Source organism: Tetrahymena thermophila (assembly GCF_000189635.1).
Source record: "Tetrahymena thermophila SB210 genomic scaffold scf_8254579, whole genome shotgun sequence".
Classification (NCBI taxonomy): Eukaryota; Ciliophora; class Oligohymenophorea; order Hymenostomatida; family Tetrahymenidae; genus Tetrahymena; species Tetrahymena thermophila.
Genome location: NW_002476350.1, coordinates 2463 through 146641, shown reverse-complemented (window position 1 = coordinate 146641; position 144179 = coordinate 2463). Strand labels below are relative to the sequence as shown.

The 144179-nt window shown below is 21.6% G+C and overlaps 38 protein-coding genes across 38 annotated transcripts in view; 25 read left to right on the top strand and 13 right to left on the bottom strand. All coding sequences in view use genetic code 6, as the record gives it.

Moving 5' to 3' along the window:
- The window catches only part of TTHERM_00666480 (tetratricopeptide repeat protein), a gene marked incomplete at both ends in the record, with an annotated part of 1436 nt that extends 1273 nt beyond the window's left edge, over positions 1–163 (top strand). Inside the window, one exon of the mRNA XM_001020017.1 lies at positions 1–163. This exon is cut by the window's left edge and continues 377 nt beyond it. Coding sequence (XP_001020017.1) covers positions 1–163 — 163 coding nt within the window.
- Positions 164–1564: 1401 nt separating this feature from the next.
- On the top strand, positions 1565–4071 carry TTHERM_00666470 (peptidase family C78 protein; the record flags this gene model as incomplete). Its single annotated transcript, XM_001020016.1, has 5 exons — positions 1565–2011; positions 2074–2424; positions 2502–2982; positions 3396–3732; positions 3813–4071. The coding sequence occupies 5 exons, from the start codon at positions 1565–1567 to the stop codon at positions 4069–4071; spliced, it is 1875 nt and encodes a 624-aa protein (XP_001020016.1).
- Positions 4072–4121: 50 nt separating this feature from the next.
- TTHERM_00666460 (ribosome biogenesis GTP-binding protein YsxC) lies at positions 4122–6309 on the bottom strand. The gene is made up of 7 exons (XM_001020015.2): positions 6104–6309; positions 5899–6027; positions 5800–5812; positions 5661–5737; positions 5517–5589; positions 4766–5063; positions 4122–4682 (listed from the first exon to the last, which is right to left on the bottom strand). Exons 1-7 carry the CDS (start codon positions 6218–6220, stop codon positions 4385–4387), a joined length of 1005 nt encoding a protein of 334 aa, XP_001020015.2. The 5' UTR covers positions 6221–6309; the 3' UTR covers positions 4122–4384.
- A 1131-nt stretch (positions 6310–7440) lies between these two features.
- Positions 7441–18839, top strand: TTHERM_00666450 (adenylate/guanylate cyclase domain protein; the record flags this gene model as incomplete). Its single annotated transcript, XM_001020014.2, has 21 exons — positions 7441–7527; positions 7788–7862; positions 7986–8101; positions 8167–8287; positions 8604–9004; positions 9127–9271; positions 9584–9877; positions 9950–10184; positions 10242–11002; positions 11077–12171; positions 12438–13280; positions 13340–13711; positions 13766–14801; positions 14873–15646; positions 15730–15902; positions 16047–16488; positions 16551–17068; positions 17158–18199; positions 18253–18416; positions 18478–18560; positions 18623–18839. 21 exons carry the CDS (start codon positions 7441–7443, stop codon positions 18837–18839), a joined length of 8994 nt encoding a protein of 2997 aa, XP_001020014.2.
- A 1338-nt stretch (positions 18840–20177) lies between these two features.
- Positions 20178–21731, bottom strand: TTHERM_00666440 (rab-GTPase-TBC domain protein; the record flags this gene model as incomplete). The annotated part of the gene is made up of 1 exon (XM_001020013.1): positions 20178–21731. The coding sequence occupies one exon, from the start codon at positions 21729–21731 to the stop codon at positions 20178–20180; it is 1554 nt and encodes a 517-aa protein (XP_001020013.1).
- A 1245-nt stretch (positions 21732–22976) lies between these two features.
- TTHERM_00666430 (inosine-uridine preferring nucleoside hydrolase) lies at positions 22977–24066 on the top strand (the record flags this gene model as incomplete). The annotated part of the gene is made up of 3 exons (XM_001020012.2): positions 22977–23085; positions 23136–23543; positions 23621–24066. The coding sequence occupies 3 exons, from the start codon at positions 22977–22979 to the stop codon at positions 24064–24066; spliced, it is 963 nt and encodes a 320-aa protein (XP_001020012.2).
- Positions 24067–25681: 1615 nt separating this feature from the next.
- On the top strand, positions 25682–26327 carry TTHERM_000666429 (transmembrane protein, putative; the record flags this gene model as incomplete). The annotated part of the gene is made up of 2 exons (XM_012798583.1): positions 25682–25921; positions 25992–26327. Exons 1-2 carry the CDS (start codon positions 25832–25834, stop codon positions 26325–26327), a joined length of 426 nt encoding a protein of 141 aa, XP_012654037.1. The 5' UTR covers positions 25682–25831.
- Positions 26328–27280: 953 nt separating this feature from the next.
- On the top strand, positions 27281–28337 carry TTHERM_00666420 (xylose isomerase domain protein TIM barrel protein, putative; the record flags this gene model as incomplete). Its single annotated transcript, XM_001020011.1, has 3 exons — positions 27281–27730; positions 27867–28023; positions 28090–28337. 3 exons carry the CDS (start codon positions 27281–27283, stop codon positions 28335–28337), a joined length of 855 nt encoding a protein of 284 aa, XP_001020011.1.
- Positions 28338–28900: 563 nt separating this feature from the next.
- TTHERM_00666410 (TRAF-type zinc finger protein) lies at positions 28901–30287 on the bottom strand (the record flags this gene model as incomplete). Its single annotated transcript, XM_001020010.1, has 2 exons — positions 28901–30006; positions 30071–30287. 2 exons carry the CDS (start codon positions 30285–30287, stop codon positions 28901–28903), a joined length of 1323 nt encoding a protein of 440 aa, XP_001020010.1.
- Positions 30288–32253: 1966 nt separating this feature from the next.
- On the bottom strand, positions 32254–34381 carry TTHERM_00666400 (coiled-coil protein, putative; the record flags this gene model as incomplete). The annotated part of the gene is made up of 10 exons (XM_001020009.2): positions 32254–32553; positions 32615–32853; positions 32917–33001; positions 33066–33316; positions 33391–33580; positions 33655–33746; positions 33822–33966; positions 34026–34080; positions 34126–34182; positions 34299–34381. 10 exons carry the CDS (start codon positions 34379–34381, stop codon positions 32254–32256), a joined length of 1497 nt encoding a protein of 498 aa, XP_001020009.2.
- A 1519-nt stretch (positions 34382–35900) lies between these two features.
- On the top strand, positions 35901–37153 carry TTHERM_00666390 (3-beta hydroxysteroid dehydrogenase/isomerase family protein; the record flags this gene model as incomplete). The annotated part of the gene is made up of 4 exons (XM_001020008.3): positions 35901–35936; positions 35986–36472; positions 36536–36683; positions 36742–37153. The coding sequence occupies 4 exons, from the start codon at positions 35901–35903 to the stop codon at positions 37151–37153; spliced, it is 1083 nt and encodes a 360-aa protein (XP_001020008.2).
- A 973-nt stretch (positions 37154–38126) lies between these two features.
- Positions 38127–41723, top strand: TTHERM_00666380 (Serine/Threonine kinase domain protein; the record flags this gene model as incomplete). Its single annotated transcript, XM_001020007.2, has 7 exons — positions 38127–38294; positions 38413–38505; positions 38913–39416; positions 39809–39969; positions 40031–40820; positions 40873–41358; positions 41448–41723. 7 exons carry the CDS (start codon positions 38127–38129, stop codon positions 41721–41723), a joined length of 2478 nt encoding a protein of 825 aa, XP_001020007.2.
- Positions 41724–43011: 1288 nt separating this feature from the next.
- TTHERM_00666370 (transmembrane protein, putative) lies at positions 43012–44465 on the bottom strand (the record flags this gene model as incomplete). Its single annotated transcript, XM_001020006.3, has 4 exons — positions 43012–43115; positions 43821–43891; positions 44067–44200; positions 44400–44465. The coding sequence occupies 4 exons, from the start codon at positions 44463–44465 to the stop codon at positions 43012–43014; spliced, it is 375 nt and encodes a 124-aa protein (XP_001020006.1).
- A 785-nt stretch (positions 44466–45250) lies between these two features.
- Positions 45251–46653, bottom strand: TTHERM_00666360 (TAP42 protein; the record flags this gene model as incomplete). The annotated part of the gene is made up of 6 exons (XM_001020005.3): positions 45251–45490; positions 45545–45661; positions 45762–45980; positions 46041–46148; positions 46196–46334; positions 46391–46653. The coding sequence occupies 6 exons, from the start codon at positions 46651–46653 to the stop codon at positions 45251–45253; spliced, it is 1086 nt and encodes a 361-aa protein (XP_001020005.2).
- Positions 46654–48044: 1391 nt separating this feature from the next.
- On the top strand, positions 48045–52663 carry TTHERM_00666350 (hypothetical protein; the record flags this gene model as incomplete). Its single annotated transcript, XM_001020004.2, has 2 exons — positions 48045–49208; positions 49364–52663. The coding sequence occupies exons 1-2, from the start codon at positions 48117–48119 to the stop codon at positions 52661–52663; spliced, it is 4392 nt and encodes a 1463-aa protein (XP_001020004.1). The 5' UTR covers positions 48045–48116.
- Positions 52664–55455: 2792 nt separating this feature from the next.
- Positions 55456–55668, bottom strand: TTHERM_000666311 (transmembrane protein, putative; the record flags this gene model as incomplete). Its single annotated transcript, XM_012798582.1, has 1 exon — positions 55456–55668. The coding sequence occupies one exon, from the start codon at positions 55666–55668 to the stop codon at positions 55456–55458; it is 213 nt and encodes a 70-aa protein (XP_012654036.1).
- Positions 55669–57365: 1697 nt separating this feature from the next.
- On the top strand, positions 57366–64961 carry TTHERM_00666310 (hypothetical protein; the record flags this gene model as incomplete). Its single annotated transcript, XM_001020000.3, has 7 exons — positions 57366–57423; positions 59157–60407; positions 61620–62216; positions 62316–62378; positions 62766–63100; positions 63175–63820; positions 63877–64961. The coding sequence occupies 7 exons, from the start codon at positions 57366–57368 to the stop codon at positions 64959–64961; spliced, it is 4035 nt and encodes a 1344-aa protein (XP_001020000.2).
- A 1384-nt stretch (positions 64962–66345) lies between these two features.
- Positions 66346–68237, bottom strand: TTHERM_00666300 (translocation protein Sec62, putative; the record flags this gene model as incomplete). The annotated part of the gene is made up of 7 exons (XM_001019999.1): positions 66346–66516; positions 66581–66645; positions 66715–66862; positions 66923–67210; positions 67385–67475; positions 67541–67661; positions 68057–68237. The coding sequence occupies 7 exons, from the start codon at positions 68235–68237 to the stop codon at positions 66346–66348; spliced, it is 1065 nt and encodes a 354-aa protein (XP_001019999.1).
- A 1056-nt stretch (positions 68238–69293) lies between these two features.
- On the top strand, positions 69294–71480 carry TTHERM_00666290 (Serine/Threonine kinase domain protein; the record flags this gene model as incomplete). The annotated part of the gene is made up of 1 exon (XM_001019998.3): positions 69294–71480. The coding sequence occupies one exon, from the start codon at positions 69294–69296 to the stop codon at positions 71478–71480; it is 2187 nt and encodes a 728-aa protein (XP_001019998.1).
- Positions 71481–72351: 871 nt separating this feature from the next.
- On the bottom strand, positions 72352–76523 carry TTHERM_00666280 (hypothetical protein; the record flags this gene model as incomplete). The annotated part of the gene is made up of 11 exons (XM_001019997.2): positions 76437–76523; positions 75380–76370; positions 74976–75172; positions 74810–74909; positions 74711–74759; positions 74559–74658; positions 74187–74500; positions 73141–73342; positions 72709–73059; positions 72476–72565; positions 72352–72411 (listed from the first exon to the last, which is right to left on the bottom strand). The coding sequence occupies exons 2-11, from the start codon at positions 76293–76295 to the stop codon at positions 72352–72354; spliced, it is 2379 nt and encodes a 792-aa protein (XP_001019997.2). The 5' UTR covers positions 76296–76370; positions 76437–76523.
- A 756-nt stretch (positions 76524–77279) lies between these two features.
- TTHERM_00666270 (hypothetical protein) lies at positions 77280–79561 on the top strand (the record flags this gene model as incomplete). The annotated part of the gene is made up of 11 exons (XM_001019996.2): positions 77280–77306; positions 77363–77509; positions 77579–77632; positions 77682–77768; positions 77839–77968; positions 78095–78198; positions 78251–78657; positions 78707–78840; positions 78895–79071; positions 79128–79227; positions 79279–79561. The coding sequence occupies 11 exons, from the start codon at positions 77280–77282 to the stop codon at positions 79559–79561; spliced, it is 1650 nt and encodes a 549-aa protein (XP_001019996.2).
- A 765-nt stretch (positions 79562–80326) lies between these two features.
- Positions 80327–82105, bottom strand: TTHERM_00666260 (hypothetical protein; the record flags this gene model as incomplete). Its single annotated transcript, XM_001019995.3, has 9 exons — positions 80327–80913; positions 80982–81078; positions 81129–81219; positions 81264–81374; positions 81440–81558; positions 81660–81742; positions 81802–81829; positions 81890–81992; positions 82050–82105. The coding sequence occupies 9 exons, from the start codon at positions 82103–82105 to the stop codon at positions 80327–80329; spliced, it is 1275 nt and encodes a 424-aa protein (XP_001019995.2).
- Positions 82106–82823: 718 nt separating this feature from the next.
- On the top strand, positions 82824–86374 carry TTHERM_00666250 (cyclic nucleotide-binding domain protein). The gene is made up of 15 exons (XM_001019994.2): positions 82824–82919; positions 82974–83023; positions 83245–83334; positions 83434–83523; positions 83696–83785; positions 83947–84036; positions 84122–84211; positions 84370–84459; positions 84815–84904; positions 85038–85127; positions 85328–85417; positions 85537–85626; positions 85720–85809; positions 85924–86013; positions 86164–86374. Exons 1-15 carry the CDS (start codon positions 82881–82883, stop codon positions 86252–86254), a joined length of 1260 nt encoding a protein of 419 aa, XP_001019994.2. The 5' UTR covers positions 82824–82880; the 3' UTR covers positions 86255–86374.
- An 817-nt stretch (positions 86375–87191) lies between these two features.
- Positions 87192–87487, bottom strand: TTHERM_000666223 (H/ACA ribonucleoprotein complex protein, putative; the record flags this gene model as incomplete). The annotated part of the gene is made up of 2 exons (XM_012798581.1): positions 87192–87289; positions 87391–87487. 2 exons carry the CDS (start codon positions 87485–87487, stop codon positions 87192–87194), a joined length of 195 nt encoding a protein of 64 aa, XP_012654035.1.
- Positions 87488–89334: 1847 nt separating this feature from the next.
- Positions 89335–89796, bottom strand: TTHERM_000666221 (transmembrane protein, putative; the record flags this gene model as incomplete). Its single annotated transcript, XM_012798580.1, has 1 exon — positions 89335–89796. The coding sequence occupies one exon, from the start codon at positions 89794–89796 to the stop codon at positions 89335–89337; it is 462 nt and encodes a 153-aa protein (XP_012654034.1).
- A 1108-nt stretch (positions 89797–90904) lies between these two features.
- On the top strand, positions 90905–92699 carry TTHERM_00666220 (glycosyltransferase group 1 protein; the record flags this gene model as incomplete). Its single annotated transcript, XM_001019991.3, has 7 exons — positions 90905–91065; positions 91126–91226; positions 91278–91821; positions 91883–92060; positions 92117–92323; positions 92382–92512; positions 92561–92699. The coding sequence occupies 7 exons, from the start codon at positions 90905–90907 to the stop codon at positions 92697–92699; spliced, it is 1461 nt and encodes a 486-aa protein (XP_001019991.3).
- A 442-nt stretch (positions 92700–93141) lies between these two features.
- Positions 93142–95243, top strand: TTHERM_00666210 (hypothetical protein; the record flags this gene model as incomplete). Its single annotated transcript, XM_001019990.2, has 11 exons — positions 93142–93178; positions 93272–93383; positions 93447–93549; positions 93601–93705; positions 93763–93909; positions 93963–94061; positions 94126–94317; positions 94430–94540; positions 94599–94685; positions 94759–94833; positions 94890–95243. 11 exons carry the CDS (start codon positions 93142–93144, stop codon positions 95241–95243), a joined length of 1422 nt encoding a protein of 473 aa, XP_001019990.2.
- Positions 95244–96448: 1205 nt separating this feature from the next.
- TTHERM_00666200 (Ras family small GTPase) lies at positions 96449–97882 on the top strand. The gene is made up of 2 exons (XM_001019989.3): positions 96449–96768; positions 96978–97882. The coding sequence occupies exons 1-2, from the start codon at positions 96555–96557 to the stop codon at positions 97391–97393; spliced, it is 630 nt and encodes a 209-aa protein (XP_001019989.2). The 5' UTR covers positions 96449–96554; the 3' UTR covers positions 97394–97882.
- A 1213-nt stretch (positions 97883–99095) lies between these two features.
- TTHERM_00666190 (hypothetical protein) lies at positions 99096–100736 on the bottom strand (the record flags this gene model as incomplete). The annotated part of the gene is made up of 1 exon (XM_001019988.1): positions 99096–100736. The coding sequence occupies one exon, from the start codon at positions 100734–100736 to the stop codon at positions 99096–99098; it is 1641 nt and encodes a 546-aa protein (XP_001019988.1).
- A 2467-nt stretch (positions 100737–103203) lies between these two features.
- Positions 103204–105009, top strand: TTHERM_00666180 (Trk system potassium uptake protein TrkA, amine-terminal domain protein; the record flags this gene model as incomplete). The annotated part of the gene is made up of 1 exon (XM_001019987.3): positions 103204–105009. The coding sequence occupies one exon, from the start codon at positions 103204–103206 to the stop codon at positions 105007–105009; it is 1806 nt and encodes a 601-aa protein (XP_001019987.1).
- Positions 105010–105862: 853 nt separating this feature from the next.
- Positions 105863–107653, top strand: TTHERM_00666170 (NmrA family protein; the record flags this gene model as incomplete). The annotated part of the gene is made up of 1 exon (XM_001019986.2): positions 105863–107653. One exon carries the CDS (start codon positions 105863–105865, stop codon positions 107651–107653), a length of 1791 nt encoding a protein of 596 aa, XP_001019986.2.
- Positions 107654–109348: 1695 nt separating this feature from the next.
- TTHERM_00666160 (hypothetical protein) lies at positions 109349–109990 on the top strand (the record flags this gene model as incomplete). The annotated part of the gene is made up of 1 exon (XM_001019985.1): positions 109349–109990. The coding sequence occupies one exon, from the start codon at positions 109349–109351 to the stop codon at positions 109988–109990; it is 642 nt and encodes a 213-aa protein (XP_001019985.1).
- An 8165-nt stretch (positions 109991–118155) lies between these two features.
- Positions 118156–118806, top strand: TTHERM_00666130 (hypothetical protein; the record flags this gene model as incomplete). The annotated part of the gene is made up of 1 exon (XM_001019982.2): positions 118156–118806. One exon carries the CDS (start codon positions 118156–118158, stop codon positions 118804–118806), a length of 651 nt encoding a protein of 216 aa, XP_001019982.2.
- Positions 118807–122335: 3529 nt separating this feature from the next.
- On the top strand, positions 122336–122983 carry TTHERM_00666120 (hypothetical protein; the record flags this gene model as incomplete). Its single annotated transcript, XM_001019981.1, has 1 exon — positions 122336–122983. The coding sequence occupies one exon, from the start codon at positions 122336–122338 to the stop codon at positions 122981–122983; it is 648 nt and encodes a 215-aa protein (XP_001019981.1).
- A 5975-nt stretch (positions 122984–128958) lies between these two features.
- Positions 128959–129591, top strand: TTHERM_00666110 (hypothetical protein; the record flags this gene model as incomplete). Its single annotated transcript, XM_001019980.1, has 1 exon — positions 128959–129591. One exon carries the CDS (start codon positions 128959–128961, stop codon positions 129589–129591), a length of 633 nt encoding a protein of 210 aa, XP_001019980.1.
- Positions 129592–134067: 4476 nt separating this feature from the next.
- On the top strand, positions 134068–134718 carry TTHERM_00666100 (hypothetical protein; the record flags this gene model as incomplete). The annotated part of the gene is made up of 1 exon (XM_001019979.1): positions 134068–134718. The coding sequence occupies one exon, from the start codon at positions 134068–134070 to the stop codon at positions 134716–134718; it is 651 nt and encodes a 216-aa protein (XP_001019979.1).
- A 6042-nt stretch (positions 134719–140760) lies between these two features.
- TTHERM_00666090 (hypothetical protein) lies at positions 140761–141201 on the top strand (the record flags this gene model as incomplete). The annotated part of the gene is made up of 1 exon (XM_001019978.2): positions 140761–141201. The coding sequence occupies one exon, from the start codon at positions 140761–140763 to the stop codon at positions 141199–141201; it is 441 nt and encodes a 146-aa protein (XP_001019978.2).
- A 2071-nt stretch (positions 141202–143272) lies between these two features.
- On the top strand, positions 143273–143931 carry TTHERM_000666089 (hypothetical protein; the record flags this gene model as incomplete). The annotated part of the gene is made up of 2 exons (XM_012798579.1): positions 143273–143417; positions 143477–143931. 2 exons carry the CDS (start codon positions 143273–143275, stop codon positions 143929–143931), a joined length of 600 nt encoding a protein of 199 aa, XP_012654033.1.
- Between the last annotated feature and the right edge of the window lie 248 nt (positions 143932–144179).

Here is a 144179-nt window from a genome sequence, read left to right as displayed (position 1 = left end):
TCCACTTTCTTTCCTTATGATAGTACCAATTAAGATTTATCAAAAAATTGCTACAGTCATTGGTTGCAAGAGAAGAAAGGAGCATATTAAATTTGAAAGTGATAGCGAAGAAAATGACGAATACAGTCAAAACGAAGATGCTGAGGATGAAGAATCTGATTGAATACTATAATGACTAAAAGTACTATTCATTCAATAAAAAAATAGTATATCAATAAAAAATATGTTAGCAGATAATTAGACAGATAATAAATAAGCATAATTCATAAAAGCACTGTAAGCAAATATTTTTATTTCAAGTTATATTAACTTTTATGAAAATAATGATTGCAATATATATATAAATATATCTATTTGTTTTTATTGTAAGTAAAGTCATTATTAATGTTTTGCCTAAGTTTCAAAAACTTAAATACAAATTATATATTTTCAGTTTATTTTAATAATCAAACAAATTAATTCAAACAACCATAAAATTAAACCATTGTTTTTAAATATTTTTTAAAAAAAACTGTAAAAAATCTGACAAAAGCATTTCAGAACATACTTTTTTGTTTGTTTTTCTAAATTTTGTAATAATTATTTATACTTGTAAAATAAATAACAAATAATTTTAGAAATATTTTAACTTTTAAGCAAATAAAAGCTAAAAAATTGTGATTTAATTATTAAATTTAAATAATTTAAAATATAAGTAATAAATGCTTAATGAAGAATGAATGGTATTAAATCGCACTATATAAATTGATAATAATATGAATTTAGTTTTGAAAATTCTTTGAGTTTCAATCAAATTTAAAAAAATTGATAATTAATTAAACATTCTATTTATATTATATTTAAAATTAACTTATAAAATGAATTAAGATTTTGCAAATTTTTTACTAATTATACAATAAACATAAAATGTTATTGATGCTGTTATGAATAATAAAAATATACTTTAATTAGTTTATAAATTTTATGCCATTTAATTAAAAAATTATAATTGACTAAATCAAAAATTATAATTGACTAATTAAAAAATTAAAAATAATAAATATTAAAATTTTATAGTATTTTTTTATTTTTTAATTTTCTAAAATCAATTAAAAAACACATACATATTCATTTAGAATACTTTAGATGCTATGATATGTTTGTATTCTTTTTTTATAATGTAAAATTAATTTACAAAATTTAAATCCATTTTAATACTTTAGATAATCTGATAAATCTTTTGCTAATGTTGATTAAGGTTTAATAGTATTCAAATAAATAAATAAATAATTTAATCATTTATTTTGATTGATCTTAAAAATATATTTATTTTTTATGTTTGTTTTTGACTAGGTTTTTATTTGGCTGCTTAATAAATATCAAATTTTTTCTTTAGGATGAATGAGTATCTCTTAAAAATTTGATCAATAATCAATTAATTAATTAATGAATCAATCAATCGTGTGTGTTAATTTGTATGATAATAATGAATGTATATCTTTTTTGTAATTAAAATTTATAAAATTAAAGGGCTTTGCTATTTTTATAGAATAATTAGAAAATAACTTTAAACCAAATAAACAACATGGAATTTTAAATATTTTAGGACATTCCTTAAAGATTGACTGAACTCAATGATGGATTGTTAGAAAATGTAGTTTCAGCAACTTATCATTGGACTTTGTGTCTTTATGGCCATTAAAATCAGGTCTTAAATATCCTCAATATGTCATAAGAATTAGTTCAATTGTTGAATTCTGATTCAGAAATCAACTCATCCGAAATTTAAAAAAGCTTAGAAAAAGAAATAATACATCTGACTAATATTTTGCCAAGAGGTGTAAGAGTAAATGGTATTATTTCTGTTTTGCAGGATGAAAAGTTTACTAGATCAAACGCATTCAATACCCTCAAGAATTAAATAAAATCAGAGTTAGCATAATAACAAGAATATACAAAAGAAATATTTGCAAGCAACATCGTTTAGTTTTTATACTCAAAGAAATATAGACCTTACATGAAGGAATTGGAAGTAAATTTATTTAAAAATTTTATTTAAATTTTATCAAAACTATAAAAATATTTATTTTAAAGATAGATTGTTTAGATTTAGATGGAGTTAAATAAAAAGTAAGTGCTTTAAAGCATTCATCTACCAACGATATCTTGAAGAGTTATTATATGCTTACAACTTATTTCAAATATCCCTCATAGACTGAGCCTCTTAACCTCATTATGTTTGCTAAAGTTAACAACGACTTTGTAATTCTTCCAAGAGGTTCATAATGTATTGTATAATAAGAAGTAGAAGAAGTTAAAGAAGATCCTAAAGCCTCTGGAAAATCCAAAAAATAAAATAAATAACCTCAAGCACCAGCAGTAAAAGAAACTAACCAAGATAAAATGAATAAATTAATTTCATAATTTAAAGCCGAAAATAAAAAGGTAATTATATAAAAATATTTTATTGATTTCAAAGTTTTTAATATATTTTTTTCTGAATTTATTAATAAAAAATATAGAATATCGATGAAATCGGTAAAGGCATAGCCTTAATTAAAGTATAAACTATCGAAGTTAGCATTTTCTCCAAAATTTACTAACCAGAAAAGCAACAAACAATAACCTTATCATCAAATATAGAAAATACCTCAAGTTATAATTATGTTGATTGTATTTCTTATGTTAAAACTGATGCTACTGACCATGAAGCTGAAATTCAAAATCATCTTTAGTACTTTTTTGAGTAAATTCGCTAAACAGAAGGTAAATCCATATTTGTTTATGGATTGCTAGATCTTCCATTATGCACATAAGGAGTTATTAATGTTAGTGGTAATGAGCCTACTATCGAATCTAAAAAATAATTGCATTTGAGAAATTTACTTCCAAGCTCGTTTGCATCTTTCCGTTTCTGCGATCGTCTTCAAAATACTAAAAACATAGGATTCTATAAAAAAGAGAAAATTAGAAATGTGCATAAATTCATGCCTCTTAAAGCAGGTAAATAATTAAACTAATTGAGTTTATTCTTCCATCTATCAATTTTTTTAAAATAAACACTTTGGTTTAAATAAATTTATCTTTGATTTAAAAAATGCAATACTATCTATCAATCCTCATTAATTAACTACCATCTCCCCTAAATTTAGAATAAAATAATTCCATTATATCCAGCCTGATTATAATTTTAAGGGGAGGAGTGAAAATCTTAAATTTATGACTATTTATAGTTTTTATAATTATTGGAAGCATATTAAAATAAATATTTAATTCATTAAATAGAAAGAGTAATTAATTCTAAAAATTAATATTTAATTTAATTTAAAGTTAATTAATTTTGAAAATAAATAAAAGATTTAACTATTTTTTTATCAAAGTACTTTATGTTTATTTAAAATATATTTATTTATTAGTTGAAGGAGCTAGAAGATATTAAGTACAAGGAAATTATATTTATCACCATTATATGTAAGATGGATTTAATGATGATGGCTGGGGCTGCGCTTACAGATCTCTTTAAAGCGTTTTAAGTTGGTTTATAGAAAACAAGTATGTTGATGAATTTGCTATTCCTACTCATAAAGAGATTTAGAGTATTTTAGTAGCTATGCAGGATAAGCCAAGTAGTTTTATTGGAACTAGTGAATGGATTGGAGCTTTTGAAGTTTAATACGTAATTCAAAAATTGGTATAATGCGAGTGTAAATTTGTGAATGTTTCAAGTGGATCAGAAGTACCTAATAAAGTTGAGTAAATAAATGAATAAACAAACATAGAATTAATTACATTATTTATTGAGTTTTTATTAATTCAATTTTAAATTAAAACAGTGAGTTCAAAGAGCATTTCCTTAATGAAGGTACTCCTATTATGTTTGGTGGTGGAGTTAAAGCCTTTTCTTTAATGGGTATCGACCATAATGAGTAAACAGGAGAACTCAGATTCCTAATTATGGATCCTCATTACACCGGTTCTGATAATCCAGCAAAGGCTGTTGAAAAGGGTGGTATAAGCTGGTAAAAGGCAGACTTGTTTTTGGATAATCATTTCTATAATTTCTGCATGCCAATTAGAAAGAGAGAGTTTTGAAAAGCTTTGCTTTAAAAAATCAAATCAAATCAAATCAAATTATTTTGGATGGAGTTATGTAAAAATGTAAAACTCCAAACAAATTATAGGCATTTATTTTGATGCCTCCGTCCCTCTCTTCCTTGCTTTTTTTAATATTTATTATCAATAGTTTTAGGCTACTATTTTGAGTTTAAACTTTGTAAAAATTTATATTGTTAATGAAGTTGATTAATTGATTCTAAATACTAGCAAAATAATTTTTATTTATTTATTATTCTACAGTTTTATAAAGTAGATTTACAATAATAATTATAACATGCAATTATTTTTATCATTTTATTTCTTTAGGTTTTGCTGTACTTTTAAATTTTATTCTTTTTGTTTATCCTGATTTCTCTCCTTTTGATTTTGCTCCAGGGAGCTCTTTTGGTTTTTAGTCTATTTGTTTTTACTCTTTTGCAGGCTTTAAAGCATCTTTTCCATAAAATTCGTTGAATTCTTTTGGTCTTACTCTGTAGGATTCAAGGAATTTAAGAAGAACTTCTTCTTTATCGTCAATATTTCTTGGTTCAAAGTGAGCTAACGAATCAAATATTGAATGTCTTAACTCTGGAATACCAAACCCATTCCTTTTTAGATAATATAAGAAGTTAAAAAACGATAAAGGGCTAATTTATTTTGTCTATTTTAATAATGCAAGATAAATATTTACCTTGCTGAACAAGCATGAAGAAGTGGATGAATATTATTGAATCCTTTAACTTACATACCGATTGAAAGCATAGTATCGTATAAAGCCCTCTCAGGGACTTTATCAGCTTTTGTCAAAACAATTTAAATATTTACATTCTATTTTTAAATTTAAGAAAGCAAAGACATATCATTTTTCTTTAATCCGTGCTCTGCATTAATTAAAAGATAAATTCTCGCCAATCTCGAAGAAATCTGTATATAATCATAAATCATTCCTTGCCATTTTTTCTTGGCATTAACATTAACATTTGCAAATCCTAATCAATATTAAAGTAGATAAAATATTATAAAATTAATTTGTGCTAATTTAATTCAAAATTGTTTCATATTTTTTTAAATTTAGTTTTATTTTTATAAAACTTACTCAACCAAAAAACCTTTAAAATTAATTTTAAAAATGAATTGTTTATTTTTAAATTTTACAAGTTCAATTTCAAATTAAATTGTTTTAGATTTTTTTTGGAAGTTTTGTAAAATTTAATATATAAATACTTCTAAATGCTATAAATTTAGAGTAAAATTAACTTTAGATTTAATTCTAAGTATTTGTTAATAATAATTAAAAAAAATGTCTTTCAAAATTTAGTGTTTTGTTTGTTTGTTTATTTTTTAAATTTAATTTAGAATTAAAAAAAAAAAATATATTTAATGAAAGTTATAATAATTATTTAAAGAATTAAGTTTGAATATCATTTAAAGAATTGATTTACCATAACCAGGAGGATCAATTATATAACCCAAATTATCAACCAATTCATAATAATATAATTTTTTTGTGCTTCCCTATTTTTAATATAGATTGTAAGAAATTAATATAATCAAGTAAATTCTTTTCAGTAAGAAGAAATTTCTACTTGCTTTTTAGAAGTTTTGGCAACTTTTCTCTTAAAAATACTGTTAATTAATGAGGATTTTCCTACGTTAGATCTTCCTTGATTTAACAGTAAAATATGAATCAAATACAACATTTTATTTTGATTTAAATGAGTATACCTATAAAAATAATCTATTTTATAAATAAAGTTATTAGTTTATTATTGGTGCTTGCTGCTAATTAAGAATAAGTTTTTATATATTCAAAAAAATATCTACTTCTTTTGGCTTATACATTGAATACATATCTGTTTTTATTTAATCTACAAAAAAGTCTTTCATGTTTTATGGGGTTATTTCTGTTTCACTTTGTTTTAATAATCTGACCTTCGTTTGTGCTTACTAACCCTTTAAAAATAAATTTTAATCGATTAATTAGTAGACATGACAGAGCAAAATAAAAATGCTGATTTTATTATTTTACTATCCATGAATCGTAATACTGCAAATCTTATGTGTGAATATTGACTACAGGGTAATATATTTTAGTTTCAGGTAATGCCATGCTAAACCTGAATATTTGCTTGAAAAAGAGACTCATTATTGTTTATTGCTATAAATAAATACTATTTAACTACAAAAAAATCTTAAAACCTGATGAAATCAAATTTATAAATATCAAAAACTAAATTAATATCAAACCATAAGAATTATTCCTTATTAAAAATCTAAATAATTAATTAATTAATTTAGTTTCTAAACAGAAAAAATACAATTGAATTTTATTTTTTAAATAAAATATTTTAAAGATTTTTAAACAAAATTTTATTTTTTAAAATTAGAAATATTTTAATTTTTTTTTATAGAAAAACGAGTGAAAATATTTGGCTAGTTTAATTAAATAATAAACTTGATTTAAATTATTAGAAATATTAATAAATCATTCTATAAGCGATTGATAAGTTAGTCATTAGCAGAAAAATTCTCCAAAATTATTAATCAATCAATAAATATTAATTTTTTGAAAAACCATTCAATATTTTTAATGTAAAAAGATCTATTTTTGAAATTGTGGTCAATTAAATTAATTATTTTTTTTTTCATTTTTACTTTTTTATAAATTTCTAACGCATTTAAGCAATCAAATTATTTATTATTCACTATTCAATATTACCCTTTATCTTTAAATTAGTTTTCACCTAAGGTTAATTAAATTTAAACTATTTATAACAATAATGTTTATGATTCCAATAAATTAAAAAAATATGTAAAGGAGTATTTAGACTTTAAATGGAAATATTTAATTTCATAAATAATTCATTTTATCACTTTATTTAATTATTTATTGATTATAATTATATTCTTTAGTCTAAAAATTGCAAATAAAAATCTTCCAGAGCTATGAATTAACTTAAAATTTTGAAAAAATGAGGCTTGTCTTACCATTTAGTAAAACTTTGAGCAAATATAACGCTAGCTGATCGATTTTGATTTTGATTAACAAAGGTAACTATAAAGAAAATAAAAAATATTGATAGATCTATTATTAATACCACCAATAAAAAATATACCATGAAAAAGAAATTTTGAATTATTTTTAGTTTGTAATGACTGATTAAAGTAAAATCTATGCAGTATTAATTGTTTAGAAAAATAATATTTGAGTTCAGAATATTTATTTATTTGTTTGTTTTTTTATAATTACTTGTTAGTTAATTAGTTAGATTGTTTGTTTGATTATTAATCTTTTAATAAAAATTAAGTCCTTATACTTTAATATAGCAATCGATATTCAATATATAAAAGGTTGATAAAGACAAGATGCTCAATGAAAACAGTAATGAAAAGTTAGATTTCAACACAATCACATTCAAGAAAAAGAAGAAGTCTAAAGATTAGTTGAGAATGGTAATTAACCAAATGCAGTTAGCAATCAATACAAATTTTAACTACAGATAGGTTTATTCGTTTTTATGCGTGCACTTCTATTAAATTAGATTTAAATAGTTGATATTATGTGTTAAATGGAAAGAAAATGAAGCAAACTTTTAGTTAAAAGCAAATTTACTTTAAAACCTATGACTTCGGTGCACTTATAATGAATTATATACTCATTAATTATATAAAAACGCAACAATTTAAAATACCTTCTTTTTATAAATATAAAGTTCGACATTAATGAAGGCAAAACAATTTATAAAGGGCTTCATATAAGACGATAGCTGGAATCAAATAAATAAATAGTAATAAACTCAATTAAATTTATTAAAATGAAATATAAGTTTTACCTTTTTTTGATGAATTTACTTACTTACTATTTATTTTACAACTAATCGCTAATGATAATTTTTATTTCCTAAATATAGTATTTTAAAATTATAATGACATCCTTTTTCACTAGCTTTTACAAGATAGGAAACCTAATATATTTTATAATTCTCCTAATGGTTATATTCGAATAATAGCTAGATACAAGCCAAGCGTAACTATTCTATATAAATAGTTTGATTCACTATAAATAACTAATATAATTTATTTAAAACTCAGATATTATTTGCTTGTTCCTCTTATCCTCAATTTTTCTGTGCATGGCTTTAAGAATTTTTAGCTCTACAGAAGCAAAATAAAGCAAAACTCTGATTCAAAGATATAAACATAAATTGTTCATGTAAGTTTTAAAATACATTAAATTAACTTATTTTTTAGTAAGCTTTAAACAAACAAACAAACATCCATTCACACACTCGTAATAAAAGGAGTTAGCAGTGTACTTAGGGTTTATCTATATTGATTATTTGGATATTTATCGAACTAGTAAGCTCTATGTACTATGCGATTAAAAGTTTTTAAACCGATTTTACTAATTTAAAATTTGTAATTAGCAAATTTAAAAATTTAAAAAATAGCAAAATACCCAATAGATAAAATTGAAAAAAATAAACAGTAAAAATACACTAAATAAATTTATATTTCTAAAATAAAAGAAACTGGTATATGGTTAAGTGTCATATTTTAATGATATCAGCCAGGACAAAGTTGAAATAGGAGACATCATTTTATTAAAAAAAAATGAAATTTGTACTTCAGATATTTTGGTTATAGCAAGTAAAGAATAAAAAATTATAGTAGAAACGAATGAAATAGATGGAGTCTTGGACTACAGATAAATTAAACCTGTGGATTCTACCAATGAAGAAAATATTTCTATTGAAACTATATTAAAATCATATAAATATACACTAAATGGAAAAATAGAGTATTACCCAATCCTAAAAGAGGCAAAACTTTTTGAAGGATATATTAAATTAGAAAGTGATCCGAAAGGTGAAAAGCTCTCTTTTTAAAATATAATCCAAAGAGGAAGCTATTTGAAAAATACCGACTGGTAATAAATAAATAAATATCTTCTTTTGTTTTCTATTTCCATTTAATCTAATTAATTCCAATTTTTTTCAAAAATTAATCAATCTATTCCTCATTCAAATATTTTAAAAATTTGCAAATTAGGGTTTTAGGTATTGTTATTGATTACGGTTACTTAAATACAGTCTTATCGGTCAAACACGTCAAAATAGCAAGAGATCAATACCTACTTAAATTCATGAATAGATTTATATAGATGACAACAATTTGGATTTCTTTTGCCATTTTTGTAAGTCTTAAAATATTTTTAAATTTTCAATTATTTATTTATTTGTAACATTTCTTTAATTTGGCTGCAAACACATTTATATTTACACCATTGACTTACATTTTCTTATTAATTTCCTGGTAGCTAATACTAATTAAATTAATTTATTTTTCTTTCATCATATTCTCTTTACATTTATTTGTTTAATGAAATTTTACTTTTTAATTTACATTTTATCAAGATTTAATGAAGCAAACATATTTTCTGAAAATATATTATTTTTTATTTGTTTATTTGTTTGTTTATTTATTTATTTGTTTATTTATTTATTAGAGTGTCATTTTTTGGAAAAACATCCGCTAAACTCAACCAACTATAGCTAACAGCACTAACAAGGATTAATATGTAGCTTTATTAGAATCAATTACTGTTTATTCTTAGGGTATTCCTGTGCTTCTTTATGCCATTTTGCATGCCTCTTATTATATCATTAAATATTAAATTGAAAAGAAATATAAAAATAAAAACCAAGAAGTAGAAATTAACAACTCAGGAGCAATTACTAATCTTAGTCACGTTGATATAGCAGTTTTTAGCTTAAGTGGGGCATTTTTACACCCAGATAAAGTAATTTTCATTACAAATATATATAGTATTGTTTACAAGCAAGTGAATACAACTTATTTTATTATTAATTAGAATGATATTATAAATGGAGTTTATATAAATAATAAATTCTACTCTGCTTTTGATCATAGTAATTATAGATAGAGCTTGAAAAATCTTTAAGAAGATGAGTATTTAGATTCTCCTTCTCCAATGAATTAAGCCAATCAGTTCTAAAAGGGCATCTCTAATTAAGTTAATTCTTATTTAGTTAATGGCAAAGATAGTTAAGCTTAAAAGAAAATTTCAACATAGTCTTTTCCTTAGAGTATTTTTAATATTTAATTTTATTGATTATTGATAGATAAAATAAATAAATAAATAGTGGATACCAATCTATTGAAGATAAATGATTTAGGAAAGTAACATGAAAATAGTAATAATAATATAGAATATGACAGTGATGATGACGAAAGTAGTAATTCAAAGGCATCTCAGAAAAATAAAACTTCAGAGAGAGATGAAAAAAAGCAAAATAAAAATGTATTTAGAAAAGAAACATGTGAAATATAAGACCATGAAACAGACGAACGTAAAAAGTAACCTACCTCATAATAAGAAGACTAAAGTAGCATGTACGAAAAAATTAGCTTAAACCTAAATCATTTAAAAGAATCTCTTAACTGGAATAACAAAAACAAATTCACTAGTATGAATGGATACTCTTCACCTATTAATAGAAGCCAAGCAAACATAATATAAAATATTTTCCCAAATAGTAGCAATACTAATTTATTTAACACTTCTATCTAAAATGTTTCAATATAAAATTAATCTAATAATTTCAATGGTTTACTCTAATACACTCTAAACAGTTTAAAATCAACAAAACACAATCTTTAAAATATCTAATACAATATCAATGATTAACAATTGTCTATACTTAAAGAAGACAATACCATGGTTTCTAACTTTAAGACAAATAAAAACGATAACACTAGCTATGAAGATAGCCAAAAACATGACAACGCATCTGAGCATGCAGATGCTGTACCCAATCTGATTTTCAACAACGAATCTAACATAAAACCAAACGGTTACAGTTCTCATAATAGCAGTCCAGTTATTGCTGAAGAATCTATTAAGGTAATATAAATTCAATAATATTGTAACAACTATTAAATAGAAAAACCACATTAATTTTATTTTTTTATAAAAAGAATATCTCAGTTGTTAAAAACGAAACATACAATAATAATTTTCATATTGAAAGCTAGAATTAATTGTCTTCCTTTTAATTAGAAAAACCTTTTCCTGTAAAAAACGCAAATATTCAAATAGATTAACTGGATGCTGGAAGTCCTATTAATAAAAAAACAGACCAACAAAATATGGAAGAAATAAATAATGTCTCATTGTTAAATTTTACAAAAAATTTACACACTATCAATATAAATGGTAATTTAGACGATTAAGAGTACAAAAATCCTCTAGAATAAATTCCTGAATAAGAAATCGAAAATAAAGATAAAAAATGTAAAAATAACAACTAAAAAAATTTAAAAAGACTGGAAGTAAATACCTCGAATCATAAAGAGAGCATCAATAATCACTCTTAAAACGAGAATTTGTCAGAGGAGCGTTATCAAACAAATGGTTCAAATTAAAACTAAAATGGTAGAGTTAATGGCAAACAAAATGATTCTTACTTACAAGTAGTTAAATAAAAACCAAGACGCAAAGCTTCTTCACAAATTCCTAACAATACAAACAACATAACAAGCACAGAAAATATTAATTTAAAAGTTAATTCTCCATAAAAAACTCTTCATCCTCCACTTAACATCCAGATACCAAATAAAGAATTTTAAATTTCATTAAGAAATCAGCATTCTGACAAAGGAAGCTTTTTAAAAAACTATGGAAATGTTGCAAATTCCCCATCTCCATCAACTATAAATAAGTCCTTTTTTGGAGGAGTAATTCCTAGACAAACGCGTGCCCCATCGAGCAACTTGAATCATAACAGATCTTTTAACATTTTCACCTCTCCAAATTAATTTGTTTAGACAACATTGAATAATCCAACTCACTAATCATTTCACCACAATAGACAAAACTAGTTTCAAACTGGAGAGATAGTTAGGTGGAAAGATCTTTACTTATATCCTTTTTACCCTTAAACTAGACCACCAAGACTAGATGATAAAAATAAATTAACTGAATTACTAACATTAACTGACAATTAAAATGCAACCTAAAGGGAATCTATGATAAAAATTGAATTCTTCAAAGCTTTAGCTCTTTGTCATAACGTAATTTACCATTTTTGATCAAAATAATTTTTTCTTTGCAATTCAATATATTTTTGTTAATACTTTCAGCAAAAAAACAATAAAATTAAATGAGCACTTTTTAACATTTATTTTGCAAAAGAAGATTTTGAAAAAAATATGATTTTCAATATTAAAAGATGTTTGTTTGTTTGTTTGATTGATTAATTAATTGGTTTATTGGATAAATATTTTTATATTAATAACCATTAAAGATCGTTAAATAATTTATTATTTTTTTGAAATAGGTAAAAACTAAAAAATTAGCTGAAAGGATTCTAGATTAAGTGTAAGAAAATGATAACGATGATAGACCTAATTATTAAGAAGAAGCTAATAATTCTAAATATAAATTAGAACCTACTAGTAAAGACGAAATACCTTAACTTGAACTAAGCTAGAAATCAGGATTGTCATTTTTAAGAGGAGGATTTTACAAGCATAAGCAATTTTATGATCTTAAATATAAAGAAAAGATAATTAGATACGAAGTCAAATAAACCTATTTGCCTAATGAATCAAGGAAGTTTTTCGGAATATTAGTAAAAGTAGATGACAAACATTTAATTTCTTTACTCCCAGCTACTAGTAATTTATCTTAATTTAACAGTAAAAAAAATGCTACTTCAAACAACGGAAATTAATAAAACCAATTTTAATAATTTGTTGAATTTGAACCTAAAGATTTATAGCTATTTGTTAAAGGCTCTGCATAAGAAATATTGCCAAGGTGTTAGTTAACTAAATTTTAAAAAGACCTTATACTTAAAGATATGCATAGCTAATAAATTCGAGGAATGAAAATGATATGTTTTGCAAAAAAGAATATGAAAGAATTAGATCAGAAGCAAGATACTGATCAAATCGCTACAGGAATGGAGTTTCTTGGATCTATGTGCCTATCTCAGCAACTGATACCAAAAACATAAGAGCTTGTCAGTCTTTTATAATCTGCAGGAATAGTTAATTGGCTAATATCAGCTGACTCTTAAAGCTCTGTTTTAGCAGCTGGATACAAAAGCAACATGATTCACCACGATACTACCTTTTTAACAATCGATCAATCGAATGTTGAAGAACTAAAATACTAAGTAACAAACAAATATCTATTTTTTGAATTAATTAATTAAATAATATTTTAAATAATCAGATAAAAAACCACCTTTTCTTGTTGCAAAATCTTATTCTTGAAGAAGAAGAAATGAATTTTTAACCTGAAAGTGGAAATAAAGTTAGCTAAGGATAATCGATGCGTGCAATAACTAAAGAACAATACAAAAGAAGAATGTCTAATTTAAATAATTCAAGAAAGGGATCTTCTTACATTTCAACTGGCTCAGGAAGCGATTAAGAAAAGTTAGAAAAAATTTCACTTTTAGTTGACGGTTCTTCGTTAAAAGTTATCCTTTCTAATGACTATCTCAAAGCACATTTCTAATTTTTGTGCTTAGTTTGCAACAATTTACTTGGATATAATTTTTGTCCTAGTTCTAAATCTTCTCTAATTTCTTTAATTTAACAAGTAAATAAATACATTTTTATGAAAACCTATTTTTAAATATTCTTTTAAATGAAGACTAAAGACTCAAAAACCACTGTGATCAGCTTTGGATATGGATCAAAGGATAGTCAAATGATGAATCAGAGTAATTTTTCATTCCTAATTAAAGGCTAGAGCACATGTTAAAGCTACATCGGAGATGTTACTTTGAAAGACTTTTCTCTAGTGAGGGACTTTATTTTCGATGATTCGATAGAAGTCAGCGATAAACTTCAATATTTGGTTGTTACAAATACTAAATTAATTATTTTCATCATGTTTTTAAATTACTTTTATCAATTGCACAATTATCAAATCTAATCTGACCTGGTTAAGGGATATTAAATTACTTTGAATATCTATGCAAGTCAAACAATAGGATCTCTCTATATTTTACTCTCTTCCTTTAAGAATAATCCACAAAATTGTCTCATAAGACTACGTCCTGAATTTTACAAATTTCGTAGAAATTAGAATAGCTGGATGAAGTCTCATTTCTTGGAGTGCATGCTATTTGTTACTTTTCATGCATTCTTAACTTCTTTGTTGCTTGAAAATCCTCTTATGGGTAACTACACTCTTGATGGAAAACTTATTGATTATGAAATCACTTAGGGAATAATGTCATTTGTTATGGGCATTGTTTTAATTTTTATTGTAATGGCTGGTCCTATGCAATAAAGCATTGTTCTTTCTACAATCTTCATATTTACTCAAATAATTATTTCCTTGCTTCCATCTATTTTCAAAGTAGTTGAAGAACAAACTAACTAGCCTTACATTTTTTCATATCTGTTTAATCTGCTGCAATCTTTTTCTATTATCTTTATTATGCTCACCATCTATTTTATTGAGTACTTCTTTACTAAATTTTTCAGATATTACTTCATTCCTGAATAATTCATGGAAGTGTTCAATAGCTACACTAATAGATTTAATCCTGAGAGAGTTAAGACTTTCTTTGATAAAATGAAATCAACTGTACACGAAGTCAGAGTTTCTTAGCAATTCCTCACTTAGATTTTGAAACAACTTTTTACAAAAACAGAAATTGATCCATTTTTAAGAAAAAGTAACAAACAATTTAAATTTTTTTTTTTCAGAGTTTTTATTAAATTAATTTTGTTTTTTTTTTTAAAATAGTCTTGGATCCTTCACAAAAAGTGGACAGCTATTCGAATATGAGCAAATTTACTTTATAATTCAATGATTTAAGGGTTGAAAAAAATTATAAAGAATTTAGAATGTAAATTTTCACTTAAAAATTTGCAGTTGTAATGATAATTATAGCAATATTATTAATGAGTTCAACTATTATTGAAGCAGTCTAAGGTCTAACTGGTTATGGGGATACTAATGAAGCTAGTTATATATTTAATTCCTTCTTGATTTATTCTAGAATTTTGATTTAGTTTATTATAATTTTTGTCTCAGTTGCTATTGTTTTTAAAAAAACATTAATCTTTTCAATAGACTCAGCCACTTTAGTTAACGTTATTTATCATTACTGTCTACCATTTGTCATTGTAAATTATGGCCTCTATTCTATCTTTAAAAAGACTGAAATCGATTTGATCGGTAGTGCTTTTATTATTTCCATTTACAATTGGGATAGTGTGCCTCCTCCAATTATTCTCTCTTATTCAGTCTGCATAATTAACACAATTGGAGTTTTGATTTCTATTAGCATGAGCTCTAAATTTAATAACGGAGTTTCAAGCACAACCAAAAATTAATTGCTATTTATAATTTCCTATATTTTTTACGTTTTGCATAGCTTTTTGTATTTTTACATGCAAGAAAAGGCTCGTCGTATTAGTTTCTCTACAAAAAACAGAATCAAATACGAAGAAAACGAAGTGGATCATGTCTTAGCCAATTTGCTTCCACCTTTTGTTAGAACAAGATTTAATTCATGTAAAATTCATTATTTATTTTTAAGCAAAATATATCATTCATTCATTCATTCTAACTAATTAATTAATTTATTAATTGATTAGCTGGTAATGCAAGCATAGAAGAAGACTAAGGAGAAGTTGCAATCCTTTTCTTGGATATCTGTGATTTCGATAGTATCCTCAACGAAGAGTAGACTAAATTAATTAAATGGATAGACAATTTATATAGATAATTTGATAAAATATGCGTTGAGTATGGAGTACAAAAAATCGAAGTAAAATTTATTTTTATTTTTCATTCTATTGACAAACAAAATTACTAACTAACTAAGTATCTAATCATTTAAAATTATAATTAAAAATAATAAAATTTACTAATTAATTTAAATCATTTTGCTAAGAGTTTTTTTATTTTAAAGACTGTAGGAAAAATTTATATGGCTTGTGCTGGTTTGAAACTGACTAAAGAAGAAAAATTAAGACAATAAAAAATGCTTCTTACTGAGAATGAAACAGAAAGACTCGTTTTGGCAGCTCAGGAAATGCAAATCAAAGCCAAATAGTATTTTTGGGGAAATAATTAACAAACTGATGTAAAAATCGGAATACATTATGGAAAAGTTATTGCAGGTGTTATAGGAGCTCACAAACCATAATTTAGTTTAATTGGAGATACAGTAAATACTGCTAGTAGAGTATGCTCTAAGTGCAAAGAAAAACGTATTTCTCTTTCATATGAAGCTCACCGTCGTCTAGGAAAGACTGAATGGCTCTTTTTAGAAAAGGAAGTTGAAGCTAAAGGAAAAGGAATATTAAAAATTTTTAGTCTTGCAGAGAACATAAGAAATACAATTATCAAAGGTAATTTTTATAATAAACAACGATTAAATAAATAATTAAATAAATATATTTTATTATTTTAGTTAATAATGATGCACTGAATAGTAAGAAAAACTCGCTAAACAATAAATAGCTGTTTTCTAAAAATAGCGAAGGATTCCACTCTAAAAATAATTTGAATAATGTTTCTATGCATTCTCAAAATTTATCAGCATAAAGTGGGTCTTTGAGGAGTTTTAGAAACTCTTTAGATAATGGAATTCAGCAATAAGCTAGTTCTAATTAGTAAATATAATACACCTAACCTAATAATTAATTAAGTAACATTTCAAGGAAGAGTGCTGTTTAGAGGAATGCTTCTAAAAAAAATAAAACATTTGTCAGTTCTACAGATTTGAATAATGAACTTGGCGAGTTAGTTGCTAATGACGAAGTCAATTCTTCTTTTTAACAGGCTAAGAATTAAAACAACGAGAGTGGTAAATTTTAAATAGGAAGCAACAATAGTGCAAACTCCAACCAAGCCAAAAGAAAACTGAGATATTCAAGGACTATGTTGATTCAGCCAAGAAATTCCCTTTAAAATACTCTTGCAATTCAAGTAATAAATAGATTAAATGAAACAAAGAATATACTTATTTATTTATTTATTTACTTACTTACTTACTTACTTACTTATTTTTGAAATAGAAATTAGATACTTTGGAAATATTTGATGAAGAAATTGAACCAGAAACTAAGAAATTCGAAGAAAGAGAAAGACATACCTTAGCTAGGAAAGACACGATAGTTTTAACTAATTAAAAAAGGCAAGATAAAGAATAAGGGTAATACTCATCAGAGCCTTTACTTCAAGTGTCTCAATATCTTTTGAGATATCTTAATGGCAGGAACGATGATATTGTAAAAAAATTCGAACTCGGTACTTCGACAGACTCTACTCAATAATTTGGACTTAAGAGCCATTTCTTTTAGTTTAGTATTCATTTATTAGTTATCATTGTGGTATTTTTGAACCTAGAATTGCTGAGCACACAAGCATAAATTCTGTTACTAATTTTAAAGGCTATCGAATGTGGTGTGGCCTTATTTGCCATAATTTTTATCCCTAAACTAGCTTCTAGAGTATTAACACATAAAATTGTCTTGCATCTTTATGCGATGTTTAGTCATATAAATTCAATCGTCCTATCAAGATAATTTTTATCCAACTAAGGTATATTGGGAATCATATTTATTGAGCATTTGATAGTGCTAAATATGATTTAGGAATTTTCATTCATCCACTTTAACTAAACTTTCCTTCATGCTTCGGTGATTATTGGGTTATGGTTGGCTAATTTTTATGATACAGGATCGTATGAAGATATGGTAAAAATATGCATCTTAGTTATCTTTGAAATTTATAAGTGCTATGTTAGGTGGGACGTTAAAATAGAAAACTTTAACAATTTAATTGCTCACGAAATCAAAAAATCTGAAAAGGACAATCTACTAAAATATTTAGTACCTAAGCATATATTAACTTAGTTCTTACAAAACAAGAAGTAATATAAGGAAATATCCGAGTCTCTAGAAAAAGTCACACTATTATTTGCAGATATAGCTGGATTTACAAGCTATTCGAGCAACAAATAGCCATCAGAAGTAGTTAAAATGTTGAGAAACTTATTTACTTCATTTGATTAGCTTTGTTTAAAGCACAAAGTTTATAAAGTATACACCATTGGAGGTAAATAATTTATTGATAAAATTAATTTAATTTTCTAATTCATTTCTTAAAAGACTGCTATGTTGTCATTGGTATTGTCGATAAGTAGAACAGATAATACCAAGAAGAGTGCAAGAATGTTATTTAAATGGGATTCTCAATGATTCAAGTTATTGAGAACATTAAAAGAGAGCACGAAGATTTCAAAAGCGTTAATATGAGAATAGGAATACACTTGGTAAATAACAATTAATTATTATTTAGTTTGTTATTTATTTATTAATTTATTTCAATTAAAGGGAGAAAAAGTTTTAGGAGGTATTATTGGTACAAACATCGTAAGATATGACATTTTTGGAAAAGATGTTGTTATTGCAAATAAGTAACATATTATTTTAATCATAGCAGATTTATAAAAGAACTATTATTCTTCTTATTTAAAAGAATGGAATCTAATGGGTAACTAGGAAGGATAAACATAAGCGAAGACACAAAGAAGTTTTTGGAAAATCATTACCCTAATGAGTACAGGTATGAAGAAAATAAAGAAGTAGAACTTACAAATTTCAAATAGGAAAATAACTAAACACTAAAAGTAAAAAGCTATTTTATAGAGCAAGGAGATTTTATTAATAAAACTTAAACCGAAGATGATTAATGAATGAATGAATGATTTAAAAAATAAATTAACCATTTTAATAAACGTATTTCAAAACTTTTTAAAATTATTATTTAAAACTAATAAATCTATCTACAAACTCAAAAATAAAATTAATATAATCCATACTAACTAACTAATTAATCAATTAATCAATTAATCTTATTCTATTAATTTGGAATATTTTTAACCAAATCTTTCTATTTTAAAAGTCAATATCAATTTTCCTGTAAATTAATTAAAGTAATACAAAGATTATTAAAAATAAATAAATAAATAAACACATGTACATTATATTTGATTTATATATCTATCTATCTTTTATAATTAATTTAATTAATAAATAAATTTTTAGATGATTTAATATTTTGAACAAACTACCTCTTTATGATTTTAAAATAAATACTTACAATAGATATAAATTTTATTAAGACTCATTTTTTTGATTAAAAATATTAAATATTGTTTTTAATAAATACTTTTCAAAACTCAAATCAAAACTAATAAATCAATAAACTAACTCAAAATTAATATATAATCCTAACTAATTAATTAATCTTATTCTATTAATTTGGAATATTTTTAACCAAAATTATTCTATTTATTATAAAAGCCAAGATAAATTTTCCAGTAAATAAAATTAAAGTAATACAAAAACTAAAAAAAATAAACAAATAAATGCTCATTATATTTGATTTAAATGTCTGTCTATCTGTCTTGTTGAAGGATTAAATAATATAAACCCATTATGTGTTATATTTAAATTCAGTTGAAAACCATACTACTTAATAATAAACCTTATTAATATACGTGTATGCAGCCTTGAAAAAGGCAGTACCTTAGAGTACTATATATATACATAATAAATAAATAAAATAAGTTTAGTTAATCTTGCATAATAATTCTAATTATTGTTTCTGATTATTGTTAAATTATATTTATTTATTCTATCGTTTTTTATACAAATAATATTTTGTTGGGGATATCAATTATTAAAAGGAAAATGAAAATTATCTATCTATAAATGATTTTAACAGTATTATTTGCATTAAGAATAAATAATTAATCTAAATTTTTAGATAATTGTGTGAGCAATAATAAAATGAAATAAATAAATAAATTGATTGCTTTATTTCTTTGAAATTTATTTATGTAAGTAAGTATATAGGAATAAATAATTTTAATATATAAGAATAATTTAATTTTAAGGCTTAAAGCATTTTATAACAATTAAAGTCGATAATCGATCGAGATACTAACTACTAAATTTAAATATTATTTTTATTAAATTTACTACAAATTAACTAACTAATTAACTTTTTTAATTGATAAATTATTTCGTCATCTGACGAAGCTAATCTTTTGAGAATATTCGTTATACAAATTAAAAGCCATTTTCATTAGCTTGTCTAAATTTATATCTTATATATTTTACAATTTCATTAATATTTCTGAATGTTATTTATCTATGAGTTCATCTCTATTTATAATTAGGATAGAAGTACAAATAAAAGGGATAAATTCAACAATATCATTAGAGATAAAAAGGCAATCCCATACTTGCATAGCTTTCTACGAGTCAAAGCTTTAACAAAAGAATCCTATCATCCAATTCAGACAGCACAATCTCGGATCTACATTAATTTAAGCCAAGTAATTGAATAGTTAGACGTCTACTTTTTTAAACATCTCGACGAAAGCATCAATATATATTTTATATGAGTCAAGCTATTTAGATGAGTTTGTTTTAATTGTGGAAGATTCATTCTCCATTTTATTAAAATTAAACATAGCCTTTATTTTAGTCATTACAATGCAGAAACAGTAAAATGCATCACTTTCAGCTTTAGACCTTAAATAGGGCGAATTGTCCTAGCTAAAACACTAATAAATTAATCCAATGATTTCATTCATTCCTTATACATATTTCACTTTGGCATCTTCTGGTGTTATCTTATAATAAAGGAAAAGAATACGAGTAATAACATCGTATCTGTATTCTTCAAATTCTATATTATCTTCTTGCTTTGCTTAAGTTTTAGAATTATCATTTTATAATTAAGTTTTTTACAGCTAAATGTTATTTTGTGATATTGGCTTTTATAATGATGCCATGTTTTACTTCCTAAAGAGCTTAGCAACCTATCCGTTGTACAAGCGTATTTACTCATTCTTTTATAAGTAAAATTCTGCTCTAGTTCTTTTTGTATCCTTTTCTATTAAATCCCAAATTTCTAAATCTTTGAAATAAGTATTCCACGAGCTTGTTTGCTTTCTGTTTAAAGGATGGTCAACACAGTTTTCGATAATTTCTAATTTCTTTTTTGAGTCTCCTCCATTTTTCAACAAAGGATTCTTTAAGGTAATAGTTGGTGCATTATCAAATAAATTTGTGCTTTTGCTCATCTTTTATTTATTAATTTCTTCTTTATCCTAAATTTTGCTATCTACACTAGATCTGTTAGGAATACCTATGTTATTTTGGTCATTTTCGCTTAAAATGTCTGTGTTTGAATCGTTTCTTTCGCTCTTTTTCTTATTCTTGCTTACAATATAATCATTTACTAGCTATTCATAGTGTTTTGAATTATTTTCAATAATATTGATCCACTATTTTCTGTTTTCTGGCAAGTAGTTCAATAAAATTCTCCATACAACTCCTCTTGCCTAATCTGGAATGCAGCGTTTTGCTTGTATAAATTAAACTAATTCTTTAAATTTAATGATATCCTTATTCAAACAATCAATAATCTTAGAAAACACTTAAACTCCATCAGTGTCTAACTTATTTAAGCCATTGTAAAAATATTCAAATGAAAGAAACTCCTCGATTTATTTTTTCCTCAAATCTTCAGGGTCCTTGGCTTATTTTTAAATTGAATTTATGTTTTCCATCACAAATTGCTTGCTTTTTTGAAGGAACTTTTATAAAAAATCTCTATATATACTTTTTTAACTTTGTAAATAATATAAATTATCCTATAATAAATCAAAAAGAAATCACTTGTAAACTTAAACTTCAATAATTAATTAGTTAATTAAATAATATCTATCTATATATCTATAATTTTTTATATATTATTTTGATTGATTCCAATCTAAAACATTTAATATTATTTAAAATCATTCAACTTATAAACAAAAAGCGTGCTGAAATTGATTAATTTGATAGGAAAATTACTACGCAGTATCTAGTCCCAACAATTTTTTTAAAGATAAATATTAGTTTTGTTAGCATATTCTTAAATTTTCAACATCATAAATATTTTATTATCTATTTAATAACCCAAATTTTATCAGATACAACTCATTATTTTATATGGATAATTTTATCTAAATTCATTATTAACTTGTTTTTAAAAATTTTATTTCAAAATAATTACTCTAAAAATAAAAAATGGATCTAAAAACAAAAAAAGAATGTAGATTATCTATCATTCAATTTTTTTATAATAACTAACTTATTCAAGTTCTACTAAAGCTAAATTTTTTTACAATTAAAAATTTCCACATACTTTTTGTTGTTGTTTTTTTAAGATATTTTAGAATAAATAAATTTGTTTAAATATATTATCTATCTATATACTGACCCAACTAAATATTATACTTTATATTAATCAAATAAGCTATTTATAAAATATATTAAGAAACTGATTTTAAATAAACTATTTTAAAAAAAGATTAAGCTTAAACAAATAAAATTAATATATTTGTAAATGCTCAAATAATATCAAACATTTATCTAAATGAATTTAATTTCTAATATTCTGTTTTTAATTTTCATAATTTTTTATTGATAATAAATTAATAGTAAGCATAGATCAAACACCTTTAAATATTTTTCTTGATTTATTAGTAAAATCTATCAAATGAAGATAGAACTAAAAATTAGATTTTTGATATTGTTAGAACAATTAATATTTTAAACTGAGTTTTTTATGATAAAATATGAATGTTGTAATATATATTGTATCTTTTTCGTAATTATAAAAGAAGATCTATTTCAAACATAAATTTAATCAGATGTTTGGTACATTTTATACAATTGTTTATACTAATAGTGTTAAGTAATTTATAAACAATAAATTAAATAAATAAATTCTGTATCTTAATTTACTTTTAATAATTTTAGTAAATAATATGGATAATTAATCAGAACCAAAGTTAGTTTGGTTAGACTGTGATCCAGGAACTGATGATGCTATAGCTATATTCTTAGCAGCTACATCTCCTAAGCTTAAACTTTTAGGTTAGTACCCTCATTTATTTGTATAAGTTATTAATTTATAATTAAATTAGGTATATCTACAGTTTAAGGTAATACCCATGTAGAAAATTCTACAAAAAATGCTCTTTCTCTTCTCTACATGGCAGGAATACAAGGCATTAATGTCTATAGAGGCTAGGAAAATTCTTTGACTAGAGGAAAATTTTGCACAGATGACTTTCATGGAAGCAACGGCATGGCTGGAATTACTTTACCTGCTAGCTCTCAAAAAGAAATAAGAGATGATGTTTTCAACAAAATTTATGAAGTCATAAAAAGCTAAGGCAAAAAAATTTATTTTATTGCAACAGGCGCTCTTACAAACTTAGCTATTCTTTTAACTATATATCCTGATATTAAGTAATATATTGAATAGATTTCTATTATGGGAGGTTCTATTACTTTAGGAAATTCAACACCAGCAGCTGAGTTTAATATTTGTAAAATTAAATTATTTTTAATTTACAAAAATCTTTATCAAAAATAAATTAATTAATACTTGTTTTTAATAATAAAGATATGGATCCTGAAGCTGCAAGAATTGTTTTTAATGCCCAAGTTCCTCTGGCAATGTGTCCACTTGATCTAACTTTGAAAGTGAAAGTAGACAGTAACGTAGTTTCTAAAATTTAATCTTTTAAGTCAAAGTTTTCTGAATGTGTAGTTTAGTTTTTATAATTTTTCTTGTAGTCATATAAATAAAATTATGATTTTGATTATGCCCCTCTTCATGACCCTTGTGCAGTTTATTATGTAATAAACCCTGAAGCATTTAAAACAAAGTATAAAAATGTTGTTATTGAAACAAAAAGTGAATATTGTGATGGAAGAACTGTGGTTGATGAGTACGGAACTACTGGTAGATAACCAAATTGCACTATTTGCTATGACATAAATTAGGAATAATTCTGGTCAGATATGATGACTGCCTTGGCTTAGTGTAATAAAAATTCTCCTCTTTGAAATCAAAAAAATTATATAAATATGAAAAAAATAATTTTGTTAAGCTCAGTATTTTAAATTAATGTTAATCATTTTGTTATTCTTATGGTCTAATTAATTATTCTGTAAAAAAAATCAGCTTGAATAAATTAAAATAATATTTTTCGATTGTTTTTAAATTAAATTTTGAAAAATATTTTCTTCATTTTTAACTATATAACAATTCCTCATTTTTATTATTGATTTTAAAAGTTAAGTTAATTAATTAATTACCTTAACCCCTCAAAATGCAATTAATCCGTCCTAACTATAGACCATTGAGGGATTTGGAATTATTTAAATAATCCCAATAAATTATTTCCTGACATCCGAAAACTAAGACTAGGGGTAATATCGTAATACAATCATTACTATTTATTATTAAATGAAATTATTAATGAAAGACTAAATAAATAAAAACAATATAATTTAATTCTACAAAAGTTATCAAATTTTTTGTGTTTATTTTGATCAAAAAAATTAATTTAAAAAGTCGTTTTTATCAAATATTTGATCAAGCTAAAAAGTACAAAATGAATCAGATATAAATTCTAAGTTGTTGTTTTTAGTTAATAAATAACTTAAAATAGAGAGTTTCAATATATTTTATACATTAAAAGCATAAACAAATTTACATTTTTTTAATTACATTTTTTTCATTAATTTAATTACATTTTGTTTCATTAATTTAATTACATTTTTTTTCATTAATTTAATTACATTTTGTTTCATTAATTTAATTACAAGTTGTTTGATTAATTTAATTACATGATTTCATAGTATTTATATTTTTGTTAATTTTTATTTGAATTTATTATGCGTATGAATAAATAGATAAATGCTATTGAAAACAAATTTAATAAACCATAAGTGTATTGGACTATGTTGTTACCTTACAAGTGAGTATTTTCACATGAGCTTTAATCTATAATATAGTTTAATTATTTATTTTAAAGGAAAATGCTTATCAAAAAGAATCCTATTGATAGCTTAAGATAGAATAATTAACTAAATAAATTTATTATTTCATGGAAATAAATGGGAATGATCGCTATGCTAACTTTATTTGTTAAAAAATATCTAAAATATGTTTGTTTAACTATATTTTTATGAAATCAAATTAATAGATAGATAAATAAATAAATAAATAAATAAATAAATTACTTGAAGTAAAAGCAGTTGATATAAAATCTAAGGTGAGATTCAACGTAGAAATACTATAAACTGAATTATCAATCATATCTGTTGCAAAATAAACAAGTGCAGAAGTTATAGCACAAATATTGAAAATATCCTCACAAGTTACAAATTATATTGTTAGCCGTATCAGAATTAAGAATATAAAATATGTTATTATAGAAAACACCATATTGCTTTTATAACAACCATAAGTTCTAATTTATGTGACTAAATTTGAATTCATAAACACTATACTAAATAGAGATAATATAACAAATATTGGAGTTAAGTATTTAGTCCAATTCTTTTTTTAAATTGTATTTTATTCTTCATTGCTGCATTTTAGTTTCTCCTTTTGTAAAGTTATTAAAATTTATTAAGTTTTTGATCAAAAAAGTTTACCTATGTGAAATCAAATAATATTTTAATTCCTGTTTTTCTTTGGATAACATAGCAAATTATTAAAATCACAGAATACATTATCAAGTAGATTAAGCCTGGATTTAAAGTTGAAGTACTTGATAAAATTTTTATATCAGATGCGTAAATTAAAGGGAGTGATTCATAAATGTCAATTTTATAGCCTAAAACTGATGTTTATGAGAGGTAATATGCCATTAAAAATTTAACTAAGAGTTAATTTTCCCTTTTAATTTAAGTATATTTAAATTTATTTTTCATATTCATTCGATGATAAACTAACTAATTTACTTAAATAAAAATGAAAGTAATTAGCAATAGTGAATTCCCAAAAGCATCCCATTGAAAAAGCCTAATAAATAAATATTGTATTAAAATAGCGCATTTAAAATATTCAAAAGAAGCCATATAGAAAGAATAACTATTAATAATATCTTCTATCTTTTATTATTTGCAGCAAACTTATACAAATGATAATTGGCTATATCATAAAGTACAAAAGATATTCCAATAATTAATAGTTTCACCAATTCTTAAGTTCTATAATCCGTACAGCTATTTTTATTTTGATTTAGTTATGGATAGTATTAAATGACAGACTTAAAAGCTTTTATAATAATTATTAGTAAATAAATTAGAAATGATAAAAGGGTTTTAATTGCTATATTTTTGCAATTTTTTATATTCTTTGGAAATATATTAGTCATCTCTTTATCAGATTTAATTATTTTTTTGTACTCAAATTTAATCTATAAAAATTAAATATTTATAATCTCATAAATATATATAATTTATGCATTGTAAAATCTCTCTATAAGTAGAGGAGAACCTTTCTATTTGTGTAAAATTTTTGGTCCTTTAGGTATTCCGTTTAGACAGTTTTCACTTAATTAATACCAAAATTTACTACACAGAATAATTTGTTTTACTAGGTCTCACTTTAAAATATTAAAAAGTTAATTTTTTTATTATTTTTATGATAAAATGTTTTATTTTAAGATGATAAACTATATTATAAACTGAATAAGCTTTATCTTAAAGATAGAAAATAAAAATTTACTTGCATATATCTTTAATATGCGAACCAGTTAAAATATCTAAATTTTATACTCTGTAAATATAGCATTTATTTTTTTAATTGACAAAGTTAATGATTTAATAATATTTATAAAATCCACATTTAACAAAATATATAATTAAACTTGCTTTTAAAAGTAAATAAAGTTAAAATTAAAAACAATACTTTATTTGAATGGCGTAAATTATTAAATTATTAAATTCCAGAATACATTTATAAATAAACAAATAAAAAATATTTCAACTCTTTATTATTTTAAATTTTAAAAGTATCTTCTTTTAAACTAATTGTTGATCAATTTATTTATTTATTTATCATAAACCAACGTATTTATTTATTTATTTATTTATTTATTTATTTATTTATTATCATATACCACTTTACTTGCAAACAGAAATTCCAGAAAGATACCTGATATAGAAGAGAGAATGAGTACACATTATTTCTGTTTGGATTATTGATTGTATCAGAAATAATTAAAAATACTTAAATTAATAAAATAAGACATATCAAAAAGATATGAAAAGAAAATATATTAGAAATTTTTAGGATTTCTTTGCTTAAAATAGCGAAAAAAGAAACTGGGGAAATACCTTTAAAAATCTTAAGGAAAAAGGCTATCAAGGTATAGAAATACCAGTTTAATTTTCAATAGAAAGAAATCAACTTGATCCTTTCAAAACTAAAAATAGACATGGATTTGATTATGTTGCAGAAATTTATACTTGTGGTTATCCTATTTATTCAAGTGACATCAATGCACACCTAGATTCTTTCAAAAAAGGAATAGACACTGCTTTAAAAATTAATCCAAGTGTTATAAATGTGCATTCTGGGCGCGATTGTTGGACAATAGATTAAACATTAGAATTTTTTACTAAAGTTTAGTAGTTTTAAGAATAATTAGATGTTCCTATAAATCATGAAACTTGCAGACAAAGATCTCTTTATAATCCGTATATTACTAAGGTAAATACAGTTTTTTTTATAGATAGCTTACATATCTGTCTGTCTATCTATCTATCCCCTTATTATTGTAATAAATATTTCGAATTTATGATTGGATTAATTTTCTTAAATAAATTTATTTTTTCATAAAAATTAGCTAGTAGTTTAGAATTGTCCAAATATTTATTTAAATCTTGATTTATCACATTGGGTTTTAATAGGTGAAAGGCTGTACGATAGAGAAAAGGATGTAGAATTCTTTGAAGCATTCAATACTATTAAATAAAATACTAGACAAGTAAATGCAAGAATAGGTAAGCTATTTTTTATAAATAATGATAGTTAAATTAGGCTTATAAAAATATTTTAAATAAAACTAGGTTCTGTTAATCAAATATAAGTAATAGATCCAGGATATGATGATGAAATTTTAAAATGGTATGATTAAATGTGGAAAGAAATTACATAAGCTTAAGAAATAAAAGGATAAAATAGTTTTTACTTTTCTTGTAAATTTGGTCCAGAGCCATATTAAATTAATTATCTAAATAGAAAAAAATAGGCAGCAAAAGATATAATAAAAAGTAATGATTTTATGCTTGCACATCTAATGCAAAATCATAAATGAATAGATAAATAAAATCATTAACTACTTTTAATTTATCTAATTATTGACTATTCGAAAATAAAAAATAAATAATAATTTGTTATTTTTGTTTTTTTTGAATATTTAAAAAAAAGCATTAATTAATTAATTAACTAGGAGATATTATATTCATTAAGAAAAATTTTTAAATCTTCATAAGAATATATTTTATTTTTTTATCTTGATTTGGGTGTTAATAAAAAAAATTTTTTTAAAGAAAAAATTGGGTGTTAATTAATAAGAGCCTATAGTATTTATAAAAAATTTTTTTAAAAGAAGTTTTTATTAACTTTGTTCAGTTTATGTTTTTTGATTTTGGTTACAAATCTATGTTTTAGTTTAATAAAAAATGATAATTAATTAATATTTTTATTGCTATAAATTAATAAATATTTAATTAAAATCATATTATTAAAAAATAGGATTTCCCCTAATTGACTTTTTTAGATTGATAATTTAACTTACTTATTAAGTAAGTAAATAAATAAATAAATATAAAATTCTTAGTTAATCGAAAAATTATTATAAAATAAACAATTAATATTTCATTCATTATTTTATTTATTATTAAATTGGTAATATTTTGAAATTTTAATTTGATTTTCTGAATTAGAAATAGTTGCTAGTAAGGGAGCTATTAAAGGTTCTATTTTTTTTACATAATTAAAACAATCAGAGCAGTGTAACTTTCCCCATCCATTGTAGAGAATGCTAGAATAATTTAAAAAGTCAAAGTGCTTCAAAGCAAGACGAACATCAGTGAATGAACAACTATGCTTTTTCTTTTAATGACTTAGAAATTACTACTAATCTAAAATTGACATAATTTTTTAGTAACATTCTTCTATCAAAGACTCTAATTCTAAAACTTCACTTTAAGAGTTTCTATTTAAAAGACTGACATTCATTATCTAATCTAATTTTGATTATATTGTTTTTTACTATTGCATAAGCTACTAGTTTTGTTCTTTGAGTATTGAGTTTTCTTTTTATAAACTCAATATTGTATGTTCCATGCACGTTTCTTTATTGTGCAAATCTTTAAATTCGAATTGAGGAAATTCTTATAGACATAGTTTACATTTCAATTTTATTTAATCACATTCTTTTTAATGATCTTTAAGTTCTAATTGCCTAAATCCAATCTTGCATCCTTTACATTTTAATTTACGTTCTTTGCAATTCTGCTCATGCAAATGTTTTTATGTCTAATTGTATACCTATTAACAATAATTGCAAATATCTAGCTTATATAAACAACTCAGCAAGTGTTTATTAAGTTCTGCTCTTTTAACAATTTCATTGCATTACTCATTATCACATTTTACAGGAAAACTATCGCAAACATATTCTTCATGATCCTTTTTGTCTTTCCTTAAATAATCATTTTCGCAGTATTCGCATTTTACTAAAAAGTAATCACAAACTTTTAAATGCTCTTCCAAGTCTTTTTTTAAAAGAACAACCTCACATCCTTGGTCAGGGCAATTTACTTCAACAAACATGCATTCCTTTTCTAAATGTTTTTGATATTGCTCATATAAAATAGTTTCCTAGCATCCTTTTTCTTAGTTTTAACAATTTAATTTTAAGCTAGATAAATGTTTATAAAAGTATGGATGTGGCTTTTCATCTTAAAACTATTTGCATCCTTTATGTTATTATTAAATAATAATTAATAACAAAAAATATATTATATTTTATTTTAATAAAACCTGAAATAGGGCAAGTAGTTTTTCCTTTATTCTACCAATCTTATATACATTTTAGACAAACATGTAGCTTACAAGTTGCGCAACCTACAGGTTCCCATATAACATAACTGCAAATAGGACATACCAAATCATCATCATCTTATTATGATTTTATTTAGCTTGTTTGAACTTAAATAGTGCTAGGCAACCTTTCTCTAATGCTATTTTAATTATTCATTTATTTTATAAATTAACTAACTACTTAGAATCTTTTTCAACCAATAAATTATTTATGTCTTAAAGAAAAGTTTTTTAAAAGTTGAATATTTAATTTAGTACTTTTATAAGTTTTAAGTGATTAATCTTTAATGAAATGTAATGATCAGGAGAATATGTAAAATAAACATTCGGATGAGGATATTCATTACTTTCTGATGAATCCCTAATTTAACTTTTAAAAATAATTTAGTATCAACTAACACGTAAATAATAAAAAATGAATTTATTTAAATTATGAATTTGAAATTTAAGCTACAAACAAGCCATAAATTATCAGAATGAATTAAAAAAAATACAATTAAAATTATGATACTTTAAAACATATTCCAGAAACTATATATATATCCATTCATCCTTAATATTTTAGATATTTTTACAAATAATTTCAAGAAAGAAATTGAGATCTCAGAAGATTTCAGTAAATAAAATTAATGAAAGAAAGATGAATAATTCAATAACTTGCTTAACAAATATCATAAAGAATAATAATTTATTTAATATAAAGATATTTATTTTAAATAAAAATACCTACCTAGATACCTGCTTTATTTCAAATAACTTCACAAATATAAAATATAATAAATAATTTTTCTTAAAATTTAGAAAATTTTTTAATTTTTCTTTTGTAATTCAGAGAATAAATAATTCCTTCCTCATTTTATTTATATTTTTAAGAAGGATTTTAATTATTTTACTAAATATTTTATTAATACATATTTAAGATTTGAATTAACGATAAATTTGAAATAAGTTTAATATTTTATAAAAAATTTGAGAGAATTCATTTAACAAATAAGTTGCTCTAGCTATTTATTGAATCTATTTCTATTATTTTTTACTTATAATTAAAAAAACTCTTGTATATAAGTACTTAAATTCTTTAATTTTTAAATTTAAAATGAAAAATTTAATTTTCTATAAACTAAATACACAAATTTATTTATTTACCAAAAAATTTTAAATTGAAAACATTTATTTTCAAAATTTATTAAACCATCTTTGTTGAATTTATTTAATAATTATTTCATAAAAAATATAAAATATTATTAGAATTCTAATTAAGGATTTAATTTAATTTTTTTAATTTTCATATATTAAATACTACTTTAAAACTCATTCAAGAGTTAAACCTTTTTAATAAAAATAAGCAAAAGTAGATTAATAAGTTTGAAATTAAATTTAATTAAAATAACATTTTATTTTCGTAAATAAAATTGAGTTTAAAATAAGAAACCAATTCAAGTAATTAATTTTTGATTAATAGTTAATAAAAGGCTAAACTTTATTTTACTTAATTATTTACATAAATATTATTGATATTTCCAAGTTACTCTAAGAATAATAAATATATTTTTAATCAAAATTCATCATTTATAAAATATTTTTTAAATTTTGATTTGCTTTAAATTATTAAATAATTGCTTATTAACAAATTCTCTTTATTAATTTTTAAAAATATTATAAGAATCAATATAATAGATTTCCATTTTAAGATGTATTTTTTCTATCCAATTTTCAAATATAAAGAGTATTTATTATTTGTTTTTGAGGGCTAATTTTAGAGGTTTGGTGGATATTAGATAAATAAATAAAAAGATAAAACTAATAAATCTTATCAAAAAGTTTTCATATTGATCAATAAAAATTAGATTTAAATAGAATTAATTACTGGAATAATTTTTATAAACTGTTTTATCTTAGGCTATGTTTATTTAAAAATAAATACTAGAATAATGTAGATCAATAGAGTGATTAATAAGTTGATTTATTGATGGATTGATACCAACTGAATAATAACTAAAAAGTTATATAAACAATTACTTCTAATTATACTGATTTCATACGTTATTTATTTATTTATTTATTTAATTAATTTAACTTTAAATATAATTTTATTTTTGATTCACATTTTTAAAAATCCTCACTCATTAGTCATTAACGAATTATTAATATTAATCCTATAGATGAGAATCATTATGCTAAGATTATATTTAGTTTTCATCATATCTATATCTATCCACACGGGAATTAGACTCATTTATATCATTTTCTTCATCTCTTTCTTACATATTTCCATCATTTATTGTATTATAATCATAATATTATCTCCAAGGCTTAGGTGGAATACCTGAGTTCATTTTTTAAAATACGATTCTTAAAATCCTGTCTTTATCTTCTTCTTCTAATTAGCTAACATCAATTTTATTTTTATAAACCAACGAGTGCTTTTTATAAACAACCAAATACAAAATAAAAAAATTTGGTACAGTTTTATGTATTATTTACCTTGTAGCTCCTTGAATTAAGAGAAGGCAACTTAATCTTGGAAGAAGAGTAAGATTACTAACTATCATTTTATAAACTTTTTTACCCTATTAAAAATTTAGAATGCTATTCTTCTTTAACCTAATCTAAGGCTTCAAGAAAGAATTGTTCTATGTCAGATCTCTGATCTAAAATCATTTAACAAACTCCTTTTATATCTCTTATTTCTTTAGATCTTTTCCTTAATTACTCATTTAAACCTATTAATATAATTTATTTTTTATTATTATCTAATTAATAGATTTCGTTTATTTAAATATTACATTTCAATTCATACTCCATTTCAGCTATGGTCTTTTAATGAATTTTTTATAAAGAATCAACTTCATCTTAGAATTTTTTATTTTCCTAATAAAAAATAAATTCGATTAAATCTAATCTTAACCTCAAAATAATTATAAATAAATGAAACCTTTTCCAAAAAATCTTTTAAGTATTCAACTTTTTCTTTGAGTTTTTTAATTTTAACAGATTGTTTATGATTAACTGTTTAGTATTCAGTAAGTCCTTCATGGTTTTACGCTAGACTTCTTTTATACTAATTATTCTAATGAGTTATTTGTTCTCTTTCAATTTATAATTGCTATAGCTCATTCTTGTGAAGTTCTAAGTCTTAGTTTAATTTTATATTTTCTTTTGTTGTTTACTCTGCATCTCTTATCTCTATTTATATTATCAAAAAATTGTTAAATTTAAATTCCCTTAAATTATTTTTGTTTGTTTGTTTGTTTTTTTACTTTTTTGAGCCACAATACTAGCAGCTTATCTGATTTTTTCAATGGCCTCTTTTTAATCTTCTTCTATTTTTTTCCTTTACTTTTAGAAATTCCTTTCATATTTTTATATTTCATCTGCATGAGTCTTTTTGGCTTCTACTGCACTTTACTCTAACTGTACGATTGTTTCCTAATATTCCTTTTCTCTTTGCTTTCAAATATAAAGTAAAAGTATTTATTGTTTATATTTGCATTAAAAATAGTAAAAGATTTAATTTAACTTACTGGAAAAGCAAGTAAAAAATTTTTTTCTTAAATAGACATTTCAATTTTCTTTTTTAGATCAGCTATTTCCTTTGCTTTATCAATCATTTGCTCTATTTTAATATGTTTATTCTTGAGTTTTTGGTTAAAAATCCTATAATAATAATATATCAATAATATCTAAATACATCTAAAGAATCGCTCTTTCTCATCATCAAATCTCAAAATTTTTGTCCCATATTCATTCTGCTAATCAACAATTTAATGCTATACTTATACTACTTCATCTTCATTTTTTATTATTTATTTCTCCTTCTTTCTTGTATCTTTTAGCTACATTTTTAAAATTATTCATTACGATTGAGCAATAAATATTCAATCGAATTCATTACATTAGTCCTATCGATGTTCTTAACAATTTCTTTTAACTCATCTACTTCTTCTGTCCTATAAAAAATAATTCTAATTTGTGTATTTTAAAAATAAATTTACAATTTATTTGCCCTGAGATTGTATTGACCAATAATTGTTTTGAATTTTTAGGTATCCCTTTTAAGATAATTTAAAATAATTTAAGTTACAATAACCATAACTCAGCTATAAAATAAATAAAATAATTTCTGATTTAGTCTTTTATTTCTTCTTAATTTTTTTATTCATATTACAAAGTATCCAAAGCTATTTATTCAGCTTCTGTCAATTAAAAGGGATTAGCTTGACCCTTCTTATCTTTCTTTTTTTTTGACATTCAATGTATTACTTATGAAAAGTTTATTTATTTTCAATAATAGACCTATTAATAATTAAATAGTTATTAATAATTTAATTGATTGTTTTTTTATTTGTTTATTTTCTTTTTGCAAAATTTTTGATTTAAATACACACAAATATTCAACCAACAACTAAATTTTAAATTAAAAATCAAAACAGAAGGAAATATTTTACTCTAAATTAAATTATTTTTAAAATCCCAATTAATTATTCTAGAAATTAAATCTTTTTAAATAAAAAATAATTTATAATTTGGGAAGTAAACAAACATCTTAATTCTTATTTTTTAAATCTAATAAAAATGCTCAAAAAAAATAATTTTATTTATAAATTTATGAAACATATTTTAAATATATTTTTTTAAATAGTTCTTTTTAAAAATTTATTTAAAAATAGAGATATAAATAAATATATTCTTGAAGCTATTGTTTTATAGATATTAATACTATAAAAATAAATTATTTAATTTATATTTTTTACTATTTATTTTAAAATTATTACAAACTTATTAAGTCTTTAAACATTTTTATTTTTTTTCTTTTTAATTATGAGTTTGTTTAAACATCTAAGCAATTTTATTCTTAAATAAGTTTATGTGAATGTAGTTATTTGTGAAAGGTCTTATTTTTAACTTATTTAATCCTTTTTGATCAGCTTATAGTCTTAAAATTTCTGGAATTTTTCTTTTTAGAATTAAAAAATGTTCTTACAGATTTTAATATCAATTTATATTTTAAACAAAATAATAGTTATTCCTCTTTTTACAAATTTTTTAAAATTCTTTTTAGGATAAGATAATAAATTTAATCCTGAAGATTTTATTTTATAAAGCTAAACTGCATAAAAATAAATAATTTTATTTATATTTTTTATTATTGTAAATTAACAAATTCATTTATTTAATCTTATAAGACTTAAAATGTAACATTCATTTTTTTTAATTCTTTTTGATTTACTAATTATAGTAATTTTATTCTTAAAAAGGACTTTACTGCTATAGTAATTTGTGATACATTATATCTTTAACTTATTTAAATACTTTTAATAAGTTTTGGCCTTTGAATTTCTAGAATTTTTCTGTTTAATTTTCTTAGAAATTTTAATATAAATTTATAATTTAAGCCAAGATAATATATTGCTTAAATATGAAAATAGAATATTAAAATATCAACAAAAATAATGAATTCCTAAAAATGCATTGATGTTGAATGAATATTCAAATATAAATATTTTAAAGAGTTAAAAAGAATAAATAAACTCATTTCTCACTGATTCTTATTTACAGTTTTTAAAATTACTTTAAAGAAAATAAATTTTAAAAACTTTCTAGAGTTTTTCTTTTATGTTTTGTTGTAATTGCTTACAATTTTTAATTGCTTTTAATATGTTTAAATAATCTGAGTTCTTATATTTATTATTCACTATATTTATTATTATAAAATAAAATTCAAAAGGATTTATTAATCATAAAAACACTATTTAAATAATATTTCAAAATGGACAATTTAAACATCAAAAAGCTTGCATAAAATGTAAATAAATTTCACAAACTATATCCAATAATATTCTTAAAAATAAAAGGCTGAACAATTAGCTAAAAATAGTAACTACACTGTTTTGGTTACAGGAGCTAGCGGCTATATTAGCAGCCACATTGTTAATTAATTACTTCACTTAAATTACAAAGTTAGAGGTACTGTTAGAGATGCTCAAGATAAATCAAAATATTAACATTTCTATGAGGCTATTCCTTAAAAATATCATCCTAATATGACTTTTGTTTCAGCTGATTTGAATGAAGAGAAGGGATGGGATGAAGCTGTAAGTGGTTGCTAATATGTAATTCATGTAGCATCTCCTTTTTATTATGATGCAAAAAGTGCAGAAGAAATGATAGTTCCTGCTGTAAAAGGAACCTAATATGTTCTAAATGCATGTGTTAGACACCATTAAACTGTTAAGAAAGTTGTTTTAACCAGCTCAGGTAAAGCAATTTTTGAAGGAAATTATGAAAGAAATTACTTCAATGAAAATGATTGGTAGAATCACGAAAATGCTGGTTTTTATGGTAATAAAATATTAAATTTTTAAGCTAAATAATATATTTATGTAATATATTTAAATACAATAGGATAATCTAAATATTTTGCAGAGAAAGAAGCCTGGAAAATCTACGAAGAAAATAAAGAAAAACTCAACCTTACTGTTATAAATCCAACTCTTGTCCTTGGCCCACCTCTATAAGGAAAAGTATCTGCTAGTTCATTAATTATTAGCAAGTAACTCTCTTATTAATTAATTTATTCTACTATAACATTATTTATTATTATTCTTTAGTCTTCTTAATGGCAAGTTAATACCTCAACCAGTTTGCCTTGGTATTGTTGATGTTAGAGATATTGCTGCAGCTCACGTTGTAACTATTTAAGATTCATTATCTTAAGTAACAAAAGGACAAAGATATATAATATGTTCTTAATCCATGTGGGTTAAAGATATTGCAGCTATTTTACACGAGTATTATCAAACAAAAAGACCAGATTTAACTATTCACAAAAAAGAATTAACTCATGAAGAATTTGTAGAAAAAGCTAAAGTCTTTCCTCTGTTTAAAGAAACCTTAAGACAAAGTGGCTAATATTTAATCATGGATAACCAAAAGAGCTTGCAATAATTAGATATGTAATACATAGGAATATATCATACAATCATTGAAACTTCTGAAGCAATTCTTAAAAACGGAATTTGATTATTATATAAAACAATTAAATAAAAAAATATTATGTCTTTATTAAAATTTATATATAAATACTGTATGTTTGTTAAATACTAATTAGTTTTTATTCAAACAAAATTTATATTTCTCAAATAAATAAAAATCCAGAAAATCCTTATAAAAGGCATTATAAATAAGCCTTGATTAATGAAGATTGACATTATAATAAATTAATTTTTAATTTTATTATTATATAATTTATTTAATAAAATTTTTATGATTGCTTAATATTACTAAATGTTCTTTTTATGTTGGTTGATATATCAGAAAAATTATAAATATTACAAAAATTAAGAGAGTATTTTAATAATTAAATTATTCAAAATTCAAAAGTTTAAAAAAAATAAAGTATTTATTTATTATAAAATAGTTTCAAAATATTATTTGTTACATCAATCTAAATATCCTAAAATACTAATTAAATGAAGACTAAATTTAGAGGGAAGTAAAATTTATTTGTTGATAATAAATTTAAGAAGTGAAGTAAGACGATAGTAGATCACAATCATAAAATAAAGGTAGTAATGTAAGGGCATATCTAAAAAATAAAAAAAGATTGATAAAGTCTTTAAGATTATAGCAAAATAAATAAAAAAATAAATAAATAGAAGCAGAATTAATAATTCAAGCGCTAAATATAAATTAGAAATTGTTTGATTGGCTAATTTATTAGAAACCAAAGATATGATTATAATAAATGAATGAATTAATTAATTAATAATTCAAAAAAACAACATCAACCAATTTACATATTTTTTGACTTTAACTTGATAAAAATTAAAAATCTAAAAAATATATAAACAAGATTTCAATTAAGCTGATAATAAAGAAAAAGGATATTTGTAATTTAAGTGAAATCAAAGATTAAATTATAACAAAATCATCCAAACAAACTACTTACTTAAATTCAAAATATTACTCACTCATACATACATAAACCAGCTAAATGAACGTGACTATTCGATACCCAACTAGTTGGGGTCAACAAAAAACCGAGCTAGTTCGATTAGAAAGTAAAGTGTTGAGCATAGATGAGTTTTAAAAAATAATTTAGAATGCTACTCTGATCAGAAAGAACGACTAAATAATAAAATATATAAAATTTGGCAAACTAGTAATTAGCATTAAATCTGCAATTATTTGGATTATATAAATTGGCCTTCAATTATTCTTTATATAAAATATTTCACAGCTGCATTATTGTATAACTTCCTTTTTTCATTAATAATCAGATAAAGCTCTCTGAAATGAGCCAGCAAATCGACTTCACTGAGATTTTTGAAAATGAGTCTCCCATTTTTTAGATTTACACGAAGAATGTTTCAGTAAGTTTTTTACCTTTTTAATTAAAAAAGAATATAAGCAAATATTGCATCAAATAATCAAACAATCAAATAATAACATCTAAGCACATATCTTTTAGAACTAAATATATTAAAAAATGATTAAACTAAGAGAGGTGAGAATTCATAAATCAAGCACACATCTTACTTATTCAATCAATGTATTTATAAAAATCTCTTAAACAGAAGACTAAAAGAGTTAGGTTGTGTTTGAACTAGAACAATTTATCTATTTTAATTGTTAAACTATCTGAAAATTTCAAACAAGCTAAATAAACGAAATAGAAAGTTTTTTAAATTGAGTGCATTTTTGAATTTATTATTTGTTGCTTATAATGAATGTATTAGTTAGTTAGTTATAATGAGTATTTATTTTTACAAATAAACAGGATATACACAAGAGATATTATAAAAAGCTACAAAAAATATAATTGTAGAAGCAAAAATATACATGTGGTGAAGAACATAATATAGCCAGCCGTAGCAAAACTAGTAACATTCTTTAGCTTTAAAGACTACATGATTCAAATCTTGATCTAGGAGAGACTTTAGATTAAGGTGGGGGAGCTTTATGCGATAATTATGTTTAAAGTAAAAATAATCAACTCAATTCAAGAAGCAGAGATTATGATATATTTAGATTAAATAGTTTGTCTGAAGGACCCCTTTCCACTTATGATAGTCCAACAAAAGATTTTTTAGATTATAGCTCAGCCAAAAACGATGTAATAAGCAATAACATATAAACATCAGTCAATTCAACTGACAGAAGCTCTGTAGTGACTCTAACAAATAAATTGGCTTCAAACTACTTTGAAAATACTCAAGAATCATATTCAAATAGCAATTCAGTTAGATAACTAAGTAAAGAAGAAGTTAATCTGCTCTAAGAAGTAAATAAATAAATAAATAAATTATTATTTGTTGAATTTAAAAACCACATCTAAATAAAAATCAAATATTTCATCAAACTTAAAAATAATTCATTATCTCTTCAATAAATAAAAGTCTTTTTCTAATAAAGAGGGACCCAATTTTATTACCACAAAATATCAAATAAAAGATAATAAATAATTAACATATCTTTTTTTTTTTCGAATTTCTCTAATCTCGTTTTTGATTAATTTATGCTTGAGATATTAAGCTAGCTAGATTAATTTAAATTGATTTAATTTTGCTAATCCACATTTTTAAATTAAAAATTTGCTACTAATTTTAAGTTACTCACTATTCTCCTATATTTAATTTTATACTTATTTATTTATTTCTTTCAATTTAATAAAAGAGTTTTCTTTAAGAAATACCTGAAAAACCAGCTCTGATCAGAGGAAGAGTTCATAGATAGGTTTTTTCTTTTATCATGAGAGAAAGATGCTTAGAAATTAATCCAGAGATATGCTCTTTGATCTTTTACGAAAAAGAAAAAGATATTCCTAAGAAACCAAAGTAATTTGAAGATTAAATTTTACAAATTTTAATGTGATTTTTTTAATTATTATTAATTTAGAGATATATATCCAATTAAAGATATAGAAGCTATTTAGGAGGTTACACCCACTCTTTTTATGAATAAAAGCTATTTTTATATAAAAATCTCCTATGTTTCTGAAATTATCATTGGTTTTAAATACAAGAGCACTTAGACACTTTGGCTACATCATCTTCAAAAAGCTATGGAGTATTGCAAATATGTTGAAAGAAAAATCTCAGATTATGTGCATTAAAATAACTACAAAAAACTGCAGAGAAGTATTTTGCTAACAAGCATGATTGAAGATCCCGATTAGATATTCTTTTTAGAGGATAAAAAAAGAATTACAGATAATCCTCCAATTTAAAACAAATACTCACCGATTTTACAACCTATCTCATTCAATAACTAAATAAATTAAAACCCAAAGCTTGCTAATAAAGAAACAACTACAACAGTTTTTTCGGAGATGCAAAATACTTAAAAATAGATAGACATTTTTAAACTTGATTATATTGAAGAGTCAAAAAATGAAGATTTAATTTCAAACAAATCTAAAAAGTCTTACCTAAATCCTTAATACTTTAATGACTCTGAAAAAATACACTTAAGCAGTTTTGATATTCTTGATATTATTGGCAGTGGAGCTTTTGGGAGAGTATTTTTAGCATAAAAAAAGAATCATTAAAATATGTTTTATGCAATAAAGTCTCTAAAAAAGAACCAACTGCTCAATAAGAACTATTTAAAATATGCACAAACTGAGCTAAATATATTGAAGAAATGCAGAAATCCTTTTATAATTAATCTTTATGCCAGCTTTCAAGTAAGATTGAATAAAATATATTTTAAATAATTATTTCATTTATTTTTATTAGACTTAGAATTACATTTACATGGCTTTAGAGTACTGTTCTGGCGGAGATCTCGGTTTAATTTTGGCATAAAAAAATGGTATGAAGGAAAAAACTATAAAATTTATCATAGCTTAAGTCATTTTAGCTATAGAATATCTTCATAATATGAATGTAGTATATCGTGATTTAAAGCCAGAAAATATACTCTTAGACTAAGACGGCTATATAAAATTAGCAGATTTCGGCTTAAGTAGAGAAAATGTAAAGGAAAATGAAATATGTAAATCATTCTGTGGTTCACCTGCCTACATATCTCCAGAACAGTTGCTTAAGATAGGAGCAACAAAAAAGACAGACATCTACGGTATAGGGTGCATAATGTATGAAATGTATTAAGGAAATCCTCCATTCTATCACTAAGATCTATCAGCATTGTTTGAAAACATTAAAAGCTAACCAGTATAATTTAATGAAAATTTCTCTCCTTAATGCAAAGACTTGTTAGAAGTAAAAAAAAATAAATTTATCATTATGATTTTTGTTTCAAAGAAAAAGTAATATTTCAAAAATTTAATATTTTTTTAATTGTAAAATAGAAAATGCTACACAAATAATATGATATGAGACCAACTATAACTGAAGTAAAGTCTCATCCTTATTTTAAAAAAATGGATTGGAATTCTCTTTACTAAAGAATGACAACTGTTCCTGAAGAAATTCTAGAATGCATAGACATTCATGGCTCAGCATAAAATAATTACAACTACCAAAATGCAACCATTTTCAAAGACGCTGAGTATGACTTAAACTAACCAAACTAGAAAAAAAAGATTGAAAATTGGAGTTTTGTTCAAAAAAATGTCAACGAATGAAATGAATAAGAAATAAAAAAATATCATTTAATCCCTCAAAAAAAAATATTCTCAACAACTTTTTAATGAATAATTAATAAAATAAAATATTTGAGTGATTATTTAAATGCTTTAAATTATTTTTCCTGAGATGTTTAAACACAAAAACATCTTACTTAAGTTCAATTAAAAATATTACAAACTTATCTAATTAATAGTTATTAATAATGTAATATAAAAAAATGGGTTCACAAGCTAATTCAGTACCTAACAAATAAATAAAATAAATAAACAAACAAATAGTGTTCTCTTCCTTTAACAACAAAAAAATAGTATTAAAAATATTAATTAATGATACAATACCTCTAACTTAACCAAAATAAAATAAATAAATAAATCTTCCCTCAAATCTTAAATTTCTTCTCACTTTTTCAGTAAAAATAGATACTAAAAACTACAACATATCACATCAAAATAATCTTAATATCTATTTATAAATTTTATATTCAAATATGATTCCTTTTTATTTATAATTGCTTATTTCAACTAAACTGTATGCTTGCTGACTTTATCACTTTTAACCTAAAATAGAAACCATTTTATCATTTACTTATTTTTGTGAATTATTTTCCCATTTGTTGAATTTAAATAATTTTTATCGAATTTTTTTATTTAGAAAATATTTCCATCAAAAACTTTAAAATTTGATTAAAAAGTTATGAATATCATTAAAAAATTAAAATAAAAATTAAATTAAAACATGATTAAAAATTAATTAATTGTTAACGTTAAAAATCCAAAAAAAGATAAATTTATTAGCCTATATTAACAAATAGTAATTAATACATAAAAATTTATTTATTTGAAGTTTATTTTTAAGAAATGAATTAAATTTTTGGAATATGCTGAAGTGTGATAAATAGTAGTGAGCAAGATATAATATGATTGGTGATATTATAAGTAAATTTGAGAAATATACATGTCTTAAAAGATAAATACATATGAAGAACACAAAAGCTTAAATTTATTTGTATAATATTCTAAATATGATTTATCTATTAGACTTAACTCGGCTTTTGAAAATTACAAATTAGAATTAGATTGACTGATATTTTGATAGCTAGCTAATAATCGTTAAATTTATATTAATTCCACTTTTGTTGATAGCTAGCTAATCATTTTTATATATTTTAGAGGAAGTTTGCTTTTTATTGATTGCTTGCTTTTTTTTCACCAAGTTACATTTTCTATTATTAAGAAGCAAGTTTTGGTGAATTTTGTGTCTTCCTCAAATCAAGTGACAGTTTTCTCACTTGTAGTATTCCCAATTTTCTTCTTCGTCCATAACTTATTCCAAGGTTTTGGTTTCAGCCATATATCTTTCGGGCCATTCAATGGGGAATTTGTAATTAGCTTTATTTATTAATAAATATAAATGATTAATTTTTCTGTTAACAAAATAAATATTTTTTAAATTTCTTTTAAAAATATTTGGTTTTATCAGTTTGTTTAAACTAAAATTGTATTTTTCACAAATGATTAAAATTTATAATGTTTGTTTCTTATGTATTAATTGATTTCATAACTTAAATAAAATATTTATCATTAATTTTAGGTAAGATTTTTATTTAACTTTAAAAGCATTTATGGATATTAACAAGGTATTTTATTTTTCCAGCTCAAATAAATAAAAAATGATATTAATCTTGAGATGGTATGATAGATATTTTAAAGTATTTATTTGTTTTTTTAGGATGACTAAGTTGTTTCTTGTAACATCAATCAATTATTTCATATGAATCGAATGAAGAATGCCTATCAAAAATATATATTGTCTATCTTTTAGGTTTTTTTTTTTTGCAATAAGCAATAAATAAGATATGCAAATAAATTAAGTTCTTTGCTTTACGAGTTTTCTTAATCTTTAATAAGTCTTCCCAATATGTTGACATATTTAATCAAATTTATGCAAACAATTCGCTTTTAACAAAGCAACTTAGTCTCCATTAATCAAATTTAAATTGCTAAATGCTTTGTTTTTTCTTGTTAATATATTTTTTTTATATGATTATTCATTTGTGCTAATTGAAAATCTTGGATAATTTATTAGTGAATTACGATCAGCATAGAGAACTTTTTTCATGGATCTTTCTAATTCAGGCTTGTAATGAGCGTTGTAACCCCAGTTTCTATTTTATAATAAGAAGAGTTATAATGATTGTGTGCCATATTTTAAAATATGAATTAATTTGATATGAGGTTGCTTGTTTTTTTGAATTTTGATGCTTTGCTAGTAATAATCTGATATGCGAAATAAGATGAAAATATGAGCAAAACAAAAATGAAAAGATAGTTATATTATACCTTTTATTTAAGGCGGCACGCTTTTCCCAAACCTCAGTGGTATCTTTTCTAATATCTTGAGTGGCATTTTTACCAAAGAGGTAATATCTATCATATAACCACCATCCATAGTAAGCAAGAACTGTGCAGTAAACCTATGATATTACAATTTGAAGAATATTACTTATGAATTAAACATATAAATTAAACAAGAAAATAACAAATATCATGCTTCTTTTTAGATCTAAACTGTTTTTATTTTCAATTTGCAGGCTTAAAATATTTTATTTTCCCAAAAACTAAGCATTTAAAGATTTGTTATTATTCTAGCTAAATTTTTAAACAATCGCTTACAGGTCTAACTCTTCTCAACCACCATGCGTTGGTTTCTTAAACGAAGTTTGTATAGTGAAAAACCATTCTCTTTATTCTAACTTTTAGTCAAATAATTTCCTAATTTATTTAATTTCTTTAGTTTCTTATTTATTTTAATTTATTAATTAATTAATTTCAATGTTTGTTTTTCCTTTCTTTTATTTCTTTTTATTCCTCTCTATCATTTTATTCTTTCTCCTCCTCATCTTTTTTTCCTTGTCAATTCAATTCTCTCATCTATCTATCTATCAATGCATATTTATATATAAATACATATATTTATAAATAAACAAAGGTGTGATTATCAATCTTCATAATCTCTATCTATCTATTTATCTTTTTGATTCTCTGCTCATTTCATTCAAATGATACTTTCCTATTCAGTCAAATAATGTCAAAAGATAAATAGATATTTAGTATCTTTATATCTTTAATTAAATAAAATCTCTTTAAATCTTTTAAACTAATTTAATCTAATATAAAAAGAAGCATTTTTTATTCCCTTTACATATACTTTTAAAATAATAAATAAAATATTCTTTGCTTAAAATATTCATTAAACATGAAAGCTGTACAAATAAAAACATCTAAATTAATTTTTTATTTGAATTAATTAATTTATTAATTGATTAAAAAACAATAAAAATATTTGAAATAAAATACAAAGATTAATTAATTAAGTTGTGATTTAAAAATTTATTAATTAAAAGGTTTATTTAATTTAAAACTGAAAAAATATTAAATGATTGATTTTGTATAATATAAAATGCTCATTCATCAATTTATGAATTTTTTATCCAAAAAAATTATATGTAAGCATATTTCTGTTTTCATTTGCCAAAACGATTTCCTGCACCTTTTTCGTTTTCGTCTTTCCAATCGTCCCATCTACGAGCTTCTTCTTATTTAGCATCTCCAACAGAGTCTCTATCAGAATCAGCATCCTCTTATTCTTATTATCTTTTTTTGGCTGCTTCTTCAGAGTCCTTCATTTTTTACATGTTACCAATTTCTATATCAGCTAATTAGTCCAAACTTACTGTTGGCATAGTAGTACCTGGAGTAAATACCTTTTATTAATTTGTATGATTAAAAAATCTTAAAAGGGAATGTCTTTAATTTACCTATTACATTAGCTCCTATCTTTTTTCTCCCATTGTGTAAGCACATCCATGACACAAGTAATCAACTTTTCCTTTATTTTATTCTAACATGAAGGGAACACTCTTGTCATCTGGTTTCTTTATTATAAAATTTTTTCAAGATTATTTTCAAAATTTAATTCAATATTATTCTAGAATAAAATTAATTTGGATTATCTATTTATTTATTTATAATTACGCTTATCTTTGTAACAGTTGGCTTAGGAAGTGGTCTATTCATAATTTTTTCGTGTTATTCTTTTGCTTTAGGGTCATTTTCTATTTTTTCTTTATAATCAAGAATTTCTACTTCCTATACATTTGAACGAAGAAGATCAATAGACTTGTAAATACAAATGTTTATTTGTGTTGTAATAATCTCTCTGCGGTCTGATTCTTCTTTGATCTTTTCTAAATTCTTAAATGAAAAAACATTCATCATTATGTTAATTAGTTAATTTATTATTTAAAAATCTACTTTTAATTTGTTTTCTAAATTCTTTTGTTCCTTATAAGTTGCAATCTTCTCATCACGAGTAATTTGATAATTATTATCATCACTTAAATTTTTCCATTGCTTTTTAACCTAAAAGAAAATGAAATTAAAACAAGGATGTATGCAATTTGAATTACTTCCTTATTCACTAATTCATAGTGATTTAATAGCTTTAAAAATTCACTTAAGAACAACTGTGAAAACTCTAACTTTTTTTTTCTATCTTCATTTATTCTAGAGTAGACATATCCCATATAATATGGAACGAGCAAATACCTAATAATAAAAGGAATTTTGTTATCTAAACAACTTTAAAGCTAATTTTAAATTACTTGAGATTTTCTGTTGCTATTTCGTTTAATTCTTCATTGATGGAAAACAGAGAATGACGAATAATAGATTGTTGAATTTTATTTAAATCTCCTATGGTTTTCATGTAAGGAGCTATTCCTTAGTCAGTGCATTCTTCATCGTATCTAAAACATCTTTCCTAAACTTCATCAAAAGCCTTCGAGATTTCATCAACAGTGAAAAAATCACTATGGAAATGTTCTAGAGGGTTGCTTGAAGATTGACTATTTTATTATTCTTCCATTTTTGCTAATTTTTATATGCTTGATTAATTGATTGATTTTGTATATAATTTAAATTTTTAGAAATAATTAATTAATTTTTTGATGAAAGCTTTAAATATACAATTTATTTATAATCAATAGCTTTGTTTCAATCTAGAACTTTTTTGGACTTACATACATTAATATATAAATAAATACTAAATTACAGTCTATTTAATTCTGTCAACTAATAAATATATAGAAAATTTAAAATATTTAATACAATATAATATAGATAAACATTTTTTTTATGTATTTGCTAATTAATAACTTTGATCTTTTAGAATTTCAATTCTTTTCATTTTAAAGTAAACAAAAACAAAATTATTTTGAATTAATTTAAATTTATTTTAGTTTATTTAAAAGTTGTCATAATTGATTATACATGCAATCCATATAAATTCAAATTTAATGTTTTTAATAAAATAAATTAATTTGATTTTAAAAACTCTATTAAAAGCAGTAAGAAAATTTAGAATATCAGTGAAATATTTAATATTTTAATTATATCCAGTTTAATTTAAAATTCAATTAGTTTTTTTCTTCTTTATCCAAATAATTTTCAAGACTTTTAATTGGGAAAAAGATAAAAATTAAACGAAAATATATTTATTATAAATATCTTTATCAATATTTTTTTATATAAAAACTATTAAATAGTAGAAAGAAAGTTATTTATCTTTGCCTCTTAATTTAAAATTCATTTCTTTTAATTCAATTTATTTTCAAAAGTGAAAAAGATAAAAATGATTAAAAATAATTTGTTTTAAATCACTTTATGAATATTTTCATTCATTTAAAAATATAAAATTAAATTTTAAAGCAATTAAACAGAAGAAAGAAAATAGAAAACCTAAGTGAATAATTGATGTTTTATTTGTATCGTTATATTTCAATGAAAAATTAACTTTTATTTTCTTCTTAATCCAATTAATTTTCAGGAATATTTAATAGAGAAAAAGAAAAAATTATGAAAATTAACTGAATTTTAAATCTTTTTATAAATTTGCTATTATAACCTTTGTTGTTATAAAAATACTGCTTTATGAACAATATTTTATTAATATTAAGAAAAATCTATGAAAAATATTTTTAAAAATTAGATTTTTATTGATTTAAAAAAAATAAAACATGAATGAAATATTGGATAGAAGATAAAAATTAAATAAAATAAAGATAAAAAATTGCGCACTTCTTGAAATCAAAATATCATAGTATGAATGTCAATTATTTAATTGAAAGCTTTGAAGATATTTAGTGATCAAAATTTAATTCAAATTCAAAAAAGGTTCAAAAATTTTATTTGATAATGAATGAATGATTGTTTTGATAAGGATATTTAATATTGACTGAATAAATAAATAAATCAATAAACAAGCAAGTATTATTATTTAGATTTAACAAAGAAGCGCAATTAATATTAAATATTATATATACTTATTAAATGCAGCTAGGAAAGAGTAGCACTTTACCCTAACAATTCTCTTAATAAATTTCATCCCAATTATAAAGACAGAATTAAGCTTTTTCATAAATCCCTACTGTGGACCTCATGCAACATTACTTTGGGACAATTAATCTTCAAAAGAAAGATATCAAACGCTCTTAGAATTTATCACTAGGATCTCAGTCTGTAAAACACGCCAATTCTTCTTTGAGGATTGAGAATCTTAATAACTAAAAACCAGATAATTAAAAACACTCTTTAAGCATCTAATTAGCTTAAAATCAATCCAAAATACAACCGTCATATTCTTTAGTTTAGTAAAACCAAACCAACCAATTTAAAGCTCCTCTTTAAAAAACTACTAGAACAAGCTTGAGTCCTATAGATTAAAAGATCATTAAACAAAAAAGTAGTAGTGCTCTACTTTAGAGGTAGAAATTTTAAACAAAAAAAGGAAACAGTAATTCTATAAGTTCATAAAACGGACAAACAACTAACTAAAAGCAAACTGTTTCACTAATACACTCTAACAACCAAGATGGATCTATATTTGTTAATAAAGAAAATATTCATAGTAACATCATTAATTCATTAAGCTAGCAATCAATTAATGGAAAATCAAATACTCTACCTAAAAAAATAGCTTTAATAAATCACCCTAAATCTGCAAGGTAAACATCCTGCATTAGCAATTAAAATATGCAGGTAGTGAGTGAAGAAGAAAATACTAAATAGAAATGTAATACAATGAAAGACAAAAGCGAAATGAATCAATTCATTGCTCAATTGGCTAGCAAACTAAACCAAAAGGATAGCAATAGCATATAATTATTAGCTGAAAACTTAAATAAATAGCAAGCCTATACAGACAGAGCTAAATCCTTTTTAGAAAATAATGATACTTTTACTAAATAAATATTGTAAAGGATATCTACCTAAGCTAATTAGTTATCTACCGAGGCAAACTCTCTTCCTTACTCTTCCGCAGATAAATCCTCTGTCAACACTAGAGTAAATACTTTAAATGATGATGATGACTTGACAGATCAAAATAATTTTTATCCATGTTAAACACATCCTAATAAGAAGGTATTCTAAATATTTAATTCTTAAATAAATTATCATTAGATATTTTATTCATTCATTCTATTATATTACTGATCGATGATCGATTAATTTATTGATTGTTGAATATTTATTTTTAGGATTTATTAATAATTCTATTTTTTATTATATAAAATAAGGCAAAATATATAGCGAGTTTCAACTCAGAGAGATCAACGATTTGTTCAAGATGTGCAATTGAATTAGCCACAAAGGGGTATAAAATTGAAGAGATTGTCAAAGAAACAACTTAAAACAAAATGAAACAGGAGATGTAGCATTTATTAAACATCATTTTGTAAAAGAAACCTGAACACGAGAATATTATGGATAGAATGATCCACAAAAGAGAGTAGCTATTTCAGTTTTACACAAAATCTGCTTCGTTAGTTGAAAATACCTTTTTGAAAATTGAGAGAGAATTAATTGAGAGGAAAAACTGGGTTCTTTCAGAAATTAATAAGCTAAAAATAGAAAATGAAAACACTTACACTCGCTTGAATTCTGAGGCAAAAGAGATTTTTAGCGAGCTGAATCAAATATCAAGTGATATTCTTGTTCATCATGACTCGATACTGTAAAGTATTGAACTAGATTCATTCAATGCGATAATGGAAAACTATAAATAAAAGATATAAATTATAAATGAATACTTCGCTGATCTTTAGTAACAAACTATTCCTTTGATGAAAGTTTCTACAGAGTCGAACGAAAATCAGATTCAAAAGATATTCTAAGTTTAATAGTATCAAACCACTTTGATAAAAAAAAATTCTAAATTATTTAATAACTAAGTTAACAATCAATTAAATGAAGTCAATGATCTAAAGAAGGAACTACCTCTCTAGTCAAATAAAAGTTTGTACCAAAACATTTCTATCGAGCCATCATATGCATCTCAAGAATTCAATTAAGAAGAAGATAAAACATAAGTTTAGCAGTCATAAATTTATCAACGAATTGGTATTTCATAGTTACTAAAATTATAGCAAAATTAATAAAATGAACAAATAACTAGCAGCAAACAAATAAATGAAGATAATTTCTAATAAATTATTGAAGAAAACTAAATTTAAAATCAAAAAAATACTATTCAGCAAACTAATTTAAATAATAACGAATCTCAAAGCATTTGTAATTTTGCAAATACAAGTGACAAATTTTGCTATTTAACAAACAGCATACTTCCAATTTCTCAAACTTCCTCAATTATGGTTAAATCTATTTCTAATCTTGCTAATCAGTTGAAAAATTACAATCAAAACTAATAGTTTTCCTAAATAGTTCAAAGTAATTAAATAAAGACCTCAGAAGAATAGGAAGAAGATCTATACAAATCTCCAGATCTCTACAACAAGAATAAAAGAGATTAACTCAAGTATTATTCAAGATAGAGTGTAAATGACACTCCTATTGCTGGATTGAATGCTCAAAATATCAAACAAATTAACTGTTAAAATTAACTATAAATTTAATAAAATCAACTTTCAAACTAATAAAATTAAACATTAAATTAATCAAATCAACTGTAAAATTAGTAAAATCAAGTTTAGCATTAACAAAATCTAAAACTATTAAATTAATAAAATCAATTATAAAACTAACTTTTAAATTAATAAAATCAAATACAAAATTAAAATATCTAAACTCGATAATTCTAAAATGAAATCTTAAACAACCAAATTAGAAATCAAAGTTAAAATAGTTTAAATTAAAATGACTAAAACAATATCAATTAATTACATTAGATTCAAAATTAAATAAACTCTACAACATCTAAAGAAAGCAAATCCAAAAATTTTAATTTCTATTAGTTAAACTAAGCTGATTTTTAACCTTTACCAGAATAAAATTAAGTAAATGAAATAAACCATAATAATTTCGATTCATAAATTTCATTGATTGTAAAAAATAGCTAAACCAACTCTTAAAAATAATAAACTGGAGCTTTTAGAACTTTGTTTTCTTAGTAGGATGCTCAGATAAATGAAGAACCAGTATCTGCAACAAAAAGCTCTGGTAATGAGAAATATAAGAATATACTGGAGAAGATTCATGCAAATCAAGCTAGAAATAACACCTTTTATTCTGATATAATAAAGAATGGATCAGTAAGCCCCTAGTTACAGACAAACAGCTCTCCTTATGGATCAAATTTAATTACAAAAGAATAAAAAAACAACGACTATCTAAATAGTGTCGATGTTTCTTAATTTACTCTTTAGGGTGGAGAAAGTAAATTAATGGCTGCTTTTATAAAAGAATAATAATAAAGCTAGCTTTAAGAGGATTTAGATGAATAGCAAACATTTGGAGAGTAAGTTTTTAAAAACTAAGAGAATCAGAATACCTAATATGAATTAGACAGTAACAATTTTACTGTGAATAACTCATTCAATGACGAAGCAGATCAAAATAAAGAATATAACTCTACTTCGAAATTTGCTGACATAAGCAATGGCTTTAACAACTAAACTAATTCTATGATTTACACTCCTAAATAATAATAACAATAACAATAATAATATTTTTAACATGAAATTTAATAAATTTATCTCAGTAATTTAAATCCTAATGCCAATAACAAGCATACAGATTCTTTTACTCACTGCATTCAAAATCATGAAAACCTCTAAAAGCAGAAAAATGAAAACAGAAGTTCAATATAGTCTAACTCACAATTCAGCTAGCTTTAAGTTGTGTAAAAGAGTTACAGTCAAATGTGCGGAGCTCTTTAAACAAGAGAGTCCTTTTAGAATAATTCTTTTTATAACTAAGAAAATTCCTATGATTAAAAAGAAAATTAATAAAGGTCCTTCCAATAATAACAATTTTTATTTTAAAAAGGTTGTGACGTGTAAAATTAAATTTCTAATGAATAAAACAGCAACTAATTTTAGATTGAGAATAATTATTCTATTAATTATTAAGCTTAAGACTACCAATAGAATAATCATTAATTACCAAGCTAAATCACCGACAACAGATAAAGCATAAGCCAAGGATCCTAGATCTATTCCTCAAATTCGCAGCCTATTTTGATTAATTAGATAGGAGTAAATGGCAGCAAAAATTTAAAAGCTTGCAGAGATTTCATAAACTTCATAGAATCTAAGATAGGAGAGGAAAATATTAATTTAACTGAGCGTTCAAAGAATAAATCTGATTTTAGAAAGAATCTATTCTTTTCTCCTAAATTCAATACAAATTAAGAAGATCAAAAAATTGAAGATGGGTCACTTGAGCATCTTTCAACAAATTAAGATTTCACAAAAGAAAATAATAATATTACTCATTAATCTGACGAATACTAAAGCTATAACCAAATATTTAGCGACCATAATAATCACCAGATATACTAGAAGTATGTTAGTTAAAGTAATTAACAAAATTAACAAGAAGCAAATTTTAATGAAGCTGAAAATTCGCTTTTAGATTGAAAAAAATCAAACAATTACTTTTTTATTCAAGGAATTAAAACATAAAAGAAAATAAATATATATGTGTAAATTACTCTTAAATTCATTAATAACTAAAAAATAAATAAATAAATAAATATTTGTTGATGCAACAAAATTTGTTTGTTTCAAATTTAAATGTATAACTAAATATTTCATTACAATCATAGTATTTGCTTAATAAATTTAAATCTTTCGTTTTTAGAATGCAATTTCTAATTTTGTCAAATTTATAAATATAAAAAGCAAATAAATTTAATCCTTATTTATGTTTTATATAAAAAAGCACAATAAATCCATTTTAAAAAGGATTCTTTTGTTATTTTTCTCTCATTAATTATCCATTTTTAAATTAAGAGAATTATAATTTAAATGTTTTTAAAGTTATTTTAAAAAAAGCTATTTAATTCTTTTCATAAAAAAACACAAAAAGTAAAAAAATAATATTTCATTAAAATTCAGTAATAATCTTTTTGCCTATTAATATTTTTAAATTATATTTTTTTATATCTATTATTTTTACAAAGTAAATTTTTTAAAATAGATAAAGCAAATATTTTAATAAATTAAAAATAAAATGGAAAATCATTATTTGAGAGCTAAAAATATGATGTGCTTAATATAAAAAATAAATTATATCAAAATTTAATGATTTAATAAGTAAATGAAATGCAAAAAAGTATGAAAAATTTGTTTTTAGATGAAAAAAAATACAATTAAAATAGCCAAATTAAAACTGATAAGTTAATCGCAATAATAATATGCATGTTAAAGACATAGAATTGAATAGTTTTGATTAGTCACAAAAAAATGATGATATTCATAATAAAAAAATGCTTTTAAGATTGAAAAATATAGATTGATTCTTTGGTCAATTTCAATTTTAAACATGAGAAAAATAGAATTAAATATAAAAGTATATAATAAAATTAAATTAAAGGTAATAAATAATTGATTTACAAAATCTTAAAATATAATTAATATTCAAACTGATCAAAAACTATTTGCTTTTATTTTAGATAATCACTTTTAAGTTATTTTGCTAAGCTAAATTTTACAGATATAATTTTTTTTAAAGGTAGTTATTTTATATATTTCTTCTTATGTTACTTTTTTATGAATTTGAAGCATAAATTAATATATAAAAATTGTATGCTAATTTTTAAAATCTAATTATATCAGTTTAAAAAGCTAAAAATAATATCTTTAATTCAATATTATTAAGTAAATAATCATAGATAGATGATAGAAATAATATTTTATTAAAATTATAACAAAAACTTTAAAAAATTTAAATAAATTAGACTTATAAACTAACTTTTCTTGCTATTTAATAAAAAGATAAATAAAAGAAATATCAAATTTTAGCTGTTTGCTATATTTATTGTGCAGAACAATCAAAGAAAGGTACAACTCAGCCCAGATATTTAGGTAATATTAATCATTCAAGATATATGAAATATGCAAATATACTAATTGATTTTTTTATTTGATTTTAATTATATTTGTTTGTTTGTTTGTTTTTATTTGAAAAAATTCAAATTAATGATAATTTGAAAATTTTTTATTGACCTTACTTAATCTAGCTTACATAGAGATTCATATGCGAATAACTAAGGATATTTTTATTTCCAAATAAAATTAATGAAAATAATGATAAATCTTATTTTAGACACTTTAATTAATTTATTCGATTTTTTTCAATGCATAAAATACATCTATTATATTTATATTCCTATTATTTTGCTTAACAAAAGTTATGCAGCCCTTTCCTTTTAAGTATTAATTATGGTAGTTGGATTCTTATTTCAATGGAATTGATTTCAAATATCTCTATTTGTGCAATTTTATTTAATTTTATATTATTTTTTAGCGAGCCAATAGCTTATTATTTAAATAAAGTATGCGGGAGAAATTATCCAAATTTTTTCATAAATTTATGAAAGAAATGAGACAGAAAATTATTGAGCCAGATATATCTTTATTTAGAAATGTATAAAGAATAAATAAATAAATTAATAGATGCAAAAATTTTTAATAAAATATAGAATCATTTGATTGGTTGGTTCTAAATAATATGATTGATATATATATATTTATTTATTTTGTTATTTGTTACTTTACTAATAATTATTTATACAAAAAGTTATTTTTTTATTTGTATTTATTTATTCATTGAGTTATAATAATTTTTAAATATTTTTAATCAAATAAAAAGGAAAAAAAACCGAAATACTTTAAGAAATAATTTGTTATGATGACAAATTAGATTATAGTTATTATATATTTTTTTAATTTATCCATATGGATATTAATTTTATATAAAAACAAAGATATTTATTATGTCTAAAAAAATAAGGAATTCTAATCAGTAACTTAATTTTATTTTGAATTCTGCTAAATATATTTCAACAATTGAAAGTACGTTAGTTCACTAATATTTTAAATAAAAAATGGAAAGGCGGTGATTATGATTTATAGAAAATATTAATCCCTCTTTGATAATTATTCAAATTTAAAAGCAATTTTGATAGATTTCTTCTATGCAAAATTTAGAATAGAAGATTAAATGATTGTTAGAATTTGAAATAGTTCTTAGACCAAAGAAACGTTTAAATTTATTAAATATTTTAAATTAGAATATTTTGCATAAATTACTTATAAATTTCAAACTTTTATTTATAAAAATTAATTTTTTTTTTAGCAAGATATCTCGCTAAAATATGTATGCTTAATTTAATAACAAATAATACTGTATTAGATAAAAGACGTAATCATAATAAATTTTCTATTAAGTCAAACTATCCAATATCATTAAGATTATAGATGTGTTGTGTGCCTAAATCCCAAACAGTTTGCTAAAATTAAGTTGCTAAAACTAAGAGAAAATCCATTGAATCACTTAAAAATATTATACTCGCTAAAAGCATTCGCTTCGCCTATCTGAAATCTTCTGCTAAGAAGTGATTTAAGTATCCTTCATTCATTTTTATACAGGGAAAATATAGTCGATATTGTGGATAAAGATAATAGTCTTAAGCATGAATAGCAAATTAAAATTGGGTTGTTTTTTTTTTTATTAAATTCTGATAAAATCAGCTGAAGTGAGAAAAAGTAAGTTGATCAAAGCAATAAAAAATTGATTATGAAAAACTATATGTTTTTTACACTTTTTATTTAAAATTTTATAACACCAGTTTTTCTACATAGTTAAATGGCACAATTCTAATATGCTCTTCTTGCATAATTTATTAACACCAAAATATTTTCTTCCAAAATCCCTGAGAAGCTGATATCATATCATATTTTTAGTAATAGATTTATAAATACTAAAGAGCCTTAACCAAAAAATAAGCTATGCACTAACCAAATTATTGATTGACGCTTTATATTGAGTATTTATCCACACTATCACACAAACTAAAAGAATTTATTAATCTAAAAATAGATCTTTTTAAAAGAGATAAAGCCAAAGAGAGCTTGCTCAGATGAGCATAAGTAAAGAAAGAAAAGAATATTAGTAGTTGTTCTAGAATTAATAAAGGAAAGAGTGAATGGGGGTTGAATATGATAATTTTATGCTTTGAGCTGAAAGTTTAGAAAATTGGAAAAGTAAAAACAATGATAAATAATGCAAGTAGAATTGCTGCTTTGTTTTTAGTGTAAAGAAAGAGTAAGTAAGTCGATAGATAAATACTCCACTTATTAAAATAATATTAAATTAAATTGTACGTACCCTAATAGATTTTTGTCTATTTCTTACTTTTTAAACAGGTTTAAATTATATTCATTTAAATTATTCAATTTGCTTGCTAGTTTGCTTTAATAATAGCTTTTAATACTATTAATTTATTTTAATTATTGTATTTAATCGAATTATAATTTTGTAATCCTAATCTTATTTTTAAATTACATTTTAAATATTTTGATTATGTACATTTCTTCGTTCTTTCTTACACTTTATTCATTAACAATTATACCTTCTTTCTTTATTTAAAAAGATACGTAACTCCCTCCTTCTTTTGTTTGCTAGAGTATTTATTTATTTCTTTGTTTGTTTGCTTGTTTATCAGCTGGATTATTCTTTTGTTTCTTTCTAAGTCAAGTCAAGGAAAACGTTAGCCTTATAAAATAGCCCGTCCATCTTATATGTATCGAAATATCCTGCTCTGAGGGTTTGGTTTGAGTTGGAGACTTAAATAAAACATGTATCTAGCTATCTGTTAGGGACAAAGCTAACAAAGTAGGTTTAGATTCAATTATCTATTGTTAAATAAATAATAAATAAATATATAGGGTTTAATCTGAACTATCAGTTTTTTATAATCAAGTTTTATCCTTTTTAGCTTTTTATGATTACGATATTAATTTACTTTTCTGATAATGTACGCTCACTTATTTTAATAAAATATTCAAAAAGTAAAAACTTCAAGAAATAATAAATATAAAAAAAGAACTTTATAAAAAGTTAAAAAAATAAGAAGAATAAAGAAAGAAAGGAAGAGAAGAAGAAATAACAAGAAGAGCTATATAAAAGAATACATTCTATAGACCTAAAGGACACACAACACGCTCTACCAATCACATCACCATTACAAATCCACCTCTCGCTACCTGTTTATTGGCTGAGTGACTTCTATTTATTTCATAACACAGTTTGATTTAAAATCTGATCCATAAAATAATGAGTGACGATCAACATACATTACAAGAGCTCTAGATGAGCAATAAATTTTTACCCTGTAAGTCTTTACTCTATATTTAGTATTTTAATTTGAAACAATTTCACTCTAAAAGAATTTAATATATCTACATTTATTATTTCTCTTTTATTTGATCGACTGATGTGCCTGTCTATCAATCATATTTACTATCTAACTCTATCCTCTCTACTCTACTCTACCCTTACTTTACTTTACTTTCTCAAAAAAGCCTTTAATTTGATTCACTGATTCTTACATACAATTAATATTCTTTATTTTTATTTATGCTAATAATAAAATTACTAATCGCTTCTTTAAAAACATTAATTGCATGATCGAATATTATCAATGTTAGTCATCTGGGCAATTACCAACAATATAAGTACATGCTCGCAAGCATTATCAATCATAGCAAATATTCTCTTGAACGTTTCATAATACTATTAATGACTAATAAAATAACCACATAAACAAAAGCTAGATACTTACAAATCCTATTATATTTAATACTCCATTAGCGTCTCATTAAATAAATACTGTAGATTTATTGTTAAGACCAATTTTAATTACTCACGAATATAATTTTTCACCTAAATTAATAGTAGCTCTTCATTAATATTTAATAGTCCACTTTCATCATCGAAATTTGCCATCACAATAATTATATAATCCTCATTATAAAAAGCTGATCTCCATTAATATTAATTGGATAATCCATAAAAAAACAGAATTTCTTAATCAAAAAAGATCAGAATTCAAACAACAAAAAGAGGCTCGTAATTCAAATAAAAAAGCTTTCATTAGATCTAATTGGTTTCTTATAAATAATAAAAGATCTGCGTCTTAACCATAGTATGCAAACTTTTTAGTCATTTGGATAAAAGAAAGCAAAGAGTTAGTTGTTGTTGCTGTTGTTTCCATCATCATCATTTTTAGAGATATATTCATAGCAAGCAATTCTTTTAAATTTATACAATTAAATCCAAATTAGTTAGAAATAGAAGATATTTATCTATCTGCACTTTAGATTGATATTTAAAGAGAAATTATTAATATTTAAATATTACAAAATTTTTTCCTACTCTATGTAAAAATCTTAAGAATAAATATGGAAATGAAGAATTGTAAATTAGAAAAAAACAAAGGCGAATTTTACTGAATGAAAATAAGTAGAAAATGGAAAATAAGTAAAAATCCGAGTCTTGAATATATTACGATTGTAGATGATATTACAAATTTAATTGATGATGAAATTGTATTATATTAATTGTAAATTTTTTTGAGGCGTGACGTGAGTTTTAGATATAAGGATATACTTATTCAAATTAATAGTACGTAGATATAGATATAATATAAATTAGTATATAAATTTATATGCAAATAAACATACGAGTAAAAAAAAATTAGCAAATGAAAAGAAATAAAAATAATATTTGACTCAAACCAACTATGGCTAAGCTTTTTCTTAATTAAAGTTGAAAAATTCTCTGTCTAATCTCCTTATCAGCACTTAATAAAATAGCATTCATTAATAGTCTTTAAATAAGCAAACAAATTATATATGAAAGTAAATTATCTTTGATATGCAGAAGTTTTAGGAAAATAAAACAAGGTAGAAATTTACTAACTAATTAAATAAAAAATTTAGTATACAAATAAGTAAGTAATGAATTAGTAAGATAGAGGAAAGAAAGAAAGGATAGAAGGATAGATAGCTAATAAATCAACTAAAATATATTTTTTAATTAATATTTTCATTTTTAAATCAATAGAACAATTATTACAGCAATTACAGCAGAATCCGAATTTTTTAGCATTATTTTAATAGTAGCAATAGCATTAGAATATGCAGTAGCAATAATAAAAGCAACAACAATTACAATAGCTTATTAATTAGCAGATCATTGGATAGTAGTAGTAATAATAGCTCGGAATACCTCTAGCATAATTAAATTAACTTAACTAATAGCAACTTATTTAACAAATTGCTAAGATAGGATTAGGCAATAATGTGCAGCCTTAAATTTTACCTAATGATAGAAATTAAATATTAATGTATTAATTATAGCAAAGTTAGTAAAAGCTCAATCAGTAGTAGCAGTAACCATAATTTTAAAACGCTGCAACAAATCAGCTTTATCCAAATTTAATATAACAACAATAATAATAATAATTGTATTAGCAACAAGGCGTAAACAATTCTTTAAATGCTGCGAACATTGGTTTCGATAGGAATGCCCTGGTAGCAGACTTGCAATAGCAGTATGTCGCATAACAATAGCAATTACTTCTACAGTAAATACAGTAGCAGAAGTAGTAATAGTAGTAACAATAACAAGCATAACATCATTAGCTTCAATCTCCAGACATTTCAGATAGTCAAAACATGATGTTGCTCGATTAGCGTTTCCAATAAATTCCATAATAAAATAGATAAGCCATGCTAATCAATGATCTCTTAAACAACACAAATAGCGTATAGAAGTAACCATTTTAGCAGATTGCTGCACTTGGGTTGACCTAGAATTTGATTCAATAACAAAAAATAGTTTTGGATGACGAATAAGCAGACGAAGAATAATAGTATTCGTTAAACTAACAAGATTTAGAACTTCAATAAAAATCTAGAATTTTAAAAAATTAATTTTAATTAGCCAATCTAGGCAGGGAAAATTAAGTAATAAATTTGGAAGACAATTCAGATGTTGTCTATGAGTCTGGCATCCAAGCAGCTCAGAAGCAAAAGCTTTAGTAACAATAATAGTAAGAATATATTTTACAATAGCAAATGTAGCAACAGTAGAACATTGGAGCTTAATTCAGCCAAAATTAGTATTTATAAATGATAATACAAAAAATAAATGAAGATCCTTCTATATTGTAAAAAAATCCAACTTTATAGAATGTCATAGCCAATATTTTAAGCAGTCAACTAAAAGGAGGAGATATGAATGATCAAAGAATGAAGGAACTCTTCATGGTATTAGGCCAAAACGGACTCATCGCATTAGATTAAGTTAAAGGTAAATAAATTATTTTAGCTCTTGAACAATAAATAGCTTTTAATAGAATATATAAAAAAATAAATAAAAATATAGCAGCTGCTTTTCTAAAATGCATTTATTTACTCTCTTCAATAAATCAATCAATTTATACCAAAAATTTTGTATAAATTTTATAGCGCGATATTTTAATACAAAAGTAAGTAGTAAATTATTGCTTAATTTTGGGTGAGAAAACAAATAAACAAGCAAACTAGCTAGATTGGTTTAGTAAAAACTAAATAAATAAATAAATATTTATAGATCTATTTATCTATATCTCAAATTCAATAGTTTATTTATTTAAAATTTTTCGAAAATCCCAACAAATTTATTCAAAAATAAACTGGATAAATTATTTTTCTATGAAACAACAATAAAGCAAAAATAAATCGTTTGATTACAATAGGTACACCCAATAAAATTTCTTTTTAAAGAATACTTTTCTCATTGAGTAGGAAATAGATATACAATCTTCATTCATAAAAGATTGTAACAGGATACTCAAGAATAAAAATTTTGAATTTGCTTTAGGGGAAAAAAGTTAAAAAAAAATAAATAAATAGACAAAAGGAAATTAAATAAATAAATAAATAAATAAAATCTGAATTTATTCTTATTCAATTTAAATTAATCCTTAATTTCAATCCACTTAATTAGTACAAAAAATAAAGTCATCAATCAATCGATAATATTTTTAACAATCCCCCATAAATGCAAAATTTTCCAATTTTTTTGTGATTATTTCTCCTTAACTCTTTGTGCATACATACACACACGCGCACTCTATTTTTACTTACTAAATTTAATTTCCCTCCTTATTGCTTTTAGAAATTTATTATCTTTTTCTAGGGCTATTACCCTTACCAATTTCTTCTTCGTACTTCTTATTTACATTGATTGATCTACTGTCTTCCCAAAAGCAAATATGAATGAAAAGCTTTATCAATTTTTATTTAATTTCATAGAATTCATTTTTGATAACCAAATTTTGGATTTTTTAATTTTTTGGAATTATAAATATTTGACTCGATATTCTGAATATTTAATGAATATTGATAGATTTTATGACGTATGTAAAAATATATGGTTTCTTAAAATTTTATTCAAATTTTAAATTTATATTATAAAAGAGCTATTTTATCATATTATTTTTTGCATACCAATCTGATCTGATTAATTATATTACAATAGTTGAAGATGTTAATAGCAGAAACTATAATAGCGTAAATTAAACAAAAAAGGTAGGAAACTAAAATGATTCTCACTCTGTAAGCATGAGCGAAAGCCCTACGAAAAAAAGACCAAAAAAATCAGACGATTTTAAGTCAACAATGATCTAGGAGTAAGATATATAAGTAATTGATGACGATGATGATGAGCCCATACAACCACAAAAGCAATAAAGTAATCAAAGTAATGGAACTTAGAATAGTAAAAATAAACCTTAGTAAGATAGCGTTAAGAGAAATGAGGATCTTTTAATGCAAGTCCTAAACAATAACACAAAAGGAAAGCAAGATACAAAGAAAAATAACAAAGCATAAAGCGAGCTTGTTATAAATGAAGCAAGCAATGAAGATTAAAACAATAAAGAAGGAGAAAATTTGGAAATAGAAGAGTAAGAAAAAGATGAAGCTAATAAAAATAATGAAATAATTGAAGAAAATGAGGAGGATGAAGAAGGAGACGACGAAGAAGACGAAGAAGAAGATGAAGGAAAAAACAAGAAATTATAAAAAGGATAAAAATCTACTGCAAATAGAAAAAAAGGCAATAAAAAAGATAAAAGTAATTCAAAATTTAATTAATAAATCCCATTATAATTTCATTTAGTTATTTTTTTTTCTATAATTTAAATTTTCAACAAAAATAATTTTTCTAAAAAAGATGATGGTTACTTATCTAATGAAGAAGAAGATAATGAAAAAAGCGATGCAAAATCTAAAGCAGGTAATATTAATTAATTAATTATACTTTCTCACTTTATTTTTGAGGCATAAAACTCTTTCAAAATTTACTATATATATTCTTGTGAATATTTATTTGAATTTGAAAATAAATCCAATTTCTCCAACAGCGAACAAATAAATTTTGCATATTTTCTTTCTCTTTATTGAAATAGAAGTTAAATGACTGAAAGACTTATTTGTCACTAAAATAACTTTTTATTTACTCTAATTAAGATTTATTTGAATACAAATTCAGTTTTTAATTTTTATTTAAATACCAATTTTGCTACAAAAACAAATTAATTAATTAATAAATAATTTCCAAATTTTAACTTGAAAAAATCTTATCATATCTTAATTTATTTATTTATTTGTTTCTTAAAAATAGGAGATAAGAAAAATAAAAAATCTAGCAATAATAACAATTTGAACAATAGTAATTCTAAAAGTGCAAATAACTCCTCTAATACAACTTAGTCTAAATAAAATCAAAATCAAGTTGTTCCAAAAGTATGTAGCAATAATTTTTGCAAAAAAGCTCCTATCAATCTTCAAAAAGCTAACTCAAAAAGCACTGAAGGTAAATTTTATTGGTTCTGTCAATAATGCTTTGAGTGCTTTAACAAGGGTTATCATTGTGATTACTGCGAACAAGTTTATGAAAATAATGAATCATGTGCTGATGTCAAAGAGTGGGTTGGATGCGAGAGCTGTAGCAAATGGGTAATTAATTTTTTCTCAGTTTTTATTTATATCTTTTTTTTTTACAATGCCAAATAACTTCTTTAAATTATAAGAATCATGTTGACTGCGAAGCTGCTTTTAGAAATGATGCTAAAATTAAAAAAATTTACAAATCAAAAGACTTTAAATATTACTGCTAGAAATGTGATTAAAAGAAAAATAAAAAATAAAACAATCCTTCTAATAACAGTCCCTAAGTAAATAATGTTTAGGGAAATGGTGCTACTGGAAGTAGTACAAATATTGGAAGTGTATAAAATATTTAAGTAAATAGCTCTAACTAAAACTAAAATAATTCAACAAACCAAAGCTAGGGTAAAAAGACAAGAAATAGATTAAATAATTCCAACTAAATTGGAAGCTAAACATAATGGGATGAGCCTGAGAATAAGCAATCTACTAAGAAGGTAACTCCTTCAAAGAGAAGACAAGCAGCTTTAGGAAATGCTTCGACTTCACAGGTTCCTAGCGATAATGAAAAAATGAGCACTCACACAGGAGATTTTAAATAAAAAAATAATGACTAATACAAAGAATACTAATATGATATATCTTAACCTTATAAAAAGAGAATAGAATCCAAGTTTTAACCAAAAGAATAATCCCAAGAAATTCTTCCAAGCAGAAAGAAATATACACACCAATATCCTCATCACAATTTTAATTACTTTTAATATTTCATTAATGAACTAGCTTTTGGTAATTAAAATTTTATACAAAATCTCTTTTAATATAAATCTAAAAATAAATTTAAGGTGTCAAGCTTATCTTGAGTGATGACTTCATTAAAAGTGATTTGGATAAATTCCGTTGCTGCATTGACGAAGAATTCAAGGAGAAGTATGAAGAAGAGTAAAGAATTCGTGAACTCAATCGTAAGAAAAAAGAAGAGGCTGAATAGGAAAGAATAAAACTTAGTTAATAGCGCAAGCTCTAGCATTAGTAGAAAATGAAAGAAAGACAATAGAATAATGAAGAAGAAGATGACGATAATGAAGACTAAGATAGTGAAAACAGAAATGATAATGATGACGATGGAGCTGAAGGAGATGATAGCAATGGAGAAGATGATGATGGAAATAACAATTAACAAAACAGCTCTAATAATCGCAATCAAATAACTACTCGTCGTGCCAATACAAGAAGGGCACAAGCTCTTGCTGAATAAGAAAAGAATGGTGATGAAGACAAAGATGATGAAACTCACAATAGCAACTAAAAGGGTCGTAACAGAAGAAATGCAGATGAAAAAAGAAGCAAGTTTGGCTAAAAACAAAAAGCTCCAAGTAACGAAGATGAAGAAGGAAAAGATGAAAACGATAATAAATCAGAAAATAATAATGACTGGGAAGGCAGCAATCATGGAGATTATTAAAAAACAAGAACTCGTAAAAGAGCAAACTTGAACAAAAGAAGCATGTTCCATCAGCAACCTTCAACTAATAACATTGATGACGATTAAAATACAGATGTTAAACTTCGTAGTGGAACTTAAATGGATATTGAAGATGAGCAAGAAGAAAACAATGATGATGAAAATAATAATAATAATGATGAATTTAATTCAGATGATGATTAAAATGAGGACGATTAAGATAAGAAAAATACACGTGGTAAGAGTACAGTCAACTAGAGAAACACAAGATCAAAGACAGGAAATCATCCTCCAGGCTATAACAACTTTAATTCTTATCGCACAAAACTTCGTGTAACCCCAGAAAAAAATAAATTGAGAAATGGCTCATCTAATACCAATAACTCTAACTCGGCCTCAAACTAAAACTAGTCATCAGCGACTACAACAACAAGATCAGGTAGAACTGCAGGAAACAAATATTGAAAATAATAAATAAATAAATAACTTTAATTAATAAAATATTAGTATCAACTATCTAATTTATCAGTGAGAAACTACTACAAAAAATTAGAACCAAATTATAATAAACTTAAACAGAAAATAAACCAAAGACCAACCACTCCATTTATAATATAAATTAAGGTTTCAACAAAAAACTTATAAATTAAAGTTAATGCATAAATAAAATTATGAAGCATAATTACAGCCCTTTAAAATTTAAATTATTTTCCATTTAACTAAATCAATCAATCAATCAAACCTCACACAAAATGAAAAAACTATAAATAAATAAATACAAATGCAAATAAAAAAAATAAACAAATAAATAAATAAATTCATTTTATCTTTGTAAATTAACTTATTTTAATAAAACCATTAATTACCTATTATAAGATTATATTATTAGATTGATAATGTGTGAAAATTAATTAGTAATTAATTAATAATTAGATGATGAGTGATTTAGAAAATAATTCATTAAAAGTTAACTAGCTAACTAGATAATCAATCAACCAATCAATCAACATATTAACTATCAAAATTAATTAGCCTTAGCCAATAAAATGAATAATCTTAGTAATGTAGAAAATTTGTCACCACTTTCTTAATTTTATTTCAAACAGATTAATTTTAAAAAGAAAAGTTTTAAAGGATGTAATTAATTGATATTTAAAAAAGGAAAATTTTGTGTAGAATAACAAACAATTTTATTAATGAAGAAGATAAACCAAACAAACAAACCAATCAAATCAGCAATCAACTAATAAAATAAATAAAAGAATGAGTAAATAATAATTATGGAAATATCTGATAATAACTAATAAACTAACTTTAATTTAAATGTAATATTATACAATCTAATAGTTAAACTCTAATTTCAAATTACTTTATGAATTTAAAAAGTATTGTTTACATATTGAATTTACTTTTAATTTTACCTTCTCAAATAAAAAATTTAATCTTCCTTTTATTTTTTATAAAAATATATTTATTTATATATTGCTTTTTCTGATATTTTGAGTTATTTTAAATTTCTTCTATTTACTGAAAATTTTTAAATTAATCAAAATCAACAAAAGATTAATTTATAGAAATTAAAAAAGGAATAAGAAAAAGTTAATTATAGTAAATAGATTTTAATATTTGAAAAAAAATAAAAATCTATTTCACTATTATATTAAGAATAAAATTAAGTTTAGCAAATTTAAAAAATAAATCTGTTTATTTTTGTAAATTTAGAGAAGGTAATTTTAATTTAATTACAAAATCTACATTTTAATTTACAATTTATAAAATTTGATAAGATAAAAGATGATGTTTAATTTTGTTAATGAATTTAGAGCTAGCTATCTATCTAAATAAGAGATCAATTATCATTATTTTGAGGTTCATCAAATTATGTTCCATGTTGCTCATCATTTTGAGGTTCATCAAATTATGTGCCATGTTGCTCTTAATTTTAATTTTGTTACTTTAATCTTTCTTCTAAATCTTCCTTTTCAATTTCATGTAAGATACTATTGTGAGGAGCTTCAGGCTAGATAGATAATTTTAATTTTAAAATATTAAATTTGGAAATTGGCTCTAAATCTTTTTATTACCTAAACATATTCAAGTTTTTGGTATCCCCAATCTATGATATCATCAAATGTTGCTGTACTGAATTCTTTTAAAATAAATAAATAATAATTGAAGAAAAAAAAGCTTAATCATCAAAATGATCATATAATTTTACATTTAACTGAATGTCTCTCTATGCTTAAGATATAGATAACATAACCCATAATAAAGAAACCTACAAATCTAAAAAGTAACTCCAATTTGCTATCATTACATTAATCAAGTTAAATAATAGGCTTGAATGAGTCTAAAAATCCTACATCCTAATTAATTAAATAAATAAAGAATTTAATAGAAGATTTGATGAAATAATCAATATTTACTGCAAAGAGATTAGGGAAGATATAGAAGTCGAATCCGAAAATTCTAACTAAAAAGTATAAAAATGTTCTGACTAAGATCAAACCAAGTAATACAAAGAGCATGACTACAGAGATATAGAAAATAAGCTTTTTGATGGAAATAGGCCAGACGGGAAAGAGGATGATGAGGGCAATGCCAATAAGAATAAGGATCATATAGACGTAGTTTTTTTTGGATTAGACTTTAATGTGTGGATTAAAAACAAAGAATCCAGATATAATTTAAGAATCTTCTTCAACTTGTTATTACTGTTTTTATTAGGTATATTAAATAAATAAATAAACAATTAGCCACGTTTGATCCAAAATAATTGTTAATTTAATTAAAATATTAAATCAGTTTAAATGCAAGCATAACGTAAAGCCTAAAATTAATGCTTTCATTGAAGAAACAAAAAAATCTAAAGGTAAATGAAAGACTACCTTGCTAGCTGTGTACATGTCAGTGATAGTTTTTATTTTCGATTTTTATACTGTCTATTCGACTTTAACAATAATATGTTCTTGTATAAGGCTAAAGTTTTATAAAAATAATATTCAAAACTTGCATATTTGCTACACAAAACTAATTTTTTTTACAAGTTAACAAGATTAACTCTTTTTTTGCCTTCTAATGCCTCTGATTCATCATCATAGTAATCTTTAAGTATTTCAACTATTTCATTGTGATGTCTTTCTAGTATTTCTGCAAACTGTCTTCCTGTTAGATTATTTTATTAAAATAATCATTAAATCAATATAAATGTATTTGATTGTAAGAAGCTAAAAGCTAATAATTCAATATATATTTTATTCCTATCTTTATCTCTGTTAGCTACTTTAAAAATGCTAGCCTAGAAGGTTTATTTTATACATAATGTACTTTTATAAATAAATTGTTTTTTTATTTATTTTTCATGTATAATATGAAGCAGCATAAACTAAACCTAAAATTAAAATGCCGTAGCAGAAGGCTAAAGATAATTAAACTGCTAAAGGACACAATCTATTAATATATCTCGCTCCTTAATTAATATTTTCTTGTCTTAAATGAGATTTCAATCATGCTTTTAAAGTTTTGAGAATAACCTAAATAATGAATATATATTTGTTTACCATTGAATAAGTTGAATCTGGACTAACCTAGGATGATGTTTGTTTCTCTCAAGTTATTATTTCTCAAGAACTCTATGAATGAACTATAGCTGAAGAGTTTCTTTTTCTTTTCAGCCTATTCAGATTTCATAACGTCCTATTCTCTCTATTAGCGCTTACGTTCTCTATCTTCTTTTACCATTTCCTTTAATAATTTTTAATTTTCTTTTGAAAATTTTTAAGATATTTTTTAACAAAGATTTGTGAAATAATTTAATTATTAACTCAATCAATCAACAATTGACATTTAAAAAAACTAATATAATTTACTATATCTGTATTAAAATTTAACTCAATTTAATTTATTTTTAAAGATGAAACGCAGTCAAAAACAAAAAGATTGGTCAATAATTATTTAAAAATAGATTAAAATATCATAATAGTTTAATTTAAAGATTTGATATTACTTTCTGTTTTATTAACATAGCTCAAGTTTATTTTTATCTATATTGAGAGATATATTTCTACTAATTAATTTTACAATTATTGATGCTATTATATCAAAATAATTTAATAAAATGTTGATAAATACGTGGATATTATCAGAATGTATAATAACAATGTTTTAGTCTGTTAAAATTTAATTTAAAAAATATTTATTTAATGTATAAAAAAATCATAAACCAATAAAGTCTTCAAAAAACTGGAAATAGATAAATTAATTTACATAAAAATTATTACTTCCTTCCATGTTTTATATTTATTAATTTTTATATAATAAAATAAGACTTTAAGTCATTTTTATTATTTATTAAAGTTTATAAATAAATCTAAAACTTTTTCAATTTTAAATTAAATGAAGCAAGTGTATTTTTTATTTTGATAACATAAATCAATTATTCTAACACTAATTTAGAATTTGTATTGTATAACAAATTTTATTTTATCAAAATATATTTGTACCGTATAAGATTAAGCAATATTTATGCTTATTATGCTGAAGATTATTACATATTTTATAATACTTACTGGCTAAGTAACTTCTCCAGAGTGTTTACTTCTTATATTTATGTAAAAAATTTAAAAGTAAACTTAATCTCTTAGATTTTTTTTTTACATAAATTTCCATTTTGATAGGAAAATTTATCCGAGATTATTTATTTATCTATTTTTTGTGATTTATGATTTGTATAATCTTATAATGTTTATTAAACCATAACTTAATTAAAAATCAAGATCTTTAAAAAAAAAAAATAAAATGTTTTTATAAGCATAAACAATAAAAACAATAGGAAATAGATTGGAAATAATAAAACAATTAGGAGAAGGAAATTTTGCTAAGGTTTATCTTGCTAAAGATAAGACGAATGATCGCTTAGTTGCAGTGAAAGAAATTCATTAGAATAATTAAGCTTTTTAAATGATTAGTAATGAGATAAACGCATTAAAAGTCATAAAAGAAGTAATAGAAAAAATAAAATAAAAAAAACATGGAGTTCTAAGTTCGGATGAATAAGAAATTTTGTAAAATTCAAAACACATTTTAGAAATAGAAGACCCTTATATTATAAATGAGAATGATTATTCCTACATTATTATGAAGTATTATGATAATTCTATTGATTTTAGCTAATTTTTAAAGACAAACGATGCCTTAAGCAAGATCTCTGAAAGAGACAAGCTTAAATACTTTTATTAGCTCACAAGCGGTCTGTCGCTACTACACTAATAAAATATTTGCCATAGAGATCTCAAGTTAGAAAATATTTTAATAAGCTTAGAGCAAGACTAATTAATTATTATAGACTTTGGACACGCATTGTTAAAAAAATCTGACGATGATTAAATGTGTGGCACTAAATTGTTTAATTCACCCTAGGTAGTACTTTACATGAGTTACAATCCATATAAGAATGACGTTTGGTAAATGGGTATTATTTTGTATTACCTTCTTTACTAAAGGTTTCCTTTTTGCGAAAAAAACTCAGGTGAAGAAGAGTTATAAAAAGCGATGCATGATTTTATGCATAAAAAGAGAGATCTGCCAACTAAAGAAAACACTTCTTAATTCGTGAAGGATCTTCTTTTATCTATGCTGCAAAGGTATGAAGATTGCCGACCCTCTATGCCAGATGTGAACAAAAAGCTTAAAGAATATCTTTTTAAAGATAAACCTATATCAAATTTCAAAGGCCCAGGTCAAAATGATTCAAGAGAATTGAGAAATGAAGCAAAAGAATGCACATAAATTTTTGATTTCGACTTTTAGAATTTAAATAAAATAAAAAAAATCCAAGTGAAGGCATAAAAGCCAAAATAGATTTCATAATCATAGAGCTAATACACTATCGTAGATGATAACACTAACTACAATTAAGAATAAATCTAGCAATATGATTAATTTTATAAAAATTAAGAAGTTCATTCTATTGATAAATCTCAAAACTAATTATTAAATGAATCACAACTTAATTAATCACTTAGTAAATTAAATATTAATTAATCAAATTAAAGCATTAATATTAGTCAAGCACATGACTTTCATTCAGAAGTAAAAATTAAAAGATCAAAATAATAAATATCAAATACTGAAAAATTGAGTGGATTTCAGTAGGATAGACAAAGTATTGGCTAATAAAAATAGTTCCATAGTTTATTTAGACACTCTGATCTTACTACAACTATCTTATCGTTGAGTACTGCTTTACCTAGCATAAATCAGGACATAAATTTAAATTTAATTGTAAATTAGTTAAATGAAAATCTAATTGAAATTGAATAAATCATAAATTCCTCATTATAAAATTATTCAGAAACGAAATAACTTATGTATATTATTAAATTTTATACAAGTAAATTAGCTCACTTTCTCGCATAATCTTTATTTGAATATGCCCAGTACAATTAGAATAAAGAATGGCAGTGCCTTTACACCACTAACTTTTTAGTTTAGTGGATGGTGAAAACAAAGCAAGAAGAACCCTTAAAAAAGAAAATTTAAGATTACATAGAACTTAGTATAAAATTTAAATATAATTTCTAACAATCTGCGAAATTTATCTAGACATCAAACTAATCAGTATCTGAATAATTTCAGAATTATATTAAAAATATTTAATTTGATTAATCTAACAAAATAAATAATTTCTCAACCTACTCAAGAAATCCTTTTGACGATAAATTTTAAAACCATAACCAAGATAATTTTAATATGTCTAACGAATAAAATTACATAGATTACTACTAATTATTCATTGGTATCTTAGAATACATTTAAAAGTAGATGGATGATAACAATACATAATTTATTTAAGAACATTTGAGACAATAATTGTAAAATATAATCTAAAAAGTTAAGGTTTAAATAACGAAGATCTCTAAAATAGCTCACACTAAAAATTTAAATGAAAGTATGAGCTTTCTTTCCTCTATGAGATCATAATGATCAATTCATCATTCTTCATTTGTTTTTCTTTATACGAGTAATTAAAGATTTAAATTAATTTACTTGTTTAATTCTGACAAATTCTTAAAATCAGAGATAAAAAAAGAAGCAAAAAACCACAAATCGAATGTATACATACAAATATGCATATGCTTCAAATTTCAAACAAAATACCAATATTTAAAATAAAAACAAACTCTCAATATAAAAGAGATAAAACTACTTTACTCATTAAAAATTGTATCTTCAATAATAGAATTAATTAAAATTACCAAAAAATCCTCCATATTTATTTATAAATATTGTAAATGTAAAATATTTTTCTTAAAAATAAAATTCTTACCTACTTATTTTATTTATCAGACTTTAAATCAAAACAATTCTCGTATATATCTTTAGAAAAATACCTACCCTTACATTTATTTCTTTATAAAAACACTTGCTAAAATATTTTTACATACGCACATGATTGCTTGAGATTTTTTATCAATCATTAATTTAAATGTGCAAAGTGTAAATTAAAATTCTTGGCTTAGCTATTTAATAAATTAATTAAAAACAGTGTAATATCTTCTAAAATTTGAAAGAGAAAATAAAAGAATATAATTTATAATAAAAAAATAGTAATCACCATAGAATTTAGTCAAAAGTACAAATACTTACGCATCATTTATCAATTAATTTTTGTGGAAGCAAACAAATAATCAAACAAACAAACAAACAAAGAAATAAATAAATAAAGAAACCAAACTAGTTTTATAAAAACATAATATTTTTTCTTTCATTATTAAAGTATTTAATACACATAAATTAAAACTATAAATATGTTAGTTAACTCTATATAAATACATACATTCATTTTAAATCATTTTCAATATTTTAAATTTACAGATAATGAACTACTATTCTTCTTTATGTTACCTGTTGTTACCTACTTTTTAATTAATTAAAAATTATCACTAAACGAAAAATAACAAATCTAAGTCAATACATACATGTAAATTTTAATTTGAACTTTTATGATTGGATTCTCTCTGCTTTTTAGAATATAAGAACAAATCATTTTTTTATTGAGAAGTCATTCCCTTATTATTTTAAAAAATATTCAAATTGATTCCATTTTACAAAAAAATCAAATTTTAATTAATAAGTCTATAACAGCTTTTATTTCTTCTACTAAAACACAAGAATAAAATAAATAATTAATTTTAATAAATTCTTCATTTACCTTTGCCAAACGCTTTATAGCTTGGCTGAATTCCTCATAGTTTAACTGAAAATGATAATCCTCCATTTCATATAAAACAGGTGAAATTAACTCTAGTACTTTTGGAGAGATACTAGTAATATTAATATTTTTCGAGTCAATCTATCCATCTTAATCGTCATCTAACAAATTAAATATCTCCCTCAATCTAGTATCTTCGAGTTGCTAGACTATTTTTTTAGAGTTATCATTTATCTGTAACTAAGGTTTTTCTTTCTACTTTTCTAATATTTCCCTCTCTTTTCTGCTACTATCTATTTTAAATTACTGATATAAGAACTCATTTACATTTAAATTTTCTTGATTTCTTTACTATTTTTTATTAATAAACAAATAAATAAATCTTTTAAAACTTCATTCAAAGACTAAATAAAAAATATGTTTGTTTTATACTTTAAATGGAGCTCGACCAGTTTATGGCCGAAAAAATGGTTATCCAGTCTGCTTATCTTTAAATTCATTTAACTTCTAGCGCAATTAATTAATCTCTTTTTCTTATCTTATCACTTTATATTGCTATATTCTTTCATAAAAAGAACTCCTAATGTCTTATGATACTTTGTTTATTTCAGGTTTGAAAAGGCAGTTCTTGTCACTTTTAAATAAATAAAGTTCTTTTGATCATTTAAATTAATGAATGATGGTTAATTGTAAGCAATTATCTTTTTCTATTTGCATTAATAATCAAAGAGGGGTTGAATAAAACTATCTAAACACGAAAAATTCAAAAATTTATTAGACAGTATCAAATTTAATTTCTATAAGAGAATAAATTTATTTTTAACTGTATGTAATAACTTTTTATTAAATAACAAACATCCATTTTAAATAGAATATTTCTCAAAAAATATTAAAAATTATTAAAAATCATATAAAACAAACCTTACGTTTTGTTAAATTACTTGCATTCTTTCTTAAATAAATTTAAACAAATTTTTTTTTGAAGCAATTAACTTTATATTTTTATTCTTTTAATTTTGACTATTAAATAGTTGGGTCATTTTGCAAAATTTCATATTACCAATTCTGATAGGTAAAAAAATAATTATACTCTCTTTATTATTAATTATCTAATGAGACTAAAAAGGCATCTGAAGCCTGACACTTTCTATTAAGCTTCAAAAAATTGTATAAGAATTTCAAATACAACTGTTTAGAAATTGCAAAAAAGAAGCTAAAATGACTCTATTTAATTATGTGTTACGGATTTATATAATCGCTTTTTTGTTAGTCTTTGTATAGAATAATGTTAATTGAATGTATTATAGCTTAGATAATTTATAAGAGTAATTACTGATAGAATTATTCTCGAATAAAAATTCGTTTTTGATTTAATTACATATTTTTAAGTATATTTATAAGAGTTTTTTAAATTTTTGATAATTATTAAATTTATAAGAGTTTTTTTAGATTTTAGACAATTAATTAATAAAATTTACATTAATTAAGCAGGGGTAGGTTAGGATTTTTAAAAGCTCTTTTATTTTCCTATTTCAAAGAGATATTCAAATCTTTGTTGCTGCTTTGATTTGTTTTATTTATCTTAATTCTCGGTATTGCCACAATTATCTTTTTATTCTTTCATATTGCAAATGTATTCACTTAGCTCGTTTATTCTTGGCTAAAATGTGCAGCCTTTCATTTCTTCTTCTAAAATTTTGGCTTTTGCAATACTTTTTTTCTTTTCAGAGTACTTATTTTAATTTATTAATTCATTTTCTATTCTCCTGCCAGGATCTCCTCTTTTTTACATCTTTAGTTTTTTATTTGATCATTAATAGTTTTTTTATTTAATATGCTAATCGATTTACTATCAATTTTTAAGAAATCTCATTTATCTATGGTTTATGAGTGCATTCTTATAATTCTTTAAGTTCTTTTTCTTGAATGCTCTTTTGCAAATCTTTTTACCTATTTTAAATCAATTAATGTAACCTAAGCTTTATTTTACAATAAAAAATACTTTTGTAACTAGTGTCTTTTTGAATAGTTAAAGAGTCTTTCTGTGATAGCTATTTATAACAATCAAAATAAATATTTTAAATGTTTCCGTATAAATTACCTTAAACTGATTAATTTAATGAAGGATTATAGGATTTTCTTTCATTTCTTGCTGATTTTTTATCAAAAGAATCATCTTTTTGCTATATTTTATTTAACCCCTATTTATTATAAAAAGCATTTTTATTTACTTATTTATTATAATTGATTGTCTTTTATATTATTACCATTTCATAAAGCCTTTCATGAGTTGAGCTTCTTTATAAATGTTTTTATTTTTCTTAAACTATCTATTCACTAATAGGATTTATAGTAGGTTTGAAAGTACATTCTGTATTTTGAATAAATGAACAATCATTATGTGATTTATTAAATAGAGACTAACTTCTACTTTTAACCATTTCTTAATTTTATTGGCTCTTTTCTATTTTTATAAAATATTTTCAAATAAGCTTTAACATGATTTAGATTTTCTTGAGCTTTTAAAAAATTCTTTTAATTTTATTTAATGATATTGCTATGCAATTAAGCAAAATAAAAACATAAATTTTAACTTTAATATTAGTAATTTCAAACAAGTTTAAGATTTCAAAGCACATTTTTTATAAATTAAACTAGATTAAAAGTTTACTTTGGTTAGATTTTTAAAAGTATATTGATGATGACTGATAAAGACTGTTATTAAAATTATTTTATGCAAAAGAATTCATCATTTTTAATAAATTTTAGGGTTAATCGTATATTTATGAATTAGCAACTGAGTAATTAGAAAAACTTTCAGCTCTACCTCTACTTTATTGGTAAGAATTTTACTATTCACAAACTGAAATATTTTCACTAATATTAGACGATTTTCTTTCTGGAACCCAAGCAATATTGCTGAGCTAAGGATTATCTAAGTGCATATTATTAATGACATTATTTGTAGGAGGAGGAAATTGCATTTTAATTTATTTCGTAGCATCGTTCTATTAAGTTTTTATTTAGTTTATATATTAATTTTATTTATTTTAGTCTTTAACATTAGCTTAGAATGAGCTATCAACCCTTTTTATAGCTGGAGTGTATTCTTAGTTTTCTTCTAGCTATATTTGATGTTATTATATTTTTTAATGCTCACTTAAACCTTAAATTTAATTATTTTATCTACCATTTTAATTTGAGTCTATGTTATCATTTTTTATTTGCTCTTAGCTTTTCAAAATATTTTCATTATCTCTTTCCTTTTAGTAAATATCTTAAATTGCGATTTGTTTATACTCTAATATGTTATTTTCTAATATCGGAATCATTTGAGGATCCAAATTAGTTTGCTAGCAAAATTACTTTGCAAGTTCTCCAGCTTCATCATTAAATCTTATTTCTAGATTTTAGAATATGTTTTCATTCAGTTGGATTGTTATTATAGCAATCACTGGATTTTCATTCAAATTATTTTATGCCAACTGATAATCTTAATTATCCTTTTAAATAGTTTTATTTTAATTATTCTCCTATTTAGGAATTGAGTGATTTCTTGCTTAAATTATTTACTAATTTTCTGACATATTATCTTAATTAAAAGATTATAAAAATTATGTTTGCTTATAAATGCTTGCTATTCCCTCAAAAATCTTTTATTCCTTATTTTTTTTTATGTTAATTTAAAAAAACTATAAACTGATATCTCCTTTATTCTTTATTTTTACAATCAAATTGGATACCAACCACTCCTTAAGTTAAACAACTTTTATACAATTACTCTTTCTGTAATTTTTTGCTACTTTAAGGAATTGTTTATTGATAAATTAATTAATTTATTTGTTTATTTGTTTGGTAAAATTAAAATTTACTGCTAATTTCGAAATTTATGATTTGATTTTTTATCAAATTGATACGTTAAAATATATAAATGTTATTTATTTCTATATCTATATGATAGTAATTCTCTCTTCACAATTAATGTAAGTATTTTAAATAAAATATTACCTCAAATATAGAATCAAAACACTACAAACTAAATAAGCAATTAAATTATTTTCTTTCTCTATAACTGAATTCTATTAATAATCAATCAATAACCTAATTTTTGATAAGAAATTTTTAGAAGTGATAATAACTTGATTAGTGTTCTGAATCAAATATTACATGACACCTAGTTTTTTATTAATTATTTAAAATGTTATGAATTAGCCAAATCAAATTAAAGTTTTATGACAAAAATTTTATTTTTAATTTATATAAAACAAATAGCTTAGATTTATTTTATTCTTTTAACAAAAAATGAATTTATGATTGGATGAAAAATAATAAAAGCAAACTTGATTTGAATAATAAATAACTAGTATTTACAGGTTTTACTTTAATTAAAAATGTTAAATTTGATAAATCAATTGTAAAAAATGTAATTAATAGATAGAAAAATTAATTAAGAATTTTAATAATTATTCATCATACAAAAATTAGATTACTGTATTTTATTTAAAAAGAGATTTGTTTAAATAGTTGATTGATTATATATTTTATTCTAAGACCAAAATAGCAGTTAATAAATGAACAGGTATTAGTAAGAAGATAATGTAAAACACAAAATTCATTTTTAAATGAGAGTAGGTAATATTTTTTAAATAAGTAGATTCGATTGTCTTAGCACTAACATACGTTTGGGGTATCTAACAGCAAGTCACATAATGACCAAACACAATATCAAAATGTTTAGCATTATAAACCATCAACGATTCATAATTAAGGTTATGACTAATTAAATGAAGAGCCATTTTCTGTATTAATTTTATTAATTTTTATATAAATAGAATTACACATTTAATAATTCGATTAATTTAAATAAAAGATTAGATAAATATTGATGAGACTAGACCATCTAGAGTCTTAGGCGAAGAATTAAGTAGTTAAAATAATTATTAGCAAGTGATAAAAGTTATTTTATGTAATAGGAAGCACTATAGCAAAAGGTTTATTCATTGGATCAAGAATTATAGTAGCTAAAGAGATAAGATAACAAATATGAGAAATTAAATCAAGTAAAATTAGCTTTAATTTTACTTATTTCAGATATTAAGATTAACTAATTAAATACTTAAACAAACATAGCAAATTGAATCAGTAAAATCAGCATTTGAAGGAAAGATTTTGATATTTGATGAAAAAATTGTGGCTTTAAGCTCAAGGGTTGATACAAAGCTGAACGCATTTTTAAATAAAATCCAGGAGGAATTCCCAAGTTGAAATTTTATTTTTGTTTTACAAACATAAATTTAAGAATTTTGCTATGTTGTTAATTATAACGGATAAATTTTTTAAATAGTATAAATTGCAAATCTTAACAATAATCTTTTAAAATTAATAGAAGCCACTGATATTTCAAGAAACTAAATTGAAAATTTGCACAACAGTAAAGAAGATAAATTGAAGCAAAACGATTATTTCGATGAGATTAATAATCTTTATAAGGTATTTTATATAGATAGATAAACTATTTTAAATTGTATATTTTTTTTATTAGTTGGTCAGAAAAAATCTTTAAGCCTAAAAAGAATTGTTTGAAGAACTTAATCTGATTAAGAAAGCATTGATCAATAACAATATATTAAATAATGTGTCATCTAAAACAACTCCTAAAAAGAATGAAATCATGATCTAATAAAACTAACAAACACCTTAAACTTAGAGCATCGATCATGCTTAAATGTCTCAGTATAAGAACCCCATTTAAGTTTCATAACACAAAGATAATAACATCCATTTTAACTAAAACTACCAACAAAATATGAATAAATAGGAAAGAATACCTGAAAAATCTTTTGCTAAGAGCACTGATAACTATTATAATAAAAAAGCATAAAATATCTCACCAAACTAAAAAAATTCAAATAATAACAGATCTGTTTTAATAGAATCAGATATTAAATAGTAAGCATCTTTTTGAAATAGTTCTTTTATGAAAACCAAATTTTATTAGTAATAATAATAGATAACAACCTGAGCATAATCAACCAATAAAAATAGAAGATGAATTAATGAATTCCTAGGAATTTGACATTATAAACTTTAAGAAATCAAAGAAAGGGTCTATAGATTATAGTATTAAATATAGTAAAATCATATTTTAAATTGTTAATTTATAATTTATATTTTATTATAAATTAGATGATAAGAGTGATAAAAAAAGGGACACCTTAAGTTTAAGCCAAAGTTTACCAAAGAGCAAGCTAAATTTAAATGGAACTTATCAAAGTAGCTACTTCGATAACACTTAGGAAATTTAAAAAATAGAGAAACAATCTTTAACTGAGTTCGAGGAAAGAAAAAGAAAAATTGATGAAGGTAAATTAATTTTCTTTTTAAAAAGCATAAATGAAGTTGATTAATTCTCTAAAAAGAAATAAATAGAAGGATTCAGTTAGAAAATGCAAGAAGAGAATAGGTGATTATTCAAGATAAGGAAAATACATCAAAAATATAAGAAAAATAATAAAAAGAGTATTTATCAAATTAAATTTAGCATTTTTAAGTTTTAAAATATATTAAAAGGCAATTTAAGAACACTCCTTTGGGGACAGAAAAGTCGAGAGAAAAGGAAATCTTAAATAGACTTAATTTAGAAAGAAGAATGAAAGATGAAAAAATTCAGCTTTATAGTGGGATTTAAAAATAAAACAATAATAATTAGTTACAATCAAATTAATACTAAAACCAACCACAACAATATTTCTAATCAAGCCTATAAAATAATAACAGCAATCCAAACTATAGCTAAGACTTTAAGGAAATGAGGGATAGCAAGAGTCCTTTTAGGATGAAGACATTACAGTGAAACACTAATTAAGCAGAAAATTAATTGAAAAACAAGAATTAATATAAAATAACTTATTTGTCTTGTTAAATATTATTCTATTTTATTAATAGATTCTTCAAATAGTTTTGAATATTGTATATATAATTTGATTTACTATTACAGCAGAAATATAAATAAAACATTCTCTATATAAATTTAGGCTAATTAATTTAAAATATAAAATAAATTCAATTTTTATTTTAGAATTTACTTACTTAATTCATTAAAAATAAATAATATTTGATTTAGTTTTTAAAAAACTATTTATAATATTAATTTTTGTAAATATTAGCATAGAAATACAAAATTTTATATATAATAAAGCTAACTAAATTAAAATATCTAAGTTAAAACATTAAAACACACTAATATCTAAACATTAAATTCAAATTTTACAATTAAATTACAACAAATAATTTATTAAATTAATTTAAAGAGACACTTATATAAATTTTAGGAAAATAATTTTTTACCATCTTTATTATTTGAAGAAGTAGAAAACTTTATTTTATTTTTACCACAAAAATTTAAAGTTAGTTAGTTATAATTTTTTGCAGTTTTAGATAAACTAAAAAAACTAAATTGCTAATATTTACTTACTTTGAATAACTTATTAAAGAAAGGCTTGTTTTATGCTATTTTGATTGGATTTTTATTTAAATATTATAAAATTGCTTAATATTTTTTAGGCTTAGATTTTATAAACTAAAACTTACTTTTTATTATTATTTCTAGTTTATTTTTTCAAAATTCATTCTAATTTTACAGACCTTAATTTTTTAATTGCATAGTCCTGTTAAAAACTGTTGGTTGTGATAAAGTGTTAAAGTTTTGATTATTAAAACCATTAAAACTTTGTTAAAATTACTTTTAATTGTTTTAATTACTAGGAGGAATGCTATTTGTGCTATTTCGATTTGTTGAATAAGTGTTAATTTCTAATTTATTTAGATTCTCTTTATTTCCATATTAGTTTGGTAATTAAAATTATTGATTGGGTAATATTTAATGCTGCTAATTAGGAGTAGTATATTACTAATTTATAAGAAATAGTTTTGTTCCATATTTTTCTCCTCTGTTTTAGTTGTTATTGTTAGGCATATTTTTATTACTATTTTAATTACATTCATATTGTTTTTATTAAAACTAATTATTCTACATTTCCAAATTTATTTAACTATCGTTCAAATCGATTTAGATATCTTCGTCAATATCTTAATTAAAAGATTTTTATTACTAATTCAGCTACTACTACAGATAGGGATTTTTGAGATAGAAATTTGATTACGGAGTTGAACCTTATTGAATTGGTTCAGTATTCATTCTGAAGTCTTTAAATTATTATTTTTTTAAAGAAGTTTAAAATTTTTATAAATTAGCAAGTAAATTAATTTATTACTTTGTCTGTCTATAGAAAAAGAAGTTTTAGTCCTTTAGCCATTTACAGAACCAGACCTTTCTTATGAACCAACTTAAATAGGAAATTAAAGACTCATCTAAAATATTTTTAGTAATTCATTAAATTCATTTATTTTTTTAAGTTTACATTTATTTAGTTTAAAGAATTAGGAGCAGGTACGTAAGGAAGTTAAAATCTGTCAAATGAGGCTGCAATCAAATGTCGAGAAATAGCATTTCTTAAAATTATTTGTTAAAATTAAATGAAAATTTTAAGAATTACTTGCTTGATTGAGGAAGGGCGAGCTACCAATCTGATCTTGTTATTCTTTGTTTTATTTTCCTTTATTGCTGATACTACTTTTCAAGTTCACTTTTCTTAGTAACGGCTTCTCTTTTCAAATAAATTTGGTAAATCGATTATTATTTGAATTATAATAATCAACTTAAATATATTACGCGGTTAGTAACCTGTTGGCTAATCTTTAGTTTTCTTGGTATATTTTTTGAGTTTCTGTTTTCCTATAATTGAAAGATTTGGAGTGAGTATCTTAAGACTGGTTTTAACTCTTAAATCTCTATCAATATTTTTAATTCATAATAAAGCATATATTGAATTAATTTAAATAGTATTTTAAGTAAAATCTTTTAAATGTTTCCATAAAAAATAATATTTTACTTTATATTCTGGATTTCTCTAAGAAATCTAAATAAGTTTATCAAGAAGTCTTGTATTTTCTCTCTTAATTTTATTATTTTTTTCTTTTCAAATGAAAAAAGCTGTTAATCATAATTATTGCTTTCAATCATTAATTAATTACCACTCATCACAAAATTCTTGCTTTATGGCTATAATAAAAATGTTAAAAAACAATTAGACTTAAATTTAAAACTTCATTAATTATATACTTTATTTATTATACTGATAGGAGAAGGAGAAACAGATTTAATGAATGTTGATCTTTACTTAAACTCTATATCATTTAGCTTATTCTTATGGAGTTCATAATTCCTTATATAATATGTAAAATACTCTATTGATGATAAAAATAAACATTCTTTTTTTTACCTCTTTTGAATGTAAACAGAACTTAAATTTGCAGGATAATGGTGCAGCTAGTTCATGTGAATTCTTTATGTATATATTTTATAAAATACTAATAATTTTTATTTTCGTATATTCTACTTTCTTATGTATTGCTATCAAAATAGTTAATTAATTAAATATTTTGGTTTTGATCTCCTTTCTAATAATCAATACTTATTTTTCTTATCCAATCAGATAATTGATTTATTAATAAATACCTTGAATAAGTATATATTTTTTTAATAAAGATTTAATATTTGCCTTCTAATCTATTATTTTATTTTAAATGTAAGTATCGAATTACATATGAAATTTTAATTAAGTTAAATATTGATCACATACATACTTCCTTTTTGAGTATTACTTTATTCTTTTATTCCTATAATTAAATTTTTAATTTTTTATATTTGAGCTATTGCTTAAAATAAACTTCTTATTATACCTACAAAAATTAAACATCTCACAATAAATTAAAATATATCTAATTTTTATATTATTATATATTTAATAAAATAAAAGTAATCAAATTAACAACCAACAAAAAAAAATATTATAATTAATTAATTTAAATAAATGATTCTACATTTTCATATTATATTTCAATCAAATTTCAAACTTAGAATATTAAATTTAGCAAAAAAAGAAAAAAAAAAATTTGGATTTAAATACAAAAATTGTTTAATTTAATTTAGTTTACTTTGTTTTATAGGTAAAATTATCTAATTTTTTATAAAATAAAAACAAATATTATGAATTAAAAATACTAAACAAGTAAATAAAAAAATAGCAAATAATACAAAGTTAAAATATAGAATGGATTAAAAACTATAATACTATGGTCATTTAAAAGATGTATAAAATTATCTTTAAAAAATGATAATAATATTAATTTTTCTAAAAAAAAAGTTTCTTAACTCTTCACTATCATCACAATATAAAGTTATGATTAAATTAAAGTAAATTAATTTTAACAAATAATAATTAAATAGATAATTATATATATTTAAATGCTGCTGTAAAATAAATTTCAGCTTATAAAAATATTTTTAGAAAAAAAATTATTTATTTCATTCATTTCTTAAAAAAATGTTAATTTATTATTTAATTATTATTTGTTTCTTTCTTGAAATAAAATGAAATAACTTTTTCTTAATTTATTGCAAACAAACACTCAAAGCTAAGAGGAAGCAGATGAACAAGATATTAAGAACTTAAGTTCAGCTATAATTAAATGTACAAATCTCACAGTTTTAATTATTAATTTCTAGTAAAATTATTTTATTTATTAAAATATCTTAATTTTTATATTAGTTTGTTTAATTGTTTATTTTAGATACATTTTTTATAATATTTTATATCTATCTAGAACAAATGAAATAAAACTATAAGACATACAAACTTTAGGTTTTGCTCTTGAAAATTGCTATCAACTTTAAACTTTGAAATTATTATTGAGGTAAAATTAATTATTATTTTTAAATATAAAATTTTCTGTTTTATTTTTAAAATGAAAAATATTTTCTAAAAAAAATTTTTAAAGATTAAATTTAAAATCTATTAATTTTTGTTTAGAATTTGATTTTTCTATTTTATAAATTAATAAAATAAAAAATTTTATTTTCTCAAAGTAAATAAAGATTAGGAGATGAAGGCATTTCACTTTTAGCATTTTCTTTAGTAAATTGTCCAAATCTATCAGATTTGTATCTTAATTTAGTGTAATCATAATTTTATTATATAATTTAAATAATTTTTCAAAACTTTAATGTAAAATTAATAATTTATAAATTTAAAAACAAAACTTATTTTTATTTTTTTCAGCATTTAATTTTATAAACAAGAATTTAAAAAAAAATACTTTTATCAATAAATAACAAAGGGGCAATTAAATAGGTATTGAAGGTATTAAAAATTTAGGCTCTTCTTTATCAAAATGCAAATATCTTTCTAGATTAAACTTATTGTTACAGTAAAATAATAATAAATTCAATAGAATTTTTTTGTTTTTTATTTTAGTATTCATTTCTAAAATTGATTTCATCATTAAAATAAAGCAGTAGTAAACTAGGAGATGAAGGTGTATCATGTTTAAGCTCAGAATTGAATAATTGTACTAATATATCAAATTTAGAACTATATCTTATGTAAACAACATAAATTAATTTAATTAAACTTTTAATAATTAAAAAAAAACAATTGAAAATAAACAAACTATCAAAATATTAATTACTCAGTTTGTTTTTATACTATTTATTATGTAATAGAAAAATATTATTTTAATTCATTTAAAAATAAATAAAAGGGTTAATGAAATTGGATCATAAGGTGTATCAGATTTGGCATGTTCTTTATCTAAATTAACTAATCTCTCCAAACTAAAACTCTCTCTTGAGTAATTTATATTTTTTCTATTATTGGCATCTATCTCTTTTGTAATTTAAAGCAAAGAATAAATTATAAAATAAGTGAATATTTGAAAAATTTTAATTTGAGTATTATATTAATTTAACTTTAATTTATTTAAATTATTAATAAGAATTGTCTATTTTTTTCAAAAATAATATAAAAATAAAAATAACTGCAAACAATAAAATAAATGTATTGAAAAATTTAATTTTTATTTTTTATATTTAAATTAATAATTTTATCTTCTTTTTTCTTTAAAATTTAAATCACTTATAAAAAATGAAATGCATATTAGATACAAAATAATTAATAAAAGCTAAATTAAAACAATATTTTAAAAGAAAAAATAAAGTAGAAGAAAAAGGGGCGTTTTACTTAGGTTCTTCTTTAGCATAATGTGCTAATCTATAGAGTTTGGAATTATGTTTAAAGTAAAACAAACACATTTTTATTTTTATTTAGGGTATCTTTATTGATTAACTTTTTCAATATAGAAGTTAATTAGAGAACATATCATTTAATCATTAAAATATTTAGATTTAAATTTAATCATTTAATTAAAAGCTAAAATATTATTGGGACTTAAGGGACATCAAATTTAATTTATGGTTTATCAAATTGTTCATCACTTGAAGTATTAGATTTATAGATAGGGTAAATAGTTTATCCTTATTTTAAATCATTTTTATTCATTAATCATTAATTAAATTCTTTAAATATTTTTTTTTAACTTTTCTGATTGGGATTTAATATTCTTTATGAACGGCTATTGCTTAATGTATATTATAATTATTTAAGAAAAATTTTATTTCATAAATATCTAAGCTTAAAATTTTATAAACTGTTAATTAAAGTGATAATTCAATTGGAGCTCAAGGTATAACAAGCATAGGGAAAGCTATTTCTAATTTTACTTGTCTCTCCATTTTAAAACTTTATGTGGGGTAAAATTAATAATTATTTTATTTTTAAATTAATTTTAATTGATAAAAATTAAATTTTTTTATTTTAAATTTTCTCTGAAATAATTATTTTATTTTTTATTCTTTGATTACTATAAAAGTAATAATATGATTCAGACTATTGGAGCATTAGAATTTGGCTCTGTTTTAAAAAACTGGACTAGAATATCAAATTTGTACCTAGATTTGAGGTAAATTAATTTAAAAAAATAAGAAGTTTTTATTTGATTTAGAAAATATTTAAAAAAAATAATATATAATATTAATTTTAAATTAATTAATAGAAATAATGAAATAGGTGATGATGGAGCTTTATCGGTTTATTAGGGTTTAACATAATGCAGCAGTCTTTATGCATTAACATTAATATTAGAGTAAAAATCATTTTATTTTTATTCAAATTGATATGAAAAACTTTGTTCTAATTTAATAAAAAAAATTTTAATTTGTTGAATAAATCATTTAATATTTTTTTAATTAATTATCAGAAATAATAACATTCAAGATAAAGGAGCTAAAAATTTATGCAAAGTTCTTGCAAATTGTAAAAATCTTTGCATGTTAAACATCCAAATATGGTAAGATTATTTTTTTACTTTTAGAATAATTTGATAAAATTGTTATTAATATTTGATGTGAATATTTTTATTGTTAACACTTTTTAGCAAAATTTTTGATTTGATTTTATTTTATTTTCACTCAATAAATAATTTTAATTTTATCAAAAGCTTCAATGGAGTTGATCTACAAAATAGATTATTATTAAGTAGCTAACTGAAAAAAATTAAGAGAATAGTAAAATATTATATCATTTTTTGATGACATTTATAACACTTTTTTAATTTTTTATGAGTTATCTGAAATTAAAAAATAATTATGTTCCCTTTTCTTATAATTTATATAAAGTGTATAAATAAATACAGAATAAATATAGAGTAAACGATTTTAATCTACTACTATTTTTCAAATATAATCTATGAATTGCTTACTAATAATAAAAAAAATATTTTTGCAATAATTATTTAAGTATGATTTTGACTAAAAAAACATCTTTAAAGTTATATGAAAATATATATTTACAAATCTAATAATCTAAACAATCTTATCTTTTTATTTAAAAAGAATCTACCATTTAATATTATTTTTTATATATATATGATATATTAGAGTTACTGTAGTAATTTAAAAACAATTTTATTAAAATTAAATTCAGTAAATTAATTGAGTATCATACAAAAGCATAATCAATCAAATTAACTTGAAAAAAACAAACTAGATTTCTATAAAAAATTGAATGCTAATTGGTCTTTAATAATTAATTACCAACAACATATAAAATATTTTAATAAGATTCAAAAGTAAACTAAAAATAGAATTTAATAAACAGAAATCATTTTGAATGATATAAACATTGTAATTGAATGATGAGAGAATATAAAATAAAAGATTTGAATAGATACATAAAACAAAACTAGCAGGTAAATACAATTTAAATAGTGTTTTTATTATAATTTATTTTTTTATAAGATATTAATAATATTTGCTTTGAAGTAAAATATTTATTTATTGCTGCTTAAAAATCAAATTAATTGAATTGCTGTCTCTCACTCACTATTTTTGAATTATGCATATATTTTTATCTGTTTAGATGCCTATTCCCTCAATCTTTATATTTTAGTATTGTTTACACTTTATATAGTTACTATTTAATTGACGCAAAATCGCTTTATTATAAATTATCTATTTATCTAGTCACTCAGAGCTTAAGTTCAGGTTGTTAGGTAGGAAGTAAATTGTATCTCTTCTTGCATTCGTATCTTTCCTTTTGGTAGTTGTCATCAGGGCTGAAACGAGCTGTTTTTTAATTTATTAATAAAAAATTAATAACGTGAAAATAAATAAATAAATTATTGAATATATTAGGCATTAAAAGCTAATCAAGAGTAGTTAATTACCAGGATGGGCATTGAGGGTTTAAACGTTTTCATCGTTGATGGTCTTGAGAGTGTAAACTCTTTTACCATTTTCGTCGAGGTAGAATCTAAGATGCATTTTAATAGTTAAGTTGACTTGGATATATATTTGATTTATTTGTTTTAATTTCAATTAAAATAAGAATAATTATAATTATTTAGCTTAATACTTTCGCTATTAATTTTTGACTAATTTTATATTTATTCTTTATCAGTCCTTCATTCTATTTTGTTTTGGCCCTAGAATATAATTTAAATGCTCATTATTCTTATAGCTAACTTTTTCTAATACTCCTTCTACCAACTCTTTAGAATCAATTAATTATAATTTATTTATTTATTTAATTATTTTTTATTTGCAGCCATTTTTATTTTAGAATAAAAATTTTAAAAACCAAATAAAAATGATTTAAATTTAGTATGATTAAATAAAAATTTCAATCATTTTTAAGATAAAAATAATTTTATTATTCTTGTTTAACTCAATTAATTTTTCAGCAATAAATTTGATTGACTACCATTTTTTATTTTAGAATAAAATTAAATATAAAAAAGCATTTTTAAATTAATTAATTTAAAATTTATCAATTTGCTAAAAAAATTATCATCTTCATTTATTTTATTTTAATTTTTTACAATTAAATATCAATTTATATTACTTAGAAAATGAATGAGCATTAAAACCCTCAATTTTATCCTTTAAAACATTCTTTATTTTATGAAATTCTATAATTAAAAAGTTGTTTTTATTGATTCTATTGATTTATGAAATATATTTTAATCAAATTAAAATGATTATAAATGGCTTAATTTCAAAAATATTTTAAATAAAATTTCAATCAACAGAAACTGAAAAGAAAATACTAAAATATATTTAATATTTAGCTTAAAATTAACGGTAAAAAGTTAAATGCAATAATGACATTAAATATCTTTTAATTTTATTATTTTTTTATATTTGATTAGAGTTTTTAGTTTGTTTTAAGAAAGTTTTCATTGTCTTTGTTTTTGGGAACAAGTATTAAACAAAATAAATTTTTGAAATTTAAAATTTTTTAATGGAAGAATATTTAAAAAAGGATACTATTAATGAGCCTAAGACAAAATCAATCAATTACAATTTTCAGAACATGAAATTTTTTATCTACAGTACAATTATTGGGATGGAAGGCTTAGAATTTTATCAAGAGAAGGGTGGCTACTGCACTCAAGAAGGATATTAATTAATGAAAATGATATATCACAGTTCCTACTTAATGTTTATTATAAATACACTGTTTTTAGCTTATGCTTATATTCGTTTAAGATTTGTTAGATTTTCTTTTTACCTTAACTATGTAGTCAATTTTATTTACAACTTAGTTATTATTATCATTTGTATGAATGTTGCTGTTTCATAGCCAAAGGAGTGTCTTTCTGTTATCATGGTATAGAAATCAATTATTTTTCTTACTATAAAAAAAGAAATTGAAATTTGGACAGTGCTTAAAATGCCTTTAGACATGGCTTCAAGATAAGCAAATTTATCTTCTAATTTTCTCTTCCCCTATCTGATTTTATCAAGTGGTAATTTAGATGATTGCTCTAAAATTCAATCATAAAGAATTCGATTTTTAATGCTATTTGGTCATACTTTAGTATCGCTATTTGGCACTGCTATGAATTTTCTGTTACACTATCTTCAAACAAAATTCTAAATGAAATTAAGAGGAGGTTTTAAATTTACAATCATAATTTGTACAGTTTGTATGCTACTCATCTACATTGTGATTGTAGAATACGATGGGCCTAAAAGTATATAATCAACTTAGATATAGTGCTAACCTCTGCAATACACACTTCATATTTACTCCAAAATAAATGTCATATCTATTTTTTCTATGGTGCTTCTATATTTCTTTGAAGATGAAGATCTTATAATTTAAATCAAAAACTTTTTCTTTACTACTTATGAATAACTAACATAGAAACCTAATACAGTAAATTAAGAAAACATATTAAACACATCTTTTTAATCTCAATCCTCTGTAAGTTAGAAATAGTAAAAAAAATAATATTATGATACTGAATTTAACATTAACTAGCATGGAAACAATACACAAGATTACTTAGATAAATTTTATATTCCGAAGGGTATTTTAGCAGCTAAAGAATAAATTCCTTATTTAAAGGCATTTGCAACTGAAGTAATTGGAACTAATAGTGAACATGATAATATTTTCTCCAAAAGAAGCTTGTAATAAGCTTACGGAACTTTGTAAGACTCCCCATAAAAATCAAGCACATAAAAAAATACATAACAAAATACATCTCCCAAACTACATTTGTGAATCTTATAAAATAATTATGCTTATTAGTCTAAGTGAAATATTACTTTAATAACATCATCTCAAAAAAAGAATTTCATTAATTTAAATCATAAAAAAATAACTTTTGATGATCAAAACAATTTATATTAATTTTAGTCATTCTTCTAAAATATTATGATGATTTTTATTATTTAATAAAACCAAAAAATTATTTCATAAAAAATTGAATAATTTAATCAAAAAAAAAATCAAAAGCAATTTATGAATGAGATGCAGCAAAAAGACAAGTTAAAGCTTTTAGAATTCAGACAAAAATTAATTCATATGCTAAATAGAAAGAAATTTGAGAAAAAATCATAGAATTTAATTGAATTCTTGATAAGTAATTGAAATAAAATGATAAAATATTTAAGTAAAAAGTAATTTTTTTATTATTTATTATTAAAATAATTTTTAAAAATATGTAATAAAAATCTGGATTTATGTTTTAGGTTAGTTACCTTTTTTGTATATTTATCATTAAATTATATAAAAGCATTAAAATATTCATTTTTAGAATTTATTTAAGAAAAGAAATTAATATGATTTTTACTTCAATTCCAAATAAAAATATTTTTTAATACCTTTAATTTAGATTCTGGTTAATTAATTATAACTAATTTGAAAGCAATTTGAGAAAATAATAATAGAATTTATTTAGATTTTTGATGTGGAATTTAAATAAAATGATTAAAGGATTGTAGAAAAATAAAAAAATATTTGATAAAAATCTGGATTTATGTTTGGTTAGTTAGTTGTATTGTCTTATAAGTTTGTTTATTTTTAAAGTATGCAACAATTGGTATTTAAATATTTATAGATCAAGTAATTATTTAAGCCAGAAAAATAAATTACAGTTTATATTAATTTATTGTTAGCAAATTATACTTCTAATAAATAAGTATTTTTGATGCTTTTAATTAAATAAATTACTATCAGGATTTAATGAATTCTGATAAAAAATAATATTTAGAAAAAAAAAATAAATATATTTATGTATTTATTTGTTTGAATATCTTTATCAAATCTATTGAAAGTTAATCTTTTTGTATTATTATTACACGTCAAAAAAACTAATACAATAATTAATTAAATAAAAGTATTATTGTTTTAAGTAAATTGATCATTGCAAGACGAATAACAAGAAGATGGCCTCATTTATTTTTAAAATTTTGATTATCAGCTTTTTATATGTATTTCTTCCTCTATTGGCTATTTATACTTTACTAAAGCTTGTAGTCAGGTTAAAAAAGTTTATTAGAAATAAAGGGAATTCAAAATTGAAAATAGCATTTTTCCATCCTTATTGGTAATTAACACAATTCAAATCAAAGATTTTTTGTTTTTACAATGATTTTTCCTCAAACAGCAATTCAGCAGGAGGCGGAGAAAAAGTTCTATGGTGTTTGGTTTATTCACTTTTAAATTGTGTAGCATATAGGGAAAATTTTGAACTGGTTATATACACAGGTATGTTAATATAGTCAAATCTATTTTATTCAATTATTAATTGATTTAAAGGAGATTAAGTTAGTGGAGAGGATATTTTAAAGAAAGCAACTGACAGGTTTAATATTAATGTTCTTGAGCTTAAAGATAAGATTTAATTTATCAGGGTTTCAGGTAGAAAACTGCTCGAACCTTTTAGAGTAGCTACTATGATCCTTTAAGCTATTGGAACAATGATTTATACTTTTAAATGTCTGCTTAAATACCAACCTGATATTTTCTTTGATTCCACAGGTTTTGCCTTTTCCTATATTGTTGTTAAAAAGTTTTTAGGATGTAAGGTTGTCTCATACACTCACTATCCATTTATAAGCTCAGATATGATTTAAAAAGTCATTAGAAATGAATAATCTTTTAATAATAGAGGCTTTATTGCATAATCTGGACTCTTTTCTAATATTAAGTTTTTCTACTATTTGATATTAACAAAAATGTACAAATTCATGGGAAATTATGTAGATATGACTTTCACTAATTCAACATGGACAGATGATCATATTAGAAGTTTGTGGGCTCCTTGTCGTTAAGTCGAAACTATTACAGAATCAGTGAAATTGTAAATTAAATTGAAACAAAATCTATTTTTATGAAATAATAGAAATTATGTTTATTAAAAGATATCCACCATGTAATGTTACTTCTTTACTTGAGTTAGAAAAGAATTAAGAAAATTCAACTGTACAAATTATGTCTTTCGCCTAATTCCGCCCTGAAAAAGACCACATGATGCAAATCAGAGTTTTTGAAAGAGTGCTTTCGAGATTAACAGATGAAGAAAAGCATAAACTATAATTCGTAATACCTTAAATAAAAATAAATATTCTAATTACTTGTTTTAACATAAAAAATAGAGAGTAGTTGGATCTGTGAGAAACGATGATGACGAGTAGTTGTTAAGCAATCTCAAAAAAGAAGTTGAATAAAGACATCTTAGTGATAAAATTTAATTTATCAAAAATCCATCTTTCAAAGATATTTTGAAAATATTTGAGCAAAGTGATATTGGATTGCACACTATGAAAGATGAGCACTTTGGAATTGCAGTCGTCGAAATGATGGTAGATTTTTATTTGAAATATAGAGAAAATTTTAATAGAGAATTTTAATGTAAATAAGGCTGGAGGATTAATTACGATAGCACATAAGAGCGCTGGCCCTTTGAAAGATATTATTTAAAATGAAAATTTCGGGTTTTTGTGTGAAAATGAAGATGAATATGTTGAAGCAACTTTAAAAGCTGTTTAAATGTAAAATAATTTTTATTTAATTGTTTTAATAATAATTTTTTTTAATAGGCCAAAAGAAGTCAAATAGGAGTTAGTAAGTAATTCTAGACAAAAAGCTTAAGAATTTAGTGAAGATATGTTTTACATTAAAAGTGCTGCTCATTTCGAGAACTTTTTAGAATATTTTAATTTAGTTAAAAAGGTTTGAACTGTCTGTAATTAAAAAATTTTAACAAACATTTTAAAAGAAAATTTTTATATATGTAATTGTTATTATATTTTTAAAGTGAGTTATTAAGGATAATTATAATAAAATTTCAAGCAAATTTTTATTCCATTTTAATAATTATTAGAAAAATCCTACAAAATGTAAATTTATTAAAATTTATTGAAAAAAAATTAAGATTTTACTTTATAATTTATTGTTCACTGAACAAATAAGATAGTAATTTATAGCCATTAAGGTTCTTAGAAATTTATTTTTTACTATACATATATTTTTCATTAAAAACCCAATCGAAGATTAGCAGATTAATTAAGCAAAAAAAAAAATTTAATAATAATTATTCTAAATAAAAATATAACTCATCAATTATTTTAGTTAAAAGCAGTCATTTTGCTGAAGAAAATCTGTAAATATTGTTAGCGAAATGTATTAAGAATCCCCTTTAAGATATTCTCCAGACTGTAATTTAGCACTTTATTGAGTTGCCATATTAATATTTTACTTAAAACAATCCTATACATTTTTTATTAATTTGTTAAATACATTAATAAAAGTGCAAAAATATAAAAATGAATGGGCTTATCTGCAAGATTTGCAGATGAGAAAATAAGGAGAACTTGTTGATGAATAGAAAAAGTTAGAAGACGAAATTAAAAAAAATTACAGGTATAGCAAATAAAAATTAGTGATATGTAGATTTTGAAAGATTATATTTTATTTCAATAATAGACAAGATCTTAAGGTCAGTATTGACTAGCATTAGTAAATTTAAAGGGAGTAGGAAAACGAGAGAAGAAATGGTACAGGCTAATATCAGTCTTTGCATGATAGAGTAATCCTTATATAATTCATTGTATATTTATAAAATTAATTTTAATTATAGATGATGAATGATTACTTTGAGTAAAGATAAGTGTAGAATGAAAAGTAACACTAATAATGTAGAGATTTTAATTATAGCTTGATTGAATAAAAGAGATAGCAACAAGTAAAGATAACTGAATTTTCATATATCTTAATGATTTTATTTATGAATTAAAATTAGCTTAAAGAAAGAGAGCTGGAAAGAATGGCAGCAGAAAAAAGAATTAAAGATGCTGAGGAATAGGAAAAGAGGTTCAAAGAAATTCAATTACAAGAGAAATACTTTGTTAAAAGTGAACTCCTAAATGCAAATCATGCTCAAGAAGAGGTATTTATTTAATATTTTTGTTTGCTTTTGATCAATTTTTGATAAAAAATTAGATCAAAAAAATAGAAATGGAAAGAGCTAGAGAGAGAAACAAGTAGCTGGCCTAATCAGAATTCAACTAGCTTTCTTTGTAAGACTAAAGAAGAGAGCAAGTAATTTAAAATAAAACAATAAATAAATAAATGATCATTTATTGAATATTTCAAACTTTAAAAGTTTTTAGATTAACTGAAACAGAGGTATTATAAAAGCATGAACAATCCAGTGCAAAACATATACTTAGAAAATCATCTTAAGCAAATCGAAGACAGAAGAAACTTAGAAAAAAAATTAGTAGATGAATACAACTAACGTAGATTGCAACTAGAAGAAGAAAAGAAAGCTGAAGAGTTTTAACAACGTTAGAAAGTAATATAAAATAAATATTATTTTATAGGAAAAAACAAAAATGATCACTTTTATTTAAAAATAGATTAAATAATAAAAATATATTAAAAAAAAATTATTTATTTTAATAAAGATTAAAACAGCAATAAATTCAACACTGAAAAACTAGATGCAATTGAAATAAGATGCTTAAATCGCTGTTACAATTGATAAAATCAAATATCATGATTATTTGCTTTAGAAAGTAAAGTCAACAAACACATCAAATTTGGAAAAAATAGTTTTTCTTCATAAAAAAATAGGATAAAGAAGTTTTAGAATAGCAAAATGAAGTAAAGTAATATCAAGAAGCTATGAAAAGAGAATATTAAAATGAGCTAAAAGATTAGGTAGATAAATTCAAATGATTCATGACCATCATTATTCTCTATGATAATATTAAAATATTTTATAAAAAATTAGATGTATCATAGAACTCACAACAATAAAGATTATATGGACAAAAGAGAGTTAAAAATTAACAAATAAGTTTTTGAGGTAAATTTATTAAAATTTTGTATGGCTTAAAACAAATCTATTAAATAATATTAAAGGCTAATGGTTTGACCCCCTCAATTCCTGGAATGTTCCAAGATCACCAAAGAATTAAATAGCTAAAAATGATTAATAATTGCTTAGGCTACTAGCATAAATTAGCTACTCCTGAAAATATCTAAATGTTTTAAAACCCTAGAAGTCGCTTCTAAAGCCATGATGAACACCAAATAGCTCAGAGCCTACCATAATCTACATTGCATAAGAATTCTAGCTCAATAGCTTTACCTTAAGAGCAAAAACCAGAACTCTACAACAACGATTTTAGTTCACCTGTTAAGTAACCGATCAACTCTGAATTAAGAAGAAATAACAGTGTCTTCCTCTAATAAGGAAAGAAACTATTTTATTGAATTAGATAATCTAATTTAAAATTTTTGCTTACTAAATCTAAATTATTGTTAAAAATAAAAATATATAAATTATAATATTCGTATAATAATATTAAATTCCTACTAAAAGTATTTTTACTATTTTATTTTCTGCAAAAATATCAATTTATTTGCCTTTTAAATTAATAATAATTTTGGTATGATTTTTATTGATAGAAATAAATAAATATATCTATCTATATATCAATAAATAAATAAGTATTTTTCTAATTTTGCATTTAATTTTTTTATTTTTAATAATTGCTGAAAATAAAACACATTCTAATAATCAACCAATTATCTGTGTATAATAAATATAATCTAAGATTACTTTTTGACAAATGTTTATGTAAATTAATTAAATAAACTAACATTAAGTATAAAAACTGCTTTAAGACTTATTTAAAACAATTAATTATTTTTAAAATTTTATTTTTGACAAACTTTAAATATTTTAATTATAAAACTTTTATGCTATTTTACCCTTTCTGAAATTTTTTACATTAGCTGTGATTAATTCATTTACATTTTTTATTTATTTATTTTTTAACTTACAAAACTAATGGTTTAAATTAAAAATTTCAATCATTTTTATTTGAATGCTGGATATTTATTTTATTTAAGATAAATAAATATTGAAATCAAAATAAAATTCTTTATTGAAAGTTTCAAATGAATTTTTAAATTAGAATTTTGTTTATTTTTATTTATTTTTAATTAATAAAAAATGTATTATTTGATAATTTAATAGATATAGAAGTAACAATTAATTAAAAAGTAAATTTACTGATTAGATATTTACTTAAATAATCAAAAACAAAAAAATTGGATGGGATAATGACTAAAAGTTCTTTAATGGGAGTTTTTACAATAAAAAGTGTAAGATTTGTTTTTCATTAAAAATACAAGCTATTTAAAAATATAAATCAAAATATTTTATAAAGCTTGATTTGAGATAGTTAGTTAAATGTTAACATGTACTTTATCTGCATTTTTTAATGGCAATTAAATTTTTAGTTTAATATTGGAGTAGAAATTTAGATTTTACGCAAACAGAAACCACTTACAGTTGAATTTGTTTATATTATTTCACTAGTGAATTTACCTGCATATATGTATGTATGTTTATATATGTCTATGGTTTATTTTTACTAAATTTATTTCTAATAAATTTTTTTATATACATCAAAAAAAAAATAATCATTATAATTAATTATTTTCAGAATAAAAAATATATAAACAATTAATCAATTAATTTTTGACCATATAAAGATAGATTTCACCAATTTAAACATGAGAGAAATGGGGCCTTTTAGATCGTCCGTTTTGGACTCTTCAACTAATAAAGACGATATACTTAATATAGTCCTGTTGGGTGAAGGTAGTGCTGGTAAGACAACTATGACAGTAAGAGTCAAAGAAGGCAGGTTCATTGAATAATACGACCCTACATTATATGATGTCCATAAATTCAAAATGTCTGTTGATGGATAAGATGAGCATGTTGGTAAGTTATTTTAGCAAATAAAAAACCATCATTTTTGTGTTTTTCAATTTCTTTTGAAAGATGAATGTATAAAAAATAAGAATAAATAGAAAATCCTCTTTTTGCAATCAATTCGCTTTATATCAAGAGTTCATTAATCATATTCATCATTTGATATTTATATAGAGCTTATTTGACATTTAATCAATATAAATATATTTAATATATAGAGATTTAGGATACTGCAGGACAAGAAGTTTTCTATGATTCTGTTATAGACGAATTTATACGTAAAGCTAATGGTATAGTGTTTATGTACTAAATAACAAGTTAGCATTCTTTACAGGAATTAGAAGAAAAGTATATACAAAAGGTTAGACTGATAAAAAAGGATATGTTTCATGCAGTAATTGTTGGAAATAAGAAAGATTTAGAGTCATATAGAGAAGTTTCTTTTGAGGAGGGCAAGCAAGTTGCAGATAAATATAATATTCCTTTTTACGAAATATCTCTAAAAAAAGAAGATTAAATTGCCCTTCAAATATTTTAAGATCTAGTACGAAAGATGAAACCAAAAAAAGCAGTAATTCCCTTAAAATAAACATAAAGTTAAAACTGGTGTAATAAAACATGCTAAATTTTTTGATAAAACTAACCAAAGTTCTAATTATATTTTACCGACAGCTTTAAGCATAAGAAAAATGCGGATTTACAGTAACCAATAAATAGATGATTTATATAATTTAAGTTGTAATACATACAAGTAGATAGATAGATAGATACTAAGCACTCACTCTTAAATAATCAATCAAAAAGATATATGATGGATGGATGAGAAATTCTGATAAAAAATTAATTAAATAAATAAATAAATAAATAAGCTTTTGCAAATATTTAAAATCTATTTTAAATAAATAAACAAATACTTATATACATACATAGATAGATAATTATATATACATTTTAACAACAAATAATATTTGTAAAAAGTAAAAAATCTATAAGCAAAATTCAAATAAAACAATTAATTTATTGAAAATTTATTTTATTAATTCGTATTTTATTTTTATGCCTTTATTTGCTTGAATATTTTTTGTAATATATATAAAATTTTGAACTATTAAATTATAATTAATTTCTTTGAACAAAATATTTATATTTCTTTACTTAAATATAGATTCTATTCTAAATTTACATTAATAACTTAATTAAATACAAATTAAAATATTCAATTTGTAATATATATAATGTTGAGAAAGAAAAAATATTTATTTTCTGTGGTTAATAAATACTTTAACTGAGCATTTATTCTATATTATATATCAAATAGAATACTACTTCTCTAGATTAACATTAAAAATAACATTAATTATCTAAATTGAGAAAATGTTATTTATTACTTTTATCTGATTTACTGAAGAAAGAATCACTAACTCTCTCTTTTAAATACTACTAAATTTATAAAACATATAAACTATTTAAAATTTTATTAGAATATTAGCTTTTTATTGGAAAAATGATATATGAAATCAAATAAATTTTCATTTAAATTTAAATATTATTTATAATATTAATTAAAAGCTATGCAAATTATTTATTTTTTTCTATTAAAGATATTTATATAATTTTTGTATTATCTAAAAATGTAAAAAAATAAATATTTTTTATATCTTTAATATTTACATTAAAATAAACATATTATTTTAAAAAGAAAAGGAAGAAAAAATATATTTAAACTAGTTGATATGTTTAAAAAAAATATTGAATTAATAAGAGAGAGTGTTAATTTTTAATGTTTAAAATTTAATTAATATATTTATTGTCTTAAAATGAAGCAAAAAATACAGATAATTTGCAAATAAAGTATAGAAAATAGAATGGATATGAATTAATAAGAGTTAATGAAATTTAGTTTTAGTAATTTAGTAAAGTTAGATTAATATTATTAATGAATGAATGAATGATTAATGTTATTATTTTATTCATAATGAAAATATATTTTTGACCTTTTAATTAAATATTTTATTTAGTATGATATTGCTTTCTACAAGGAATTACTTCAAAAATTAGCCAAAATTAATTGATTGATTTATTTATTTATTTAATATTTGCATCAAAAAATTTTTAATTACATTAGTAGGAGTAAATTTGTAATCAATTAATTTTATTAATTATTTATTTATTTATTTATTTATTTATGGAGATTAACTTTTATTTTAATTAGTTAGAGTTATCTTATTATGATTGTTATAAATATTTTTTTAAATCGCCGATGAATTGTTAAATAATTTTTAGTGAATAAACTAATTTTATTGATAGTGGTATATATAATCAATCTTCTTAATATTTCAAATTAAAACAGTTGGATCTTAATCGTCAGACAATTTTAAATTTCCTTTTATGATTACTACATTTTAGTTTATAGAGGAATCTTTATTGATCATTTTATCCAAATTCTTAGAAATTATATGTGAGTCTGATAGGCTATAATATTTATTGTTCTCACTTTTAACCAAACATTAATTTTGTACACCATTTTTTTGTTTGTTTTTTAAATCAAACTCAGCTTTTTTCTTTTATGATAATGAAGAAATATTTGCTTCGTAGTACTTTTATAAGAAATTCTCAACTTCCATTAAATATTCAAATTCTCCATCTATTATGTCATAAATTGAGAAGGATTCAAGGATTCTCTTTTCTTTGCGTTTCTTATAGAATTTTGTTAGATTTTCTTCATCTATTTCATAAAAGATTTCAACCATCATATCATCTTAAATAGGTAAATCTATATTGTTGTGGCTATCATATTAAAATGTTAGGTTGTTAGTTTTAATGCTAATTTTTGCATGCAGTTATATGTCATCCAACGTTTAAATGAATGTTTCCCCTTCTGCAATATCAATTACTTCCTACTTTGGATGTCCTGTTAATTGTATTGCTGCCAAGAGCATATTCCATGTATGAGTTTTTTTGTTTATTAAATCAAGTGGACCTTTTCTTAGAAAAACAGATGGAGCATCTTGCATAGAAATTCCCATAATGTCAAGAAGCTTTCTGCTATATCCAGTGTGAGACTATCTGACAGTTAAGCTCTCATAATCAAAATTATATACAATATACATGCAATATTGATTTCTAGGAATTAGCTTAGATAATTTTTAAGCCTTTTAAAAGGCAAATTGTTTGCGTTAAGCAAATAAATTTTTTAATTTTTAAGATTATCCTTCTTATTGCTTAAGACTAGTGATGTAATTTATTTGGGATTATGTTTTTTATTAAAATACATGAAGAGCTTAAGACCACCTATAAGCTTCACTATTATTTAAGGATTTAAGCTAGTTAATTAAGAAAGTAAATTCTAATATTGGGTTTGAAAAACTTTCTTACTAAACTTCAATTAGATCACCATTATTTAGCTTTTAAATTTGGTTCACCTTTTTAAAAGAAGAAAGCACCTACGTCAAAGATTTCTAGTAAATATATTTATACTCATCCAAGAGATCAAAATCAAGAACAACTTCATTGTATAGGCAAAAGCATTTTGACTCGCTGGGTTCTATAAGAATTATTGGAGTAGCATTTAATTGATAATATTTTTAGTTCATCATTTATGAAGTATTATTTTGACAAATAACAGAACTTAAAGGATAAAGCTAATCATTTTTCTGGGTTAATTACAAAGCGCTTGAGGAAAAATTGTCAAAGATGTCTGATTACTAAGTCTTTTTATCTATTTCGGTATTGGAAGAGGAATTGTAAGTTGATTCGTCAGATGATAATATATTTGTATGAGAGTATTAGTTATTTTTATGAGGAAAATTAAAGCCTTTAAATCTGGAATTCTCCTCAATAAAGAGTAAATAGTTCTTATTGTTTACCTTTTTGGCTTCTTCATTTTTCCATTTTTTTTATATTTTATGAGTCTTTGATTACACTTAATCCATTTTGGCGCTTTTTGAACAATTAGATATATTGTTAACGCTATACATTATAATAATAAAGCAAGTAATTCAATAAATTGCTTTTCTATCAAGGATTTTATAATCTTTTTAATCTTACCTCACTTTCTATTTTAATTTCTTACTTCTAATTTTTTGATAATTACTAAATTATACTTAATTTATAGATGAGAATTAAAGAAAAACCCATTTTTCTTATTTTTTGATACTAAAATTTATAAGGTGCATATCATATCAATCAAACCCATAAAAAAATTGCTCTATATCAATAAATTTTATCAGAAACTTTTCTTTGCCAAAAAAATTCATAAAATAATCTGAAATCTGGAAATCTTTATTACTAGATACTTTTTTTTAAAAATATACTTGAATTAATATTTATCTCTTACTTGAAACAATAATATTGTTTTGAAATTTATTACAAATATTATCTATTTCAATGTTCTTTACTTTGACCAGTCTTTTTTTATACTAAATACAATCAATTAATTATATTTTCACATTCACTAAAAAATTTCACCACATGATTAACTTATTAACTAAATAAAATAAAGCTATAAGAAATAAGCTAAAATATCTTTCACAAACTCTCAAATAAAATTCACTTCATTAATATTTTTGAAAGTATTTTAAAAATCAATTTAATAATATTGTAGACTGACTGACATACTTATGATAATAAATATTTTTAGAAATCATGTATTTATTATACTTTATTCTATATTAAAGATAATTTATTGTAATTTTATTTATTTAATTTAAATATTATATTTGAATGTTTTTCTTTATAATTAAAGAACTTTCTTCACCATTTATTTTTGCTTTTAGAGCATTTAATTTAATAAATATTTAAATATTAAAATAACTACAATTGCTCAAAATGATTTACATTTTCATTTTTAGAGGAAAAACATTTTTATAGAGTAAATTCTAAATAGATTATATTTATTTTTTGTAAATTTAATAATAACTTTTATTCATTACTTGATGTCTAGAGGATAAAATGACATATACATATATATACCTCATAAGTTTTTTATTTAAGATGGATTATTACATAAAATGCTATTTTAAATTTGATGGCATTTAAAGGAGATGAATTTCAAAAAAAAATTTATATAAATTCCCTCCATAAATTAGATTATATACAGTAAATATCTAATATTTAATTTAGTTATTAATTGCATTGTAATTTAAATATTTAGGATAAATTTCTACATTTACATATTATTTTTTTGCTTCAGTAAAAATTATATCATTTATTTGCTAATTAGTTTTTAGTGAATAAGTCTTTTAATTGAAATTAAATTAGTATTTATCTAATTATTTAAATAATTGTTTAATTTTTAATATTTGTAAAACATTTAAATTCTTATTCAAAAATAAATTCTTTTAACTTAAAATATAATCTATATTATTAACTAATTTATTTTATTAAAAAGCTAATCTATTACTTGAAGATTAAAAATTTTTAAACCACACATTTTAAGTAGTTTAAAATATAATATAAATAAAAAATTTTCCAATAAAAATAATTTAATAATTACATATTAAAGTTAAATTTTAGATGATTTTAAAACTTTATTTTTAAAAAATGCCTTGATTTATTTGAAAATAAACGTATTTTATTCAAAACAATCTTATACTATTTTTATCTTTCTGATCTTGCTAGAAAAAATTAATAAATTTCTAATTTTTATGTTTACTAATTTCTTAAAAAATACTAGTAAAGAAAGTAATTAATTACTTATAAATGGGAGTATTTTCTCTATTTTTAAAATAAAATTAATACAAAAAAAACATGATTTATAAATCTTGCTTTTATATCTGTTAGAAAGCTTTTTTTAAAATAATTATTTATTTATCCAAAAGTATTGCTAAACTTTCAAAATAAACAAACCATTAAAAGTCAAGAAAAATACTAAAAAAGTCTATGAATATTTTATTTATTTATTTTTCTAATTTGACGTCACTTATTTATATGGGAAAACCTAACAACTGGATACTTTATAAACTAATTACTCATTAAAAATGGGCAAAAGTTTCAATCCCTAACTTAACTTTTTGATCATGAAACCTATCTATAGAGGGGTACTAGTAAATTTTGGGTAAAATTTTTGGTTCCTTAGGTGCTAGTACAACAGGTTTTATTGTAATTATAAAAATCAATTTTATATTTTAATGAAGCTGATATGATTGCAAATAAAACTATGATAGCTCTTTTGTTTCTTTATTTGACTAATAAAATTTTATTAATTAGTTATAAAAAATTAAATTCTGGGCTTGAAACAAATTATTAATGCTATTTTTAAACAATATTTATTAAAAAATGCATAATAAGAAAATAATCGATTATTTTCCAGCTAGCTAGTATTGCCTTTAAAAGCTTGATTTAAATTATTAATTGCTATAATAATTTATCATTATTTAAAAACGAAAAAAAAAAATACTCTTAAAATAATTCAGTAATAATAAAAAAACATAATAATTACTTTAAATGGGTTGCAGTTCAAGTAAATCTTCTCCTGTAAGTTCTAGCGTTTTAGTTTTAGGTGCAACAGGTAACATAGGTAAAGCTACAGTCTTGACTCTTAAGAAACACCATGTTAATGTTACTGCTGGTGTAAGAGACCCTAATAGCAAAGAGGCTTAGGAATTAGTCAATTAAGGAGTTAAAGTTATCTAAGCAGATATGAGCTCCGAAGAAGATGCTTTAGCTGAAAAGTTAAAGGGTTTTGAATCCGTTTTCATTAACTCCCCTGGACACATTGACCGTGCTAAGATTACCATCAACGCTTCCAAAGCCGCTAAGAAGGCTGGAGTGCAATACATCCTTGTAGTCTCAGTTTTAGTTGTCGATAATGAAGTACTTTTTGGCAAGCAATTTAGAGAAATAGAGAACGAAGTGAAAAATTTAGGAGTCAGCTATGGAATTCTCCGTTTACCTATTTTCTATGAAAATATGCTTATGCAATCACAGGCTATTGCTCAATAAGGTTGCTTCTATGGCCCAGTAAATGCTGATGCTTAATTCTGCTAAGTTTCTGTTTAAGATGCTGGAAATGCCGCTGCTTCAATAGTAAGTCATTACAAAGATTATAAAAATCAAATATTCTAAATTACAAGCGATAAGAAGAGCTAAAATGAAATAGCAAGCGAGCTTTCTAAAGTAGTAGGTAAGGAAGTTAAATACGTTTAAGTTAGCTATGAAGATGCAAAGAAATCCTTCATTGATCATCACCTTCCTGAATGGTAAGCAGATGGTATTTTAGAACTCTTCAAGCTTATAGATGATAAAAATCCTAGTTAATTAGTATTAACTAATAGCTTTAAAGAAGTCACTGGAGGTAATACCACTAGCATTCATGACTGGATTGCATAGCATAAGTAAGCTTTTGGAGCAAAGGAAGAAATCAAGAAGGAAGGCATTATTGTACTTGGTGCATCAGGTAATATTGGTTCAGCAACTGTTAAAGCTCTTATAGAGAAAAAGGCACATGTAACTGCTGGTGTTAGAGATGTTTCTAAAGCTAATGCCAAAGAACTTGAAGCAGCTGGAGCAAAAGTAGTTCATGCAGATATGAGCTAAGGTTAGTCAGAACTTGCTGCAATTTTAGCTCATTATAAAGCCGTATTTTTGGTAACTCCATCAACTGAAAATCGTGCATAAATAGTTTCAAATGCTATCAAAGCAGCTAAAGAAGCTAAAGTAGAATATTTGTTAGTTGTATCTGTAGCAGTTGCAGGTAACCATGATGTTCTCTTTGGAAGACAGTTTGGAGAAATAGAATCAGAAGTTTAATAAAGTGGTTTGAACTATGGATTCCTTAGACTACCAATGTTCACAGAAAATTTCTTTGGTTCAGCAGCAACAATTAGCAGCTAAAATACCTTCTATGGTCCTATTGATGGTCACTTTAAAATGACTAGCGTTTCTTGCCACGATGCTGGTGTTGCTGCAGCAGAAATTCTCCATCACCACGATAAACATCACAATAAAACATACACAATTGTTAGCGACTTACAGTCATAAGATGAAACTGCTCACTCATTCACTAATGCCCTTGGAAGAGAAGTTAAATATGTTAACGCTACTGTAGAAGGAACTAAATAAGCCTTGGTTGCCTTCCTCCCTGAATGGCAAGTAAATGGTATTATTGAACTCTATTAACTTGCAGAGAAGTAAGATGCTTCAGTTTCTACTTTAAGTCATGATTTCAAAACTATTACAGGCAAAGATCCTACATCAAATGAAGCATGGATTAAATAACATTAAAATGCTTTTGCTGCTAAAACAGAATGATATATAATAATAATATTTATTAGCTTATTTAAATATCATGCTATTCTATGTTTTTTAAGATTTTTTAAATGTTAATATTTTTAAAAATTGTTTTAATTTTATTAAATTTATTAATTTAGTTTACTTTCATTTATCCTTTAATAAAATTGTAAACTCTTTTTTTAATCTCTACTTTACACTTATTAAAATATTCTAGAAGAATTTTAAACAAAAATAAGTAATGTAAATTTTAAATTAAATTTTAATTTGTTCTAAAACTGTTCTAATCATAATAATAGAAAGATTTAATTTACAGATTTCTTTATTGAAATTATTAAAACAATTACTTTATTTGCTATTTTAAATTATTAAATTACATTTTTTATTTTTTTCTTTAATTTTTCCTAAAATATTTGTCAGTAATATCAAAATAAACATGATATTACTTTTAAATTATTTATATTTTTAATGTTTATCCTTTTAAAAATTATTCAATAAGAATGAAGGCTTATTATTTTTCAACTTTTATGATTTAAATATCATTCTTGCTCCCTCATAGTTATTATGTATACTTATTATCCTTTCGTTTCAAACGAATAGATTTGTAGTGTTTTGTCTATTTCCACATTTTTAGATAATTTACATATTTTATTAAGCTAAAAATTATATATTTTGTAAAATTAAATGTAAAAATAGGATATTTTTTATTAAATCATTCTATTAAACTTCTATTAATTTTCTATTTACTTATACTTACAAAGTAACTAAAAAATAAAAAAGCTTTAAATTAAAAGATGTCAGAATTAAAATAGCTTATTGAATATAATTCAATTAACCTAAAAACAATAACAAAATTGAAAAAGTAAGTGAGAAAATGGGCTGTGGATCTACAAAAATTAGGAATTTTTTAAGAAATGTATTAGTGCTAGGAGCATCTGAACAATTTGGTCAAGCAACTGTATATGAACTTAAAAAGTTAAATATTTAGGTAACTGCTGGAATTTCTGACTTGAATTCTAAAATATCTCATGAATATATTAAAAATAGAATCAAAGTGACCTAAGTAGATTTAACTAGTGAAGAAGACATACTTATTGAATAAATGAAAAAGTTTGAAGCAGTCTTCTTAGCAATACCTTAACATGTAAGTTCTCTTAACTTCATATAAAGAATAGCCAAAGCTGTTTAGAGTTCTGGAGTTAGCTATCTATTAATTTCTTCTTCTTTAAATTTAAGTTAAAATACTTCTTTTGCTAACTAATTTCAATAAATTGAAGAATAAATCAAAGCAACAAATATTTCATATGGTTTTATGAAGCTTCCAATTTTTATAGAAGATATTTTATCCAACTATGATTCAATAAAAAACGATGCAACACTTTATGGTCCAATTGATGATAATATACAATTCAATATTATCACAGTTAAAGATGCTGCCTAAGCAGCTGCTTCAGTATTGAGTAATTACTCTAATTTTATAAATAAAACAATAAAAATAGCAAGTGATAAAAAAAGCTATAATGAATTAGCTTAAGAACTTTCATATAATTTAAAAAAGAATGTTAAATACTAACAAATAGGATAGTAAGAAATAAAATAATAAATAATAGATAGAGGTTTAACAAATATAGAAGCTGAAAGAGTTCTAGAATATTTTTCTATAATTAATAACAAAGATATCAAATTATCTACTTGGACCTAAGTTTATAAAAAGATCACTTTTTCTACTCCTACAACAACTAATCAATGGATAAAAACGAATATAGATCATTTTATTGTTCAGCAAGTAAAATAATCTATTCTAGTATTAGAAGCAAGTGGAAAGATTGGCTAAGCGACAGTAAAAAGCCTTTTGTCTAAAAAAGCCAATGTCACTGCAGGTTCAAGTAACCCTGAAAAAATAAAAGATTTATAAGATTTAGGCGCAAGCATTATTAAGGCTGATATGGCTTAAGATTAACTAGAATTGTCACAAATCCTAAAAGATTATAATATTTTATTTATTGCAACTCCTGAACATGTTAACTGCTCTCATTTGGCTAATAATGCTATATAGGCAGCAAAAAAAGCTAAAGTTGAATATATTTTATTAGCTTCTGTTCCATCTGTTAATCACCCAGAGACCATATTTGGAGGTTAGTTCATTCAAATAGAAAAAGAGTTAAAAAGTAGTGGCATAAACTATGGAATTTTAAGATTGCCATTGTTTACAGATATTTTTTTAAATCACACATAATCAATAGTGTCATAAAGTATGTTTTAAGGGCTATTAGGTAATAAGAAAAAATATGCTACAGTCACAGTTGAAGATGCATCAAGCGCTGCTTCTTAAATTCTCATAGACCACTAAAAGCACATTAAAAAAGAGTACAAAATTATTAGCGATTTACAATCTTAAGAAGAAATAAGCAAATCATTTAGTGTAGCCCTAGGTAGGACTATCAAATACATGTAAACAAAATACGAAGATACAAAAAAAGAGCTTTTATAATTTTTAACAGAATGGCAAGTGGATGGCATATTAGAATTATATAAATTAGCAGATTAATAAGACTCAAGCTAAACTTCTTTGACAAATCATTATTGTTGGATAACTTAAATTAATCCAACTACAAATGAATAATGGATAAAAAATAATATTTAGAAATTTAAATAATCATCTTGAAAATGATAAAGTTAAGATGATTATCAAATAATAACTAAAACCTCTACTTTAAATCTTAATAAATAAAAAGTAATTCAAACCTTTACTTTGAAAAAACTACAACCAATAAGAATGCTACCTTTTAGCTTCTTGTTTAGAAAATTTTTCATTTTTCTAAAAGTATAATCATGAAAGCAATATTTTATTATTCTTAATCTTAGCAATAAATAAATTAATTGAATTATAGTTTGATATATTTTCTAATCATAATTGAAAATAATGAAATAATTAAAAAGTATCTAACTCATTTACAAAATATTTGAAAAGCATAGCTTTAATTTTATGCGTTGATAGAATCTATTTAAAAAATAATTATAAATTTATTTTAATTTTACCATATAAAATTTACATCAATATTTATTGATTACATTTTTTGTTTAATTCTTATTAAATAAAGAAAAAAATTTTATCTTCTTTTTAATATCCTTGTGCTGTGCTTTGTGTTTTTCCCCAAAGAAATATTTTGATTATTTATTAATGGAAGATCTCAAAGGTGATTTGAAACAAAAATCATCAAATACACCTATAGATAAATTAGTAAACATAAGAGAATTTAATTAACTAATACTAAAATAAAATTTATCAGATATTTGTAATTTTATTTAAATTTTCAAATAACTTTTTAATGTAAGTTAAAAAAATGAAAAATTTAATTTATCATTTCTGTTAATTTATATTTATATTCCATGAAAATATACTCTAAAAAGCTTTTGAATTTAAAAAAATCAAATATATATTTTTTTTATAGACCATAGAAGACGGCTTTTAAAGCTAGGTATGGATCCCTTTATCATACTAAATTTTACACAATTTATTTTTAGATGAATTGAGTAGATATTATTTAATCAATATTATTTAAATAAGATTGAAATTCATGTTTAAGTATTAACATTATTAAAAAATATTTATTAAATTACTCTTTACAAGTATATCAATCAAGTAATAAAGTTAAGTATAAAAGTTTTTTTTTTAGATTAATTGATTCCTATTGATTAGGTCTTTTATTTTTTTTTTTTGAGTAAAAAATTCTTTTTTATTATTAAGATGATTCTATTATCAAAATTTAAGATTAAAAAGCATGAATAAACCTTATTGTTATAATAAACAAATGATCTTATTCAAATTTATAAATAAAATTTACTATTTCTTTAAATTGGTGAAAAAAATCTTAGTTTAATTTCACTTACACTAGTGAAAGCTTAAAATTTTTCATCTTACCACAGATTTACTGAAAGCTTAATTGATATAGAAAAATGTTTAATGGATACTTCAGAATCTCATTTATTGATGATACTATGTGAGAAAATAAAATATTAATATGGTAATAGATAAATATATTGTTTTTAAAAACGCTTAAAATAATGCTATTAAATACTAAAGAAGGGATCTATCTTATATTTTTTATTTGGATTTTATATTAAAGTTAAATTATTTTTATTGAAAATAATACAGATTAATTACCTTTAAATATTTAACTCTAAACATTTTCCTCTCACTAAAAAGTATGAAATAGCATAATTTATCTTGCATAAGTTGTAATTAATTAATTGTCAATAAAATTAACAAATACTCACCAATTATTACTTTTATCAAAAAACTACCTAATAAGTATTTACTTTTTCACCTTATCATATTGAAATTTAATAAACTTAATAAATGTCATTCAAAGATTTTAAAAGAGACTGCTTCATTAAGGATCTCACATAGATAACTTACAAAGATAAATATGTTTTAAAGTGTAATTTGAATGATGATGAAAGCTAAAAATAGCTCGAAAATTTAGATAATAATTAATATTACCAACAAAACCTGTTATCATAATCACAAAATGATTATATGTCCTTTCTCTTTAACTAATCATTATAAGAAGAAGAAGAACACATATAAAATAATAGATTATTAGAGAAATTTGAATAGATTTCTAAAAATAATATATGCAAGAACATAACAAAAGCTTTTTTTGCATATCTTCTAGACAAGATAAATGATTTACTAACAGATTTTATAATGAAAGGAGCTTCTCAAAGCAATGCTCGGAAACTAGCTAAAAATTTTTCTTAATCCTTCAATCATAATAACAAAGACCTTCAAAAATTAATACATCATCCTAAGTATGGAAAAGCCTTAGAATTTTATCTTACTTTCGAAGCTCAAAGTTGGTTAAAAAACAGCAAAGTATAACAAAAAGAAGATCATCTTATCTATATTAACTTTTTAAAATTATGTTGCTGTAAGAATAACTATTCAAATTATTTAGTTTCATATAAAAAAAGCAAAAAAGATTTCTATAGTAGTTGAGTGAGATCAAAGATTTTATGAATATTATTAATTTAGATAAAAAACTAAAATATTTTCAAATAACTACATCAAAATGCTTTATTATTATTAAATAAAAGTAAGACTGTCTAAATTTAAATTTATATCTTATTATTTATTGTTAACTTTATATTATTCAAAGTATAGAATCAACCTCGAAAAATATAAATTTGTGTGATGTTAGTTATTTCCTTTAATTCTAATTTTCTATTGACAGTAATTAAATATAACTAATAAATATAGACTTGCTTGCTTTTATTAAATTTTTGCATTCAATTAAATTGATATATTATTAGTGTTTTACTGATAGAATAACTAAAATCAAAAGTATATTTGAAATGGTCAAGCAAACATAAGAAGTAAAAATTAGGTTACAGAAATAAAATTTAAATGATTTTAATACAAATTTTAAAATAATAAGTTAACAATAGATAGAATTCAAGTAATTCTAAAATTCTATAAATCATAATATTTTGGGTTCTTATGTATGAAATCAATAAGAATATTTTTTATATTTAGTTTTTTGGTTATTATTTATTAGGTCTCATTTTAAGATAGACCATGTGTTTATTCTCAAAAAATGCAATAACTTTGCAAATTTAATTGGTGAAGAAGTTTTTAAAAAAAGTGTTTTTAAAATTTTCATTAATTGCATCACAGAGCTTAAAAATGCCTATTTCAATGACAAATTAATATTTTCTTGCTTTATATTTAAAAATTTTGTGATAATATATATATATATTGATTGATAGAGTTTATTTTTTCATAATAAAATTACTCTGAACTCGCTAAAGAACCAAATACTTTTCAGTAGTTAAATATAGAATAGAAACTTAAAGAATATAAAAATTTTATCTTAAATGACTACTATCTGATATTTAGCTTATGATTAAATCCTTTTTGTTTTCACAAAAATATTTTATGAAAACTGCTTCTTTTTAAAAGTAAATAAGTAAAAGAGTTTATTCAATATAATTATTTAAAAATACAAAAAAATTAGCCTAATATACTTTATTTTTAGATTAATCAGAAAAATCTAATGAAACTTAATAACTAAAAAAAATAAGAAATTTTTTTTTTTTTTACATTACTAATATGTATGGCTATATAACGAAAATGGACTTATTAATTTTACATAGCTTTAAAAACAATCTTAATAATAGTAATAGTCTTTCGCTAGTTCAAAAATATTAGCTTTATGATGTTATTTACTTTTTATTAGTTTCTTAATTAATTGTAATTTAAGCACTTATTTTCTTCTGCATAATACTCATTGTGATTCTATTTTGATAATAATATTCAATATTATTTTGTTAATTGATTTAATTATTTGAATTTTTTAGATAATTAAGGTTTTTTATTTTCATTACTCTATTTAGAATTAATAAAATAAGTATTTACAACAATTCATTTAAATACACATTTTTAAATTCAATATTTTAAATATATTTTACAACTTTAAGTTATTTCCAAAAATTAATTTATGTTTAAAAATTATTTTTATTCTTTTTATCATATTTGAAGCAAAGTAAGTTATTTATTTATGCTTTAATAAAAAATAAGAAAAAAGTACTATAAAAAAAATAATTATATCTTATTTACCCTCTATTACCACTTCAAAATACTGAATACGAACGACTTATTAAAATTTTAATTTTGTAAGCATGGTGGAATTTTAAACAGTGATGTACTAAAATTACTTGTTTATAGATAAGAGCATAGCACACATTTAAAAAATATTTTTAAAAAATAATTGTTATAACGAAACTACTTAACAAACTAACTTGTGGATAAAAAAGATTTAATTACTATGAGTTTTTCTTTATTAGTTTTTTGAATTTCAATTAAATAGAAAAACTATCAAAACTCTTAGAGTTATTATTTCATTTCTCTGTTTTAAGGATAAAAACCTTATTTCATTAAAAAATTTTAAAAATGGACTAAAAAACAGATCATTTTAAATAAGAGTTTTAAATCGCTCTATTAAATTCCATAACAGACATACTGTAAATTGTAAGAGCATAAATTAATTTTATTTATATGAAAATATTAAGTCTATTTTTTTAGTATCTTTAAACTGAATTTGCTTTTATTATTTACTTTATAATACAAAAAAAATGTATTTATTTTCTGATTAAGATCTAGTATTAATTATTTTCCATAAATCATAAATCAACATCAAATATCATAAATTTACTTTTATAATTAATATTTATATGAGAAAGACAAATATTTGTTAATGCTTGATGGTATTAAGGACGGACTCCATTTTTTAATGATGTAAAAATGTGTTAATTATTAATTTTATTTAATACCTTAAAAATATAAACAAGAAAAAAATTTTTTAGTTTATCTATAATTTATTTAAGTTATTAACTTGGATTTTAAAAAAAATAATATAATAATTGATTATTGCTTAAATATTTTGATAGCTAAATAATTAAAAATTTAGTGGGGATACACTTGTTAAGCTAATAAATTAGAACTTCACTAATATTTCAATAAAAAGGAAAAAGACATTATCCCACTTTTATTTTGACTATTAGTCCTAATAGATAAGAAATGCGAAACCCTTTATTCTTAAAATAAATTATGAAACTTGGTAAATTTTTTTAAATCAATTATTTTGGACGATCTATGTAATCTTTAAATAATATTACATATTTTTAGAAAACGCTTACAAAAGAAAAAGTAAGTGTTAATTAAACTCATTTGATTCTTTAAAAAACTAAATTATCCCCTTATCTATTGAAAGATTTATTACAAAAGGAAAAAATATTAGTTTCTGTTTGATTTTTATCTTTAATTAATTCATACATTTATTTATTTTTATATTTTTTGAGGAAGTTGAAATATTTTTATGTAAGTTTCGATAATATAAAAATAAAAAATATTTTTTGAATGAAATATTTATTTTATCTTTTTAATTTAAATTAATTATAAATAAGGAAAAATCGTTTTTAAACAAATGAGAAGTTTAAAATGACATTTTTTCATTTAAAAAATGCTATAAATTGCTGATGACTTTTAAAGAGAAAGAAATTTATTTCTGATTTAAAATCACAATATGAGTCAGATTCATCTCATTTCAATAAGTCTGAATTTTAAGACGAAGAATATTTATAAAATAATAATTTACTATCAAAATTTGAAGATATTTCCAAAAATAATATTTGTAAAAATGTCATTAAAGCCTTTTTTGCCTATCTTCTTGACAAAAATAATGATTTACTAATAGAATTTGTATTTAAAGGATCTTCTCAAAATAATGCTCGTAAACAAGCTAAAAATTTTATTAAATCTTACAATTTTAATAACAGTTACCTTCATAAACTAATTTAGCATCCTAGATATGGAAAAGCCTTTGAATTTTTTCTTACTTTTGAAGCAGAGTCTTGGCTGAAAAAGAGTAAAGTTAAATAAAAAGAAGATCATTAGATTTATATCAATTTTTTAAAATTATGTTGCTGCGATACTGATTATTCAAATCATTTAATAGCATATAAAAAAGGTAAAAAGACAGTATTTAATAAGAAATAATGAATAAAAATCTAATCTTAAATATATACTTTCAAATCAAATATGAAATAATTAAGAAATACTTATTAGTAATATATTTTTTGTATGATTATTTTAGAAGCTATTATACTTATTATTTATTGAAAATTAAAGGAGTTAATAAATTTCTTCAGTTTTATATTCACACCAGAAAAACAAAGACTTGAACAACTCTGATCAATAGATAAGAGATATTTATTGCTAGAAAAAAATAATTAGCTCAAAATTCCACTCAACTTATAACAATAATAATACTAAAAGGCAAAAAATATTTTGTTGTTGAATTAAGCAATAAATTTTTCAAATATATTTAATTAAACTCTTATTAAGATATTTTATTATTTTTGATAGATTTAATTTTATTCTACAACAGTACACTAATCTTCTCGGTTTTAAAGGCTAAAATTATGAAAGTAAAAACAATATATTAATTTGCGATACAAAAATTAATAATACATATTTTAATGACATATTAATATATTTTGTTAGTTATTAATTAAAAAGTATATGTTTAAATTAATTTATAGTTACTCTAAAATTTTTTGAATATATTATTTCCTCTTACACAGTTTTTTTATTAAGGTTTAAAATAATTAGTTATCAAATAAAACCCTTTTATTATCTTTCACCATATCCTTAAGAAAAGATATTTATATTTTTACTTTTAAATATTTAAAAATTTAATAAAAATATGTATTTTACTTTATATATATGATATTCTTGTATGGTAGATTTATTTTTTTATATGTTAAAGAAGCCATTTTTTTATTATTTATAAATAATTTTTTGCGAATATTTTAAAATATGGAACAGCTATATTTAAATATGTGATTGATGTATATATATTAATTTTATTAAAAAATACTTAAAGTGTACTTAATTGATACATTTATCTAATAGTGAGATAAGTATCACTATGCAATCCTAAGATTTTAAAAAAAATTTAAATATAAACAATGTTAGACAGACGATACTTGTTTATATGAATTTAATTATCCTTTTCATTTAAGTATAAAAAATAGACAGGAAAATGTTTAGATTAGTTTATATGATTAATAAATTTCTGTATCAACATACCAACAAGATTCTTTCTATTTTGTTTTAAGTAACTTAGAATGTGAAAGAAGAAGTATATTAATAAAATTGTAATTTATTATAAAATATAATACTTATTTACTTTATCCAATAACAAATTATTAATAGATATTGCATTATAAGGAATTTCTCAAAAAATTGCTTGTAAACAAGCAAAATAATTTACTTAATCTTATATCTTTAAAAGCACTAACCTTTATAGATTAATTTAGAATTCTAAATATGGTAAAGTTTTTGAATTTCGCCTTCCTATTGAAGCTAAAAATTGTGTAAAAAAAAAATATTGACATTTTAAATAGTGTTGATACAATAATTAATATTCCAAGCATCTAATTAACATACAAAAAATCTAAAATATTTTGTTTGGCGATAAAAAGTGTAAAAAATTATCATACTAATTCATGAAACCTTTCTAGATTACTTGATGGAAATTTAGTTAGTTAGTTAGTACTTGTATATTTATTGTTTGTCTATTTTTAAGTTGTTTGATTAAAATAAATCAGTTTTACAAAAAATAAATTTGTGGATTTCTTTAAGGGTTTTTGTTTACATCAAAAAATAAAGTATTGGGTTACAAACAATTAATTTTTGAATTTAACAAAAAGTTAACAAAATACAATCTATTTCACAAAAAAAGAAGAAACATTGATATACTTAATTTAATTTAAATATTGTAAGACAAAAACTATAAAAATGTTTCTGTATTAAATATGAAATTTTACCTTAATGAAATACAATTTAAAAAGACAAAATATTAAAGAAGTTGGCATTATTTTTAAAGTTAATTATATTATTGAATTTATTTTGTCAATTCTCTTTGCAAATTCTAATTTTTATTATTCTTAAATATTTTAATATTCTCATGAATATTGAAGAAATATATACCAATTTTAATGGTTAAAATATATCGAATTCTATAAAAGTGATGAAAAATAATTATCAAAAATTGCATCATAATATTTAAATACGTATTTTTTATGAGATATTTAAATTGTTTGTAAATTATTAAACAAAGAATATATTTTTGATTTATTTATTGTTGGATTACTGAAAAATTATTGGTAAAGGGATTATTTTACCTACTTTTTTTAAATAAGTTTGAAAAAATAAATTTAAAAATAAAAATCTTCAAATTTTAGCCTCTAATTTTTAATTGGGGCATCATAATATTCTTTAAATTTAATTATTTGTATTAGTTTTCTTTAAAATAAACATTCAATATTTATTTGACTTTTTTTTTTAAGTTTTGTGTAAATTTCTATTATTAATATATATGGCTTTTGATTTTTAGGACATTCTAAATAATAATTAGGCTGATTTTAAAAATTTCATAACTTATGCTTTTATAGACGGAGATTTATTGAAATAAATTCAACAAAAATTTAAATTATCTGTATTGAAATAATAGCTAAAAAAATAATTTCTAATGAGTTTTTGAAATTAAAAATTAGAAACAGTAGGCTTTTAATAATCTACATATTATTTAAATTGATTTAGTCTTATAATTTGTGAGGTTTTAATCATTATAAACAAATTTTTTAAGGGAGGATATCATTCCTTCTTTATTTATTAATTAACTTTAACTCTGCTTTTATCTAGTAATTCAAGCTTTTCTTCTTTATATTCAGAAATAATAATTTTAAAATTGCTCATTTAAATTTGATCTCTCTAAAAAAAACTCAATATAATATCAAATTTTAAGAATATGCTACAATATTAGAAAAAATCTGGAGTTAAATATTTATAAATGAACTTAAGCTAAATAATAATTATGTTAATAATCAAAAATATTCATAAATAATTAAGTATTTCTTAATCAAATAGTAAAATTAAACAAATAAATAAATAAAGATATTTTCTTGTATATTTATTCAAAATATTGTTATTTAAATAATAAATAAATACATTTAAACTGAAAAAAACATGTAATTAATTAACACAATAAACTAACAAGTAAACAAATAATAAACATATCCAAATAACTTTAAATTATAATCAAATAAGCTTAAATCGAAAGTAATGGACAAAAAATTCTAGCCTCTTTTATTTCAATTACAAAAAAAAAAATGTTTTACAAAAGCTAAAATAAAATCAAAATAAAATTTTAAGCTTTATCAATTAAAAAATTCTTATATTCGAATACATGAATGCATATTTTTTTACATTTTAAAGAAGGATAGACACCTTTACCTTAAAATATATTTAATATGTTTGATTTATTTGATAAATTTAAATATTTTTTCATAAATTTTAATTTATTAATTTTTGTTTTTCATATTTTGTTCAGATTAAGTAAATGAATAATAGTAATAAAAATGTAATAAGTATCATAAATGGAAATTTTAAAATAATCGTTGAATTGAATTCGAGCTCTTTACTTAAAGACTATAAAATAGAATAAAAATAAATATTCTGATATAATTGAATAAATATATAAAGCATACATTAATTGGTGGGTAACTTATTTTAATTAATATAGACTAAATAAAGGCTATTAATAAAAATACAATTTTTAGAATGTATTTATTTACACAACAATAATAATATTTTCATTAAACTTACTATTCAAATTACTTTTCAAAATTAATAATTATGTATTGACTGTAAATATTGCATAACATATATGCAAATATTTAGAGTGGGTGAATCAATCAAAAAGTTATAATTACTCTATCAAAATTTTTGGGTTAGCTCGTTCAAGTAAAGATTTTTAAATATTTATAATATTATAAATAGAAAAGTTATTTTTCTAAAATTATTCGATTGATAAAAAGTAAAGAAGATCAAAGTAAAATTATAATTGTTAAAATTTAACCATTAAAGCAATTATATTCCCAGTATTTTCAATATTTTACAGAGAGATTACACTTTCATAAGTAGACTTTTTTAGATTGAAAGAAAATAAAAGAGTCATGATTTTATTTATCAATTGGCTGGAAAGATTGCATAATATATATGTAAAGTTATAGTGGGTGAATCAATCAAAAATTTATAATTCTTCTATCAAAATTTTTTGGGCTAGCTCGTTGAAGTAAAGATTTTTAAATATTTATAATATTATAAATAGAAAAGTTGTTTTTCTATAATTATTCGATCGATAAAAAATAAAGAAGATCAAAGTAAAGTTATAATTGTTAAAATTTAACCATTAAAGCAATTTTATTCCCAGTATTCTCAATATTTTACAGCGAGATTACACTTTCATGTGGTAGACTTTTTTAGATAGAAAGAAAATAAAAGAGTCATGATTTTAAAACTAAACAAACAAAAACTAATTTTAACAAAAAAAATCAACTCTTTTTATTTTTTAAATATATTCTTCTAACAATTTTATATTTTTGCGATTAATATAAATTATTAAGAAGTAATATAAAAGGAAAATAATAAATAAAATTTATAAAGCAAATTAATACCAAAATATTATAAAAATCTGTGGCTTAATTAGTAAATTACCAAAATTTATTATCATTTATTTAATAATATACCTAAGAGAAATGAAATAAGATACACAGTTTTAGCACTAAAATACTAAAAGAGATTTGTTAATTAATAATGTTTCAGGTATTCTTTTTGAAAAAGGATCTAATTCTAGCTGTAAATTGAATGAAAGACATGGAGATATTTACATAAATTCACATAATCAACAAAAATCTTATTTAAAATCACAATATGAGTCAGACTCATCTGTTTTAAATAACTCAGAATTCTAAGATGAAGAATATTATTAAAATAATGATTTACTATAAAAATTTGAAGATATTTCTAAAAATAACATATGTAAAAATATCATAAAAGCTTTTTTTGCAAATCTGCTTGATAAGAATAATGATTTACTGACAGATTTTGTATTTAAAGGAACTTCAGAAAATAATGCTCGCAAGCAAACTAAAAAGTTTACATAATCATACAACTTTAATAACAATAACCTTCATAAATTAATTTAGCATCCTAGATATGGAAAAGCTTTTGAATTTTATCTTACATTTGAAGCAGAGTATTGGCTGGAAAAGAGTAAAGTTAAATAAAAAGAAGATCACCAGATTTACATTAATTTTTTAAAATTATGTTGCTGCAATACTGATTATTCTAATCGTTTAATAGCATATAAAAAAGGTAAAAAGACTTTATTTAATAATAGATAATGAACAAAAATCTTACCCTAAGTAATTTAAATGTGCTTCAAAATCATATATGTATGAAGTAATTGATTTTACTTGATTATCAGAAATGTAGACTGTAATTTAAAATTTAATAGGATTATTTTAAAAGTTATTTTATTTATATTAATCAATTTACTCTTAAAGAATTTAATCAATTTTTTTAAGATTTCGTGTTTGTATCAGAAAATAAAAGATATGAATTACTCAAAATATATCTTTGAATCAAGTAATATCTTTCAATATCAGTAATCAATTATTAAAAGTGATTTTGTTGGGTTTTTATTAATTTCTAAGAAAATAAAAAGAATAATTGATTGAAGAGTGATTAAAAATATATATGTTAACATTACTAAAAGTTAAAAAGTACAGGATTAATATATTAAATTAAAATTTTTTCAACGTATAAATTATAAATTTTAGATAACTTCGAAATACTTACTTCTTTTCACATATTAAATTGCTAATTATTCTCATTTTTTTATTTTATAAAAATTTAAACTTTTTTATATTTAAAACAAAATCTTCCTTTTCACACATTTTACTTTATTGAATATTTACTCAAATAATGTAAATTTTAATGGTTGAAAAAGTGATTAATTAATCACTTTAGTTAAAAAAAATATGATGTTTATTTGCATCACCTAATTTAAATTCTAGTTTTTTAATGGTAAACCATTATATTTTGTTATTTATTAATTAAAGAGTATTTACTTGATTTAATATTTGGTTACTTTAAATGTTGTGGTTTATAAGTAGTTCTATTAACCCAAATTTTTTCTAAATGTATTAAAAAATAAGCACAAAAAAACTTATTGATTATCTCTTACCTTCTATTTTCCTATGGAGGTATTTTAGAATTTTAATTCATATTTTGATAAAAGTAGTGAATTTCCTTTTTTAAATATATTTATTAAAGATTTAAATTTACATATTTACATTGATTATTCTTTTATTATTAATTTATTTGGATGGTGTTAGAGTTAATAAATAACTATATTTTTCATAATTTTACTAGTAATTTAATGCGACTTAAAGACTTAGTCTTTCAAGAGATAGTTATTTAAATAAATTCAATAAATATAAAAATTATTAAGTATAAATAGCTTTATCTTTACAAATAATATTTGAAATGATTATTGAAATTTTAGGTAAAAAATAAATGATATTTATTCATTGATTGTTTTCGATTTATCTAATTTTGATTTTATAAACAGAATTTTCTAATTTTTGTGATTTTAAATACATTTTTCAATACTAAAATATCATTCTATTTTTATTTTGTTAATTTTTTCAAATTTTATTATTAATTTGATAATTCAAGTTTTCAGTTGATATTTTTAAATATCAAACAATAAAAATTTCTGGTTCTATCTAATTATATTACATATATTTAATGTAATAATTATATGTTTAATATTACCATATATGCTGTAATTAAGGTGTATAATGAAATCTACTTTAACCAAGTATTTAAGCATCCTAATTAAAAAAAAATTCAGCCTTCTATTCAAATTTTTCTTTTCTTTTGAATATTGAATTAATTAAAAATACATTGACCATTAAATTAAAAAAAATATTTTTCTAAAATAAATATTTAAACATTATATATTTATATCTGATAAATTTAAAAGATAAATTGAAGTTAAACATAATTTAATATCTAATTGATAAACACAATTAAAAAAATTACAACATATTATTTTTTTTGGAATTTTTTTTTACTACGTTGAATATTTTTATTTGCTAAATCTTTATAAACCTAAAACCTCTTTTTAAATATTTATAAAGAATGAAATTAAAAATTATTTGACAATCAAAAATATCTTCAAAATTGATTTTAATTGCTTTTAAATCAATTAAGTTTTTTCATTCAATAAAATTGAAAATCATCAAAAAACTTACCAATATTCCCTCCTTTAACAAACTCAAAAATATTTGAAACTCATTCTTTCTCTTCTAAAATATTTTTCTAACAATTAATAATAAATTTAAAGAGTTATCCATTCAAGATTATGATTCAAAAGTAATAACTTTAGAAACTATATAGAACATTAATATTAATAAGTTAACTATTTTTCAATCTATACTAAGACACGTTCTTTGCAAGATAAATATTTAATTTTATTAATTAAATAATAGGTTCAATTTATTTTAAGAAACTGGAATTTATAAATTGTTACTATTGTAATTATTGCAAATATGACATCTTGTTAATGATCTAATGTTAATAATTATATAACTATCAAAATAGAAAATGGCTTAATAATACATAAATTGTATATAAATGATCTCAAAAGATTATATTCAAACATAATTGCCATATTTAATTTACTTACTTCATTGTTGGACAGAAAAGCTTAGCTAAATTAATTTCAAGAATAAAAAAGAGTGATTTTTAATTTTGTTATTGTGAGGAAGAAAATTAACTTATCAATTTCAAAATTTATTCATATGAGAAAAGCAGCTTTAAATAGAGTAAAAATTGATATTAAATTTTATATTTATTTAACGATTCAAGCAAATTTAAAGAATGATATCAACTTATTTTTATTTATGAATAATAGAAATAGTATGATTTTGCTTGTTTTATCTAACTTTAAATAAGTTCAAGCTCACAAATTAAAGACTAAAAAATTGTAAAATAATAAATTGACTTTCAGTTTTTTTAATCATATACCAATGTTTCAAATTGTTTTTTGAGTTAATATGAGTATCTTTTTTTAAATATTAGATTTTACATCTTATTCATTAAGTTTTCATATTATAAAATGGATATTATTAAAGATAATAAAATATAGAATTAAAAAAAATAATTTTTGAGAAATATTTATTTAGTTTTGATATTTATAAGTATGTTTATTGACTGTGTTCTTTTAAATTTATGAGTTTTTGTTTGAAATAGTAAAAAGAGGATTACTTTTTAATAATTAAAAACAAAAATAATTTATTACCCTGTTTCCTCAATAAAAAAAACTTAAATTAATTTGAGATTACACTATTAAAATTTAAAAAACTTTTAAAATGCAAATAGTTAAAAATAATATTGGTGGTTAATTTATCAGGATATGTAGTACTTATTTATTTAATACACTTTATTATTTTTTTTCTATCTTTTCAAATATTATTTATATCTTAAAGCCAATAGCAAACTTACAAATTACTTTTGAAAGAAAAAAATATATTTGGATTGATAATAATATTTTTTTATAACATTTTAAAATCATTTAAAATAATATTATTGAATACTAAACAAGTGATTTTATTTTTTTTAATTGGGTTTTATATTAAAGTCAAAGTATTTTTTTCAAAAAAGTACAAATTAATTACCTTTAAATATTTAACTCCAAAATCATTCCTCTCATGAAATAGTATAATTTATAATGTATAAGTTGTAATTAATTAATTGTCAATAAAATTATCAAAATACTAACCAAACCATTACTTTTATCAAAAAACTACCTAAAAGGTATTTTCTTTAAAGCTTTTGCAGATTGAAATATAATAAACTTAATAAATGTCATTCTAAGATTTTAAAAGAGATTATTTGTTTAAGGATCTCACAGAGATAACTTACAGAGATAAATACGCTTTAAAGTGTAATTTAAGTGAAGATAAAAGCTAAAAATAGCTAGAAGATTTAGATAATAATTAATATTACCAACAAAACCTGCTATCATAATCACAAAATGAGTCTAACTCACATCTCTTTAACTAATCATAGTAATAAGAAGAAGAAGAAGAACACATATAAAATAATAAATTATTAGAGAAATTTGAATAGATTTCTAAAAATAATATATGCAAGAACATAACTAAAGCTTTTTTTGCTTATCTTCTAGACAAGAAAAATGATTTACTTACAGACTTTATAATGAAAGGAGCTTCTCAAAGCAATGCTCGTAAACTAGCTAAAAATTTTTCTTTATCCTTCAATCATAACAACAAAGACCTACAAAAATTAATACATCATCCTAAATATGGAAAGGCGTTAGAATTTTATCTTACTTTCGAAGCATAAAACTGGTTAAAAAATAGTAAAGTATAATAAATGGAAGAGCATCTTATCTATATTAGCTTTTTAAAATTATGTTGCTGTAAGACTAACTATTCTAATTACTTAGTTTCATATAAAAAAAGCAAAAAATATTTCTAAAGTAGTTGATAATCAAATATTTTATGAATATAACTAATTTAAATAAAAATTAAAATCTATCTTTTCAAATAACAGCATCAAAATAATTTATTATTATTAAATTAAACTAAGATTGTAAAAATTTAAATTTATATCATATTATTTATTGTTAACCTTATATTATTGAAAGTATTGAATCAACCCTCGAAAAATATAAATTTGTGTGATATTATTTCCTTTAATTCTAATTTGCTATTGAAAGTAATTGAATATAACTAATAAATATAGATTTGATTGCTTTTATTAAAAATTTGCATCAAATTAAATAGAAATATTATGAGTGGCTTACTGATAGAATGATTCTTATCAAAATTATATTCGATTTGATAAAGCATAAGAACTAATAAATAGGTTACTGAAATAAAATTTAAATGATTTTAATACAAATTTAAAAAGATAAGTTAAGTATAGATAGAATTCAAAGAATTCTAAATTCTTTTTTTAGTAATAAATAATATTTTGGTTTCCTATGTAAGAAATCAATTTTACTCTTTATTATATTTAGTTTTTGTCCTTAGTATTTTTTAGACCTCATTTTACTAGACCATATTTTTATTCTCAAAAATATGCAATAATTTTCCAAATTTAATTGGCGAAGAAATTATTTAAAAAAGTATATTTAAATTTTCAATAATTGCATCACAAAACTTAAAAAATACCTATTTAAATGACAAATTAAAATTCTCTTGCTTTTTATTTTATAATTTTGTGGTAATATATAGTGATTAACAGCTTTTATTTTTTCATTAAATCTAAGCTGAACTCGCTTAAGTAGCTAATACCTTTCAGCAGTTAACTATCATCTGTAAAGTTAAAAAATTTTATAATTTTATCTTAAATACCAAATTATGTGATATTTATTTAGCTAATGATTAAGTTTTTTTTGTTCTACAAAAACATTTTTATGAAAAATACTTCTTTTTTAAAGTAAATAAGCAAAAGAGATTATTCAATATTATTTAAAAAATACAAAAATTAGCCTAATATACTTTATCTTTAGTCAGAAAAGCTAATGAAACTCAGGAATTTATAAAAAATAAGAAATTTATTTATTTTTTTTACATAACTAATATGCATCATAATTTAACTAAATTGGACTTATTAGTCTATCATAGCTTTAAAAGCAATCTTAATAAAAATACTAGTCTTTTACTATTTAAAACATGAAATCATTATGATCTTATTTACTTTTTATTAGTATCTTAATTAATTGTAATATTAGCACTTATTTTCTTCTGCATAATACTAATTGTAAATATATTTGATAAGATCATTCAATATTACTATATTAACTAATTTAATGATTAAAGTTTTTTAGATAATTAAGATTTTTTATTTTCAATACTTTTTTTTATTATTAATATAAAAAAATGTTTTCCAAGTTACAAAATTCATTGAAATAAACATTATAAAATTTTATTTTATTCAATTTTATAATACATTTTGCAACTTTGAATTATTTCCAACAGTTTATTCATATTTAAAAATAATTTTTATTCTATTTATCAGATTTCAAACAAAAGTAAATTTTTTATTAAAACTTAAACAAAAAATTAAGAAAAAAGTACAATAAAAAAAATAATTATTTTCTCTTTACCCCTCTATTACCACTTCAAAATATTGAATAAAAATTAAAGAGGGTGCAAAATATGTTAAAAAAAAAAAATTTTTTTTAAACGAAAATAGCACATTTACATTTTTGATTTTAATCTTAATTAGAAATTCTCTTAACTTAGAATTCTCTTATTCAAGAGCACTGACGGTATGTGATATACTAAAATTAGCTGTTGTTTGTAGATAAAAGCTTAGTACAGATTTAAAAAATATTTTTTTCAAAATAATTGCTATAATGAAATTACTTATTAAATTGTGGATGAAAGAGATTTAATTACTATGAATTTTTGTTATTTAGTTTTTTTGAATTTCAATTAAATTGTAAAACTATAAAAATCCTTTGAGTTATTATTTCATTAACAATTTTTTAAAAATGGACTAAAAAACAGATACTTTTAAATAAGAGTTTTAAATTGCTTTATTAAATTCCATAGCAGACATACTGTAAATATTAAGAATAAAAGTTAATTTTATTTAAATGAAAATATAAAATCTATTTTTTTTTAGTATCTTGAAGCTTAATTTGCTTTTATTTTTTACTTTATATCACAAAAAAATTTATTTTTCTTATTAAGATGTTTAATATAATTATTTTGCATAAATCATAAAATTATCTATGCCAAATATCATAAATTAACTTTTATAATTAATATTTATTTATATGTGAAAGATAAATACTTCTTAATATTTGATGGTATTGGAGCCTCCATTATTTTATCATGTAAAAATAAGTAAATTATAAATTTTTTTTAATACCTTAAAAATATACGCGAGCAATAAATTTTTTGATTTGTCTATCTATAATTTAATTCATTAACTTGGATTTTTAGAAAAATAATATTGATTATTGCTTGAATATTTTGATAGTTAGTTAATTAGATATTTAGTGGGGATACAGTTGTTAGGCTAATAAATTAGAACTTCAATTTTATTTCAATAAAAAGGCAAAAGACATATTCCCACTTTTATTTTGATAATAGATCCTAAAAAATATGAAAAACGAAAAAATTACAAAAATAAATTATGAGGCTTAGTAAATTTTGAAAAAATCAATTATTTTGGATGATCTATGTAATCTTTAAATTATATTACAGTTTTTAGAAAAAGCTTACATAAGAAAAAGTAAGTTAATTTGATGAATTTGATACTTTAATAAAACTAATTTTCCCCTTATCCCTTACCAATTGATAGGTTTTTTATAAAAGGAAAAAATATTAGTATTTGATTGATATTTACTTTTATTAATTAATATGTATTTTTATTTATTTATTTTTTGAAGGAGTTGAAATATTTTTATGAAGGCTTTGATAATATTATAAAAATTTTTTTATAAGAAATATTTATTCTATCTTTTTAATTCAAATTAAATTATAAATAAGGAAAAATCATTTTAAACAAATGAGAAATTTAATATGACTCTTTTATTATTAAAAAAATGCTACAAATTGCTTTTGGCTTTTAAAGAAAAACAAATTTATTTTAAATAATTCGAGAGAAGAAAAATAATTAGTATTATTCAATAAAGTAAATTAATATCAAAAATCTCTTCAATGACTTAGTTTATTTAAATAATATATAATTAATAATTCTTAATTTCTTTGTTTAACAAGAGATTAAAGTAAAATAAGTACACTAAAATAATCTATATATTTGTGAAAAATGTCAAAAAGTGACAATATAAGCAAAGAATACCTTGCTTTAAAAGGTTAAATTTTACTTATAATATAAATATCAATCAGTATGATTTTATCACATTTATATTTAACAATTCAGAATTTTATCATAACAGCATGTTTAATAGAAAAATATTTTTAAAGCTTTTTTGTTCATTTATTTGAAGAATATTTTAGTTTAATATTTGTAAAAATGCAAAAAAAAATTGCTAATATATTTAATAAAAAAGTCTTAATAAATTAATTAGCATCATAAAATATGGAAAAGCTTTAGAATTTAACCTTACATTTTAGTTGTTTACAAATGAATAACATTCAATTAAGAATGTCTTCATATTGTTGTATATATTTATTTAATTATTTAGTAATAATAATTATTATTATTTATCATCAAAAAATGAAAAAATTGTATTTATAGAACTCTATATTAATTGTAATTTTTCTTGGCTCTTGTATTTAATTTAGTTTGTATTTGCAAATAATCATATGGTCCCTTTTGAAGTTATTTGATTATTATCAATTAATTTACAAAAAATAAATTAGCGGATTACATTAAAAATTTGTATTTATCAGAAAAAAAGTGCTATTTTCAAGTTTTTTATCTTTTACTCACGTATTTGATTTACTAACAAGTAAGGTTAATTAATTAATTATGTGTAATATATTCCAGAAATAAAAGAAGTATTGAGTAAATATAGTTAATTACCTTTGTAAAAAAGAAATCCAAAAAAAGCTTAATAGAATAAATAATATATTTTCTCAAGCAATTAAAATTAATTAATAAAATATTAATACTTTCATCAATTTTTTAAATTAATAAAAACATTACACTTTTATTATTTTTTAGCTTAATATTTTTAACATTTTAATTTTACTATTAGTGTATAAATAAGTAATGAAGTAAAAAATTATTAATAGTAATTACATCATTAAGCTTAATTGCGTATTTTTAATGAGTTAGTAATATATTTTTGAATACATTTTAATTAATAATAAAAGATTAATTAAAATTACCTTGCTTGGTATTTTATTTTCTCTTCATGCAAAATACTATTTTTTCACTTTAAATAATTTTATTGTTGCTAGTAAAAAGAATAATTATACTTTACATATACCGCAGTCATTCAAACTCCTTTCCAAAAACTTGTGAAGTTTTAATTAAAGTAAAAGTAATATAAATCCAGCCTATAAATTAATTGCGTTTAATTACGCACTACCTTAAAAAAGAAATGAGACGGTAACTTAATTTAATGTATATGAATTATAAAACTAATAATTAGAATTAAAATTTAAGTATTATTTAATTAAAAGATAATAATTTAATTAATAAATTTTTGAAATATGATTTTTTATATTTTAAATATATAATATTTAAATAAAATAGAATATGAGGACATTTAATTAGAATCTTTTAAGATTATTTATTAGCATTTATTTTTTTATTATTATTTAATTGATAGATGAAAGAGATCATTATCAAGCCAAATTATGTATTTATATTTGAAAAATAAAACATTTAACTAATAAAAGATAAAAATTTGACATTACACTATCAATTTAAATAAAATAATAATATCTTCCTGCTTTTTATTAACAATATTGTTTTTTAATAGCTTAAATTATAAAGACAATAAATCCGCAAACAATAAATAAATATAACCATTTAAAATTTATTTGAAATATCTTGCTTGATTAATTCAAAAAATGCCTTTTATAAAATTACATAAAAATTTATGCTATCATAAAAAAATTAATTTATTAACTATTTAAAACAAACTTTCATTATATTTAATGATGCAAATTTTTTTCTATTGGAATACAGAAGATATAGGTTTACTCTAATAAATAAATAATAAACTAATTAAATATCTCTTAAATATAATTAAATAAATCAAATTTGTGAATATAATAATAATAAAATTAGATTTTAATGGAAAAAGTTGTTAAGTATGAGTTGATGGGTAACTTACTTTTTAAATTAATGGTTTTTATAAATTAGATTGCATTTTTTGATAAAAATACAATTTTTAGAATGTGCTTACAGAATAAAATTTAGATTATTGTTTAATTGATTGAAAGATTACATTATTAGGAAAGTTTTTGAGTGGATAATTGAATTTATTAAATAAAAATGGAGCAAATTTTTCAAATAAATATTTTTTTAAAAGGCAAATATATAAGTGTAAATTTAAAAATATTTTTTAAGTTATAAAAGGATAGCTGTTTTAGTATTTGAATTTAAGACAAAGAAAAGAAATTTATATTCTCCTAAAAAACTAACTGTTTAAATTTAAGTCTTTTTGGAACATATGAGTTAACAATCAATTTTTTATGTAAAGATTACACTTTCGAAATTTTATTTTTTATATACCAAGAATACAATATTAAATAGTCTTTATTTTTAAAGCTAAAACTGATGCAAAACAAAAAAATCAAACTCATTCTAATTATTTAATTATTCTGATTTTTATGTTACAGTTTTATACTCCATTCTGATTAATATGCAATAATGACAAATAATAAAAGAAGAGAAAGTCAATTAATAATGTTAAATAAAGTAAATTATCACTCATATTTTATAAAAATATCTGCTATAAAAAGTAAATAATAAAACTATTATTTATTCAATTTTTTATCAATATCTATTAAAAAATTTAAATGCAATTCTCGGACTTTGAAAAAGATTCTAATATAAAAAATGTTAGTGAAATGCTTTATGAAAAAAATTCTTATTCTTTGTTTAATTCTGGTATAAGAACTGAAAATTTATACAAAAGTTTAAGCGATAAGCAAATCTCTGATTTAAAAACACAATATGAGTCAGACTCATATCTTTTCAATAAATCTGAATTTTAAGACGAAGAATATTTATAAAATAATAATTTACTAGAGAAATTTGAAGATATTTCTAAAAATAATATATGTAAAAATGTCATTAAAGCCTTTTTTGCCTATCTTCTTGACAAAAATAATGATTTACTAATAGAATTTGTATTTAAAGGATCTTCTCAAACTAATGCTCTTAAACAAGCTAAAAATTTTATTAAATCTTACAATTTTAATAACAGTTACCTTCATAAACTAATTTAGCATCCTAGATATGGAAAAGCTTTTGAGTTTTTTCTTACTTTTGAAGCAGAGTATTGGCTGAAAAAGAGTAAAGTTAAATAAAAAGAAGATCATCAGATTTATATCAATTTTTTAAAATTATGTTGCTGCGATACTGATTATTCAAATCATCTAATAGCATACAAAAAAGGTAAAAAGACAGCATTTAATAAGAAAGAGTGAATAATAATCTGATTTTAAATATATATATATATATATATATATATATATTCGAGATGAATATGAAATAATTAAGAAATACTTATTTGAAAAATATCTTTTGTTTTATTATTTTAGAAGTTATTTATTTTATTTATTATTAATTTAAAATTAAAGGAATTAATCAATTATTTCAAGATTTTATATTTACATCAGAAAAAGAAAGACTTGAATTACTCTCTTTAATTGATAAGAAAAAAAAATCCACTCAACTTTTAATAATAATACTAAAAGCCATAAAAAAATTGTTGTTGATTTTAGCAAAAAATTTTTCAAAATCTAATTTTTTCAATAAATTTAATTAATGATAAATATTTTTTTATCAATAAAATGAATTCTTTATTATTTTTGAAAGATTTAATTTTATTCTATAGCAGGCCAAATATCTTTAGGTTTTAAAGGTTAAAATTATGAAAGTAAAAGCTCAAAAAACAATATATTAATTAGCGTTACAAAATTTAATAATACATTTTTAAATGACGTATTGATATTTTTTGTTAGTTATTAAATAGAAGTATATGTTTAAATTAATTTATAGTTACTCTAAAATTTTTTGAATATATTTAGCCCTCTTACACAATTTTTTATTTAAGCTTAAAATAATTAGCTAAACAAATAAAACCCATTTATGATCTTTCATCACATCCTTAGAAAAGATATTTTTATTTTTTCTTATAAATTTTAATAAAATAGGGATTTTACTTTATATATGATATTCTTGTAGATAGATAGTTATAATTTTTTAATTCTTTAGTGTCAAATAAAACTTAATATTTTTTAAAAACATTATCTAATAAATTCTGATTTAAAAAAAAACATGAAGAGTACCATAATATAATTTTTATGTAAATTTTAAAACATCAAACAGCTATATTTAAATATGTAACGAATATATATTAGTTTTATTAAGTAATACTAAAATCGTATATAATTATACATTTATCTAATAGTGAAATAAGTATCACTTATGTAATCCTAAGATTTTAAAAAAGATTTAAATATAGACAATGTTAGACTATACTCTTTTAAATAAATTTAATTATCATTATAATTTAGGTATAAATAATAGATAAAATGTTTAGATTAGTTTGTATAATTAATAAATTTTTGTATAGATATACATACATATCAACAAGATTCTTTCTCTTTTGTTTTAAGTAACTCATAATGTGTAAGAAGAAGAATATTTGTAAAATTGTAATTTACTGTAAAATATAATACTTATTTACTTGATCAAATAATAAATTATTAACAGATATTGCATTATAAAGAGTTTCTCAATTTATTGCTTGTAATGTAAGCAAACAAAATAATTTACTTAAGCTTATTTCTTTTATAGTACTAACCTTTATAAACTAATTTAGAATCCTTAATACTGAAAAATTTTAGCATTTTACCTTCCTATTGAACTAAACATTGTGAAAAAAAGAATAAAGTATAAAGATAGGAAAATTATAGGACATTTATTGACTTTTAAAAGCTGCAACAATTAATATCCTAAACATCTAATTAGCTATTATAATATCAGAAATATATTATATGGCAATATAAAGTGAAAAATATTCTGGCTTAAATATCATACTAATTCATGAAAATTTTCTAGATTACTTATGGAAATTTAGTTAATTAGTATCTGTAAATTTTTTTCTTTGTCTATTTTTCAAGTTTTTTGATTAAAATAAATCAGTTTTACAAAAAATTAATTTGTGGATTTCTTTAAGGGTTTTTGTTTACATCAAAAAATAAAGTATTGGGTTACAAACATTAATTTTTGAATTTAACAAAAATTTAACGAAGTACAATCTATTTTAGAAAAATATAAGAAGAAAATTGATCAATTTAATTTATTTTTAATATTGTCAAGCAAAAACTATAAAAATGTTCCTGTATTAAATATGAAATTATTCATTAAAGAAATACAATTTAAAAAGATAAAATATTAAAAAATTGTTATCATTTTTTAAATTAATTGTATTATTTGAATCTATTTTTTCTTTTCTTTTTTTATTTTGCATATGATAATTTTTTTTATCCTTGAATACTTAAATATTCGCATGAACATTGAAGAAATAAATACAGATTTTAATGATTAAAATATATTGAATTCTATAAAAATGATGAAAAATAATTATAAAAAATTGCATCATAATATTTAAATAAGTATTTTTTATGAGATACTTAAATTGATTGTAAATTATTAAACAAACAATATATATTTGATTTATTTATTTATTAAGGGTTACTGAAAAATTATTGGCAAAAAGATTATTATACCTACTTGCTTTTTTTAAATAAGTTTGAAAAAAGAAATTAAAAAATAAAATTCTTCAAATTTTAACCTCTAATTTTTAATGGAGCATCATAATATTCTTTAAATTTAATTATTCCTATTAGTTAGTTCCCTTTAAAACTAGATATCTAATTTACATTTAATATGTATTTGACTTTTTTTGTTGAAGTTTTGTGTATATTACTTTTATTAATATGGCACATTCAAACTCTTTAATAATTTTATAATAATTAGGTGGATTTAAAAATTTTAGTAACTTATGCTTATATAGACGGAGACTTATTGAAATAAATTCAACAAAAATTTAAATTATCTGTTTTGAAACAATAGCTAACAAAATTATTTCTAATGAGTTTTTTAAATTAAATAATTAGAAACAGTAAGCTTTTAATAATCGTCACATTATTTAAATTGATTTAGTCCGTCCTACAATTTGTGCGGTTTTAATAATTATAAAAAAATATCTCAGGAATTTCATTCCTTCTTTATTTACTAATTTACTTTAACTCTTGTTTTATCTAATAATTCAAATTTTACTTCATTATGTTTAGAAATAAATATTAGGAAACTTCTCATTTAAATTTGCTTTCTCAAAAAATATTTTCAATATTATATCTAATTTTAAGTATATGCTAATTAATATTATTAGAAATACCTGGAGTTAAATATTTATATCTATAGCTTTAGTTAAATAATAGCTTTTATATATTAATAATCAAACATTTTCATTAATAACTGAGTGACTTCTTAATCATATTATCAAATTAAATAAATAAATAAATAAATAAATAAATAAATAAAGATATTTTCTAGTATATTTATTCAAAGTATTGTTATTTAAATAATAAATACATTTAAAATGAAAAAACATGTAATTAATTAATTAACACAACAAATTAACAAGTAAACAAATAATAAACATTGCCAAATATCTTTAAATTATCTCCAAAAAAGTTTAAATCGAAATTAATGGACTAAAATTTCTAACCTCTTTTACTTCAATTGGTAAAAAATAATGATTTAGTATAAACAAAAACTAAACTAAAATCAAAATAGAATTTTAATCTTTTTCAAATAACAAAAAGTAAATAAAACTTTTATATTAGAATTCATGGATGTGTATTTTTTTCGAGGTGAAAGACAGAAAGATAAACACCTTAACCTTAAAATCTATTTATTATTTTTGATTTATTTGATCAATTTCAATATTTATATATAAAAATAAATAAGTTAATTAATTTTTGTTTGTTTGTCTTATTTTATGCAGATAAATAAGGAATAAGGAAAATAAATAGAAATTTTAATATAATCGTTGAATTCGAGCTTTTTACTTAAAGACTATAAAATAGAATAGAAATAAATATTCTGATATAATGAAATAACATATAAAACATGAATTAATTAGTAGATAACTTATTTATATTAAAATAGAATAAACAAGGCTTATTAATAAAAATACAAATTTTTGTATGTATTTACAGGACAATTACTATATTTAGATTAAACTTATTATTTAAATTACTTTTCAAAATTAATGTTTATCAATTGACTGGAAATATTGAATTATCTGCAAATTTTTTGAGTGGTGGGTGAATCTATCTATTAATTTAAATAAAAAATTTATTACTATTCAATCAACATTATTTTGATTCACTCGTTCAAGTAATGATTTTTAAATATTAATAATATTATAATAGAAAAATTGTTTTTTCTATTACTTTAATTATTTATTTCATTCATAAAAGTTAAAGAAGATCAATGTATAATTATTATTTTTAAAATCAACCTTTAAAGCAATTTTAAACAAATTTTTCGATATTTTACAAAAATATTACACTTTCATAGTAGGCTTTTTTAGATTGGAAGAAAATAATAATAGTCACGATTTTAAAATTTAAAAAAGCAAAAACTTATTTTAACAGAAAAATTAAACTCTTTTTATTTTTTAAATCTATTATAAATTTTCTAACAATTTTATATTTTTGTCATTAATATAAATTTTTTATAAGTAAGTAAGTAATTAAAAAAGGAAATTAACAAATAAATAATTTATAAAGATTAATATCAAAATGTTATTAAAATCTGTGGCTTAATTAGCAAATTACTAAAATCTATTATCATTTATTTTATAATATAATACCTAAAGAGAAATGAAATAAGATAGACAGTTTGAGGATAAAAATTCTAAAAAAGATTCATTAATTGATAATGCTTAAGGTATTCTTTTTGAAAAAGAATTCATTACTAGTTGCAAATCGAATGAAAGAAATGAAAATAAACATATGAATTAAAATGATCAATAAAACTCGTATTTAAAATCACAATATGAGTCAGACTCATCTGTTTTAAATAACTCAGAATTCTAAGATGAAGAATATTATTAAAATAATGATTTACTATTAAAATTTGAAAATATTTCTAAAAATAACATATGTAAAAATGTCATAAAAGCTTTTTTTGCAAACCTACTTGATAAAAATAATGATTTACTAACAGATTTTGTATTTAAAGAAAAATCACAAAATAATGCTCGAAAGCAAACTAAGAATTTTACTTAATAATACAATTTTAATAACAATTACCTTCATAAATTAATTTAGCATCCTAGATATGGAAAAGCTTTTGAATTTTATCTTACATTTGAAGCAGAGCATTGGCTGGAAAAGAGTAAAGTTAAATAAAAAGAAGATCATTAGATTTACATTAATTTTTTAAAATTATGTTGCTGCAACACAGATTATTCTAATCGACTAATAGCATATAAAAAAGGTAAAAAGACAGCATTTAATAATAAATAATGAAAAAAAATCTTACCTAAAGTAATTTAAATGTGCTTCAAAATCAAATATTAATGAAGTAATTGATTTTACTTGCTTTTGAGAAAAATAGTCTGTAATTTCAAATTTAATAGGATTATTTTAAAAGTTATTAAATTTATATTTATATTTGTCAATTTACAGTTAAACAACTTAATCAATTTATTTAAGATTTCGTGTTTGTATCAGAAAATAAAAGATATAAATTACTCAAAATATATATATTTTTGAATTAAGTAATATCTTTCAGTATCCGTAATCAATCAGTTATAGTTATAGAGATTTATTGGGTGTTTTTAATTTCTAAAAAAATAAAAAGAATAATGGATTGAAAAATGATTAAATATATGTTAATATTACTAAAAGTTAAAAAGCACTGGATTTCAATATTAAATTAAAAACTTTTCAAAGCATAAATTTTAGAAAATTCCAAAATACTTATTTTTAGTGATTAAATTGCTAATCTTAATCATTTCTCTACTTTTATAAAGCTAAGCTGTTTAATTTATTATACAAATTCTTACTTTTCACAAACTATATTATTTTAAATACTTACTCAAATATTGTAAATGTAAATGGTTGAAAAAGTGATTAATTAATCACTTTAGTTAAAAAATAAATGATCTATATTTGCATCACCTAATTTAAATTCTCATTTTTTAATGACAAGCTAATATATTTTGTTAGTTATTAATTAAAGAGTACTTACTTGATTTAATATTTGGTTACTTTAAATGTTGTGGTTAATAAGAATTCCTATTAACAAATTTTTTCAAAATATATTAAAAAAAATAAGCTTAAAAAAAACATTGATTATCTCTTAACTTCTATTTTAAGGAGGTATTTTAGAATTTTTGATTATTAACTATTCTTATTCAATTTGCTAAAAATAGATATACTATTTTCATTATATTTATTAAAGATTTAAATTTTGAATTTTACAATGATTATTCTTTTATTATTTATTTGGATGTATTAGAGTTTGTAAAAACTTTATTTTTCATAATTTTACTAGTAATTATGCCACTTAAATAAAGACTTAGCCTTTTAAGAGACAGATATTTATGTAAATTCAATAAATATTAAAAAAATTATTAAGTAAAAATAGCTTTATATTTATAAGCGATATTTTAAATGGTTTTTGAAAAATAATAATATTTATTGCTACTCCATTTATCTAATTTTCATATAATAAACAAATTTTAATTTAGTAATTCCTATCAATATAGATAGATTTTTCAAAACTAAAATATTAAACTATGCTTATTTTGCTGATTTATTCAAATTTTTTAATTATAATTATAATTAAAGTTTTTAATAAATTTTTATTTTTAAATATCAAGCAATACAATAAAAAATATATAATTTTTAAATTAAATATTTATTTTTTATGAAAATAAAACTAAACAATTTCTTTAGTATTATTTAATAAAATTAAAAAAAATATACATTTCAGATCCTTCTAATTATATTTATTATGTTATAAAAATAAAAAATGTTATAATAAAAAAATATTTATATTATAATATTACAAATAAATAAATTTAAAATATCATGATTCACCATTTAAATCTATTATATAATAGTATAAAATAGGAATAAATTGAGCAAATGTTCTTAAACAGCTCAAGAAATAAATGATAAATTATTTAACTTGTTTTTTATGTTTTAGATTTTTTAAAAATAAAAAATATTTATTAAATTCATTAATTTTTTAATTTCATTATATTCAATAATTTTATCGATATTCACGACTGTAATTTTTAATATCGATTCATGATCTTTAATTTATTTTACTCTTAATTATCATTTCATTATATTTAGAATAAAAAATTATTATCAATAAAATAATTATTAAAGTGAATTTATTTCATTAATATCATTAATGTTTAATGAAAAAATAAGTTCAATCAATAGAGTTCATGAATTATGGATTAGAAACACTGGTAAGAATATTAGGATATTGTTTATTTTAGTTAATTTTAACATATTCAAGCTCACAAAATTTTTAAAAACTAAAAATTATAAAATTTAATAAATTGTGTTTAAGTTAATTTCAATTATATACTAACGTTTCAAAGAGTTTTTTGAGTTTATATGAGATATTTTTTTAAATATTTGAATTTAAATCTTATTCATAAAATTTTATTATTATAAAATAAACCTTACAAAATAATAATATATAGAAATATAAAAAATAGTTTTAGAGAAGTATTTATTTAGTAAAGGTAATTATAAGCACATTTATTAATTGCTTTCTTTTAAAGTAATGAGCTTTTATTTAAGATAACGATTAGTCCTTATTAATTTCAAGATATACAAAAAAGATTATAGTAATAATAGGTATGCTTTATTATAAAATTAAAAACATCAGAAAAGCATACAATTTAATAATTTACTGTCCTGTTTCCCCAATAAATAAACTTAAATATGAGGTTACACCTTTTTAAACTTTAAAAAGTTATTTCTGATGTTCTTTCTACATTATTTTGTTTAAAAAATTTCACAATTTATGAAGTAAATATTTGATCACTTAAAATAACTATGAAGTCAATTAGAAAAAAAGAGTTTAAAATGATTGTGTAAGAGATTTTAATTTGTTTATTTCACAATATGATAAAATGAATTATAACATTTAAGAAATAATTTTAGCCCAAATTTTTTGGGAAATATTATTTTTAGATCAAAAAATGAGGAATACTTATTCTTTTGACTAGATAAGTGTTTATTCAATTCAAAAAATCAGTAATAATTATTGTTAAAAGTTTACTTAATTAATCAAAAAAAGGTGAAAAAATTTTTTCTTCTAATTATCAACTCTTTGTCAACAAACATGACTTCATCTCTACACAGTTGATTTTTAATATTATAAAAAGATCAAATTACTATTACATTTTAATAAATTGTTAGCTCATAAAGATGAAGATTTAAAATATTAAATGTAAATAACCTCAAGTATCTAATGAAGAATTTTAGATATCTGACTCTAATAATACTAGTATTATACCATAAGAATCAAAAAGCTTTAATTTTATATATAATAGCTAGATTAATAAAATTATGAATCCAGATATTTTTATGATAGTTATTTAGATTTTAAAGAGAGTTTTTAAATAAAATTCGAAGGATATGAAATGAAATATCTACTTTAGAGATTTGATAATCTTTAAAAAAATTAAAGATTTCCTTATATATTTGCTCAATACAAAAGAAAATTATTTGTTAACAGATTTTATACTCAAAGACACTTAACCTGTATTAGCACTCATAATGGCTAAAAATTACTTTAAATCTTATAGTTTCAACTAAAATTCACTTCATTACTCTACTAGCTTTTTTTACTTTAATTTAAATAAAAAACAAACTATATTTTTAAAAAAATTATATTTGTCATTGCAAGAAAAATTTAAATTTAAAAACTAGATTTTTGTCATAAATAGAATTTAAGGTCATTGTTTAGTAAACATAGAAAATACTTTTGTTATTAATTAATAACCATAAAATTATTATGAATAAAATTTTATTGACTGTTTATTTGACTAAAATAATAAACAAGTTCAGCCAAATACATCAAATAATTTAATTTACTTAAAAACAAGATTATTTGAAATAGATGATTTTATATATTAAATATATTTAATTTTAGAAATAATACAATAAAAAATATTACTAAAGAGTTCTTTAGATACTTAATTAATAATAAAATGTTGATTCACATGCTGAATTGATTAAAGTGGATAAATTCAGCCAAATAAAGCACTTAAATGAGTAAAGCTTTTCTAAAAAATTATTTAATTTTAATAATAAATCTCTTCAAAGTCTTAACTCTCTCTTCCAAAGTATTACAAAACATTTAATTTTTTAACTTTTGAATAATAAAATTGGTTATTAGAGAGTAGAGTTTCGTTAAAAAAGAATACATAATATACATTGACTTATTTAAATTATGTTTATCTTTTAATTACTTTTCAAATTACATAGTAACTTTTAACAAAATAAAATAGAATAAATAAATTTAATGATAAAAATTAAAGTGAAATGGAATAATTATTTAACCATATATATTTATAATAACCATAAAGCCTATATTCTTTATCATAAATTGTAATTATTCATATATAAATTATTTGTTTAAATTAAACATTATGTAAAAATGTAAACTTTATATTAAAGGAAAATTTGTCTTAGGATATTGATAATTATAGAAGTAAATTTTTTTATTATATTCAACACTTTGGCTAGGCTGGCATATTTTAGTGATAAATATGAAATAGATTTTTAAAAAAAAAAAACTCAAAACAAATCATAAACTTTTTACGAAATTGAAGAATATTTATACTAGCTTATAATTAATAAGCAAATTAGATGAATAAATTGTTAAAATTAAAGTAAGAAAAAAAATTAATAGAAGGTATTAGCTTTAATTAATTTAAAGCATATTTTTCAATAATATTTATGCTATTTTGTCTTAGTATTAATAGGTTATTATGAGCATTAATACATTTTAAGGGAAAATTTAAATTGTTATAATAATAATTATAACAAAAAAGACATTTTGTTAATTGCCTAATTTTAATAATTTTTTAAAAGGTCAAAATAGAAATCGGTTTAATAAAATATATCGTATATAAATTATCTCAAAAAATTATATTAAAGCACCAATGTCATATATAATTTAATTACTTCGTTGTTGAAATAAAAAACTTAGTTTAATTAATTTCTTAAATAAAAAAGCGTGATTTATAATTTTATTATTGTAAGGAAGAAAATTAACTTACAAACTTCAAATTTTATTCATGAGCATGAGCGAAAAGTAATTTTAAAATTAGTAAAAATTGAGAATAAACTTTATATTTATTTAACGATTTAAGCACATTTAGAAAAGGATATATATTTATTTTTATTTATGAATAATAGAAATAGTAGGATATTGATGTTTTAATTAGGTTTAAACACATTTAAGCTCAAAAACAAAATATTCTTTCAGTTGTTTCAATTATAGAAGGACTAATGTTTCAAAGAGTTATATGATTTAATATGAGATACTGTTTTTAAATTTTAGATTTTACATCTTATTCTTAAAAATTTCATATTATAAAATGAACATTATAATAGAATAGAGAGATAAAAAAATAGTTTTAAAGGTAAATTTATTTAGTATAGATATTTTTATGCATGCTTATTGATTGTGTTCTTTTAAAATGATGAGTTTTTGTTTGAAATAGTGATTTGTTCTTATTAATTTCAATATAAATGAGTGGTTAATGGTAAAAAGAGGATTGCTTTATGATAATTAAAAATAGTAATAATCTATTGTTTAGTTTCCCCAATAAAAGAAACTGAAATTTGAGATTACACTATTAAAATTTTATAAATGTTATTTATGGTGTTTTTTCTACATAATTTTGTTTTTGAAACAATTTACACTTTATGAAGTAATTATTTGATTATTTATCATAACAGTGAAGCCAATGATAAAAAAGAGTTTTATTAGGATAGTGTAAGAAATTTTAGTTTGTCTATTTCACAATATGATAAAATGAATTAAATCATTTAAAAATATATTTTAGTTCATGTTTTATTTCTGAAATATTGTTTTTAGATTAAAAAATAGGGAATACTTATCCCATTTGATTGGATAAGAGTTTATTGAATTCAAAAATTTTTTCAGTAATAATTTTTGGCAAAAATTTATTTATTAATTAATTAATCAAAAAAAGGTGAAAAAAAGTTTTTCTTCTAATTATCAACTCTTTGCCAACATACACAGCTGATATTTAATATTATAAAAGATCAAATTTCTATTCAGTTTGAATTTTTTATCAGCTCTTTAAGATGAAGTATTAAAATATCAAATGTAACTAATCTGAAGTATCTTATGAAAAAATTTAGATACATGATTCAAATATTACAAGATTTATGTCTTAAGAATCAAAAAGCTTTACTTTTATATAATAGTAAGATTAATAAAATTATGAATCCAGAGATTTTTGCGAGGGCGATTTAGATTTTACATAGAGCTTTTAAATGTAATTGGAAGGATATGAAATGAAAGATCTACTTTAGAGGTTTGATGATCTTTAAAAAAACAACATCTGTAAAAATGTTATTAAAGCTTTCCTTAACTATTTGCTCAATACAAAAGAAAATGATTTGTTAACAGATTTTGTATTCAAAGACACTTAACCTGAATAAGCTCGCAAAATGGCTAAAAATTACTTTAAATCTTATAGTTTCAATAACAGTTCACTTCATAAGCTTATTCATCACCCTAAATTTGGCAAAGCATTTGAGTACTATTTAACTTTTGAAGCTGAAATCTGGTTAGCTGAAAGTAAGGTATAATAAAAGGAGACTCATTTAATATATATTGATTTTTTAAAATTATGTTGTTCTAATCCAGAATACTCATCCTATTTAGTTACATATAAAAAAAATAAAAAAAGCAGATTTGACCATAGAATTTGATAAAATTATATAAAAGCTATCAGAGGTTATGCAAATTTTATCATAAAACATATTAACTATAATAAAAAACATATAAATCACTTCTGAAAAATTTAAATAATAAATTATTAAAAAAATAACCAATATTATTAGTACTTAAAATATGTTTACGTATACAATTTATCAAGATATTTTTTAATTTATTTTGTCCTCAAGGTTATTTATTTCTCAAAATCTAAAAATTTTAATTATTTATTAATCATGTTCCATTTATATTTTACAACTAGATTTAAATGTTAAATTGTGATATATATAAAATTATAATTCTCATTAAAAACCATTTCTTTCTTACATATTTTTGAAAATTTTTAAATGAAAATATATTTGTTAATTAACTTTAATTTAAACAAAAAAATTATGTTAAATTTAGTATATTATAAAATGTTTTACTAAAAAACAAGGTAAGTAAGTAAGTATCTAACGAAAAAGCAACTTCTATAAAATTAAACAACAATTTTATTTTTTAAATTAACATGAATCCTCATTAATTAAGACCTACTCCCACTCCAGATTTTATACTTGATTGAGTACCTTAACATCTAAAATATCACACAAAATTTTAAAAGGGTGTAAGAGTTAATTAATAAGAGCTTATAGTATATATTTTATATGTTTGTTTGTAGTAAATAAATTTAAAAAATAAGAACACTATGGTTAATTATTATCAATAACTTGTTATATATTTTAAATTATTTAAATAGATAAATATATTTACAAATTAATTTTTTTAGAAAAATAGGTGTTTTAATGATATTAAGTTGATTTGATTTTTTATGTAAATTTATATTCTATCAGATTTAATTAACCAATTATTTTCTACTGTAAATTATTAAATTAGTGAATAGTAAGCTATAGAAATTATATCTGTTTGGTTGAAGCTGTTATACATTATTTAATTAATTAGTTGATTCGTTTGATAGAAAATAATACATTTTTTTAGTGATTTAGTTGTTTTTTTAAATAATGTATAAAATGATTTAAAAGCAATTTTTTAGTAATTAACTTAGAATATAAACATAAAAAGCTATAAAAAGCAGGATAAGAATATTAAATCAATAAATTGATAAACAAATTCATGATTTTCGTTAAAACGAAGTTAAATGTATAAAATCTAATAAAATATAGTTGTTTAAATATAAGAACATTATTTTGAGGCAATTTTGTATAATATTATCAAAAATCTTATAAATTAATCAGACTATTATTAATATATTCAACATATTTTTAGCAATTTTTAATAGTTTGTTTTAAAAAATGACATTCTTTTATTTGAAATTACAAAAATTAGATAAAGTATTGAAATATTTAAAAGTTAAATGATTTTTATGGGCATTTAATTTAATTTATTCAATTATAAATATGTATGATTTTTTTATCCAATAAAAACTTGCTATGAAAAACAAATAACTATATTCTTTGATTAACAATAAATAATTACTTCTGATTTATAAATTATGAACTTAAAATTCATAATCTATCAAAATTTGTTACCCATTCGCATTCGCTGGATTATTTTTTAAAAAATTGAATTATAAATTTTAAAAAAAGATAGGAGAATCAATTTTAATGTAACAAAGAAATTTGTTAAATATAATGTTCCAAATATTTTAAAGTAACAATCATTCCAAATAGCAGACAAACTATATTGGAGAAAATTTATTTTAGAATAGGAAAAAACTAGTTTTTTGCCTATTAAAATTTTTAATTTAATTTAGTGGTGTGTAATGTTGCGACTTAAAAATCTTAATATGAAAACAAAGAGTTTTAAATTTTGACAAAATAATTTTTTTGAAGATTCTAGTAATAAATAGCTTAGATATTAAAAATATTAATGTTTTTTCCTTTTTTTTGCTGAATTTAGTAAAAAACTATTGAATTTATCACAAAAAAAGCTTGCTCATAATTACTTTTATTATTATTCATTTATCTAATCAATATTATACTTAAAAAAGAAAAGAAGGGTAAATTAGAATTTAGTTTTATATGTGAATAATAAATTATTTAAGTAATAATCAGAAATAATTAGAAATTCATGATGCTTCTTAAAATTTACTATTTGATAAAATTTAATTAGCTTTACATATCCTGTTTATATAAAAAATTGAATTTCACACTTTCACTTCTATTTGCACCCCCTTTAAGTATTACATCATAAATATCTTTGAAAATTTATTCTTGTAAATAGATTATGTTCCAGATAGTTGATAACAAATCAATTTACTATTTAATTTTTGAGGGTTTGTTATTGATTTTTTAAATATTAAATTTACTTTTTAAAAAGAATATTATCTTTCAAAAGGAAATATTTTAAGTATTTCTATTTCCCAAATTACTTTGAGAAATAATTCAGAGCTCGAATTTTATAAATTAATTTTCTAGAAATTATACAATTACTAATCTATTTTCTATTCAATAAGATAATTTGCATGTATATTTATCAAGAGCCATAAGATGAATTTTTATACATTTAAAATTGAGAGAGAGAGAGAGAATGATCGATCTAAGAGAGCACCCACAGATTTCTATTCTAATAAATAATTGACGAAATAAGATTACATACAGATAATAATTACAAAATCAAAATTAAAAAAAGATAATAGATAATATGACCTGCATATTTTAGTCTTTTTTAATTTATTGTTACAGTACTAAAAATTAATAAAAAAAAAGAATTTTCTAATTATTTTCTGAAAAGGATTATAAAAAATTAATTGATATCAGGTTAAAACATTTTTAAAAAAATAAATCATAGATTTTATATTTATTGTATTCACTTTAAAAATCAATATAGAGTTATTTCTTTAAAATTTAATCTAGAAAATAAAGAGTAAAATTAAAATTTATATTAAACAAATGAATTTACTTAATGTAACATTTTTGAAAAAATATACATCAGATATTAAGCTCAATCAATCATCGATATAAAAAAACGTGATTGA